Source organism: Nannospalax galili, unplaced genomic scaffold, assembly GCF_000622305.1.
Source record: "Nannospalax galili isolate Female #2095 unplaced genomic scaffold, S.galili_v1.0 scaffold332, whole genome shotgun sequence".
Taxonomy (NCBI): Eukaryota; Metazoa; Chordata; class Mammalia; order Rodentia; family Spalacidae; genus Nannospalax; species Nannospalax galili.
This window is the reverse complement of record NW_008333794.1, coordinates 2,455,631-2,583,067: the sequence shown is the minus strand read 5'-3', so window position 1 is coordinate 2,583,067 and position 127,437 is coordinate 2,455,631. Positions and strand designations below refer to the sequence as shown.

General features: G+C 45.3%; 1 protein-coding gene across 1 annotated transcript; it reads right to left on the bottom strand.

The window, feature by feature from the left end:
* Window positions 1-54,470: 54,470 nt before the first annotated feature.
* Txnrd3 (thioredoxin reductase 3) lies at window positions 54,471-94,880 on the bottom strand. The gene is made up of 16 exons (XM_008828576.3): window positions 94,707-94,880; window positions 88,144-88,204; window positions 86,788-86,897; window positions 83,799-83,903; window positions 83,544-83,616; window positions 81,569-81,688; window positions 75,751-75,893; window positions 74,431-74,546; window positions 73,123-73,348; window positions 71,963-72,055; window positions 63,639-63,715; window positions 63,019-63,175; window positions 60,885-60,992; window positions 60,166-60,261; window positions 57,290-57,424; window positions 54,471-56,523 (listed from the first exon to the last, which is right to left on the bottom strand). Exons 1-16 carry the CDS (start codon window positions 94,863-94,865, stop codon window positions 56,461-56,463), a joined length of 1,842 nt encoding a protein of 613 aa, XP_008826798.1. The 5' UTR covers window positions 94,866-94,880; the 3' UTR covers window positions 54,471-56,460.
* Window positions 94,881-127,437: the final 32,557 nt, after the last annotated feature.

Below are 127,437 nucleotides of genomic sequence, written 5' to 3'. Positions count from 1 at the left end.
TAAAAACGAATTCTTCTGTAAGAAACAGTATATTTTAAAATGAAATGGAGATCTTTTTTAAAGGTTAAAGCCTTATTCAATTTTATGTCTTATAGGGTTTATACTGAGTCAATATTGTATAATTGTATTAATTCAAAAAGTGTAAAACTCAATAAGCCAACTTGAAACAACAGGGGAAAGCCTCACCACTGGAATGAATGAAATGGAAAACAGAATATCAACACTGGAGAATAAAGCTGAAGAATTGGACCACTCAAGCAAAGACTATGAAAAAAAAAAACACACAGGAATGGAATATGCAAGAGATGTGGGGCACCATGAAAAGACCAAATCTTCATATCATAGGAATAAAAGAAGGAGAAGAATGAATGGAACTAACAAAATAGCAGGCGTTGTAATCCAATATCTGATAAAATAGACTTTAAATTAAAACTAATCAGAAGAGATAAAGATGACCACTTCAAAAAAAAGAAAAAAGTGATGGAGAGATATGGGAGGTATTGGAAGGGAGGGAGTGGGCATGGATTTGATCAAAACACCTTATATGCATGTATGAAATTCTCAATAAAGTTTTTGTGAAAGTTAAAAAAAAAGTTAAGGAAAAAAATTTTTAAAAAGAGGGCCACTACATTCTGATCAAAGGAACAATAGACAAAGAAGATATTCCAATCATGAACATTACAAGAAAAACAAGTCACATATAAAGGAAAGCCCATCAGAATTACAGCTGAATTATCAATGAAAACTATGAAAGCCAGAAGAGCCTGAACCAAGGTATTTCCAGTTCTAAATGACAATAGATGGCATCCCAGAATACTTTACCCAACAAAAATGTCTATTATAGTTGAGGGGGAAAGAAAATCTTCCATGACGTGAATAGCCTGAAAGAATACATGTCCAAGAAACCAGACCTTCAAAGAATACCTGAAGCAATACAAAGAGCAGAGAGAGAAACAACTATACCACAGGAGCAACAAAAGAAAATAAATAAAGGTATAATTGAGGAAACACAAAGTTAGACAAAGAACACAAACAACAATCAAAATGACAGAACGCAATACACATCTTTCAATAATAACCTTAAATATCAATGGACTGAACTCCCCAGTCCAAAGACGCAGGCTAAGTGAATGGATAAGAAACAAAGTCTATCTCTTTGCTGTCTGCAAGAAACCCATCTCACCTTCAAGCACAGGTACCACCTTAAGGTAAAAGGATGGAAAAGAATATTCCAAGCAAATGGCACTAAGAAACAAGCAGGGGTTGCAATTCTAATATCTGACAAAATAGACTTTGAAGTAAATCTAATCAGAAAAGATAAAGAGGGTCATTTCTTTCCAATCAAACCTAGCAGGAATAAGTTGCCAATATTTCTTCAGATAAGATTGGGCTCTGCAGATTATTTTCCCAGTTCTATGCTGGATTTTTGTCTGCCTGAGTTTGCATGGGACTTGTGTATCCTGGCACCATTGCCATAGAATCATATGAGCAGGTTCCCAGGAGCTTGTGGGACTCTGTTTCCATATGGTCGTGCACCCCCTCCCAGGCTCTTACAATTTTTCTTCCCCCTATTTTATGAAGGTCCCTAAGCCCTGGGTGGGTGGAGTCCTGTTCATGGACCAGCAATCTGCAAACTCTGGTTCTTTGAAAAGATAAACAAGATAGACCATTAGCCCAGTTAAACAAAAGAAAGAACAACTCCAAATAAAGAAAATCAGAGATGAAAGGGGAAACATCACAACAGACAACAGACACCCAAAAGATCCAGAACATTATAAGGGAATATTTTCAAAACCTATACACTAATTTGAAAACCTAAAGGAATTGGATGGATATCTAAAATCATGGGAACCACCAAAGTTAAACCAAGAAGAGATCAACAGTTTAAACGGACCTGTAACATATAAGGAAATCGAAACAGTAATACAAAGCCTCCCTCCTAAAAAAATCCCAGCCCTAGATGGATTTACATCAGAATTCTACCAGACATTTAAAGAAGACCTCCAACCAGTACTACTTAAATTATTCAAAATGATAGAAACAGAGGGAGAACTCCCAAATTCCTTCTATGAAGCCAGCATTGCTCTAATACCCAAACTGGGTAAAGGCGCAACCAAAAAAGAAAACTATAGACCCATATCCTTAATGAACATAGATGCAAAAATTCTCAACAAAATATTTGCAAACTGCATACAGATGTACATCAAAAAGATCATTCACCATGATCAAGTAGGCTTTATTTCAGAGATGCAGGGATGGTTCAATATACGCAAGTCAATAAACATCATTAATTATATAAATGGACTCAAAGACAAAACCACATTGTCATCTCAATAGATGCAGAAAAAGCTTTTGACAAAATTCAGCATACATTTGTGTTCAAAGTTCTAGACGGAATTGGACTGGAGCAAACATACCTCAACATAATTAAAGTTATATACAACAAATCCACAGCCAACATCATTCTAAATAGAGAAAACTGGAAGCAGTCCCATTAAAATCAGGAACCAGACAAGGATGTCCACTATCTCCACTCCGTTTCAACATAGTGCTAAAAGTACCAGACTGGTGCAACTAACCTTCTTAGATGTTTAATAACAGTACTTAGAGGTCTATACTAATCTGGTCAAAGGGACTTAAAGGGACAATTTTTGTTCCTTGCCTAACAAGGTCAACTAAGTCCCAGGGGACTATGGTGCAGCTCTAGAAATGTCCTGTAACTAGGGTGAGTCACCTGTCCTCTCATTCAGGGAGGTCATGGAGACCCCACTAGAGGGACTCAAGCCAGTGTCTAGTCTACAAAGAGGAGGAACAGCACAGAAAAAAGTTTCCTACACGCTTCCAAGCATAGCCACAGTCATGCAGGACCTTCTGACTTATACTCACATAGATGGACCTAGTAAAATGAAAGCCAAAGGAGCCAGGGGCTTTCCCGAAGCCTGAGTGACCCCTGAGGGCTAACAGCTATCAAAGTGCCTGAAAAACACATCTTCAGTCCAGCCATGGCAGTCAAAAAAAGAAAAAATTGCCCAATGGATAAATGCTCTTGGAAGTCTTCATCAAGAAACTCTAGTGGACTTTAATTTGGCCATTTAAAATTTCCCCCATTCTGACTGCTTCTTGTTCCCTGTGTAGAACCTGTAATGCTAACTACTACTGCCTTTGCTTATTCCTGTCTCCTCCCAGACACCAGTCAAGGACTCTCTTTCCTTTCTATGACAAATAGTTATATACTTTTGGGGTCCTTTAGATAGACCCGCTGAAAGGGTATCCCAGTTGCCACACTCTTTGCCCCATTCATCATGTAAGAAGCAAGAATGACCTGATGCCCTAATTCCCTATTGGCAATTAGGGTTACCGCTTCAGCGGGAGAAGTAATAAAAATAAAAGGTAAAATTTGGCTAGGCATTTTAGGGTAAAAACCCTCCCCAAATGACCAGTTTCTTTTCAGCTAAGAGCTTAAAATTTCCTTGGCTCTGGGAGTAAAGTTGTCCCTATCTAAGGCTGAAAATATCAATACTGTCTAATCCAAAAATGTCCCTAGTTCCACTATAGCTAGAGGCTGGGGAGGCCAATAAGAGGTCAGTAAGGGGTTCTGGTTTTTTTCCACACTGAGGGCATAACCAGAGCCTCAATGAACCTGGACACTTAAAACAAGGACTAGACTGACCAGCTCATCTTCCCATCCTCTCCTTGTATTAATTATTGTCTCCAAAAATTTTTACAGAATCTCTTGACTGAGCAGCCTATATGGCTGCCCAAGCCTCTGTCCGAGACCAGATTAAGGCTATGTTCCCACTCCATGACACCTGAAAACTTCTCAGAAACCAAAAGTTCCCTCAATCAAATGTCTCACTCCAACCCCACTGTTAATAGTCCCTATCTCAAGTCTGGTGAAATGCCACAGCTGCAGTGAGCCAGGAAAACTATTTCTCTTGCCAGGATGTCTCTCTGCCATCCTTGCACCGTGGTTATCAGCTAGCCATTCAGCTAGCCATCTGAACTGAAAACAGTTTTATTTGTTCTACAACCCCAAGAGGGAGGCCTAAGGGCAGCCCAGCCCAGACTTTACAGCTATGTGTGCACCTTGTTTCCAGTAAGATAAAATTCACCTAATCCCTCCCACTTTTGCACAGCTTGCTGGTCTGAGGAAAAGCTGTGTCACCTTCACTGACTAATCCTCTGTTCAGTCTGCTGAAGAATCTTCAAAGTAACGTCTGAATGATTCCTGGGCTGGTTGCTGATTGGGATTCCCTTATTGACACAATTAAAAAACTATGGCTTCAAGGAAGCTTTATGCCCTATACCCTGGACATAATTCAGTTTTTCACACTGTGCTTGTAGTTTCCCCTTTTTCCCCAGTACAATGCCCAACTGTCTTTGGTTCCCATTTCTCAGTTACTTTGTTGCACTTCTTATATCTACCACCCCTGAGGACTGGAGTTCAAAAGAAAAACTGCTTTTTTGACCATTATTATTATGCTAGGAATTGTACAGTGTCATCCCTTTTTTTGACCTCCACTGATGTTGCCGATGATCTGGCAAAGGTACAGGATAGTGTAGACTCACTTGAAACTCCCTGGCTACCATTGTATTATAAAACAGATGGGGATTAGACCTCATTACTGCAGAGAAAGGTGGGATCTGTGCCGTGCTAGGAAAAGAATATTACTTCTGTACAAATCTGTTGAAAGTAATAGTAAAAAACAAACAAACAAACAAACAAACAAACAAAAAACAGACAGCTACAGGAAAACCTAGAAGCCCAAGTCAGGGCTCAATCATATAGATGGAAAGGTTTTTTTAAATTCCTAGGTCTCATGGCTAAGGCACCTCACAGGACAAATCTTTATGATCATCCTGGCTCTTACGTTTTGGCCTTGCATATTAAAACTTTTTTCCAATCTGTTACAGCAAAGAATACAGGCCCTTACCTCCTCTACCCTGACTCAGTTATTGACTGAGGAGTACCAGCCTCTACAAGCCTCAGAGACACAGAAATACAAGAAAAAAATCCTTCAGCCCTGAAATTTTAAAACAATGATCGACACCCCTAAAGAATCCCCCTTTCCCCCTATCATAGACTGATCTCAGCTGAAAGCAGCTGAAAGAGAAATATGGCACCCTCCTCCCATCCCACCTCTTACCTCCTTCTCTTTTCCTTATGCCCCCAGGGTCTTCTAGAAGGATAGAATTGCAGAAGAGCCATAAGCCTAATTAGGGAAAACCAAAAATCCCTTAAAGTGTCCAACTGACCCTAAATTGACAGCCTTATCAACTGGTCACTCCCTCGACTCGGAGACTGTTTATGGAGCCAACCTGTCTCTTATTGCTCACCTGCCTGAGAAAACAATCTTGGCAGAGAGAGCCTCAAGAACAGACCCAGGCATGGAGTGAACTCTTGCAGCTGTGTGCAGCAGAATTCTATAAAAGTAGTAACCACCCCTCCCTTTGCTGCAGATTCTGTCTTCATGCAACAAGGCTTCTGTCCTCTGCTGTGTCATCTGAATAGAAGACACATTCCTTGCCTGTTGCAGATCTGGCTCTGGCTCTTATTTCTAAACTCTAAACTCCTTCCTTTTTGCCCTCCTAAATCTAACAGCGGCCATCATACACTGCCAGAAGAACAAACAGTATACCTCCCTGGCCAGTAATATAGTCAACAGACTGGCCAAGGAGGCAGCTCTCACAAACCCTGATCTTCAAAATATAAAACCAGGCGAATCCCACACACCCATCCATGGCATTTCACACCATCAGTCCCAAACCTCCAAACCCTCCTCTAACCCCAGAAATCCTAACCTAGCTACGCTACCTCTCACCTAGCAAATCAAACCCTCCTCACCTTTCTGAAACAGTACTTTCTAGTCCAACCTGAACATAAAACTTTCTTTCAACAACCCTCCTTAAACTGTGACATATACCAAAGAACTAACCCTCAGTATAACTCAGATCTCCACCCTTTCCCATTCAACAGATGAGGGGACTCTTCCCTGCGACTGACTGGCAAGTTGACTTCACTCACATGCCTCCTGTAAAGAGACACAAATGTCTCATTATGGTGGATACTTACTCACATTGGGTAGAAGCCTCCCCAACCGCCAACAAGAAAGCCTCCACAGTAGTTCATCTCTGAAATTTGGACTCCTCACTTGGACTCCCTACTTCCATTCAATCTGACAATGGTCTGGAATTCACCTCACCCATCAACATCTTGTTTCCTTCTTTAACATTCCTTAGAAATTTCACATCTCTTATCATCCCCAATCCTTGGGAAAGGTGGAAAGAAATAACTGCACCTTCAAAGAAACTTTAATCAAACTTTCTCTATACTTAAAGGTAGACTGGATAAGGTTTCTTAAGCGCTCTGAAAAATTTGCTCTCTTCCAGAAAAACCCACCCACCTTAGTCCTTTTGAAATTATGTATGGTAGACCTCTTCTTCCCCCAGGTTGCCAATCCCCAAACTCCCCTTTGCCTCTCCAACTAGCATCTCTACTCCTTTCTTTCCTCAGGCAACAGCTATGGGAAAGAATACACCTATTCTCCTGGTTTCTTTTCCTGATACAGAGGAACACACTTCCTTACAAATAGGTAATCAGGTAGTTCTATCAGAAACCCCATGTCCTTCCCTGACTCCTAAATGGACAGAACCCTATAAAGCCATTCTTTTAACCCCTACTGCAGGTTAACTAAAGAATTTCCCTCCCTGGACTCACCTTCCGATCTTAAAAAAATTGGTCTCCTCATATAGAGCAACCCCTACCAGCCCTATGTCTATTAAACTAACCAAACTTCCTTCCATCCCCAAACAATCAGATGGAAATGACACCAATACTCACTCTCTTCCACTCCTTCCTGAAGGACATTCAGAATGACCTCTGGTTGATGTTGGGACTGGTCACCAACTGGGATACCCTCACAGATACCATTAAAGAACTATGACTCCAGGGAACCTTCATACACTATACCCCAGACCTGATCCAGTTTTTCTCTTTGTGCCTTTCTGTAATCCCTGGGTCTTATCTGTCAATTATATTGTTGCCTTCTCCTAGTGGGCCTACTTTCCATGACCCTAACAACTGAGGTTGGAGAAAAAAAATTCTATTGGCCTCTCTTTTCTCTGACCATTGTTCCAATACTGGGAATAATTCACTGTCATCCTTTTCAGGACCCCCTCTTGCTTGTAACATGTCTTCCTATTCTCTCAACTCTGATCATATACCCCAACAGCCATGGTTCTAATCCCAAGTGAGAAGTCACTCTGCTTTGAAAACCCCTGAGAACACAATTCCTGGAACTGGGGAGGAAATTACTATGGCTTTTCTGAAATTCTTAACAGGATGATCTGTATCCAGGAGGGCCCCTGTTCAGTGTCTTTCACATGGTGTGAGGATTTCCTGAACAACATACAATGCCTAATAGTACAGGCCTCGGAGTCATGTCATGACTCCTCCTCCATAGAGATGAGCAGCATAGTGGCTGTGTATGGTAGACACCAAGAGCCTGTTTATGACCATAACTGTGGGGACCTGAGATAGTCCTTTCTGCAGGAATGATCTTGCACCAACTTTGCCTCCTCTGGTGCCTAGGTGGGGCTCCTACCTCTAATGACTATATTAAATTCATAACTAGAGACTCTTGAGCGCCTACTAAGATGGCTGTCTTAGGGGCAGGATCCTCATTTTGAAGGCCACCCTCCAGTTAGTGGTAAAGGTAGTGCACATCTCTGTCTCCATCCAAACCTTAGACTCATGGGAGTCTTAATCCCCCTCCCTAGTGGCAAGCCCCCCCCTTTTAAAATTTTTTATTGAATTTTTTTTATTTCATACATAAAAATCATCTTTATGGCCAGGCATGGTGGCGCACGCCTTTAATCCCAGCACTTGGGAGGCAGAGGCAGGCGGATCTTTGTGAGTTCAAGGCTAGCCTGGTCTACATCGTGAGTTCCAGGACAGCTGGGGCTACAAAGAGACCCTGTCTCAGAAAGACAAAAAAAAAATCATCTTTATACCCCCTTCCTGATAGTGTAAACATCAGGAAAGCTATAAGCTTCATTAGAGGAAGCCATAAAGACAGAAATTCCTTAGAGTGGCTAATTGGCCCTAAATTAGCAGTCTGGCCTTGCTCAAGCCTTATCAATTGGTCACTCCTGGGACTGAGGGAGACTGTGGAACCTATCTGTCTCCTTTAGGGATAACACGCATGCCAAGTCTGAGGAAACAGTCTTAGGAAGAAGACACTCAATCACTCCAAGGACACCAGACCTGGGCACTAAGTCAACTCCTTGCAAAGTGCAGCTGTGTTTAGCAACTTTCTTTTAAAAAACCCCAAGTTTATTTGTTACATCATAGATGCTGAATCTGGCAGAAGCCTCTACCTATCACTGTGTCTTCTTTCAATAAAAGACAGTATATTTCTTGCCTGTTGCAGGTCTGGCTCTGATTCTTATTTCTTAACTTTAATCTCCTTTTTTATTTTCCAATAATTTGACATTCGGTGGCCCATATGGGGAAGGGTTTCAGGGGACCATCCTGGTGGCCCCAGGCCTCACCAGACTTTCTCCAAAGCTGCTGGGAAGCTCTGACCTTGGTGACCGTTGAGCTGTTGAGGGTCTGGCACCCTGGCTGAGTTTGCCTAAGTCACCTGACAGGTAGGCCTGCCCATCTGACACACTCAATTGCATTGTCTTTTCCTAATCTTAGGATCCAGCCCACTGGGAACACAGACCCTGCTCAGCCTACTAAAATTAACCTAACAGCCCCCCATCGAGACCAGCAACCCTTGAGGTCTTAGGGCCTGAGCCTACATAGGAGGAGAAGGCCTCTTATCTTGAGGTCATAGGGGTGTTCTGTGTAAGCCCAGGTTGGACCTTGAGAAGGAGGCAGGGCAGCTTCTCACTTGGAGCCTCTCCTTGGCTCCCCCTTTAAAGTCGTCCTTTACACCTCCTGATACTCTTTGTTCTGTCTTTTCCAGATTTAGCCAGACCTCTGGGTAGGGAAGCCACCCTCCATTTGTTTTGCCTTCACATCCATCACATTCAGTGACAAGGTAATCTGGGACCTGACTGTGGGGTGCCACTGACATAGGTCTCTGGGGCTCCAGGAGTCCATTCCGTTTGGGCTTCAGGAGCCACTTCCTTCCAGGGTCTTAAGACTGAGGTAGCCTGAAAGCTCCAGGAGTTTTTCATGGGGCACTCAGCTTCTGACCTCCCCCCTGGTGTTTACAAGGATAGGGGATGCCCACTCCTAAAAACCAGGCCATTCCAGTGGATCTGAACCCAGAGGGCCACCTCTGAGGGGCTGGATCTAACCTCCATTCCTGCCTTGTCTCCTTACCCACAAGGAGTTCTTAAATTTTTGGCTCTGGAAGTCTACCTACAGGGGACCTGGTGAGGCTTCAGTAGCCTACTGGGCGAACCAATGAGACCCTGGAAGCCTGTTGTGTCCCAAGCAGCCTGGTTCCTCTGAGGGATAGGAAATGCTGTGGAGAGTTGACTGTGGAAAGTTAGCTGTGGAGGGAGGGGATTTTAGGGGACATCTTGGAACAGGAGCCGCAGCTTGGAAAGATGGCCCCAGTGTCTCACCCACGTGGACATGAAAGTGGGCATTTACTGACCTGGGGCGAGACCACAGGCCCAAGATGCATGGGCGAAAGCTAATGGAGACTGTGGGCAGGTGGGGAAGTGATCTGAAATGGCGAGCCAAGCTGCAGAGAGGTGGATGCCGGGTGTCAGGTGTTCATTTCTTTGTAAGTTACTCCCCCCCCCAAGATACAAACTATGAAAAAATCATATAAGGATGTGCTATATGGTTTGTCTACCCGCACCAGGAGCAAGGGACCCTAAGAGAACTTAGGCAATAAATTGGCATAGTTGGCAGGATGATGGTGCTAGGAATGACAAACCATGGGAGTATGGAAAAAAGCTAGGGAACTAATGGCAGTGCTGATGTGGATTTTACAATGGATTATAAAATATGTAACTAAAGATGCCATGCAGAAGCATGGGCAGAACTGTGTTGTAAATGTGGGGAAACAGCCCAATTGTGGATATATGAAGATTTGTTAAAGATTATAGAAAAACTAGAAAAACTTACGGACCATGGACACAAGTGGAGAACCCAGAGAGGGAGCGGGGCCACTTTGCATAATAAAATATGTGCCCAAGGCAGGGAAAGCTGAGAAGGCTAGGGAGGTATGGGCAGACCCAGTTGCAGAGCTTGAGAGAGAAAAAAAAATGGGACATTTTAACTTCTGTAAGGTCCAAGGTCTCAGAGGAAAAGACATATAATAATAAAAAAGGAGATGACCTAAAAATAAAAGTAGCTAAAGCTCCCCCCCCAGATTCAACCATTGATACAAAAAGAAAAATAAGAGCTAATAGTGCTATAACTAGGAAATACTCCACACTGGAACTGTTAAAACTTACAAGCAAGAAATCAAAGAGCCCCTAGCCACATAGCTTGTGATGTGTGAGACATGGGAGCAAATGATGACATTCTAAGTCCTTTAGAAGTTTTGCAGCTGAGTAATATAACCACCCATCCATCCTTGCAGTATAGGCTGTTCAACCTAGGCCAATGCAGGGGAGAGCAGTCTTTAATGGGATGGCTGATGGAAGGTATTAGAGATACATCGTCATCACCAAGTGAAACTCTGATAATTAACAAAGGTTGGAGGACTGTAAAGGAGGGGCTGGCATTACTGAGAGAACTAGGTATGAGAAAAGCAAGATATGATACCCAGTTCGCTTGGCCAGATAAGACTGTGTTCACCAGAGATATAAAGGAAAGCTTAATTCAACTGGGACCTTGAGAATGGTATAGAGGTTTAATGGTTTTGCTAAGCCCTTTAATGGGACAGGATCTTTGTGAAGTGAGAGAGGCTTTAGCAGATATAAATGATTAACCAGCATGAAAAAGGTGTCTGTAGAATAACAGGCCACTTTACAAGAGATATAAAAGAGACCAGACAGAAAAAATAGTCCTTTTGGGTTACTCAAAGATAAATGTGGCAAGACTTATGTCAAGCCCACATTCCCAGAGAAAAAATTGATAGAAAACCAAATTCGGTACTAAAGAGTTTCTGGAAGGCTTTAAAACCAGAACAAGAGTTTACAAAAGGCAATCAAAGAATAAAAACTGTCCCGGGGTAGTTAAGAATCCCCCAAAATTAAATAATGTGCATTTCTTTTCTCATAAAGGCTATACTAGGAGGCAGTTTTTCCCACTAAGACCTCCCCTAGCAACCAGGTGTGGCCAATGGAGATATGACAGATATTGCTAGAGTCAGGAGGCAGACCCAAGGCCTGCCTGACTCAGGGAACCAATAGGTGCAGCGGGGATGGGAGAAAACCCCTGCCTCCTTAGCCCAGTGCAGGGTCAGGCAACTGGAGCCAACACCTGTAAGTGTATCAAGAATAAAAGAATACAAAGAGACTCCATGTAAAGTCCCCCAAGTGCAAAATGACTTCAAATGGGATAATTAAAGATAGTAAAGAACTAACCAAATTAATGCCTCATACCCATGCTATGTTACCTAACAAGGATCTATGGAGAAAACAGTTAATACAAATGGATAAAACCTTTCCATGCTGTGTTAGACCTTGTCTATGATTGATTTAATATATGATTTTGACCTTCCTTTAAGTGTTTTACAGATGTGAAACCCATTTGAAAGATAACTGAAGAAGCAAAGGCAGGCTATAGCTGTAAGATTCTTGGGAGTTTTATGGTTGGATACGACAAAAACAGAGGCTCCCAAACTATACAAGTATTAAGAAAATCTACAGTACCAGGGGTGGGTTGCCCAGCTATGAGCTGTTGGTCAGGGAGATCCTAGAGGTCCTTAAATTCACCAAGGCTGTTGCCACTAATGTCGGTTGTACACTAGAAAGGTCAGTAAGGATATGTTGCATGATGTGAGCACAGGAGGAGAAGAGATGGAGCTGAGACTAAGCCAAAAAACTCCATGCCACTAGATGGATAACGTTCATAGTGCTAGAAGGAGCTATGCAGATGGTGAGGAAGAAAAAGATCTCCTGATTCTACTCAACAATGGAACCTGTGTGCTGCACACTATGGACAAGCCAAGCAATGCCTGCAAGTGAAATAATGGCTCGACCAACATACGTATAACTGACAAACTTCTAATTGGATAAGGTCTGCTCCTAGGGGTGGGACACACACATCTGGTGCCGTAGACCAGGTCAACCTCCTGTGTCAAGAAAGGCTACAGGTCCTAGTGGGGAAGCCATTACAAGTATACTATTTAATGAATATAGTATACCTACTGGGATATCCTCTAGGCATTTGTATTTACATTGGTGTTTGTTTAGATGTGTCTACTTCCTTCTATTTATCTTTATAGTAGAAGAAACACCATTGAGATAGATCAATGGCCATGGCTTAAAGATGGATAATGGGGAGGCCTCAGAAGTCACTATCTTGCCATGATACAAGAGATCACCCTATATCTGTCATACCCTCCAAGGCTCAGGGACCTAAGCAGAAGATTGGCTGAAAGATTGTGAGAGGGGAGGAAAGGGATGGAGTGTGTCCCAAGGGGCCTGGTTCCTTTGAGGGGCAGGGCCTGCAGCAGAGAACTGACTGTGGTGAGTTAGCCATGGAGGGAGGGGCTTTTGGAAGCCATCATGGAGCAGGAGTGACCATGGAAAGACTGCTCCCAGTGTCTTGCCTACGTGAATGTGATAGGGGGCATTTACTGACCTGGGGTGAGACCGCGGGCCCATAATGCGTGGGCAAAAGCTAACAGAGTCTGTGGGAAGGCACAGAAGCAGTCTGGAATGGTGGGCAGAGCCACACAGAGCTGGGTGCTAGGTGTCCGGTGTTCATTTCTTTGTAAGTTTCTCCCCACCTCCAAAGATATAAAGATATAAAGCATGGAAAATTCAGATAAAGATGTGCTATATGGTTTCTCTACCTACACCAGGAGCAAGGGACCCTAAAAGAACTTGAGTGACACCTGTCCACCATGGGCTCCAAATTGTTCCAAAAGATGCGCATTTAGCTTGTCTCAAAACAACCTTAAAGGCGCTCTAATTACTGAGACCTGAACCACCACGGGCTCCAAATTGTCTGTTCAAAAAGACGCATTTAGCTTGTCTCAAGACAACCTTAAAGGAGCTCCAATTAGTGAAACCCGAACCAGCTGAACTTACTCGACTGTCAGTCCAAATCATCTGGCCTCATTAAACTCACAGTAGCCATCACTGACCTGAATTCAGCACATTGGATATTAATATTATAATAGAACTAGAAACACTCCTGAGACTTAATGGAAAATGCCATGAGATACCCTATTTTCATGGTTTCCTCACTTTATGGGCCCGTCCCTCTGTAATTCATGTATTGCCTATCAAATCCTTTTATGTTGTCAAAGCCTAAAACCTAAACCCAGAATATTTAGCTACCCTCTAACCTCTGAATTAGACCCTGCTGATGAACCACCTATTCTACAATCCTCCACAGAGGTCTGATCAACCCCGAGCCCCGACTCCTAATCCCCCTCCTTTCCCTCCTTCAGTTGAGCCAACTTCACCCCCCCTCCCTTTTCTCCTGCTCCCCTCATACCTCCATACCCCAAAGCCCTTACCTCCGGTTCCACACCTACAGAGTCATTATCCCTGTCAACTTCTCCCCCAAACTCCCAACCCCCCACCACCTCCATCCCATCTTCCACGGAGGAGTCCCCTCTCTGATCTGAGTCCCTCCAGACTTCCCTACTGGTTCCCCTCCCTTTGGCCATGCTCACTAAGTCTCCATTAGCTCAAAGTTCAAGTACTTCCTCCTCTGTTCTCCACTTCCTCCTTAGGGAACAGTAAACCCAGCCTCTGGTCCCCAAATTTTCCATGCCCTCACCCCCACTTACCCAATCAAAAACCACTCACATGTTCCCCTTAAGGGAGGGGGCAGGGGGAGGTGAACATCCCACCTGAGTTCATGTCCCTTTTTCAATAGCTGAAATGGACCATATAGAGGAAAAACTAGGATCTTTTTCAGAAAATCCTTTACAATTCAAGAAACATTTTACCAGAATATGCCAAATATTCTCCCTCACATGGGAGGACAGTTAACTAAACCCTTGCATCTGCCCTAGTGGCCAATGAAAAGTCTACATTTGGAAGGCTACCAGAGAACATGCAGATAAATTACATCAACAAGATGAAAACTCTCCAGGAGAAGAAATGGCCATACCTTTAACTGAACCCAACTGAATTACCAAGCTGATGGAGAGGGCTCCAAAAACCTCCAATTACTGATTAACTGTTTGGCAGAGGGCATGCAACAAAATTCCCATTCTAGAGTTAACTTACTAAAAATAAAAGTTCTCAAAGTGCCATCAGAAAATCAGGCTCTCTTCCTAAATAGACTCCTAGAAGCTATTAATAAATGTACAAATGTAAAACCCAGACACTCTAGAGGGCTCTCTACTCCTTCATGTACATTTCATGGAACAATCAGTGCCAGATATTAAACATAAGCTCCAAAGATTGGGAAAGGGCATCATAACATCCCAGGAAGAACTCCTCGAAGCTGCCTTTAAACTTTATAACTTAAGAGACGAGGAGAAAAAAAAAAGAAAATTGGAAAGAGAGCAGAGAGTGCCATGCCCACTTCCAATTCCTAGCTTCTACCTATCACAACCAGCAACCACTTCCCTCCCCTATCCTGATAACCAGAAGCTGGCCTTCTTCCTGACTCTGTTTCAGATGTCACCAATCAGGGCATTGGGCAAAGAACTGTCCTAACTCTTGCCCTCCTAACAGCACATGCCCTACCTGTGGATAAAGGGGACATTGGAAATGGGAATACACACAGGGGCCCTCTACCTCCCTCTCCCAGCACCCCATCATGCCCCTGTCTGACAATGGTGCTAATGGAATGAGGAGGCCCAGGTTCTACACTCCAAGCTGAATATTTTGGCTTGTCTGAACAGGGTGACTGTGATGGTGTCCAGTAAGTAAATAACTTGTATTGGAAAGTGGAGCATCTTCCTCTTTGTTAACAAAACGGGAGGGAGATGCAATTCCATCTTCCTTTACAATTCCATCCCATATGCCAGGGGTCCCCACATGACCCAAGAGTACTCTGACCCTTCCCAACCAGTTCAGCAACCTTCTTCTAACTCACTCCTTCATAGTTTTACCCCAATGCCCACTCCCCTTACTAGGAAGAAATCTTTTTTCAAAATTAAAAATCTCCATTTGTATCCCTCCCTTGGAGACAACTTCTATGTTTCTCCTAACTCTGGACTCAGATAATTGTTCACCTTTTTCCAAAACTTTAAGTATCCACTACCACCAACCCCTAATTACCAGATGTCCACCCCCAGGTATGGGATATTATAAATCCTTCCATCAGCCGTCACCATCCCCAAGTTCTTGTCTCCCTAAAAACCCCCTCGTCCTATGTTGTACAAGAACAATACCCTTTAACACCAGCCACACAGAGGGGCCTTAAGCCCCTCATAGATCATCCTCTCCAAGAATGACTATTGATTCCCACCTACTCACCTGATAATACTCCAATCCTGGGGGGTCAAAAATACCTAATGGATCTTTCTGTTTAGTTCAAGACCTCTGAAAAATAAAGGAAGCCATAGTTCCCACCTTTCCAGTAGTCCCTAACCCATATACTCTTCTGTCTTCTATTCCACCCACACCTCCAATTTTTCAGTATTTAATTTAAAAGGCACTTTTTTAAACCATACCATTACACTCCTTATCTGTCCTCCTCTTTGCTTTCACTTAGGAGGGACCCAACACTTTAAATGCTCAACTAACAGGGATGGTCCTACCATAAGGTTTCCAAGACAGTTCCCATTACTTTGGCCAGGCCTTACAAAGGGACCTGACCTCCCTAGACCTCTCCCCTAGTTTACTTCTTCAATATGTAGACAATCTCCTTCTCTGTAGCCCCACACACCAGAATGATCTCCATTGGTCTATCTTGCCCTTCTCAACTCACTGGGATCATGGGGATATCGAGTATCCAAGGAAAAGGCTCAAGTCTGTACTCAAATGGTATCCTATCTAGGCCTGTCTATATTCCCTAGAGGGTACTCAAGCCCCACAAATAGAATTCAAGACCTATTAAATTACCTCTTGCCCCAGAAGAAAAGAGAACTTTTGGCACTGTTAGGACTCTTTAATTTCTTCCACATTTGGATTCCTAACTTCTCTCTCCCCCTTTAGCATGCCCCTTAGTGAGGCCAAAAAGGGAAGTCTAGATGAACCCCTTCTCTTCCCATCTTCCCACCAAGGTTCCATAAATCAACTAAAACTTACTCTTTCAAAAGCCAAAACTCTAAATCTACCAGGCCCACACAGACCCTTCTTTCTCTTCCTCTGCCCAAACCAGGGACAGGCCCTGGCAGTTCTTTCAGAAGGTGGGGGATACTATTGCCCGTGGCGTACTTATCAAAGCAATTGGTCTCTCCTTAAGGGCTGGCCCCCATTTACAGGCCTAAACAGCTGCAGTTTTCCTGAAGCTAATAAAATCTCATTTCACAGCCCACTACATGTTCTCTCTTCACACTCACTCAAAGATCTTCTAAGTCACAGAGCATTTAGCTCTTTGCCCCCCTCAAGAATACAGAGCCTCCATGCTTTCCTCCTGGACCCCACCTCAAATTTGAACCTTCCCTTCCCGTAAACCCAGCCACATTCCTACCAAGAGTTCCCACCTCCACAGACCAATATTGCCCAGTCCACTCCTGCTCCAAGATCTTAAACCTCACCCTAAATCCTTTCTCCCACATTTATGATCACCCTATACCTCAAGCCCCAGATTGGTTTATTATAGATGGGAGTTCACAAAATGTTTTTCCTTTTTCAGCAGAGTAGGCTATGCCAAAATCCACTATGCCATAATCCAGGGAAAGGCTCAAAGCCCTACCATATATTCCCTAATAGAAGCTAAGCCACTGCCTTCTCCTACAACCTTACAACAAGTGGAACTAGCAGCACTCACCAGAGCCCTAACTTTAGCAAAGGAAAAACCAATTAACATTTTTACAGACTACAAATATGCTTATAATATCATGCATCCTAACATTCTAATATGGAGACAGAGAGGATTCTTAACCCAAAAGGAACACCCATTACTCACACCACCCACATTAAAGAACTATTAGAGACAGCTTTATTTCCAACTACAGCAGAAATAATACACTGCCAGGGACACCAAAATATCAAACAATGCCTCTCTATAACCAATAATATGGCAGACAAAAGAGCCAAAGAAATAGCGCTAACACATCCCAACCTCAAAACCCCCAAGAAACCCTCCCATAATTCCCTCATGGCATTTCATACTTCTTAACCTAACCAAACCTCTCTAACCCAAGAAATTCTCACATATTTACACTCTATGTTTCACCCAGAAAACCAAGTCTTTTTAACCTTCTTAAAACAGTGCTTTCCTGTCCAACCTGAGGACACAGCTTTTCTCCAACAACTCTCCCAAACCTGATATATGTCTAAGGACAAATATTAAACTAAAAGACTTTCGCCTCTAGCCCTACTAAAAATACGAGCTCTTCCCAAACCCCACTAATCTCAGCCCTTTCTAAATCATGTATGGTACACCAATTGTTCCCCCAGGTATCCAACCCACTAGTTCTCTTTCGCCTCCTCATATGGCTTCTCAACTTGTTTCCTTTTTTAGAAAACAACTATGGGAAAGATCCCACTTTTTACTATATCTTCCTTCCCCCATGCCTAAGAAAATAATCCTTTAGAAATTGGAGATTTGGTCTATATAGCTGAGACTCACCGTCCCTCCTTGTAGACTGAAAATTACTCATTCCTCCAGAAACAGTAGGTGATTAGGGCACCCTGGGAAAAGGGGTGGAGCTGTGGCCATATGGGAACTCGGAGTGAAGCATGCCGCCTCTGGGGGACAGGCACAGTGAGAGAAAGCTGATGGAGACTACGGGTGGGCTTGAATGGTGGGTGGGTTATGAGAAGGCATTTCTTTGTAAGTCACCCCTCCCAAATGTCATATAAATTATGCAAAATTCAAACAGGATGTCTTATGTCAGTCTGTTAGCCCTGGGGCCTCAGAGGATGTTAGTGTGAGTCACCCAAGAAGGGGAAGGGGAAAAAATTTAGTAAAGCACTCCTTAACCCCTAAATGGACAGGGCCCCACAAATTTATCCTTTTAATGCCCACAGCAGCAAAACTGGAAAACTTCCCAGCCTGGGTTCATCTGTCTCACCTAAAAAAAAAATCAATAACTACCTATAAAGTAACTCCTATTGGCCCCACATCTATCAAACTAACCAAACTCTCCTCTATTCCTGAGTATCCACTTCTACTCCTTCCTGAAGGACCTTAAAGGTGACCTCTGGTTGATGTCTGGACCTGTCACTGACTGGGACTCCCTGGTTGATGAAATTGAAGAACTGTGGCTTCAAGGAGCCTTTATGCCCTATACCCCAGACATAATCCAGTTCTTCACTCTGTGCTTATGCTTTATCCTTTTTCCCCAAGGCAATGCCCAGTAGCTTGTGGTTTCTAATTCTCAGTTACACTTTCACCCTCCCCTCCTAGTAGGACTAATATCCATTGCACCCTGGGACTGGAGTTGGAAAGAAAAACTGCTCCTCCTGATCCTCTTTTTTTCTTTTTTTTTTTGGTCTTTTTGAGACAGTGTCTCCCTGTAGCTCCAGCTGTCCTGGAACTCACTATGTAGACCAGGCTGGCCTTGAACTCACAGAGATCCACCTGCCTCTGCCTCCCGAGTGCTGGGATTAAAGGCATGCGCCACCACACCCGGCTCCTGATCCTTGTTGCACTAACCACTTGTTGCACTAAGTTTTCCCCTTCCTGCTCTTGCCCTTACTCACTCAGGGTCTCATGGTCCTGGCACAGATCAACAAAACCAGCATAACACATTTTTTTAAACATTTTATTTTTATTTATTTTTTGTATTTTATTTATTATTTTTATTTTATGTGTATGACTATTGCCTGCATGTATGTGAGTACACCTATGTTGTGCAATGCCACAGAGGTCAGAAGAGGGCTGCAGAGTCCCCTGGAACTAGAGTTAAGGATTGGCGGACGCTCCGACAGGTACGGCACAGGGGGAGAGGCCAGGACCAGCCTGGGTCCCTCTCTTAGGGGCTGAGCGGGATGGTGAGTGTCAGCGACTCAAAAACCACACCGAGTCAGGAGTCTTGTCGAGGCAGGAACTCACTTTATTGCATCAGGCATCAACTTATATAGTTTAAGCAAAAGGGGTGTGAAAAAGGGGGTGGGTATAAGAATGTGTCACCTGGGACACCTGGGACTGTGGGCCACTGGGAATTTACCACGCCAGTTGTTACTGGGCAGAGGCAATCTTAGATAGGGCTCTGCTGAGTCACCTCCACGCGGAAATGACAGGCCAGAGACAGGTCACTGTCTAACCTGGCTTAGGAAATTATATTAGGCATCATTTTCCTCCATGCCGTGTGTATGAGGGTCCCGAAGGCCCAACATATTCCCCCTTTTATTTTTGTTGTGAGGGCGGAGAAACACAACCCTTGTCTTACGTTGTCTCCCTTTTGGAGATCTTACCCATCATTGGGTGTCATGAATCTTACTTGCCGTGGCACCTCTCCATGTCCTGTCTTAGGTTGTGTCACCTTTGACAAAGCCTTGCCTGTCATCAGATCATGCACCTGGCCATGTGTATATCCTGTCTTAGGAGTGCTTGTCATGGGACATCTTACCCATCATTGGCCACATGGAGGGCAGGGGTCGGGTAATCATATGAGGATGGCCAATCATAAGAGCCTGGCTCCTGATTAGCGAGCCTGTGATAATGAACCTCGACCTGATGTAACTTGATTGCCTCTATTCTCTAGTGAACAAATTTCTTAAATTTGTTAAATATCCAGGGCCTGACAGTAAGGATAAGGAGAAGTGTGAGGAGGGGGCCACGTAGCGGGAGGAGGTAGGGCAAGAGACCATGTAAGCTGGTCCAGAGGGGTTTTTTTTTGAAACTCTCACCTCCTCTTTTTTAGATCTTCTTGGAATTTTTTAATCTTATCCTGGACGATCCCGGATCTATTGGCATAAAAGCAGCATTTTTCCTGTAAAAATAAACAGATGTCTCCCCTTTTGGCCCTTAGTACATTTAATTTTTTTTTATTCTGTAACATCACCTCAGCCTATGGAAGAGCTCCAGTAACCGGCCAGATCTTGATTTAGGTAGGTCAGTTTCCTGCCTTGGGTTAGGCTGGTGTCTTTAGAGGAGAAGTGGGCAGGCGATCATATTGAACTCTTAACGTCATTAATTGTATTTGTTCTATTTTTTCTTTTATGAAATTTATAAGCCTATTAACTGCACAGGGTCCTATAGTGCAGAGAAGTATAAGGATTATGAGAGGCCCCACCAGAGTATAAATAAGGGTAGTGAGCCATGGTGAGGCAGTGAACCACTGTTGGTACCAGGACTCCTGTTCTTGCTGAAGCCTGTTTAAGTCCTCTCTTAATTTGTCAAGATTATCCATAACCACTCCTGAATTATCAGCATAGAAACAGCATTCTTCTCCAAGGGCTTTGCATACACCACCTTGCTGGAGGAACAGGAGATCGAGCCCCCTCCTATTTTATAAAGTTACTCGGGCTAGAGAGGAAAGCGACTCCTGCAGATACCTAACAGCTGTCTCAACTTTATCTGGGCTAGCATCCATATCTGCCCTGATCTGTTGGAGGCCTTTTTGTGCCATAATTAAGGATGTAGCTCCAAGGGCCATCCCCCCAGCTCCGAGGCCCACAAGTGTGGAAACCACAACCATGGAAATCAACTCTCTCTTTTGTATATGTCTCTCCCGGCCCTGCATTTCCTCAGCAGAGTGATAAACGACATAGGGAAGAGGAAGACCAGGGCACATGCATCCCCCCTTGATTTTCACAACACTGCAAGAGAAAGACAATGTGTCAAACCCAAATTTTGGCACAGCCAATAATATGAAGGTTCAGTAAGGACTATCCAGTTACCCCCTGTTGAAGTAATGTTTTGACAGCACCTTCAGGAGTGTCCACCAGTGTGCCCATGGGTAACACAGGTCATATTTTTGTCATGTTTAAGAGGCAGGGTGAGCCTGCCAGTTTTTGTGCTGATCCCGCCCCATCAGCATCGATCACTGTGAGTAGTGTTTGTGAAGTTTCCCATTGTCCCCAGGGCCTCCATCATCGGAGAGCTGGCGTCTAGGCACAGCCAGCACAGGTCAATAAGTTCAGGTCTAGAGGCACTGAGAAAAGTATAAGCAAGCTGCACTGCCTGACGAATGTCCTCATGCTTGGTCCCACTTAAGCCTGGGCCAGGGTTACCAGGCACAGATGCTTCTGATGCCAGGGTATTACTGGCAGGCATCAAGCTAGTAGAGACATGTGTACGGGTGGTGGGCCTTGGCGGTGGAAACCAGGCTGGACCCACCATCTCCTGGTAAGGCAGGGGTTCGACAACCCTCCTGATCATTAGTAGGAGGCCGGGGTCATATCCTGAGTCTTAACCCAAACATCTTTCCAGCTTCCCATCCTCCTTCCTTTCTTCCCTGTTCTGTAAAGCTGATCTGTATGGGGTTACCATGATAATTTGCACATTGCCCATATAATGAGTTTGTAGACAGTTGTTGTTGCTTGACCCTACTAACTTGGATGGGTCCTTTACCCTCAATCCAGTACCCCATCCCCGTGCTCTCACAGCCCCAGCAATAAAAGGCACCCCCCCACACAAGTACACAATTGTGATGCAGTTCTATTGGACCCAGGACAGACATAAAACATTGTCAACAGCAACGGATGTCTTTTAAGGATCTGCGAGCAGCCAGGAGAGTTAGGGGATCCCACGAGTGGCAGGGTGTATCCCTTCCCATTGTCTTCACATTCCGGCCTGGTTTTCCCTTGGCCTACTCGTCCACTCATGTCCCACGATCTAGCGGCAAGATCACAGAGATCAAATTGCAGGTCCCGCCACCACGTAGAAGGGGGGGTTATCTGAGTAGTTTTATTGATGGCATCTGATGTGGCCACATTGATCACCAACCAGGTGACCTTCTGAGGTTGATGTGGATTGTTTAACCCATAGGCTTGACTCCTCATTTGTAGACAGTTTAGGGTGAAGGCCAGCATCAGGAGGATTTTGCACTCCATTTTCTCAGCATCAGGAGGATTTTGTGTTTCATTTTCTGCAAGAGAGAGAAAGAGAAAGGCCTTCTCAAGGGCATTTATCCCCTGGTTGACATGTTTAACCTTTTGCTTTTGTTGGCATTTGTTAATCATGAAGTTGTGCCATCATAGCATTTTATTAGTCATCTTTGTCCCGTCCATCGTCCTATGAGAGAAAATATTTAATGTCTCTTGTAGGTACCCAGAGGGGCCTCTTTTCATTTTGGGGAAATACACACCCAAACCCTCTTCCTGCTGTAAGAAGTGGGTCTGGTCCCCTCCAGGCTCCAGTGAGCGGGTCTCTCCATTTAACCAGAAAGGAGCTGTAGCTGGTAGATGAGGACGAATGTTTTGGAAGGGAGACAAATACTTGTCTTCTTTGGAAAAAATTAGAATGTTTAAGGTAAATAAGGCCTTTTTTTAGTTGATTATGTGGGGGCAGGGACTCCCCCTTTTGTTTTCGTAATTGAGTCTTAAGTGTTTGGTTGAATCTCTCAACAATTGCTTGTCCCCGAGGGTTATAAGGAATGCCTGTGGAGTGTGAGATTTTCCATGTTTGAAGGAACTCAAAGAAAGGCTTGCTTACAAAGCATGGGCCATTATCTGTTTTAATTTGATCAGGGAATCCAAGGGTGGCAAAACTTTGGAGCATGTGACTGATTTCATGTTTGGCCTTCTCCCCAGTGTGTGCTGTCATCCAGCAGGCATGCACGAAGGAATCAACTGATAGGAAGATATATTTGAGTTTTCCAAATGGGGCATAGTGAGTGACATCAATTTGCCAGAGGTTGTTAAGCCAAAGGCCTCTGGGGTTGGTACCCGAATTTTGAAGAGGGGGCACCTGAAGGAAAGGTTGGCAAGTTCGACAGGTGCGTAGAATTTTCTTTAGGCCTTTGACTGCCATGTGGGGATATTTATGTCTAAGCCCTCTCCAACTGACATGGGTCAATTGATGAAATTGGGTCACCTCAGCGACTGTGTGACACTGATGTGAAGAGGCCAACTGATCAGCTATTTTATTTCCCTCTGACAGAAATCCTGGCAAATTTTGGTAGCCTCTAAGATTTTGGAGAAATATTGCATTTACCCTAAGTTTAAGTAGAGTACGGGCCTGAATCATCAGAGGAGATATGGGGTTGGAGTCTAATCTAATATGGGCCTCCACTAGGTTGGGCAGTAAATTAACCACATACAGCCTGTCTGAGAACAGGTTGAAGGGCTCTGATATGGAATCTAATGCCATGACAATAGCAAAGAGTTCTTTAAACTGTGGCAACCCTTTAACTTGGTGAGAGATTGATTTAATGGGCATGGGAGTTTGTCCCTGTTTTAGAGGAGGGTAGATGACCAGAGAGGCTCCCAGACATCCTCCATCAGTGAACACAGTTAGGAATTTAGGGTCAGGTTGAGAAAGAAAAAGTCTGGGGGGCTCCCACTCCAACCTTGAGAAGGAGCTTATCCACTTATAAGGACCATAGTGGCAGTCAATCTTGCCAAGAAGTCCCTCTAGAGCCAGCGTGATCATCTTATTGTTTTTTTGAAGCCAGGTAAAATCTGTCAATCTATAGGGAGTGATAATGGAATGGGGCTCAATACCGAATAGCTGGACTGCTATGTCCCTACCCTTGATAATGCAGTCGGCAATTTGGTTGGTCATGGAATAAACTCGAGGGGTTCTGCCCACGGATAGAAGAATCCATTGTATGGGCTTACCCTCTTGTGCGAGAAGAGCAGTGCAAAACGCACTTCCAATGAAAAGATAAAGAGACATTGGGGTGTCAGGATCAAACCTTTTTAAAGTGGCTTCATTTATGGACTGTTGGACTTTGGCTAGAATTTGTTGGCACTGAGGTGGTAAACCACTCTGGAGGCTGTCAAGGCTCCACAAGAGATCAAATAATGGAATCAACTCCTCAGTGGAGATGGGTATCCAGGGCCTCAGCCAATTAATTTTTCCTAGTAATTTTTGGAGTTGGGATAGACTACAGGTGTCCTGAATGGAAAGTTGAGGCTTTGTGGGGGAAACAACGTCCATAGATAAGGTGGTACCTAGTATCTTGAAAGGGGGGATACTCTGAATTTTATTGGGGGCCACCTTAAAGTTGTTTTCCTGAAGAATAGCAAGACAGTCAGAGGTTAGCTCATGGAGACTGGAGGGTTTGGGGCTTCCCAGAATTATATCATCCATATAAATATAGAATAAAACATCTGGCCACCCCATCAGTGAAGCGAAAATGTGGGCTAGGTAATATTGGCAAATGGGGGGACTATTGGCCATACCCTAAGGCAGGATGGTCCTTTCAAATCTTAAATCTGGCCCATGAAAATTGGTTGAGGGTATGGAGAATGCAAATTTTTCTGTATCATCAGGGTGGAGGGGAATTGAGAAAAAGCAGTCCTTAATATCAATAATAGTTAAGTGGTATGTCTTGGGGATTGCCAGAATCCAGGGGAGCCCCCTCTGGGGGGGGATCCCTAAAGGCATCATTCTCTCATTAGTTTTTCTAAGATCTTGTAATAGTCTCCAGGAGCTGCTGTCTTTTTTAATGATAAACATAGGAGAATTCCAGGGGCTTGTTGATGGCCTTACATGCCCCAGATCTAATTGCTGCTTGACCAGCTGATAAAGATGTTGAAGCTTATGTGAGGGGAAGCAGTGGCCCTTAGGATTGGGGGTGAACTTGAGAATGTCTTTGTCTGAAGGCTCAAAGTAGGGGGTCATCCCTATAGTTGGGGTGGCTTATTTGGCCCTCTCTGAACTGTTGTTCGTATTCTTCTGTGTCTAGGAGATCATTATAGAAGGCCTTATGGTCAGTAGTGATAAAAGCCTCAGCCTCGCCCAGAATGTCCTGACCTAAAGGTTGGCGTTAGGCCAGAGACCACAAGAGGGCTCACCTCTCCACGACTCCCATTGGGATCTACCCAGGGTAGCCAAGTAGCAGTCTCCCATGATGTAGACTGCCCACCCACGCCCAGTAAGGATGGGCTGGGCACCAACTGCCAGGAGTGTGGGACTTCCTCCTTTCTAATCACCATGCAGTCTGCCCCAGTGTCAATGAGAAATTTGAAGGTCTTGTTTCCTATGGTTAGGGTCATTTTTGGCTGCAAGCCAGGGATCAATGGGACTGTCCAATGAGTCTGAACTGGCTCATCCCCCTTATTTAATGGGGCTGGGGGTGGCCCCGAGGGGAGTTTAAAGGCTCACCCTTAAGGTTAAATTTGGATTTGCAATCACCCCAATGAAAGCTCTTTTTACATCTAGGGCAGGGTGTGCGCGGGCCTCCCCCTCTCCTGGAAGGACTCCCCCTTGGACTGGTTTGGACACTCTCACCGGAAGTGACCTTCCTTGCCACACCCAAAGCACGTCAGCTTACTGGACACTTTGGTCTGTTGTAGGGCATTGATAAGGGTTTGAATCTCCTCCTGGTGGCTAGCCTGAAGCGCAGCCACCATTGCCCTTGTCTGATAAGACGCAGACCCAACATCTCGGATAGCTATGATCCATTTGTCCATGGCCTGGTTTCGTAGCCCAGCGCAAGCTATCTTATGATAAGTGGTCATGCCGTCCCAAACCAGCAATTGGACAAACCAGTCGTGCAACTCCCCTGAAGGGAACTTTCTCTGCAGGCTCTTCTTCTGAACTCTATCTATAAAGGAGGGGAGGTCCTCCGAGGCCTTTTGAGTAATCCCAAATATGGGTGATTCAGTAGGTCCTTCATCTAGCTTTCTCCAGGCAGCTAGACCTATGGCCTGGACCTGGTCCTGATAGGGAGGAGCAATGGCCGCCTGCTGGGCCCCAGTGGTGAACTGATCAGCAGTGCCAGAGAGCATGCCAAAAGTAATAGGTATGGGGGGCAGGCTGGGTGTTTTGATTGCTTTCTCTGAGAATGCGACACTCCTCATTAAAATAGGCCAGCCATTTAAGGAAAATGGGACCCGGGAGCACTGCTTTGGCTAATTCTTTCCAGTCCCACGGCATGCACGCCTTGTGGGCCAGCCCCTCCAGAATAGCCTCTGCCCAGGGAGAGTTGGGACCGTCTTCTGCAACAGCCTTCTTTAGGTCCTTAAGGTCCTGAGCCTGCCAAGGATACCAAGCAGCAGGCCGATTGCCCCTAGGTTGACATTGACTGGAAAGAGGTTGGTGGCTCCCTCCCAGGTTGAATCTCCACCCCTGTATGGAGGGGGGGTGGAGGGACCCTGGAATGGGTTGGTCTGGGCTCTTGATTGGGGAGGGTCCTTGCAGGGCCAAGGGACACTCCCAAACAGGTCGAGGGAGGGGTATAGGGGCTCAGGACGGTCTGGTGGATCTGTATGGCCTGAGGGCCTAGGATCTGGCTTGGGGCTTGGTTGCGCCTCAGGGACCGGGTCAGCAGCCTTAGCCGGGGCCAGGGCCTCCACCACTTTTGATTTCAGAGGGCAAGGGGGGGACACAGCCTTTTAAGGATGACACTGTGGGGAGCACTCCCAGAGGGGGGATCTCCCCTTTTTCTACCTGGGCCCGTCTGATCAACTTTTCAACTCTATCGCAAGTATCCCAAGCCAGGGTGCGATATTTAGCAGGCATTCCCATGCCTGGGAAGCTTGGCTGTCTGAGAGGTCAAGGCCCCTGCTTTTGAGCAGGACCCTGAGGGAATCTAAAGAGGGGTCAGGCTTAGAACTGGACTTCCCCATAATTTATGGGGGTACACTCACCCACAGACCAATTGGCCCATCAGCGAACTTCGTGATAGGCAGCGCCTCACATGGGGCACCAATCTGTCAGATGCTCTGACAGGTACAGCACAGGGGGAGAGGCCAGGACCAGCCTGGGTCCCTCTCTTAGGGGCTGAGTGGGATGGTGACTGTCGGAGACTCAAAAACCACACCGAGTCAGGAGTCTTATCGAGGCAGGAACTCACTTTATTGTGTCAGGCACCAACTTATATAGTTTAAGCAAAAGGAGTGTGGAAAAGGGGGTGGGTATAGGAATGTAACATCTGGGGCAAAGACTGTGGGGAATTTACGGAATTTATCATGCCAGTTGTTACTGGGCAGAGGCAATCTTAGATAGGGCTCTGCTGAGTCACCTCCACGCGGAAATAACAGGCCAGAGACAGGTCGCTAAACTTTAGCCTGGCTTAGGAAATTATATTAGGCCTCATTTTCCTCCATGCCGTGTGTATGAGGGTCCCGAAGGCCCAACATAGGACGGTTTGTAGCCGCCATGTTGGTGCTGGGAATTTGAACCCGGGTCCTCTGCAAGAGCAGTTAGTGCTCTTAACCACGAAGCCATCTCTCCAGTCCCCAGCATAACACATTTTTATCTTGGGTTTCACATGAATTATATGACAGGGAGGGAGCTACTTACAAAGAGACAGCTTTTCATAACTCAGGAGTCATTCAAGCCCCACCCAGTCTCCATTAGCACGGTCTCACCCCACAGTTTTGTGAGTGCCCCATCTCACTTCCACACCCCACAGGACACCGGCCACACACTTCCTGGTCCTAGCTCCTCAGAGCACCCTTGGCTCACTCTCTCTTCCATTCCCACTCCTGCTAGCTCTACTGGTGGCTACGCTTCACATCTCTTCCCAGGGTGCCCCAGGCTTGCCCGTCCATGCTTTTCAGAGGAGTAATTTCCAGGCTACACCACTATCATACTATTAGCTATTATTCAGGATCACCCCTTTTCCTGGTCTCAGGCAAAAATGCTTCCTTTTTTTCTTCTTACTCTTCTTCTTCTTACTTCTTCTTCTAACTCTATCAACAGGGCATCTTAAATCTCAAAAGGAAATTCCTTCTATCTCAAAAGTTCCACTGGAACCTCATCAGGGTCTGGAATGATAGAGTGTGTAAACCTCAGAAAAGCCATAAGCTTCATTAGAGGAAGCAATAAAGGCAGAAATTCCTTAGAGTGGCTAATTGGCCCTAAATTAGCAGTCTGGCATTGCTCAAACCTGCCCTGCTCAAATCTTATCAATCGGCCACTCCAGGACTGAGAGAGACTGTGGACACCACCATTCTTTAGGGTCATAGATAACATGCCTGCCAAGTCTGAGGACATAGTCTTAAGAAGAAGACCCTCAATCACTCCAAGGACAACAGACCTGGGCACTAAGTCCCTTGGAAATAGCACATAAAGAACTCCAACCAGATTTGGCTGCCGCTACCAGCCCTTGTGAACACCACTGATTCGGCTTTGAGGTACGCTCCAACTCTCTCTCTCTCTCTCTCTCTCTGTGCCTTCTCTCTCTTACTGTCTTTTTCCTTATGGCTACTGTGATTCTTTCCCTGCCACTCTGGATCATAATTTGCCTTACTTTTCTCTCCTGCTCCTCTACATCTTTTGACTTCCTTTTCAGTTTGTTTTGGAGGTCACTCCCAGACCTGACTTAAGGCCACTGGGCAGCACTGGTCTCCATGACCGTTGAGTATCCAGCATGGTTACTGTGCCTATCCAAACCCAACTGAGGGTTCTCAAACCCGTTGTCCTAGAGTCTCTGGCTCTGAGAGCTAGCTCTCCCAAAGGAACACAGGCCCCTCCCAGCCTGCTTAAAGGGTTTTCCAGCTGCCTGTTGTGATGGGGGGGTGTCCCAGAGACCTTAGCAGCCTACTACCCACAGAGGGGGTGCAGGCCTCTTGTCTTGTGGTCAGATTGGTGTCCTGTGTAACCCTTTTGAGATTCTCCTCCACAGTTCAGTCTCTCTTCTACTCCCATTCACTGGGACTCTGGAGGAAGCTAACCCTACAAAGTCACGTGCTTGACCTGAAAGGGCTGGTCCTAAGACTGGGTAACTGGGAAGGCAGACTCTGGAAGCCTCTACTCTCCTCCTTTTTCTCCCTTTCCCTCCCTCCTCGAGCTCCTCTTCCCTCAGCTTCCAATGAATCTCTCTCATTCTTTCTCTTCTCTTTGCTCTAGTCTCTCTGGTCCTTTCCTTCTCTGGTTACAGGACACCATTCCAGGAAAGAAATGTGCTCACCTTCCTGTCCAGGACAGGAACCCACTCTTTCCTTCCCTGGTGATCTGATTGCAGGAAGCTGCATCCAGGGATTGGAAAAACTCATTCTCAGGCCTCTCCCAGGAAGTGACACCTTCCTTTGTGATTGGTTCTGTATGTTCTTTTGGCACAACCTATGCCTCTTCTCCTCCTCCCTCCCGCCCTTCTCTTCCTCATATCCTGTGATTTCCTGCCCAGAATCTTGGCTGCCATCCCTGCCTCCACTCCCCATGGAAAGGGTATCCTCATTGTCTCCTCCTACTTAATTGCTCAGTTCCTTCTCTATCTCCTCTGTGCTCTATACATAATCTGTCACTATGGGGACAACTCAGTTCAAGCCTGAAGGCCTCACACCTCTTGCTTGTCTTCTCAAATCCTTAAAACAACTAGGACTTTCAGATACAATCAGGCCAAAGCACTTAAAGATCCTTTGCACTACTGCCTGACCCCAGTACAAGTTAGATAATGACTGTTTGGCCAGACACCAGAACCTTAAGACTTCAATATTTTGAGAGATTTAGATAATTTCTGCTAACGTAGTGGCAAAAGGTCTGAGCCCCCTTATGTCCAAGCCTTTTTTGATCTCCATGCTAATCCTTCCCTCTGTGCCTCTTGTTCCTCTCGTCAAGTTCTCCTCACCAAGACTGTTTCACAGGACCCCAGCCCACCATTTCCTACCCCCACAGGGGCCTTCACTCCCCCTCCCTACTCCCCTACCTCAGCCTTTGATTCCAACATAGCTAATGAACTTCCTCCATCTAGGACTCAACCTCAATCCCTCCCTGCCCCTCAGCCTGAGGCACAGCCAACTCCTCCTCTCACTCTCCCTTTGCTATACCCTCCCTTTCCTCCACTCCCTGAGCCTGACCCAGCTCCCCTCCTTCTCTGTCTTGAATTCCCTCTTCACAGTCTTCCCCAACCCAACTCTGCTAATCTAAGTCCCTCACTCCCTCTCCCTCCCCTAACCTTACTGTACTCAAGGAAATCCAGAATCTTAAACAGCTCCTTAGTAAGCATCCCATACTCTCTCCTATTAGGACTACTAGCTCAAAGAACCCATTTATCTCTCCCATATCTACTTCTACCCCTGCCTCAGTTCCAGGCCCTGTCCTCAGTACCCCTGGGCCCCCTCATGTACAGGACATCTCTCCTAGTTCCCCCACTCTGGCCTCCTCCCCAGCCACCCCTTCTCTTTCTCCTTTACCTGCTCCCAACCCATCTCCTGTGTCATCATACTCGCTCCTGCACCCAGTCTCAACCCCCTACCCATGAAGCCTTTCCCCTCCCAGAAGTGGCAGGGGTGAAGGGAGTGGTCAAGGTCTATGTCTCTTTCTCCCTTGGTGACCTGTCTCAGCTCGATCATAGAATGGGCTCTTTCTCCACTGATCCCACACACTTCATACAGGAATTCAAATACATCACTCGCAGCTACGATCTAACCTGGCATGATCTCTTTATGATCCTCCAGTCCACCGGACCCCTGATGAGAGACATAGGGTCTGGACAGCAGCACAGGAGTATGCTAATGAGCTTAATTCCACTAGCCAGATTCACCCTATTGATGCCTGAGGCAGTTGCCCTTTTAGACCCTGGGTGGAATTACCAACTCCCAATGGGGAATCAGGCAGGACATTCCCCAGGTAGAGCAGCCAGGGACCACATGATCACTTGCCTCCTAACGGGTCTTCAGAGAGCTTCGCCCCTTAAGGTGGTTAACTTTGAAAAGCTTAGGTTGATTACTCAGGGCCCTACTGAAACCCCAGCTCATTTTATGGACCAACTTACTGATGCCTTGGTTCAGTACACCAGATATGACCCAGAGTCCAGAGAGGGATGGCTTATGCTCAACCACCACTTTATCTTACAATCAGTGAACGACCTTCTGGACCTGGTGGCTGAAGACTGACAAGGCCCTGGTTCCTTGGCCTCCACCTCCTTGATGACCATCTCCATGGAGGAGCCCAGGGTAACAGCCATGGTGGTGGGTAAGACTATTAATTTTGTTCTGGACATTGGCACTTCCTGGTCTCTTCTCCCTTCCTACTCTGGTAAAGTTTTTCCCCTCTCAGATCTCCATGGTGGGGGTTGATATGAAGCCCCATAACCCCAAATCAACAGGATCTTTATCCTGCATATTCTGGAAGGTACTTTTAACTCAATCTTTTTGGGTTATGCCTACATATCCAGCTCCCTTATTTGGCAGAGATCTCATGCAAAAGCTCTTCCTGTCTATTTCTCTCTCCTCCACACTCTCCCTCCTGTCCCCTGCACCTCTTCCCCCTAAAGCCAGGTCATGGCCACTTCCCCCTTCCGAGGTTGATCCCAAGGTCTGGGATACTTCAGCCCTGGGACTAGCCTATCATCACACTCCTATCCACATCTCCTTGAAGGACCCCTCCCTATTTCCCAGCAGGCCCCAATACCCAATCACACTCAAACACAGCCATGGACTTAGGCCCATAATCCAAAGACTTATGAGAGTGAAGCTCCTTAAACCTACTCACTTACCCTACAACACTTCCATTCTCCTGGTCCTCAAGTCTGATGGCTCCTACAATTTGGGCAAACCTCTGCCTCATTCACATGGCAGTTGTTCCCATTCACCTGGTCATCCCCAACCCCTATACTCTCCTTTCTCATATCCCCTCCTCCACTACCCACTTTACTGTCTTAGACCTTAAAGATGCTTTCTTCTCAGTACCATTACATCCTGACTCTCACAACCTCTTTGCATTCACCTGGGAGGACCCTGACACTGGGATGACTTCCCAGCTAACCTGGGATGACTTCCCAGTTAACCTGGACTGTCCTTCCCCAGGGGTTTCAAGATAGCCCTCACCTCTTTGGACAGGCTCTAGCCCAGGATCTAACCTCCCTAGACTTCAAGCCCTCCACCATCCTACAGTATTCAGATGACCTACTTTGCTCTCCACCCCTCTCAGTCTCCAAGACTCAAACAATCAAACTCCTCAGTTTTCTGGGGGATAGGGGATATAGGGTATCTCCAGCTAAGGCACAACATTCTCTCCCTCAAGTAAAATACCTGGGGTTCTTTCTCATACCTACATTCCACCGCTTAACTACAGATAGAACAAATTACCTAAGGTCTTTAAAGCTCCCTATAACCAAGGAGGAAATTCTGTCCTGCAGGACATTGCAGGGTACCTAGCACCTGGATTCCTAATTTTGTCCTTCTAGCAAAGCCGCTCTATGAAGCCTCCAAAGGGGACTCCCCTGAGAAAAAAGCTGGGGAGCTAATGGCGGTGCTGATGTGGATCTTACAATGGACTATAAAATACATAACTAAAAAGGAGCCAGCCACTCAAAAGAGTGGGACACAGCTGTGTTGTAAATGTGGGGGAATAGCCCAGTTTGGGGTATGTGAAGATTTGTTAAAGGTTACAGAAGGCTAGAAGAACTTTTACAGGCCTTGGACAAAAGCAGAGAACACAGAGAGGGGGTGTGGCCACTTTGCATAATAAAAGATGCTCCCAAAGCAGAAAAAGCTGAAAAGGATAAGAAAGTACTAGCCAGTTCCATTGTAGAACTTGAGAGAGAAAAACAAACAAAAAACAAAACAAACAAACAAAAAAACAAAAAACAAAAACAAAACTGGGACATTATAACTTGGGTAGAGTCCCAGGGCTCAGAGAAAAAGACAGATAATAGTAAAAAAGGAGATGACCTAAAAATAAAAGTAGCTAAAGCTGCCCCTCAGATTCAACCTTTGATACAAAAAGAAAAAAGCTAACAGTACTGTAGCTAGAAAATAATCCACACTGGAACTGTTAAAACTAGGGAAAACTTACAAACAAGCAATCAACAAAAATACAAAAAAAAAAAAAGTAGAGGGGTTAAACTCTCTCAGAAGGAGGCTACCTCCTTTTGGGAGAATGTCCTACAACTTGCCCCTTGGATGGTCTCCAGGGACCCATATGACTCAGAAGTCTGGACCAGAGCAGCCTATCTTGCCAGACGAAGGGAGATTGAATATGGGTCCCCCCACTTCCAGTTCCTCCCTATCATTGGAGCCATCAGACATTGCATGGAACCCCCCCTCAATCCACAACACTGGGAAAGACCCCCCCATCCTGACCCTCCCCCTGTGGATTCAGATGAGGAATGCCCAGAAGATTGGCCCATGGCCCACCTGGCATCACTAGAACAGGCCATAGAAAATAACAGGAAAGAGTCAGCTAATTTTAAAATGGAGCCCTCACACCTCTATCCCACTCTGCCCTCCTACCCACACGAGGAAGTTAGAGATAAAAACCCCAACCCCCACAGCACTGCCAAAACCTGCCCCCACAGCCTCCCAACAACTCTTCAATATAAGAGACACACAAAATCCAGAATATTAGGCCCTACCGGTCAACTTGGTCCCCACCTTCCGCAGGCCCCTACAATGGTACCCATACTCAGCAGGAGACCTTAAGGAACTCCGACAAGCAATATGCAAAGATGGTGTACATGCCCCCTGGACTAAAAATATCCTCCTTGGCTTCAATGCCACCTTGAATACGGCCCAAGATTGGTGAGGCATTTGTAGGGCATCTCTGCCTGGCCCCCTCTTCTTATAGTGGGAAGCCCTTTTCCAAGATGAGTGTATCCAACAACATCGCAAAAATGCTGACCAAGTTGATATCAATTGGAACTTTGATGCCCTCTTTGGTCAGGGTGACTGAGCTACTGGAGTCCAACAGGTGGGATTTCCACCTAGCTATTATGATCAGGTGCACCTTTGCACCCTGCAGCCCTGGGAATGTATTACCCCTCCTTCTAGCCCTGCATCTGAATTATCCCTCATGTTCCTCCAGCAGAAACCCGAAGAATCCCTTGCTGACTTTATACTCAGGTCCAATTACTAGCATAGATAGGAAAATTTCTGACCCCATGACAAGAGACATCCTACTCTGTAATACTGTTTGGGATGGAATGACTTCTGAATGTAGACAAGCCTGCCAGGGCCTAGAGGAGGAACATTATGATAAATGGATAGTGGCCACCCAAGACATAGGCACAGCCACTCATAAGGCCACATCCATAGCCCAAGCTTTCTCAGCTACCTTAAAACAGGAAGGGAAATGATTTAAATGCGGGGAAAGAGGTCACTGGAAGAATGAATGCCCTCAAGACAACACCCAAACTAAAACAAATGAGGCCCCCAAGACAGTTTGCCCCCACTGCAAAAAGGGGTATCACTGGAAACGTGATTGCCATTCCAAATATGACAAAGAAGGCAAATCACTCCTGCCTTTAACCTCCTCTCGGGGCAGCCCTCAACCCTGTCAGTAAGAGGGCAACCTCCTAAAGGTCATAACCTTATGGACATCCACCATATTAGAGAAAACCCACCCCCAAATAACGATTAAACTAGGAGGAAAACCCTTTAAATGCCTCTTTGATACAGGGGCCGATAAAACTATCATTAGGAGACAGGAAGCCCCCTTCAACTTGGTCCTTACTACCAGGCCCCAAATTAGTGGGGATAGAGGGTGCCTCCCAGGCCTTCATCACTAAAGAAACTCTTACATGGGAGGACCCCAATGGAAACAGAGGCCACATCTGCCCTCTGGTTGCTAACATAGCCACCAACCTACTAGGAAGAGACCGCCTCAGAGCTCTCGATGTAATCATCACTACTCGGGACAAGGGTCCTTTGATGGACCCTGATGATCCATCTGACTTGTGACCCTTTTGCCCATGTACCAGTTACCCCCAATCCTAACAGCCACTGTTAAGTATCAAACTGCCTGCCTGGGATGGAACTCTGATGATCCTGTCTGGGTTGAACAGTGACCACTATCTAGGGAGAAATTTTTAACCCTTGAAAAGCTTATTGAAGAACAATTACAGTTAGGACATATTCGGCCTTCCCCCAGCCCCTGAAACACTCCTCTCTTTACCATTAAAAAAGGGTCTGGGGGATGGTGTTGTATACAAGACTTGAGGGCCATTAACAAAACCATGCAAATCTGGGGATCCCCTCAGTGCCTAATCTCAGCATTCCCCCAGACACCCCCTTGCTATCCATTGATATCAAAGACTGTTTCTTCTCTGTCCCCTTACACCCAAGAGATTATAAGAGATTTGCCTTCTCCATCCCCACCATCAATAACTCTGGGCCCACAAAAAGATATGAATGGACTGTCCTCCCTCAAGGAATGGCTAACAGCCCCATCATCTGCCAGGAGGCAGTCGCCTTCACCCTAAAACCCCACATTGCAAGGGGACTCCATATCTACCACTACATGGATGATAATATCCTTGCCTGAAATGAACCCATGCTACCCTTACTGGACCTCAGGGATCAATTAATATCTTCCCTTGAGACTTCCAGTTTTAAAATCACTCCTTCAAAGATTCAGCTCATCCCTCCCGTAAAATTCTGGGCACTGAAATTTCCCTAACAACTGTATGGCCGCTAAAGCCCATCCTTTCCTTCCCTTCCCGGTTTGCCCTAACCTCCTTACAGAGTTACTTAGGAAACCTCAATTGGCTTAGACCAATGCTCCCACTCTCTACAGACACCCTTCAAGCCCTCTTTAACCTCCTAAAAGGGGACAAAAAAAAAATCCCTTGTCCAGATGCTCACTTACCTTAGAGGTCAAGAAAACATTAATAACCATCAACAACACTCTCCAAAACGTGACCCTACACCATGAGCCTTCCTCCCTGGTTCATCTCTTAATTTTCAATTCCTCCCAACCCTCTTTGGGGCCCTGCACCAACCTCAACGTGTTCTAGAATGGCTTCATACCCCTATTGGTAATGCCCCTCACCTGCTGACAGAGATGGACGCTTTAGCTAATATGATCTGTCAAGGGAGAAATCATTCCTTACAAACATTGGGGAAAGAACCTGATAAAATTATCACCCCCTTTTCCCTCTCTGATGTACAATGGCTAATCCATAATCACTCCCAGATAGCTATTAGCCTAATGGGATTTCCAGGACAAATTGACAACAACTTCCCTAGGGACAAATGGATTGCTGCCCTGCCCTCCCTCCCCTGGCTCCCTCCCTGCCTGTTCTCCAAAACCCCCCTGGAAGGGGCCATCATGATCTTTACTGACAGGGGCGCCAGGGGAGCTGCTGCCATCCTCTACAGGGACACAGTCCAGCCAGCCATCATCCTCTTCCAGGAACTTCATCATAATTCCCCCCAACATAAAGAATTATACACAGTCTTCCTCACCCTAAGGGAGGTACATGAGCACATCAACCTTTTTTCTGACAGCACTTATGTCACTAACCTTCCCTGGATCTCATGATCCTTCATTAAAACCAACCAAAACCCTCTGTTCCCCCTGCTTATCTTCATATCCACCCTCTTACAGGGATGTGAACAACCCCTCTACATCCAACACATCCGCTCCCACAGCCCCTTGCCAGGGCCTCTCATGGAAGCCAATGCCCTTGCCAACCACATTGCCTCCCATGGGGCCTTCCACTCCACATTTACAAAAGCTTAAAGGTTTCACGCTTTTACCCATACTAACCTTAAAGGCCTCCAAGACCGATTCCCAGACAACCCTATGGCTCACCTCAAACGAATTCTAAAAATATGTTCCTCTTATGCTTCATTAATACATACCCCTGCACTACAAATGATGGGTATAAACCCCTGCAGCTTAAAAGCAAACACCTTCTGGCAAATTGACATTACTCATGTCCCCCAATTTAGCCATCAAAAATTCATTTTTGTTACAGTAGATACTTACTCCAAATTCATCTGGGCCACTGCACAAACTCATTAAAAAAAAAAAAACAACTTATTGCTCACATGCTCGTGACATTTACAATTATGGGCCTCCCTCAACAGACAAAAACTGACAATGGCCTGGCCTTTGTCAGCTCAACCTTTAAATCCTTCTGCTCTCAATGGGACATATCTCACCATACAGGAATCCCTTATAATCCCCAAGAACAGGGAATTATTGAAAGAACTCACCAAACCTTAAAAAATCAACTCAAAAAACAAAATGGAGGCAACTGCCCCCCCAACATACAACTGTCTATGGCATTAACTACTCACTCATTCAACATTTCAAAAAATTCATCAGAACCCCCTATAGTTCTCCACTGGAAAAAACCCAGAACCTTCCCACAACTAATGGTGAGATGGAAGGATCCCCTGGATGGACTCTGGAAGAGTCCTGACCCACTACTAACAATGGAAAGGAGCTTTGCTTGTATCTTCCCCAGGATCAACCAAGGCCTATCTGGGTCCCTGCCAGAAATGTCCAACACCTCCCCACCGATCAAGAAAATGGCCAGGCTGTCTCTGATGGAGACAAAACAACACAGGAGAAGGAAACACCACCCGAGGACAACACGCAATGTCACCTGGCGAGACATCCACAATCTGGTCTCACAAGCCCAAGCAGCCTGCCCCCAAAATGCCCTGCTCTTGGTCATCCTCCTGGCCATTTTTAGTCATACTCCATGCTAACTCTGCTTCAGCCCAAACAGCATTCATGTGGTGGTTCTCCGTTACAGAAACTTCTGAAAAAACTATTAGAGTAATCAGCACCAGAGACTGCCCCCCAGTAGGATGCCAAACTGCCATCATTATCCCCATCCAGCCCCGATCTGCCTCCCCAATGCTTGACACTTATGCTTTCTTTACCTATAGAAACAAAGATAACTGCTTACAAGACAAGAAAACATATGGAAGCTGCTGGTGCTGGTTGTGCTGCATAGAAAAAAGTTCTGAAATGGATAGCATATACCGTGAAATTACAACAGTGACCCTTGGGATGACTGATGCCGCACTGGAATTCATGGCAAGCTATATGCTAATGGGTTTGCATCCTACATATATCTTGTCAGCTAGTGCCAGTGCCACAATTGGAACAAATTAAATCACATATCCTCTCACAGGAGGAGCGTATCAAAAAACAAACCCAAACATACCTGACTTGGGTCCAATACATCCAATATACTACTGATCTTGTCTGACTCTCCTCCCAACCTAACATCTCAATGCTTTTTTTACAGCTCTCTCACCAGATCCCTGCTAGCAGCTGTTCCAGCCAACATCTCAATCACCAGAGGAAACACCCAGGAAACAACCTACCACCACCCCCTCTCCAATATCCCCGTCTATGACCAGCTCCCTTCCTTGCCCTTTTGTTTTTACAGCTCATCTGCTATACACTCCCTCCGCCTGTGCTTCTAATATTTCTATATCCACAACCCTATGTGCACCACCTCCTGCCCTCTTTTGGTGTAATGGCACCATAAGAACTTGTATTAACCAAACTATTTCTGCCTTTTGTACTCCTGTTATTGTTACTCCCCAACTCTACCTTTTAGAAAAGGAAGAAGCAGCCAATATGATGACAACTTTGCCAATGCAAAAGAGAAGTATTTATCCCCCTACTCATCTACTCATCGACCTGGGATTTGCTCTGTCTGCAGGATCGGCCAGACTTGCAGGAGGGGCCCTGGGGCACTCCTATCACTAGGCTGCCAACTTCCGAAGCCGACTCGAACAAATCGTAACATCTACAATCAAGGCCCTACAAAAAGCCAAATCACATCTTGGCCAGGGTGGTACTCCAAAACCGAAGAGCCCTGGACCTGCTAATGGCTGAACATGGGGGGGACTTGTCTTTTTACTAAAGGAAGAATGTTGTTTTTATGTAAATGAGTCTGGGATTATCGAACAAAATGTTAAAAGTCTCCAAAAACTAAATAATGAGCTCAGGGCCCTTTCCACTTCAGGAAGGGAGGCCCCGTGGTTTTCCAACCTCCCTACTTGCTTGGTTTCTACCCTTGTTAGGTCCCCTGCTAGCTTTATGTACCCTGCTTCTTATGGCATGCTGTCTAGTCCAATTTTTCAAAAGCCACATACAAGGCATCATTAATATTGCTACCAATCAAGTCCTGGTTCACTACCAAACTATCCCTACTACCTTCTCCGAATATGATGACACCCACCCCTTATAAAAGACAAAGGGGATATGGCCAAAAATGATTGGAATGTAGAGCAGAGCCATGTAACCCCGGACACCTCCTAGTGAGGTCTGCCCCCTACCCGCCTGCCCGCCAAAAACCCAACCCTGCCTCTTTGCCTGAGAAACTTCCCTATAAAAACTTCTTCACCATATTAAAACAAACTGTCTGCTGACACGGTCTCCTGAGTGTTTCTTCCCATCATACTAGCCGCTGCCCAAGACCTTCCTCTCCCCCACCGGCTTCTCCCTTGCCTGACCCTCCACGACCAGGACTGATACGCAACGGCTCCCCGGCAACAGCAGGGCCCCAGCAGCGAGGAGACCGACAAAAGACTCACATTTAAGGCCCTAAACTTTAGAATACGAGAAGAAAACAAAAATGCTTCAGGAAAAAAATATTGTTTTGGACATGCCCCCCAAAGTACAAGAAACCAAAGCAGAAATTGACAAATGGGATGATACCAAATTAAATGGCTTTCTACAGCAAAAGGAAACCAATCAGCAGAGTGAAAAGAAAACCTACAAGAGTAGGGCAAAGATTTACCAGCTATCAATCTAATAGGAAATCTATTTCTAGGGTAAAGAAACTTAAACTATAGCAGTGCAAAAATCATCTGATTTTCTAAATGTAAAAATTACCCCAGAAGCCTTTTGTCAAATATTTAAGTGACCATGAAGCACATGAAGAACTCGACATGCTGATTGTCAAGGAGACAAACCAAAACCAGGAGGTGCCATCATTAGATAGGCTATAGTTATCAAAAAGATAAAGGTAACAAAGGCTAGAATGTGAAGAAACTTTTTTCATGTGTGTGTAATGTGTGTGCATGTGTGTACAGATACAAGTGCATGTGTATATGCATGTGGAGACTCACTTATTTATTGAGGCGGGGTCTCTCAATCGAATTCATAGCTCACTGATCAGCTAGTCTAGCAAGCCAGCTTTCCCAGGGACTCTCCCCACTCCGTCCTCCAAGTGCTTGGATTACAGGTGGCTGCCATGCCTGCCCACGGGATCTGAACTCCAGTCCTTGGGTTTACATGGCAAGTGCTTTATTCACTGTGCCATCTTCGCAGTCTAGAAACTTGTATACATAGTTTCTAAGAATTTAAACTAGTACAGTCATTATGGGAAACAGTATCAGGAGGTTCCTCAGAAACAGAACTACTACATGATCCAGCAATCCCTCTACTGAGCACGTGTCTGAGGAACACTCATTGGTTTGTTGCAGACCCATCTGCACTTGCAGTCATTGCAGGTCTATTCAGTATCAAGATGTGCAGTCAACTGGAGCATCATTTTTGGGAGGGTGCAGATGACACAGGGTCTCGCTCTGGCCAAGCTGTCCAGGAACTCACTGTGTAGCTCAGGCTAGCCTCAAAATCATGGCAAGCTTCAGTCTCAGCCCCTTGCAGGAACACACGCATTAGCCACCATGCACAGCTCAGATATATCTGATGACAAATGGATAAAGACATGGCATTACCAGGCTGGTGCAGAAGGATCTCAAATTCAAGGCCAGCCTGACTACCTTGTGTGTGGGGTTGGTTGGGGAGATGAGAACACGAGCCATATAAAGGTGGAAACCTACCTGCTATTTGCAGCAACATGGATGAAGCTAGAGGACATTACGCTAAGTGAAATAAGTCAGGTATAGAAAAACAAACATGTCACTTAGATGAAGCTTTAAGATTTCATGGAGAACAGAAGAGTGGTTGCCACAGTCTGGGTGTGAGGCAGAAGGGATGGAGAGGGTGGTTATCTGAGACAGGGTGACTAGATGGAGGAATAGCTTCTAATGTTGCATAGCACCATAGGGTAGCTATAGCTCCCAATAATTAGCTAAAACATTTCAATGTAGCTAGAAAAGATTATTTGACTGTTTCCAACACTAGGACACAGTCACTGTCCCAGGTGACAGATATGGCAACAACCCTGATCTGATCTTCATTCATTGTTCATGCACACTGAAACATCACACACACTCCTTGATAATATGTACATTTACTGATCATCAAGTAAAAATTTATAGCAATAAAATATAAAATCTCACCAGAGGTATATCTGAGTAGATAGAAGAGACAAAAATGAAAACAGGGCACCTGAAATTACTGAGTGTGAGGAACATGAAGATCAAGTACAGTGTACAGGGTCCAGGGCACTGTGAGCCACCATAGCAGCTCCTGTGTGCAGTCATCCAGCAGAGGCCACTCAGGCTGCCTGTATCTCAGCCACCATGAAGAAGGAGGTGTCCACAGGGCCCTGGGGTCAATGCCTGTGGCTCCACACAATTGCTGAGTCCTATGGCATTTGTTTAATGTTTTAAGGAGCTTCTGTGCTGTTTTCCATAATGACGGGGCCACTTTACATTCCCAGCAGCAGTATGTGAGGGGCCCTTTTCTACACCATTGGCCAGATGTTTCCTGTCTTCATGACAGAAGCCATCTCACAGGTGGGAGGGAGGCAATGCCTCCCTGTGTTTCTGATCTGCATATCCTGGTTACTGAGGCTGAGCAGCTTTTCACTTATCTGCTGGCCATCTATATGCCTTATTTTGAGACATGCTGTAAGTACAGTGGTGCACAACAGTAATTCAAGCATTCTGAGGCTGAGGTAGGAGAATCATAAGTTTGAGACCAGCCCATCTCAGACAGGAAGAAGAAATGGGGGAAAAGATAGAGATACCTATTAAGGGTGGCTTTTTCTAAATCCGGTTATTTGGAGCTATTCAGTTTCTAATAATTTATCCATTTTTTTCTAACTTAATCCAATGTGTTGATATGCCAGCTAAGAACTGTCAAGTCTTCTACTGAAATATGTAGTTGATATTTATCAATTTATAAAGTGAAAACATTCATTTGACTCAGTTTGGACCAAGTTGCTTCCGACCTGTGGTAGCCCCACGTGACAGCTCACCTTGCAACCAGGATGTAAAAATGAGAAAAAGACCGAGCTCCCAAAATCCTCTTTGAGGGCAGGCCTCTACTAGCCTAAAACTTCTCCTTAGATCCCAATTCTTAGTTTCACTTCCCCACAAGTGACTCAGCAGGATCATCCCTGTCAGGTTCTTGTCTCCCTACCTACAAGAAGGAAATGGAGGGCACTCACGGTTCACTGAACAAAGGATTCCATTACCGTGGAAAATGTGGTCTCTATTATTCACCTCATTTGCATGTATACACTAAGCCACTCAACACCCATCTAAACCTATGAGAATGCAACTTTGGCAGCCCAGCTCTCAGAAGACTCCAAGAGCTCTTTGTGGGAGGAAGACTGTAAAGATTCTGAGTCACACTGTTTTTTGGAGAGGGAAGGGCAGGAAGAACAGGCAGAAGGCTCCAGTCCTCAAGACTTTCCAGAGACAGATCCTATTGAGACCCAGACCTACTGCTGCAGCTTCAAGAAAGAGGACTCAGCCCATACTGACCCAGACCTGCAGAGATGCTGAGGTCTGAGATCTGACACCCGATCCTTGGGAGACTTGACAGAAATAGACCTGCCACCTGCCCTCTCCTGAGACTCGAACATTTGCCACCTCTTTGGGTTGGTTTTTTTCGGTTTGTACTTTCATAGTGTCCCGTAACAGTAAGTCAGAAGTCAGGCATAGTGGCATGGTGACACATGCCTTTAATCCCAGCACTCAGGAGGCAGAGGCAGACAGATCTCTGTGAGTTCAAGGCCAGCTGGGGCTACGGGGAGACCCTGTCTCAAAAAGACCAAAAAAAAAAAAAAAAAATCAGAAACATGCTCAAAATGTACAACTTATAAAAAATCCTGAGGCTTGGCACATAACAACCACCTCCATTTGTCCATCATCTGTCACCTACACATGATTCTTTTCTGTATTTCAGACTTACAGAAAGTATTTTCTTGTTGAATGCAACAGTCTCTTCTGTAGACCAAAAAAAAAAAAAAAAAAGTCAGAAACATGCTGCAAATGTACAACTTCTAAAAGATCCTGAGGACTTGCACAGTACAAACCTCTCCATTCACAGGAACCTGGGGGAGACAGTCTGACCTTGACTGTGTAGAGATCACAGTCAGCAGAGCTGCAGCATGGGACCCTAGCCATGGGGAGGATCAGGTTGGTGAGAAGAGGCAGGAAAGAGCTGGACCAACTCCATGCACCATCACCCATGGCCCCCAGTACTATTGATGCACAGAGAACACCTTCAAGAGCAGTTTGCTGGAGTTGCTGGAGACCACTACAAGGAGGAGTTGGGGAAACTCCAAAGAACTGAGCTGCAGCCTGGCATTTGCCAATAGGACCAGTGGGATGAGCTGGTGACAGCAGAGCACAGACTGGTGCACTGTTTGCAGAGTCCAGCCCTGTGCCCACTGCTAGGCCAGGAGGGCCTTGGGCAGCTAGGTGACCTGCTCTGCCCATGGGGTCCCCTGGGAGTTCATTGATACCAGGTTCATACCCTTTCTGGCTGCTGAGCAGTTAACCCTGAGAAAGGGTCATGTGGATAAAGTGCAGGCTCCGTGGGCCTCAGCCTGCTGGTGGGGCCCTGAGCCCAGATGGGGCCCTGAGGCCAGGTGGGGCCAGACAGGAGCAGCCACTGAGGCTCACAGGCAGCCAGTTGGGACATGTGTCACAGAGGCCTCACACCACTGCAGGTGGCCACCCTCCCTCTCACACTGCTTTCCCTACAGCACAGACTCAAGGCAGTCTCCTACATAAGCCATGGGCACTGTCTGTCAATGCCCATAAAGTAAACAGAACCAAGAGTGACAAAAAGCATGAACAGCATATGGTTAAAAAAAAAAAAAAAAAAGTGTCAAAGGAAATTTATCCTAAGGATGCAAACACAGAACAACATAAAAATTCTGCAGTTAACACACCAATTGATGAAAAACCAGTAATCATTTCAATTGATGCAGAAAAGTCATTTGATAAAATCCAACACTCTTTCATTTGCAATTTTTATAATGCAGGAAAGTAGATAATGAAGGGGACTTCCTCAGTATGGCAATGTTGAAAAGCCTGGAGTGACACCACTCTGCATAGGAAGGCACGGAATCCGTCTCACTCTTTCAGAGTCTTGAATGCCCACGTTGCTGGTCTCAACTTGAGGTGAAAGTTTGAGGCAGAGAACTAGAACAAGAAGCACAGAATAAGAAAAACAAGAACAAGAAACAGTCATGCAAACCAGAGGGAGAGATCACACCATCTCTGCAGGTGACAAGATCCTAAGTAAGAAAATCTCAGAAATTCTAGGAAAAAAGTACTAGAACTAAACCCACTAAACCTGCCAGGTATGAGATGACTCTTCATCAAAATGTTTGCACTTTCTACACCAGCAATAAACAGTCTAAGATAAATGATTCTAAAAGCGTAATTCCGCTTAAAAGAGTAAGATAAAAGAATCAAATGCCTAGGAATAAATTCATCCAGTAAAGTAAAACATCTTGTACATCCCCCCCAAAATTAAGAGACTGTTCAAAAAACTTAAAATCATACAAACTGATTAAAGGTTATGCTTATGAATTGAGAGAACTTTGAGAAGGGGGTTGCTCAAATAATCTCAGATTCAGTGTTATTTCTATTAACTACATGGATTTTTTTTTGAAAATTAAAATTTGATCATTAAATTCACATGACATTGTATGGTCACCCTGAAAGTGTAAACAATTTTTTGGGAAAAAGTACAGTGGTCTCATAGTGCTGGATTTCAAAACCTACTACAAAGGAGCAGTAATCAAAACAATTCTGTGTTGGTATAAGGACACACACCATTGCTGTAGGACAGACAGCCCAGAAATAAACCATGTTGAAAACAAATTGATTGTTAATAAGAACATAGCTAGGGAAAAGAAGCTGTTAACAGCAGAGCTGGGGCAGCCAGGTATCCAAAGAGTGTTTTCAACTCTGCCTTCACATTACATACAAGAATTAAATAGATCAAGCCAGGTGTGGTGACACATGCTTTCAATCCCAGCACTTGGGAGGCAGAGGTAGGTATATCTCTGTGAGTTCAAAGCCAGCCTGGTCTAGACAGAGAGGTCCAGGCCAGCCAGAGCTACATAATGAGACCCTGTCTCAAAAAAAAAAAAAGAAAAATCAAGCACTTAATACAAGTGTTAAACATAAAACACATGTGTAAACAGTCATGACTTTGAGTTTACCAGTAGATTCTTAGATCACATGAACACAAATTTGCCAACAAAATAAAGATAACTTTTGTACCCCAGCAGTCATGAGCAAGAAAGTAAAAGATGATATACATATGGATATTCTGGGTCAGTGGGAGATCTTCTGGGCCACCCCATACACTTTCTTGTCCCCTGGGCTCAGCTGGAGAAATCTAGCTCCAGATTCAGGTACGATGTGGGGGAGGTAGTGAAAAACGGAAAGATACACACACACACACACCTACTCATCCTCACCCCTGACTCTCCCAGGTCCCTGAGGTGAAGCCTGCCAAGGAGGTCCCATGGCTCCAGAACCTCTGTTCATGATTAAAAGCCCCGTCCACCTACCCCCGCAGCACACATTACCTCCTAAGTACAAAGGGAGCCAGCAAGCCGCATCTGCATCGGGAGCCACCTGCCTGCCACATCTCCTGGCACGTGGTGTGAAGCCCCAGCAGCTTCTCCTGTCTGGCCGCTGGGTCAGGCTCTCCAGTCTCTCTTCTGCTCTTGCTAGAAAGCATTTCTCCCTGGGTGTCTCCAACTCTCTGGTCCTACCTTGCTGCTGTCCGACCCGGTGGGAGGCGCTCTTTCCCTGGCTTGGGGAGGGGATTCGGGAACCTAAATGTCTTGTCTAGAAATGGGGCGGTGCAGGGCTGTGAGCGGGTGGATTATGCTTTTGCAGGGAACGTTCCCTCCCTCTGGTTCCCTGTTTGCCACCTGGGGCGCTCTATCTCTGAGTCCTCGGTGCCCAGAGTATCTGCTGGTCTCTGGATGCTGAGCTTTCTGGGGACAGCTGTGGTCCTGGCTTGACTTGGTGTTTCTGCCAGACCTGCTGGCCCTGTGGCCTGTGCAGACCCTGAGGAAAGCCGACCCTAGGCCAGTCTTTAAGTTTGCAGCCCCTGAGGCTCTCACGGGATCGGGAGATAGACCAGGCTCAGGCTGAGAAGATGGCCGAGGCCCCAGCTAGTCGCTGGGCTGTGCTGATCCTTCTCTCCAGGAGTCCGATGAAGCGTCCTGGAGCCATCTGTCCTGCGCTCCACTGCATGCTGAGCCAGCCTAGTGCCTGCCTGGAGCTGGGGAACCACCTGGAGAGGAAAGGAGCGCCTGAGGCTATGCGCCAGCCAGTCACTACTGCAAGCGTGGGAGACCCGGGACTGAGAAACAGCACCGACCCCCGCGCATGGGGTCCACTGTCCCAGACGGGGCTCCCTCCCAGGGGTTATGGATGGAGAAATGTGAAGAGGTGTAGGAACCGGGTGGGGATGCTGGTCACCATGTGTAGGTGGCAAGCTTGGAGGTTGGGGTGAGCAAATGAGCTGGGGCAGGTAGGATCTGGACACTGTACACCCTCTTGCCTTGTGCAGCCAATCAACAGACAACTCATCCAATCACCGTTATTGTTACTGTCGTTCTTTAAGCCCTGCTCTAAGCACAGCCTTCAGATGTTCAGGCGTCTGTGAATGAGCAAAGGGATTGGGGCGACTGGATTCCTTAACACCATCTCTTGGGCTCTGCCCTGAGCAAAAGAACTGTTAGTCATCCAGACGACCTTATGCCAGTAGCAGCCATCCAGAACAGATAAAGAACGCTGCTGGTTGCCCAGGCTTCTGAGGGTGCAGCCTCAGCAGGGCTGTTTCAGTGAGCACCAGACTTCTGGCTATCACAAGTCTAGGGTTCTGTTCCAACTCTGCCACTCCTTAGTTTTATGATCCAAGATAGTTTCTCTGTGTGTTTGACTTGTTTTCTCCAGCGCTAGTAACTTCCAGGTCACTTAATCCTTGGTGATTGGGTGCTCCCTGAAGGGGAAGCTGTATCTGATCCAATTTAAGATCCAGAACCACACAAGATCCACTGTTCTGGAACTCACTGGCACTCTTTGCAGACATTCTTTTGACAATATCATGGTAGCCCAGGATCCCTCTCACTTTTGAACCTCTGCTTGAATCCAGGGAAAGAGAGAGGGCATCTCTCTTGAGTATATTTGAGAAGATGCAGGCTTTGCCCTGTACTCTGTCACCACCTTCTGGGGGCAGAAGGAAAAGCGGCTTTAGTTTGAGGCCACTATAAGTTGCTAAAGGGCTTTGAGTCTGCCCTAGCTGGCCTTGCTGGGGCCCAAAGTCAGGCTTTGCCATTGTTGATCTCTGTGACCTTGGGAAAATGACTGACCCCTCTCTTTTCCTGTTTATCTGTAAACTGGAATCACATGATTTCCACCTCCCTATGTTTCTGTGAGAGCCAAGATGCAGTCACAGCTACTGACTGCCTGGAACACAGTCACAGTGAGTGCTGTGTGCATCGGAACAGTGAGATCACGTGGTGCAGCCACTTTAGACGGCCACGGTTAGAGCTGATGTGCTGGCAGGTCCCCTGATGGGTTGTGCTTTCCCATTTGTATCTGCTCCTTCATTTTCCTTGCTTGTAATTTTAAGAAAACACCACAAATCACAGCAAAGAATTATTACTAAAGCACCCGGAGCTTTTGGAAGCCTGTGCTGGGGATATCCTTGGTAAAGGAATCAATGAAGACACACCTCCCTGGGGACAGTGTTAGAAGGAAGTAACTGGAGCTTCCACTTACTCTGGACAGAGTGGCTGGCTAGGAACCTCAGCTGGAGTGACCAATGAGATGAGGTGATGTAAAACGCCCTGAAAACTCTTTTCACCTTCCCTGGAAGCCATCCATCCCTGCAGGAATTCCTTGGGTTATTTCTCCCTGTGGAGAGTAGCCCCTCCCTCTGGGGCTAGAGCGGACACTGTTCACTGGTGCCACCATGTGGTAATAAGAAGGAACAGCAGCCAGATTGGACTGACTCAGGTGCCCAGCCAGGCTCCATGAAATGGAAAGCTCAAGACTAAATTTGGGGATTTTGGAATCTTGAAATTTTGACCATCAGAGGGATGTGGAAGCCCAGAAATCCCAGAGTCTAAACTTTTTAAGGCCAGAGTGGGTTGGAGAGATGAGCTGGGTGAGAACAGAAAGCACAGTGGCCCTCCATTCTCTGGACCACTCTACACAGAGGCACACAGCACTGTTCAGAAGTCCACAGCCTGACACCTGTTGGGCTGTGCCGTTCTTGACAGGTATACAGAAAAGCCGTCTTCATCCTGTCTTTTTAGGTTTACATCCTTCTCCATGACATATGATTCTGACTTGGGGTTCTGCCTGAGTATCTAGGATTCTAATCACCCCTCTCTTACTATGTCAACAGCTGCAGGAGGGGCAGGGACACAGCGTGGATTTTCAAGTCTGGCCCCCTAAAGTCTAATCTAGGACCTGTGTATTTGTTAAAGATGAAGAAAACTGCACATCAAATCCAGCTGGACTATGTGGCTGGAAGATTGGGGGGGGGGGGTTCACTGTGACACCAGTCCACTTGAAACCACCTAGGGTTGGCCTGACTCCTGTCAAAACTAACACAGTCAAATGGTGTGTTAGCATTTGGCTGTTATGACAGGCCTCGGCCCTCACACCACACAAACTCACATCTCTCTATGGAAAGATGGGTGGCCTAAGTGAGTGAGTCTGCCCAGCAAGGCCACTGAGGATCTTGGTCTTCCCACCTTGTTCCCCATTCTCCTGAGGCATGTCATCAACCAGCTCCTTCCATACCTACTGGAGAGGAAGGGGAGGGCAGGGAAGACTGAACATGGGCACTCTTACCACCTCATGAATGCTGCTCCAAGCATTCTTGAAGAACTGGGCTGCCAGGGTAGACCAGCCCACAGTCAAGGCCTGAGTCTTAAAAGCAGAGTGGGTAGACTCCTCCCATGGACCCAGTGACAAGTGAGATGCAAGCACACTAACTCTTTACTCAGCTCATAACCATTAGCGGTCCTGGTTGTTACTAGCTGTCAGCTGGGACAAAAGGACTTGCTTGCAGGTTGGTGTTCAGGGCCCTCCTTCCTGACTGACAGCACGCAGTCCAAAGCCATCCCTCATCCTTCCACCCTTCAATGTTTGGAAATCTCAAAGACTTGCCTCTGCCTTTTCTTGTTGATTACAAGCAGTTCCAATACGCAACAGCCCAGCTTGTCACTGGCAGGGCTGGTTGGATTCTACTGAAGCTCAAAGCTTGGAACCCGGCAATGGGGTCCTGGAGATCATGTCCCTGGGCACAGAACAGGGCAAGAGGGAGGAGGATAAGGATGCAGGGGAAACAAGACCTGAGTTCCCACACCAGAACCCACATGATAGAAGGGGAGAACTGACCTTCACTTGTGCACTGTGATGTATGCACATACAATTAATACAAATACGCTCACAAAAAGAGAAAAAAGAGAGAGAGAGAGAGAGAGAGAGAGAGAGAGAGAGAGAGAGAGAGAGAGAGAGAGAGACTAGTATGACCAATTTTCCCATTTTAGCCATAAAAAATACAAGTTCCAGTTCACCTGTCAGATGAGATAGCTGGGGTGATCTGCTAACTGGGGTGTCCCCTGCGTACTCCTCAGAAGGGGAAATGGGCCTCAGAGAAGTGAGGTAATCTGCTGTTGACACACAGCCAGCAAACCACAGAGCTAAGACTGCAGCTCAACATAAAACTGCAAGGGGAAACTTAGGTAAAAAGGGATAGTTGTGAAATCAGTACTTGTTGAATGGAGAAAGAAGAAACTGCTAGCTCTATTCTGATGGTGAGCACAGTCTGCTTAAGCTACAAAAGGATGCTGTGGTTGTCACTCGAGAGTGGAGAACACGAAGACAAACCTAATTCATATAAATTCCACAGAGTGACAAACCTAGAAGAAACCCCAAAGCCACTGTGTTGCAGGTGAAGTGGTGGAGCCACCGTGGATGGGGAAGGAGAAACTTGCCATACGCCTTGGGGTGGCAGGGTTTGAGCCTCAGCCACAGGGAAGGGTGGTGTGTTAAATGAGGTTTGTGTCAGGGCAAAATACCTGAAACCACTAAGGAAGGATCAGCTTTAGCTCTCGGTCCATAGTCACTTGGCTCCATTGCTTTGGAATCATGCATGCTGAGAGGGACTATCATGGCAGGAGGCCTGAGGTAGAACAAAGGGCTCATCCCAAGGTACACAGTGCAGAGAGGAACAGGAAAGGGGAAAGGGGAGAAAAGGAGAGGAGGGGGAGGGGGAAGAAGGGAGGAGAGGAGGAATGATGTGGAAGGAGGACCCAAGGACAAGATGTACTTTTCAAAGGCACCCCCCCACACAATGACCTACTTTCTCCAACCAAGCTCCACCTCCCAGTTCCCACCACCTCCCAATAATGCCATCAAATTATGAACCCATTCCTGGACTAAGCACCAATCCAGGGGGCGGGGGGGGATCATGATCCAGTCCCATCTTGATGGCTTAATCTTCTGGCTGGGGTCAGGTCAGGCCTTTAACACAAGAGCCCTTTTTAAGGGGTGGGGACCCTAACAGGTGCCACCACTATCCACTGCAGCACAGGGATGCTATGCAAGGGCTGGGGTGCACCGGGAGGGCTGAGACATCCCTGCAAAGCACTCCAGGCCTTCACAGAAAGCCCTGCAGAGGCCCAGTGAAGGTACAGCCTATGTAACTGGGTGGGAATGTGGAAAGGGACTCTCGGACTGTAGAATGTATAGGCTGGAGAGCAAAAAAGACCATCCAGCAACCATCCCAGGAGACACTGAAAACCCCGCTGTTTAGAAGGCAGGGCTCAGGTTCAAAGCACTAAGAGACTACTGGAGTCTCACCAGAGTCTAAGCCCCATCACACCCTCAGAACAGTATGGATGACTCTAACCAGAGCTTCAGGGAAGCCTAGCCCAGCTCCACTACATTCAGATGGAGCCACCCATTCTGAAACAGACAGAAAAAGATGAACATTGTCTCCTGGGCACAGCTAGTCTGCCTTCATACATCACACCTGACACACAGATTTAGGAGATGTTCAAAACACATATAAATGAAAATGTAGCCTATCAGGAGTAAAATTCAACAAAAATCAGACAGGGTTGGCTGGGGTGTGGGAAATAGGGGCCTTTAAATCATAAACATGTCCAATGACCTAAAGGAAAAGATGGATGCTATGTGAGAATGGATGGGGAATTTGAACAGAAGTCAGTGAGAAAGTCCAATGGATCTGTACTAGAATTCTAAAAGGAGGAAACATGAATGTTTGAGGAAGAAACGGCTATCAACCCACAGATCCAAGAAGCCTAGTAAAGCCCAGGAAGGATGTGTGCAAAGAAAAAGTCCACAGAAATCTGTGAAGTTTTGCTTCCCAAAGCTTCAACCACTGGTTAACTGCAGTCTGAAAACATTACATAAAAAATTGGAGATACACAGTTCACAGGTTTAAATTATGTACCATTCTGACCAGTGATAGAATCTTGGGCCACCCTGTTTCCTCCCACTGAGATGTGGCTCCTCTCTTTGTCCAGCATATATATTCACACTGTAGATGCTACCCTCCCATTAAGTCTCTCAGTAGCTCTCCCAGTTATCAGGTGACCCTATTTTACTTACTGGTCCTTGAAGAAGTGATCCTGGTGATTCACACATGTAACAGAGCAGCTTCCTTGTGGTGAAAAGGTGACAGTTTTCAATAAGGAAAGAAAAAAATCATATGCCAGTGTTGCTAAGATCTACAAGAAGAACAAATCTTCTGCTGATAGAACTATGAAGAAGGAAAAGGTATCTATGCTAGGTTTACTATCCTGCCTTAAACTGTGAAGTTGTGACTGCAATGTGTGAAAAGTGCTAAGTTAAGATGGCAAAGGCACAGAGTGTATGTGTGTGTACAGGACAAGACACAGTACAGTGTTTGGTCCCATCGGTGGTTTCAGACATCTGCAGGGGACCTGGGGTGTGCCCTTCTGGGTCAGGAGGTCTCTGTGTGGTTACAAAAGAACCAAGCTGATAAACATTAAATCTTGAGAGCAGCCAAAAAGTGAGAGGTAAAGGGCATATTACACACAAGTAGACAAGGTGACATGATGCTCCTGTGGTAGTTATAGAAACAAGGTGACCACACACTGTGTACTTATGATGCCGACATGGAAAATCAAGTCAAGTTGGCCTCCTCCATCCAGCAAGTTGAAGGGGAACAAGGATGACTTCATACAGATGGAAACTGAGGGAACAGGTCCCTACCCAGAAATACTGTAAGAACTTCTGGGTAAAATCCATACCACAGAAACAGGTTTGCTTGCCCTTCCCACCCACTCCACAAATGAGCAATTGCTTAATTCCCTATAAGCTGTGGTGGGGAAAGAGGCTGCTGTGAAACTAGGAGGGATAAGCAGCAAGTCAGAGACTGGGGAGTGAAGACATGATGACCACAGCAGGAACTGGCAGGCACAGATGATGAACCCCTGCCTGCCCATCTCAGCTATGGGGTCCCTGGGCCCAGGTTTTCATGGTGATGATCAGGACCACATAGGATGACTGGGAGGGGCTTAATCTGGGCTGCTTTAAGAGGCACAGCTTGTGTGTGGTCACTCTGAGAGTCTATCCACCAAAGAAAAACTGACTCTGCCTTTTAACCATCCACCTTTCAATCTTACTTTAATAGTAGTTTTATTTTCTAATATTATTTTAAGATTTTTAATTTTTCATTTTATGTGTATTAGTGTTTTGCCTGCACGCATGTGCACCACATGCTTACAGTGCCCATGGAGGCCAGAAAAGGGGATTGGATCCCCTGGAACTAGAGTTACGGATGGTTGTGAGCCACCATGTAGGTGCTAAGAACCAAACCCTAGTCCTCTGCAAGAGCGTCCAGTGTTCTTACCCACTGAGCCATCTCTCCAGCCCCTCAATGGTAGTTTTAATGAGGAGATAAGCAAATTACAGACCTGCATAAGGGGAAACTTTCATAATCACCCTGAACACATACTGGTTCCTATTTGTAACAATGTACTGTCCTGCTTCCTTAAAGCACTGGAAAGAGAGTTTGGAGTCAATTGTGAGACCTGGCTCTACAAATCACTCTCCCTCAGGGGTTTCCTCATCTGTGTTTGTTCTTGAGATAAGATACATGTATTTTGTTTTATGACTGGGTATTACTGTCAAAATGAGAGCCCACTCTTCTCTCAAAACCTGACAGAAACAATCTGTGTAGCTGAATGCTCACCTGCACCTGGTGCTCCTACTCAGCTGTAAAGCCCTTGAGGGCACAAATGGTACCCAATCCTCTGTACAGGGCCAGCTGAGACCACCTGCTGTCCTAGTCAAGGCTGAATCCATGACTGACTGAGAGGCATTGCAGCATTTAACAAAGGCCACTTAACCACTAGTCCACAGGGCTAGTTGAGGCTGTTCATGTACTCACTGGCTGCATTTGCAGCTTCAGGTTTGAATTATGTGTACCACCTTACCATGTCACCACAGGCCTCTGCTGCTTGTGCCACTGGAAATCAGGTGCTGACAGCATAAGCGAGCACCTGGGTGGAACCAGCAGCACCCTGGGAGCAGGCAGCCACATGCACCAATCAGGAGCGACAGGAGGAACAGAGCCCAAAATGTTTGTAAGGACAAGGTAAGCCCCAGAAGGACCACAAAAACCAGGCTCCAGGCAGCTCAGCAAACCCCAGTCTCCAATGTACCTCAACAGGAGTCAGGTACTCTAGCCACAAGGGACTCTTCCACTGACTATGTCTCCCACCAGGCTCTCCTGCCTCTGACCTTGGTGTCCATCAAGTGGGCAGCACCCTGGCTGACTTGGCTAAACACAACTGAGGCCATGACCAGTTAGCCTCCAATGCTCTCAAGGAGCATCTGCTACAGAGCCACCATCACTCACCATCCTTCCCCACCAGTGAATGGGGACATGGTGGTCTGCTGTGCACTGGGCAATCTGACTTGTGAACCACTTCTACCTGTTGTCCAAATGAATCCTGCCTCCAAATATTGGCAGCATCACTTAGAGACGGGTTGTTAAGATTCATTTGCTGTGACTTGTTCCCCCTTTGCATGTGTGAACAATAAACCATGCATTTGAAAGAGACACTTGTCTCTCTGTGATACGTAAGTCCTGTTCAAGACAGTGATCTAGCAGCCTATAGAAACCCACAGCAGGTGCTTCCAATAACAGATAGCAGCCAAGGGAGGTAATGAGGGAGCCAGATCCTACACTGCCTGTCCTAGCTGTGAGAGTGAAAACAGGCCCTGGTGCAGTCTGTATTAGTTACTTTTCTGTTGCTATAATAAAACAGTACAACCAAGGCAACTTACAGAAGGAAAAGTTTATTTGGCTTATGGTTCCAGAGGAATGAATCCACCAACTGAGGGCCAAATGTTCAAATACTTGGAGCCTATGGGGGGAGTGGGGACAGCTCATTCAAACCACACAGTCCATCAGTGAGAATGGGATATAGGATTTAATGGTCAGGACAGTAAAACCAGTCAGCATGACACCCCATCCTCTTCCCACACCTGCTCCTCTGCTTGAATTCCCCTCTACCTTGATCTGGCTTCCTCTCAGTCACTTCAGCTGACAACACAGTCTCAATCCCCCCAGCTGTCCACATATTCTTCTCACCCAGCCATGCCTGCCATTTATGGTTCAGTAAATACTTGGTACATAGATTTAAAATAAAATCAGTTTTGAAGTTACATGTAACAAAATGTGTTGCTGGCTCAAAATACCCGAGATAATTAACTTGAGAAACAGTTGCCTGGTATGCTAGGCCTATAATCCCAGCATCTGGGAGGCTGAAGCAGGGGGATTATGAGTTCCAGGCTAGCCTTGCTATAATAGTAAGAGACTGTCTAAAAAACAACACAAAATGGACTTTTAAAATTTTAAAGAAGTACAATGTTTTAATGACTCAAGATTTTTGTAGACTAAGAAACCTTTGTCTACCATAAGATGGTGAGGCCATACTGCCTTCTATATTTGAAATTCTCTTCCTCCATGGCCATCCACTCAGTTTCACTGCTGCCCTTAAACTCAGTTCAATTCCCTGCCCTACCCATGTCCAGTGGGAGTACACAACATCTCCAATGCCACTGCCCAACTGCCACCTCTGCCTCAGAACCCCATGCTGTGCTTCTTAGTCACAATAATGTCATTCTCTCCAACACAAAAGCACTTCAGTAGTGGATCCTGTGTTGGTTTCTCTCAGCTCCTATCCCACGCCAGTGCTGCTGTAGCCCAGCCTCTAGACAGGGAAGCAAGGTGCCTGTCTGTAAGTGGAAAGTGTTTGCTGCCTGTTTTATTTTAAAACTTATGTCTAGAAAAGGGCTGTGGTAGCACAAATTTGCAATATCAGCACTGGGACCACTAAGGCAGAAGGATCAGAAGTTCAAAAACAACCTGGGCTATACAGCAAGACCTTGTCTCAAAACAATTAAACAAAACAAAAACCCTTATACTAGATATTGTGATCACAGAACCATTACGTCCTGTGGCAAACTGTACAAATGGCAAGAGGCACTCAAGAGAGTGGGTGGTCTCAGAGCCCTGAATCAAGCTGATGTGTTCCTTAAAAAAGAGGTTTTCCAGAAGGACCCAGAGAGGCTGCCCTCTTCAAAGGCCTGCTTCATGCTGATCTAAGTGTGAATGAAGTTCTCAGTGTTGCCCGTTCATTTACTAAACTTGACGTCGTCATTAGACAGACTGACAAAATCATTTTCTACAGTTGGAGAGCAAAAACTTTTTAAAATATTACCCTGAAGATCAACATGAAAAAGAGATTCATATAGTTTTCTCTTACATGCAGTGTTCTGCCAGCCTAGAGATGCTAGAAAAATGGCTTCAAAGTGTTCTTACCATCAGAGGACGTGGGAACGTGCACCTTAAGTCAGGTTTCTGACAGAAGTTAAGATGTTCCTTAGAGGCTGCCCAGTGCATGTGGCCTCCTGCTAGTGCAGCAGTCCTAGGCAGATGGCTGCGACTCACAAGTGCAAGTACACTCTAGGCCCACAAGCTCTTCACAGTCCACAACTGAAAAATATCTTCATGGAATCAACAAAGGGTGTAAAAACACTGGCACCATGAGAGTTAACTTAGGTTCATGGTGCCATCCAAGGCCTCTCCAAGGAAAGTTCAAGTCTGACGTGTAAGAGTCAGCCTTGGCTCACCTCCATGGGTTCCGAGACAAGGCGTCAAGGATGCAGCCCACCCGCTGCATGCCGTCAGCTGAGACTACTGATTTCTGCTGCTGCTGGTCTCTCTGCCACTTGCTCACTGGTCCCCTGGCACCTGACTAGGTGTTGTGAACACAGAGCGTGAGTATGACAGGACACCCAGCAGAAGCAGGGCTAACCTCAGCAGCCTTTCTGAGTGATGTCCAGGCCTGAGGACTTTGTGATTTGCAATGTTGTGAATATCTGTGTACAAGGAAGAAAACAAAAACAGTAATGCAGACATCACTACTGCTTTAAGAGAACAATTCCAACTACATTAAAATTTGTTAACATTTGCTAGAATAAGTTACTAATACGAAATATATTGAAGTAAGTTACTAAGAAAAATTCTGAATTTACATTTCATAAGAGTCTTTCAAACTGTGCTACTTGAAGCCCACTGACAACATGTTATTGAAGCTGGGCAGTTGACTCCTTGTAAAGGGCTGGCCATACAAGTATGAGGACCCATGTTCAGTCCCTGCAACCCATGTGAAAGCAGCTGGGTGTGGTGGCACATACTTGTGATCCCGGTGCTGGCAAGGCAGAGACAGGTGGATCCCAGAGCTTCCTGACCAGCCTGGGCTACTTGATAAGCTCCAGGCCTATGAGAAACTCTGTCTCCAAGAGGTGGACGACACCTAAGGGAATAGTCCTCAAGGCTGTCTTCCGGCCTCCACACAGACCTCCTGTTCCCTACCTCTTCCCATTTACATACACACACAGACAGGTGGATCCCAGAGCTTCCTGACCAGCCTGGGCTACTTGATAAGCTCCAGGCCTATGAGAAACTCTGTCTCCAAGAGGTGGACGACACCTAAGGGAATAGTCCTCAAGGCTGTCTTCCGGCCTCCACACACACCTCCTGTTCCTCCTTCCCACACACAGACCTCCTGTTCCCTACCTCTTCCCATTTACCACACACACACACACACACACACACACACACACACACCCTCCTGCTCCCTACCTCCCCGCATGTGGGGTGGATCCCGATGGTGTCATTCAGCTGCTGCTTCGTGAGCCCACATTTCATCGCGGCTGTAAATCCCTGGGTGATCTCTCCAGCATTCGGTCCCAGAATGTGAAATCCTATCACACGGTCCTTTAATACAGGAATAAAGAGTCCCTGTAGGTTGATGGTCAGACTAGGAACATACTCACTGCATGTTCACAGCTAAATTCACAGCATCTCCCACAGGAAAAGAACTGCATAGAGAACAAGAACATGTGAGGTAACTGCTCTAAGAACCTGTAAAATGAGTCAGTGAACACGTGCCCAGAGCCGAAGCACACTCAAACTCACTAGAATGGGCATCTGCCCACTGCATGAAGAAGCTCGTGGATGTGATGTAAATTCTGAACTATGCTGAGTCTGCACAAGGCACAGCAGATCTGCACTAAGGCCTGGCTCCAGAGTCATCCAAGGTCTAGGGTCACACTAAACACAGAGTGTTTGTGCCCAGGGAGAAGGGTGCCTGCTCCTGACACAAAGTAGAGCTCATGGAGGAGTACTGAGACATTCTCCAAGAAAGTGTGCAGTCGATGTGCAAGTAACTGTACCGCAAACTACTCACAGTCAAAACTCTGGCCTCTCTGCTGATTGTCAGAGTTGATAGGTGAAGAGAGGACGTAAGAGGGCAACAAAGCCAGGCACAGGAGACATCTCTGCCTGCCCAGACTCTGGACATTGGATAATGAACTACTGTTCAGAGCAGACAGCCTCACACACACCGGTCAGGTTCATAGGGCCAGCAGGGTGGACAAAGGCCACTGGGCTGGGGTAAAGCTCCCCACCCAGCAGAAGGGCTAGGCTGGAATTGGAAGCACTGTGTCTTCAGAAGAGATGGAAAAAAGTGAGGGCATCTGGGAGGATCCCAGAGGACAATGGAAAATGAAGATAGGGCGCAGGGCCAGGGAAGAAGCACTTGGAACTTTTTCCATTCTGCTTGTGCTGGACAGCTTTAGTGTCAACTTGACACACCTGGGTTGAGGGAGCCTCAGTTGGGGAATTACATCTATTGGACTGGCCTGTGGCCATGTCTGAGGGGCATCTTCTTGATGAGTGATGAGGGAGGACCCAGCCCACTGTGGGTGGTGCCACCCCTGGGCAAGTGGGCCTGTGTTGCATAAGAAAGCAGGCTGAGTAAGGGCCAGGGGAGCAAGCCAGTAAGCAGCTTTCCTCCATGGCCTGTGCTCCAGCTCCTGCTTCCAGGTTCCTGCCCTGAGTTCCTACCTTGAGCTCCCTGATGAACTGTGACCTGGGAGTTGTAAGCCGAATAAATCCTTTCCTCCCCAAGTTCGTATTGGTCAGGGTGTTTTGTCACAGCAATGAAGAACAAACTAGGACACTGCTGGACAGAAGTAGGGTTTCTGATGTCTAAGTAGGGTTTCTGATGTCTAAGCTTAAGAAGAGTGACACTCAAGAAATGGACACTTGGCCAAGGCTAAGCTATGGCTCAGAGCTGAAGGCTCATCTAGCATGTGCAAAGACTAAGGGGGGAGGAAGGGGGAGGAGGTAGGGATGGGGAGAAGAGAGGACATTAGGGTATAGTAAGAAAAGGGGCCAGAGGGCAAGTGTGAGAGCACAATACAGAGACTTGCTGGGAGGTGAGGGTGACAAGGAACAGAGCAGAAGAAGCTTAAAGTCAGGAGACCAATTCTGGCATACTGCCTCAGGCAGCCACTGTCAACACCTCTGCAAAGGTCATTGGACAGTGGCCCCCCTGCCAAACACCACCCCTCTCCCTTCAAGTTTTTGCAAGCCTTTCCCTAGACAGGACCTCAGGGCCTCTGTGACCACTGCTCCACTCCTGCCCTGCAGACAAACACAGCTGCTAGGACCCAAGTCCCTGGCCAGTGCTAATAGTGGGCTCCTCAGTTACCTGAGACAAGATGGCAGAGATGCAAGAGAATAAGATCATGACTTTGTTGTTTGGAAATGATATGCAAATGCAAGTTGTTAATGCTCGTTTTACCTGGTTTTATGTTTCTTCTTGTGATGCTGTGGGTAAAGCCCAGGCCTAGAGTACAGCAGTTAAACACTCCACTACCCCTGCCCCAAATTAGAAGCTCTTTTCTTGTTTTATTTGAGATAGGGCCTCACATTGTATCCTAGACTAGCCTAGAACCTACTATGCAGCCCAGGCTGTCCTTGAACGTGTGGCAATCCTCCTGTCTCTGCCACCCAAGAACTTAAGTATGAGCCACCGATCTTAGCTGCAGAGCATCAACTTGTACAAGGAAGAAGCAAGCTCCACAGTGCTTTCTGCCCTTGGTGCTCCGTAAGCCTGTTTCACTAAGCTTCTCTTTGCAGGAGGCTGGGGGCACTGACACCCTCTGCTCCTACCTCAGTAACAAGGGTCCTTGAGTAGGCATCTTCCATGCCAAGCTCCGTCAGCACCTGGCTCTTACAGGATCTCCCCTCTGTGTGGGCCTCTCCTTAATATCTGCACATGCTCATCTGTTTATGAAATACATGCATACATGTGTACCACATATAGTGCTGGGCTATGGCCATTCACAGTTCTGAACTCCCAAGGTCAAACTGTCAGCTCAACTCTGCTACATCCCAGAGACACTGGTCAGCAGGAAACCCGCTCCTACCTCAGCCTCTCTAAACACTGTGAGCTCACTTCTGCCCTGAAAACCATCCTTAAAGGGATTATAAAAATCTGAATGCTAAGAATCCAAGCTGTATTTTAAAATCACAGTGGTTCAAGCTGGGGGAGCAGCTCAGTGGTAAAGGGCATGCTTTGTATGATGAGGCCCTGAGTTCAACTGCCAGAGAAAATTAGAGCAGAGGAGAGCACAGCAGAGCATGACAGCCCCAGGCATCGCACGTACACTGTCGAACTTGTTGCAGATTATCTTTGCGTAACAAGTGTTGTTGTCTCTGCCGGCTACCGTCCACTCAAGAGGCCAGAACAAGGTATGATACACCTAGAAGAGGAGAGTAGAGGCTGGAATTAACGTGCTGATGCCCACTCCTTGATATGGTTCCTGTGTGGGATGGGAAGATGACCACTGAGCCAAGCCTCCCACCAATTCATATACACCAAAAACCTGGAAGAGCAGAGGAATCAGTCATCCAGCCTTCATAGAAATGAAGCACACCAATATCCTATCCCCAGCCTATGCCCAGGCCTACCAGCCACGGCCTACTGTACACCACACACCCTGACCCCAGGCCCCTAGGCCACAGCCTGGGTTCCTCCTTGCCTCTTCAGCCTGGCTCAGTCCTCTGGGAAGCAGAGCAAAGCCCAGTGTTCCTCCACCTGCTCAGGACGGCCACAGTCTTGGGGAGTTCCTGTGAGTCACTGCACACAGGGGCAAGGGACTTCAGATCCATAACTCAAAAGTCCTTACTTACACATCCCATTTCCCTCTCTCCCCAGTCGTATTTTTTTCCTTATTAGTTTGCTAGTTCATTTCTAATTCTCTCAAAATAAGAGTAAAATTTTCTAGAACATAATCATAACAGAAACTTGCAAAATTATAAAATAAAAAGTGGCTACAAAGATAAGTGTTTAAAAAAAGATCTTACAAAGGAAGCACAGCCTTACTTCTATATTCTCTTTATTATATACTTCAATGGCTTTCTCCTCAGATAATCCGCAGCAGCCATATTCCAGAGGAGTGAACACTGTAGTGGGAACATTCGTGTAATCGCACTGAAAGAGAAACACAGCACAGTCTCTTATTCTGTAACATGGCTTCCTGCAAACAAAAAGATGGTTACGAGAGTCAACTGTGGTGCGTGAGCACATGATAGACAGCTGGGGGAATCCGAGTACTGGCTGCATTTTCTTCTTTCTCCATTTTTTTTTGTGTGTGTGTATCTATATGTGAACACACGTGTGTGCGCACACTGTGGAGGCCCAAGGTTGATGTTGGGAATCATTCTGTATTGCTCCTCTTCCTTATTCATTGAGGCAGGGTCACTCAATCAAACCCGATACAGCTAGTCACACAAGCCAAGCTTGCTCTGGGGATCCAGTCTCCACTTTCCAAATCTGGAATTATAGGCAGGATGCCACAGCTACCTGACATTTACATGGGTTTGGGGGGAGCTGAACTTTGGTCCCTATACTTGGGTGGCAAGCACCTAACCACCGAGCTGTCTCCCCTCCCTCACTACTTGCTGCATTTGTGTTAAACATCTCAGATGGGCACTGAACTGCAGTGACAGAGGCAAATACCCTTGTACTTAAGAGGCACAAGTATTAGGAATCAGAAGAAAAATATACTGATGACTGCCAGTTCAAAAAGTTCAGGGAAAAAGAAAAAAGCGTATCTACTATAGTTATTCAAAGACAGCGAACAAAATGGCCCGATGCAACTGGAGGATCTGAAAAAGAAGGTTGATGCAGGGGGCCATGTTAATACTCTTTCCGTGGTTTGGCATGTTACTAAATGAAGCTGGAAAACATATGGTTCTCTGCTTCCCCACAGTCCACAGCTGCCTTACCACAGATTTCCTGTAAGCTAGCACTGAGTTAGTTTTCTGGCCTCTTTCCACAGCTCCCCATCCCAGCTGTTCTGCTTGTAGACACCCCAAATGCTGTATGGACTGTGTGGTACAACCCTTTATTAGCATTCCAGGCCCACTGGCACCCAGTGGTCTTTCATTTGTGAACCCCACCACTGACCTACAGTGCTCTTGACTTTCCAAGGGTGAGACTCCTGTAGGACAGACCTCATTTGAGTTACCTCTCTACTAGAAAAGTCCTTTGCTTCTTCAGCACTGAATTACCCATCCTATGAAGATTCAAATCAGGTCCCAAATATCTGATCAGGGAATGTGAAGATGGGAAACCACGTGATTCACGAGTGGCCTCATGGAGGATGAAAGTGAGTGAACTAGCCACAAAGGCAGCACAGTAGGCTAGGACCCGCCAGGGAGGGCGCCCTCTCCTCTGTGACCTGCACCTGTCCATTTAGGAAGCCTGTTCCCAGTCTTTCAGAGATTCAGGAATCCTCTGAAACAATTGGCTCACAGTACTCTGGCACATAATCACCTGTCTGACTCATGGCCTTCACCCATGTGGGGTGTCCTGGGGCTGGAACTATGATAATCTTCACTATCAGAACACAACCCCATATACATAACAGAAATTCAAAGAATCTTATCAAAACTTTAGTTGGTAGTAAGTCAATGGCAAATTACATCTAGGAACCCTTCACTTGGAAAATGAAACCAAAATGTTACTTATACTGATTTTTGAAAAAAAATTTTTTTGTCTTTTTTGAGACAGGGTCTCCATGTAGCCCCAGCTGTCCTGGAACTCACTATGTAGACCAGGCTAGCCTTGAACTCATAGAGATCCACCTGCCTCTGCCTCCCGAGTGCTGGGATTAAAGGCGTGTGCCACCATACCCAGAGATCAAATGATTTAAAAAATTTTATTTATTGCTTTTATTTAATTTTGATCAAGATACTATCTCAGGGCTAAGAATAAAGCTCAGTGATAGTGCACTTGCTTAGCACTCATGTGGCCCAGGCTTCTAGCACTGCACACACACAGACACACAGACATCACACATGAGACATGTACATTACACATATACACATGTACAGACACATGCAGACATACATTACACATATCACACATACACACACATACACATATGCAGATATACACACATACTCACACACATATGCATATACACAAACATCAGCAGCACAGAGAAACTTACCTTTTCTGAAGAGGCCCCAAAGAGCCTTCGGGCTAGCAGCTTGCCTGCTTGTATGGCAACGGGCGTGAGCTCAGGTTTGCCCTCCAGTACATCCCCGATAGCATAGACATGAGGCACATTGGTCTGCTCCACATCATTGACTGGTATTTTGCCATTCCTGATAGAGTTTGAAGAGCACATATGTACACTATGATAACTGCACTGCTACAGGCCTACTGCAGACCATACATGAAGGACCTCCCAGAGCTCAGGTTCTGAGGGTCCTAGAGATCTAGAATTTAAGGCTTATCCAGGGTTTCCATGGTTCCAGCCACACATCCTGACATGTGTTACTTTCATGCTCCCCATGGTCCCTCTCAGGGCTTTGGAATTTTCTCCTTATCTGATCAAAGACAGCAAAACTCACTCTAAATCACAGACAGTGGGCAAATATAGTTCTAAGAATATGTCTCTGAAATGTTACTGAATGCATGAGCCCTTCAAAGCTTACAGCTGGCACAGTACTTATTCTAAGAAATTTGAGGCATCAGCATTTTATGTGTTGGGCATTAACTGAGTTTTTAAGAGGCAACATGCAGCAATGTTCTGCTTTGTGCAGCAGTGCCCAATCTCACACTTACTTTTCATTGATTTTGACCCCAATTTTCTCCAGGCCCATTTTCCTTGTACAGGAGTCACGACCAACTGCTAACAAAACCTGCATTTAGAGAAGAAATAAAAAACACAATATATCCCTATCAGAAAGAGAAGCGAGCACCACTATAGCTCAAGACATGAAAAGAAGAACAATGAAATAGCATAAGCAACCTGCACCAGTAAACTTGACACTGTTGGTGAAAGAGTCCTCAAAGATTACACTCAAAGAATACAACTTACTTACTGTCTTAGTTTCTTTTCCGTGGCTGTGGTAAAATAACCTGGAAAAAGCAACTTAAGGGAGAAAGGGTTTGTTTATTCTGGCTCATAGTTCATAGTGAGGAAGTCAAGGCAGCAAATGCTTGAAGCAGCTGGTCACATGGCATCCATAGTCAGGAGCAGAGAGGGATGAAGGCATGATGCTCACCTCCCTTTCTCCACTTATGCAGTCCAGGATCCTGGCCAGGGAATGGAGCTACCCATAGTGGGCAGGTCTTCCCACCTCAGTTAGTGAAATCAAGACACACACACACACACACACACACACCTCAGTTAGTGCAATCAAGACACACACGCGCGTGTGCGCGCAAACTCAAAGGCCAATCTCCCAGGTGATTCCAGACTCTGTCAGGCTGATATTTAACACTAACCCAAACACCAATTTTACACAAAGTCTGCATGAGCCTATTCTGTGAGCTGAACTGTGTGCCTTTTAAACCTACATTTCAGCACTAGCCCAGAGAACCTCAGACTATAAGAGGATTGGGAGACAGAGAGGGATTTGGGAGTAATGAGGGTAAAATGAGGTCATATAGGTGTGTCCTTACTATGGTTTAGATAAGTGTCCCCCATTGGCCCTTGTTAAAAGCCTTGGTCCATAGCCTGCAGGGCCAGTGGGAGGTGTACTCTTTGGGCAGGAAGTGAGGTCATTGGGGGTGTGCCCCAAAGAGGACTGTGGGACCTCAGTCCTTTCTCGTCTTCTTTGGCCATGTGTTCCAGCCATGCTGTGCTGCTTTGCCACACGTCCAAACCAGGACATGTGACCATGAACCTAAACCTCTGAAACCCTGAGCCAAAATAATTTTTCTGCTTAAGTTCATTTGAGTTCACTGCCCCAGGTATTTTGTTACAATATGGAAAGCTAATACAGCTAGTCCACTATAAGTCCATATAAGGAAAGGAGATAGGGTAGTCAGGAGGGGACTCGGCAGGAAGGCAGATGTGTATAATCTAAGGAGAGAGGTCACAGGGAAACCAACCTGGTGACTATAGACTGTGAACATCCAGACTCCAGAACTGCAAAAAATCAACTCCTGCTGTTTAAACCAATTTAGGGCCATTTTTTCCAAGGCTGTGACAAAACACCTGAAAAAAACAACCTATAAGGAAGAAGGGTCTAGTTTTGGCTAACAGTTTCAGAGGTTTTAGCCCATGGTTGCATGGCTTCTTTGTTCTTGGGCTAGTGGCAACACAAAACATCAAGGTGGGAGCCCCTGATGGAGGAGGCCTGTTTGCCTCATGTAGCTGAGAAGCAAAAAGAGACAGGAGGGTCCAGAGACCCCATAATCCTTTCTATGTCACAGTCTTTTCTTTAAAAGGATACTTTTTTTAATGTGTCTACATGTATGAATGTGTACCACCTGCATCCTTGATACCTATGGAGGTCAGAAGAGGTGTCAGACCCCTGGAACTGGAGTTATAGGCAGTTATAAGATGACATATGGGTGCTAAGAACCAAACCCGACAAGTGCTCTTAACCACTCAGCCATCCTTCCAGGCCCTCAAGGTCACACACTTCATATAAATTTCTGTTATTTAGCTATTTGTTTGTTTGAGACGGGGTCTCACTATGTAGCTCTGGCTGACCTGGAACTCACTATGTGGACCAGGATGGCCTCAAACTCACAGAGATCCACCTGCTTTTGCCTCCCAAGTGCTGGAATTAAAGGAAAGTGCAACCATGCCCAGCCTTAAAATAAATGTTTAAAGCAGCTTTTTGATAGCCAACTAAAAGTCTGCCAGGGTTGAATTTTGTAGATCTGTTTGGGAGAAATGACTTTTTGTTGTTGCTGTTGTGACTGTGTTGGGAGGCCCCACCTCCCTATAGTGCCACATTCTGGGCCAAGCTGTTAACTCAAGAGCCTTTGGGGACATTTAAGATCTAATCCACAGCAATACCCTAACCACTTAATACATTCTACCTGATCCATCAGAGATGCCAGGTTCGCAGTTAACGAAGTTCTCCTAGTCACCTCCAGATCCAAATGGCGTCCCTGTTTCCCTCTGTGGAACATGTCAATAAAGAGTAACACTAACGACTCATAAGCTCTTTCAAAAAAATCAGAGAAAAAGGAGCACCTCCCTGCTCCTCGTGAGGCAAGTGTAACCTCTGAAGCAAAATCAGACAGGGGTATTTAAAAAGGAGGAGACCAGGAGCTGCCCCTCCTCATCAGCAGAGTGAAGTCCTTAGTGAACATCAGCAAGTTGAATATAGCAGGGCACAAAAGGATAGCAAAATTTAATACAAAACTCTGTCAATATAATTCATTTGTTAACAGAATGAAGGCGTAAACAATAATTTCAACAGATGCAGGAAAAGCATTTGACAAAATTCAACAGTTTCATAAGCAAAACAAAATCCTTAGCACACAAAAAATTTAAAAAACAATTTTCTACTGTATAAAAGGCACACATGAAAAACTTACAGGCCACTTACTAGAAATCATGATGGACAGATGCATCACCCGAGATCAGTAATCAGAGATGGTTGTCCACCTCACAGTCTCCAATTCACACTGTTCTGGGGTCATCCACCTCAGTCTTCAGTTCATACCATCCTAGGGTAGCCCACTCACATCTCCAGTTCACATTGTCCTGGGGTCACCCACCTCACAGTCTCCAGTTTTCACCAACCTGGGGTCGACCACCTCACAGTCTCCAGTACACACCATCCTTGGATCATTTACCTTGGTCTCCAAATCACACCATTCAGGGATCACCCACCTCACAGTCTCAAGTTCTTTTCAGATCACATCATCCTGGGGTCACCTACCTCACAGTCTCCAGTTCATACTGTCCTGGAGTCTTAACCAGTAAAACAGAACAAGAAAAATACAGAAAAGTATGCCAGCTGGAATCAAGGCTGTTCTTATCTACAGACATGAATCCTAAGTCAATACCCATCCCAGTTCTACTTCCACACACTACCCATAAACCCCTGAAAAGTGAAATTTTAAAAATACAATTAACACTAACCTAAAATCATAAAATACAGATAGAAACTTAGCAAAATGTGTGAACAACCTCTAGTGCCCAATGACAGAACCATGGAGAGAATTAGGATCTCATAAATAAATGGAAAGATGCTAAAACCCCAGAAATCAGCTCTGTGACAACTGCATTCCTCCAGGGCAGGGCTGAGCTAAGGGGAGAGCCTGGCTTCCACCCTCAGAACAAGTTATTTCTCCCAAACAGATCTACAAATGCAATCCTAGCAGACTTTCAGTTAGCTGTCAAAATGTATTTTAATGGTTTACATAGAAATATAAAGAGCCTAATTCTGCCCACTGTGCCTTGATTCCCCTGCAGCCTAAGCAGCTCCACTCTCTCCCGCACTCTGTCCCCCTTCTGGCCTTGGACCCAGGCCTGCTCCTGCTCTTCCACCTCAGATCTCTGGACCAGCTTCCTAACCCAGACTAGCTTAATCCTCCAGCGCTGCCTACTACCCTGATGGAGGTTATTACAGAGTTCCACAACTCGTCACACAGAGAATATATGTCTGAGAGATGCCCAGCCCTAAGTGACACAGTGGAACCTCTACACTTATGGCTCATGGAACAGAGCGGAACAGGGGTAGAGAGGATACTAATACAACCCTCAACTCTCACCAGTGAAGCTTCCTCATACAACAGATTGCGATCCACACAGAAGGCCACAACTGGCTAAGTTTTAGAAAATAAGAGGCTTCAGAGTGTGTGTCCCTGGGTAAGACTCTTACATTAAAACTCATTCACCCACAGCGCAGGGACCATTGAAGAAGAGAGGGTGGAAAGATTCTAAGAGCCAGGGTTGGTGCATGAACATAAGGAAACAGAGGCTTTCAGGCCATTGGGAATTTGCTCATATGAACTTGCAACAATGGTGGCAGCATAAAGGAGGCCCACGCTGACTCAATCAGACAAAAACCCAGCATAAAATGAGGGAAATGGGCAGCAGGCCCCAACCTTAGCTGAAGAACTATTAGCAATGAATTAGTGATGGTTGAGAGAGAATAGATCTTTTTTTGGTCTTTTTGAGACAGGGTCTCCCTGTAGCCCCAGCTGACCTGGAACTCACTATGTAGAAGGGAATGACTCTAGATAGGCTGACTACTAGACTCCAGTGGACAAACTTGCACCGAGGAATATCTGGGTACAAATGCTTGATGGGATAGGACTTAACATATATGACAGAATTCATGAAATCCAAGGGGGGTGGGAGGCTATGAAGGGTATAAATGGGGAGGGGGAGGGGGTATAAATTTAATTAATATCTATTATATGAAATGCTTCTATTATATGAAATGCACAATCAATGAAAGGGTTTAAATTTGATTAATATCTGTTATATGAAATGCAAAAAAACGCAATGAAAATATTTTCTAAAAAGAGCCTAAGCAAAGCTGAAGACTTTCCTGACTGGATTTAAGGCTTACCATCTTAATCACTGGTACTCAGAAAGGACAAGGGATCTGCAGTAAAGAGTAAAGAGCACAGAGAAGCACCCCCTGCCCATCCCCAGTCAAATGGCCCAGCAAGGGAGCTCAGTGAGAAAGACAAGTCTTCTCCACAACTGCAGTGGACACAAGAAGAATAACCTCACTCCCATATACCATGCATGGAAATGAAATCAAGGTGAACTACAGACAACATCATAAAAATAAAGCCTCAGAGCGAGAGCAAAAAAAAACCCTGAGACTTGAACTTCATAAAAATCTTAAAGCTACCATTCATCAGACGATGCTATTAAAAAACAGACAAGCCACAGGTGGAAAGGAAATATTCTCAACACGTATGTCTGAAAACATATTAAAGGAATATATTCAAGATTTATAAAGGACTCCTGCAATTTAAGAATAAGAATCTGGGACTGGAGAGATAGCTTAGCGGACAAGAGCACTGGCTGCTCTTGCAGAGGACCTGAGTTCAGTTTCCACCACCCACATGGCAGCCCACAATCACCTATAACTCCAGTTCCAGGGGATCTGATACACTCTTCTGGTCTTGGCAGGCTCCTGCACACACATGGTACAAACTCTCACACACACACACACACACACACACACACACACACACACACACACACACATACAGGTAAAAATAATAATTATCTTTCAAAAAGAATCGAGAACCCACACAATTCAATGACAATGGAATAAAAGCCTTGAACAAACACTTCCTAAGGGAAGATAATGAATAGACAGTAAGTACATGAAACTTGTCCCACATCATTAATCCAAAGATGCAAACTAAACTCATGGGAGATACCCCTTACACCCTCAAAAACACCCCATACATGCTCCCAGACACCCCATCAAACCCTCCAAGACACGACACATACCCTCCCAGATACTCCACACATCTTCCTAGACGCCCCACACATCCTTCCAGACACCCTAAACATCCTCATGGACACCCCACATATCTTCTAAAATGGCTGAAAAAGAAAGCCAGACAACCCCAAGGGTTGGGAGATGTAGGGCACCCAAGCCCCCATGCGTAGCTTGTGGAAGTATAAAATGATTCCAGCACTTGGAAGCAGCCTGGAAGTTTCTCAAAAAGATAAATGTAGAAACTATGCTATCAAGAAATCAATGCCAAGTATTTATACAAGAGAAATAACATATGTCCACTTTACATAAGAAATCTTTCCAGCAGCCTTAATCACAACAGCCTAAACCAAGAAGAGACTAGGTGTCCACACAGGAAAATGGGTAAGGGACCCACGCTATATCCCTCTGGTCCTTTAGCTCCCAATTACAGTCCAGGTGACACAGAAAATCCTGGTAACACCAACCAGAATACAGGACACCAGACACTGAGGAGCGCACCACATATGATCTGACCAGGTGGGGTCTGAGACAGACGAAACTTGTGTGTGGTGACAGAATCAGGCAATGGTGGCTGGCGACTAGACTCACAGACAAGGTTCCTCTACTTTAAAGGAGTGTGTGTAAACGTGTCTGTCAGAAATAGTTAACTGCACAGCTGAGGTCTGTACACTTTACTGTGTAAGTTAGACCTTGTCACAGAAGCAACGTGCAGAGTTAGATATGAGGTACTCTATACCAATGTATTTGAAACTTAGTTGAAATGGACTAATTCCTAAAGAGAAAAAAAATAAATCAAAAGTATCTAAAAAGAGGAGTGCCTCAAAGCCCTTTGATCATCAGAGAAGCTGAATCTGTTGCACACATTCCCTTGGAGAATGCAGCCTTGGAGTTTCCACCAGTGAATCCTACTAAACAAAAAAAAACATTCTAATAGTACATAACTGTGGTCAGAAAACAGGAAAGAGGAAAACACACTCCCAATGCCTTGCATGAACTAAAATAACCTTGACAGTTAAACCTGAAATGCTCAAGATGTAGAAGACAATTAAAAGTCACCAGGCAGGCTGGCGTACATCGTAATCCCAGCACTTGAGAGGCTGAGACAGGAGGATCTCTGTGAGTTTCAAGCAAGCCTGAGCTACACAGTAAATTCCAAGTCAGCCTGGTCTACAGAGTGAGACTCTTTCTCAAACAATCAAACATGCATAAACACTGTTATGCATAGTTATATCAGTAGTATGTATTTTCATTGACATTACCATTATTAATTCACACTGAGCAAGTTCAAGGCCAGCCAAATCCTCACAGTGAGACTCTTTCTCAAAAAAACAAACATGCATAAACACCCCACACACACACACACACACACACACACACACACACACAAATATGACTCATGAATACAGATGCTTAAATTCTAAATAATTGAACTGGGTTTATGCCAAGAATATAAAGTTGACTGATCATTAGAAAGTCATTCAATGTATTGATAGATTTAAAGAAAACAAAAAGATCACCAACTTTTACTGCTGTAAAAGAAACACTGTTACAACTGAGCATACATGCTTAATTTTAAAATAAAGGAAAAGAAGGAAAAAAATCACTTAGCTAACAAAAAAACAGAATTTCCTTGATGACCCACCAAAGCCATTCAGAAAGCAGTCCTCTTTGGTAATGAACCATGGGCACTTTCCTTTGCTATGGAGAAGATGAACCACATGCTGCGGCAGCGGCTTATCAACACTACACTTGGGCCAGAGGGGGGGGAAATCACAGTAGAAAGGAGGAAACAAAACTGCTATATCAGCTAATAATATGAATATGATGCAGGAAGTCCAAAATAACCTAAGGGTAAACTAAGTAAGATATGAACAAAATAAATGAATATTAAAAACCCACAAAGATCGGCAATTCTATTCACCAGCTGAAAGTAAAAGTTAAGATTTTCCAGAAAGAAACCATTTTAACGACATGTAAACATATAAGCACCCAGGAATAAATCCATGAGGTGGTTGTGATCTCAGTAGAGACCTGAGCGAACCTGATGGGAACCACGAAGACCTTAACTCATGCCTGACGAGTTCTGTCTGTGAAAACACCAGGTACTATGGACACTCTCCACCCCCGGTCTGCACGTTCAATGCAGCCCAGTCAAAACCTCAGCACCAATGAGACTGGCTACTTGGTTTTGTCAGGTATTTTCTGGTTTAGTTGACCCTTTCCACAGTCATATTTACTTTATAACTCAATATGTGTGTGTATAAAGAATACATAAAGTGTATGTTTTTTATTAAAACTATGATAAAAAGAATTCCTGGCATCTAAACTACTCCACAGGCTGTTAATACTGCTTCAAGATTTGATATTGTTTTTGAAAAAGAAAATCTGATTTATTGATGTTTTTAATTTATAACATTGCATTCCATGTTCACAGACAAACTTTCCAAGTGAATACATGTATGGAATATTTAATTCTCCAGGACTGAGGCCCAATGACACTGGGATGTCTGTGCTTCCAGAGTTTTCCCACACACTGTTACACACACATATACTTCACATTAGTGTTCTTCATGCGTCACTGAACACCCATGTGCTGGTGGCCCACTGTCCTCCAGTTGTTAACACTCTTACCAAAAATCCAAAGCACTAATCCTGGTGTAATCTTTCCAAAGTTTCACCTCTCCCACTTTGTGAATGCGCTCAGAAACATTCACTTACTGTGTTGTATATCCCTTCAACTGTTTCTGGTCCTTCAGTGGACCTGGCCATCACTTTCAGTATTCCAGGTGAACCTTTCTCCAACTGCTGGACCTAGGAAGGACAAAAAATGTACCAACTCTATCCAACATGGAAGAAAACAAACTGCTGCAAGGACACACGTGTGCAAGCATGCTCGTGGTATGATGGTTTCCTGTGTATCTGAAAGGACATGAGCTCTCTGGACTAGACAGAGGTGGACAACTTCCACATTCTACATTTTGCAGATAAAACTAGATCAAGCATTCACTGAGATTGAAGTTGGTCTAAGAGGGGAACTGAAGGGAGGCTTCCCTGGTATTGGCTTCTTACATTGTGTAGATGGAGGTCAGAAAGATTATCAGGGGTCTAAGTAGAAAAAATAGATCTTAAATTTTATCTTGTTAAATTTGAAGTGCTTATGGGGACTCAATCAGAGGTGAGTATGGAGTTCCAGAGAACTACCGGAAGAGGAGCAGTTAATCTGACAGCCATTACCACTTAGATAATACTTCAAATATGGGCTTATAGAGATCATCCAGTAAAAATGCTGACCAAGATAAAAACAAGTGGGCACCAATGTCTGCAGGCTGAAAAGATGGGGAGGGAAAAGCAACAGGCTGGGGAGCCACACAGTCTAGATGGACAGCACTCCACAAGGGGGCACCAGTTCTACCACGTGCTGCGGAAAGGCTCAGAGATACAGATGTTGCCTGCTGGACTTCCTGACAAGCAGCTTCCAGGAAGCAGAAAAGATGAAAAGAAGCACTGAAGGGAGACTAGTATGAGACGGAGTCAAGGCATTAGAAGTAGGGTGCAGAGACATTTTGTAAAAGCATAAAGAACAACGGGGAGCCAGTCAGAGAGACATGGGGGGTTGTCTGTGTTAGGGTGACATGCTGATGAGACTAAGGGAGAGAAGACCGCCAACTGAGATGGGGTGTCCTTAAAAGGTGAGTGAGGGGGGATTGGGCCCTCGAGAACAGGTTACTTTCTCTACCATCCAGAGGGAAAACAAATGAGGCCGCTTTTGTAGACCTTGGGGTGGGCAATTACCTTCAACTTGGTGAATGTGTACTGATTTGATGAAATGAAGTAAGGACGGGCAAAGCAAAAGGACTTCCAAGTATCAGTGGGCTTACCGTCACAGGGATGAATTTTCTTAGGAACTTAACACCGTGTTGCTCCATGTAGGAACCCACTTTCTCTGCCATTTCTTGATCAAAGTCTCGAAGAAGGATTGAGCGCACCATAACGGTGACATCTAAGCCCAAGCCAGCCAGAAACCCAGCACATTCCAGAGCAACGTACGAGGCGCCCACTACCAAGGTGCGGCCTGGGCAGTAGGGCAGAGAGAAGAGGTCATCGCTGAAAGAGAGAAGGAAAGAGAGTCCAGGCAGTACTTATAAAATGGGCCACCTGGGTTTCTATGTGTGACGACAGATCTTCTGTTGGCTGAATAGCATTTCAGTGCTTGAATGAGGAAACACTAAAGAACGAAATAGCCTCTGGAAGCTTCTCGGCAAGCTTGTTTACTACAGACAGGATGTATGAAAGGCACCCATAGTTCTTTCAGAATCAAATTAGACCACAAGCAAATAACTTAAATAAAATAGAGGGGCTGGAGAGACGGCTCAGTGGTTAAGAAGAGCACCAGTTGCTCCTGCAGAGGACCCAGGTTCAGTTCCCAGCACCCACATGGCAGCTAACAACCATCTGTAACTCCAGTTGTAGGGGATCTGATGCCGTCTTCTGGCATCTTCCGGCATTGCATGTATATTACGTACTTGCAAGCAAAACACTTATTATACAAATAAAATAAAAATAAACGTTTGAAAAAGCTAGAAAAGAAGAAAACCGGGTTTTTGGTTTTGTTTTTGCTTTTTTGTAGGGACATGTGTGTTGTGTGCAGCATATGTATGGTATTGTGATGTGTGTGTTATGTGCATTGTGTGTGGATGTTTGTATTTACCAAACAACAGTGCGATGAAAAATGCATTTCTTAATACAAGAGTCTGAAGTCCCCATGGAGCATCACACAGCATCTTAATTGATTGCCCCGGGACACCCAGCGGAATCTCAGTTTAGAAAGCGCCATTATTCCTGGCTTCCAGACTCATCTCTACCCTTCAGACACTCAGTTTCACAGTTAGTCATGTTTATTTCTTTGCTTTGGTCTCCGGGAAATTTAGAATCAAATTCTGATCCACTTCCCACTTCTGGCAGCTACTTAGAAATGCAGCAGGGTTTAGAGTAAGCTCCACCCCTGACCTTATCCAATGCCTGGTCTTATCTCTCCCTGCCCCATCATTTTAATTGCTTGGCTTCTTGTGCTGTGTAGAGTTCTGTCATAAATTAAAATCCTTCATGAACTAAAACAGGGAGCAAGTAAATTGAAAACATAAACATCACACAACATATTAATGTTGAGATGGTCTATCTAATCTTACCTGGTAATACAGTATTCTTTATCTCCTGGAATTCCTAAGTACCGTGGCCTTTCCCCTGTTGCTATGACAAACTTCGCAGCAGTATAAAATGTTTCCTGTCCCTTCTTACTGGTAGCCTTGAAAAGAAGGAATGTAATTTCACTTAGTCCACAAACATCCAGATCTTGTCACCACCTCATGGCCTCTTATTCAACAGAAATGACAGGTACACAAAAGCCAGCATTGTTATGTGATATGTACCACAGATAGTGGGGAAGCCCATAGCCCCTCGTGGCACACCACAGGCAGCACAAGCAGAACAGTGCAGCAGCCACACAGCCCCTCTGTGGGGTGGGGTGACAGGGTAGAAATCTAGTATAGGATGGCTCACAGGAGGTGTGGAGAAGAGCATAGTACCAAGGTCGGAGAAGAAAGGGGTCCTGGAAGAAGACAGCACACAAGAAGACACAGCAGCCTACAAGGAGCCGGGTGTGAGCAACAGCCACCTGGAGCCAGAAGTAACCACAAAGAGCAGACCAGTATGGGAAGGAGAGGAAAGGCAACCTGGAGCCAAATGTGGAGGCCCTCACATGCCATGCCACATATTAAGCTAAGGAGAACCAGTGAGGGTTACCTGTTATTTGTAAGTACATGAATAATTCAAAATAAATTTTCAGGCAAAAATTTCAAATGTCAATGATGGTGTTTAAACAAGTAGACTGGCATAGTTGGTAGGGTACAGCCTGAGACAGGGGCCTATCACCCAGGGGTGGAGGCTGGAGCCTGAGACAGAAGCCCATCACACAGAGATGGAGGGCGAAGCCTGAGACAGGGGCTTATTACCCCAGGAGCAAAAGGTAAGGGCTAATTGCCAAGGATACTGGCTGACTCTCTTTCCTAACTCTACTGTAAATCCGAGGTAACATGGATGTCATTTCCTTGCACAGTAATGTGGCAGCATATAAACATTATACCAGTAAGTATGCAAATCAGCCTCAGTGAACAGGATAGGCTGGAGCTTTAGTTCCATTTTCACTCTAAAAAATTCTACAGCTAAAATTTTTTCAGTCTTTTGAACTTCAAACTGTTTAAATATTTTCTCTTTTAAGATGACAATGAAAGGCAAAAGACAATTTTAAATTAAGAGATCTTTAAAACATACACTCTGCACTTTATCCAGACGTGTAATCAGCACCAACAGTAATCAGCACACACATGGCCATGAGTGCCATGTGTGTGACATGCCAGCTGCAGTCCCTAATGTGTAAAGTGGAATTCTAATTTAGTTCAAGGCCAAATTCAAACGACAGTAAGGAAAGGAAAGGCACACCAAGAGGGTACCTTTATTTTATGCGGCTCCACAAATTCCCCATAGGAGTTGACATAGGCCACGCCTTCCTCCCGCAGGGTCAGCCTGTAGCCCCAGTTCAGGGAGCTGATATGGTTCTGGATCGCTTCCGTCATGGCTTCCCAGTTGTGCTTCACTAAAAAAAAAAAAAAAACAGGATGGAGGTTATGGTGAAGTTTCTGGGTTATATCATTGTTGAGGCTGTTTTTGAGACAAAGTGTCTGTCTGCAACACAAGCTGGGCTCAAATGCACCATCCTCCTGCCTGGTGGATATGTGTGCACTAGCACTCTGTCTTACTTCCAAAGGCAGAGCACATAGAACCACTCACTATGTAGTGCAGTAAAGATCAACAAGTAAACAGACACAGCTAAAACCTTCCTGTGCCAGCTATCTTTCTGCCTCTTCTGTGTCATACTGCAAAGCATGTCCAGGAAGCAGAGTTCTGAAAAGAAGAAAAAGGCTGCAGCGGAGCACACTTCACATGGCAATGCCTGAAACACAAGTTCAGTCAGGGTACATGTCCCAGGATAGTCTGCTACCACTTGGCCTGCTTCCCTTGCCCCCTCACCTGTGTCACTGGGCCTGCTCTCTGTGTCCCCTCTCCTGTGTCACTGGGCCTCTTTCTCCTGTGCCATCTCCTCTGGCACTGGGCCTGTATTAAGTTATGTTTCCTTCTTTTTCTGCTTCTGCTCTTCTTTTTCTTATAAACAAAGAGGTTGGGAGATGGGGTTGCTTGGCTCCCTCCTTGGCAGCTGTTAAGACTCTCCCTTGCAGCCTTGGCTGCTTTGAGCAAAAGGACTATCAGTCAAACAGCCAGTGGAGGTACCGGTATGCTGCTACCAGTCATTCTGAACAATCTATAGACTCCTTGAAGAAACTATGCAACGGTCACAGTTGCTTGCTTTGGCTCTTGAAGGAATAGCCCCAGTCAGGACTGTTTCAGATAGTTTGCATTGGACTTTCGCTATCACAAGCCCCAGTGAACTCCAGATGACCCTGTGACTACTTTCACCGAGGTGGGGGGGCGCGTTTAATAGCTTCCCTTGGTGGTCTAGCAGGTAGACTGCTGTGATGTGACCAAAGCAAAAATGATGCAAATACAAACCTTCCTTTGCATGAAAGGTTTGTGATGACTGATGCCAATACTGGACATATAAACAGACTGCTCCCCTCACTTGGGGAGTCAAAGCTGAGACACCCTCCCCTGCTGCCTCTCGTGGGGTTGCAACATTAGGCCAAATGAAAAGCTCCTCTTGGGTGTCTTTCCTTGCTTGATTTTTTAGTAGAGCAGGCTGAGCTGAAAACACTAAGCAGCAGAGACAGGAGAGTGGCAGCGGCAGGGACAGTGGAGCAGCCAGCAGCTGCTCAGCTGCAGCAGAGATGGAGAGTAGCCCCAAAGGCCAAGCCAGAGAAGGGAGGGAGTCATGTTCCTACTGAGGCCTTGACAAGGGGCAGAGGCAGGGCCTCAGGAATCCCCAGCAGATGAGCAGAGGTCCAGCAGTGTGGCCGAAGTCAGGGCCATGATAACTCTTTAGAGCTCTTGACAAGGGGTAGAGGTAGCAACGACAGTCAAAGAGTCAGAGCTGTGACCTGCAGGTGGAAGCGTCAGTAGCCTCCTGAGGAACTGTGGCAGCCATGACAGCAGCCACAGCAAGCTGCAACTCCCATACTGCCAAGGGCCTAGGAATCCCACCTCCTAAGCCTAGCAAGAGCTCTAGCATTACATAGACAAGGGTCCCTGCTCCAGAGACCTGCTCAAGAACTCTAACACTAGAAGGACCTGCTGCTCCTTCCTTTCTGCCGCCACAGCAAGCTGATGGGATACGATTGCAGCTTAACACCAACACCAAAGGAACTTCTCCTTATCTACTCATGAATTCTATCCAGGTGGAGCCAGAGGAGCCCAAGTAACCTGGTGGTAACAAGGTCAGACACAGTCCACTCCCCTCACCAGGCTGGCAAGTTCACTTCCATTTGGTTCACTGGACCATGTTTTCATGTTGAAGATGGAATCTGGAGTCTCATGCATGCTAGGCAGATGCTCTAACATGAAGCAACACTGCTGGCCCTTACATTTCTTTACAATATATGAGGCTTGAGCTTAAGGTTGTCTGCCTTTCTTCTTGCAATATTTACCTGTTTCTTCTGACAAGGGTTGGACTGGATTGCTAGGCCTCTGCTCTACCCCTACATCTTCTAAATGTGACTAATCTCACAATGCCCATCTTGTCTATAGGTACTAGATCTGGAAACTCACCAGTCTGTCATGTTTATTAGACATAGGGGCCAGTTGGGGGATTCTGGTCATAATACTGGTCATAACTGAATAAGAGTCCAGAAGACAACTGGCAAGGAGTAGGGGGACAGACACACCTAGAGACTCATCCCATCTACCACTCTAGGGAATGTCCCCAACTCACTCCAGGATGTGAGATGCTACCATGCAGGAAAGAGAGCTAAAAAAGATGTTCAGAGCCAGTCCATCACAGCCGCCCCATGGCACCAGGTGAGGGGACCCCTAGGATTGTGCAGCCTGCAAAAGTCGCTTTTGTTATTACATAACCTCATGGTCCAGTATCTCTCCACAGTGCCACATTTCCACAAACCCCACCCTTGGAAGACCTTCCATTCCAACCCTCTAGGAAACTTTAACCACAGGCCATGTGACCCTTGCCACAACAGACTGTCTACATGGCAGGGTCCCAATGGCTGCACATCAGGATCTCCTGATAGCTCCACTGTGTGGCTATTATTGCTTCATGTTGTGCAGATGGGAAAGTCACATCCAACCAGGGATGGTCTAGTTACTTTCACACTTTTATTTTTCAGTATAAACTTTAAAATGATCACTTCAGCTTCAAAAGGGGGAAAACATGTCATAGATTTCCTTGAACTTGCCTAACCATTACATCTTCATAATATTGTGACAACTCCTCGAATGCCTGCTTCTGGTGTGCACTCAAGTTCTCTCCTTACACACCGCTAGCTCTGCTCTCAGGACTACGTCATTTTTGTCGGGTTTTTGTTATATTTTTAGCTTGTTATGGCTGACGAGTAAGAAATGTGACTGTCACACTAATTAATTCTAATATTTCTAAGCTGAATCTTTTACATTCTAGATCTGTTGTATCATAAAGTTAGACATTTTTATTAACTCTTTTCAAGCACATGCTCCTTTCTTTCCTGTCTGTGATTTGTGTGCACTGGTCAGAGGCACTGCAGAGGTGATGCAGTGGGCAACTCTGATGTAGGATTTAACAAAAAGACTCAAGTTCTTCACAAAACCCTGACTTTTGACTTTTCACCATCAGGTAGAGAAGTCTCATTTCTTTGCCTTACAGTCAAGTATCCTTTAAAAGCATGGTGGTATGGAGAGTTTCATTAAATGCCTTCATGTCACAGTGGGTGCTGACTCTGGAGGTAGCCTGTGTTGAACTGGTATGGGGTCCCTTTCACACCCCGGTGTGCATTCCTTTAGGACAGGACTTCAGGGACTTGCTAATGCCTATTTCTCCAGGGCACCTATATGGGCTGTAGCTTTCTGTTTTTAGGTTGTCTTCTTGTATTATATTTGTGTTTACTTCAGTCTAAAAAAAAATGAACCATTCACTTTTTCTGTTGTTCTTTGCCAACTTATCTTGAGTCTTCCAATATCCCAGCATCCTCTGTTCTCTATTCTTGGCAGTCTATGTATATCCTCAGTTCCTACAACTTTATCACCACACGATGACTCTGTATCCCAAGCTTTTGCCTCATCTACTCTGACCCAATGCTCTCCAGCACGTCAACTGTTACCACCATGGGTCTAGCCTCAACTGAACACCACACACAGCCCCTAACCAAGCCTGCTGGTGCTTTCTATCCCAGCAAGCTACAGCCCACACCCACCCAGTGCTCTGCCTGGTGTCTGCCTCTCTCTGTTCCCCTGCCTTACTGGATCTGCAGAGTCTGCTGCTATCAGAATCACCTGTGGCACTCTAGCCAGGTACTACTCACATCCACATCAGGATCTCTGGGGAAAGACAACTCATTCATTATTTCCTAAAACCTCCTCAAGCTCATCTGGCACAGAGCCTCCATGGAGACCCACCACCATCTCCGTGTCTAGTTGGCCACCCTGTCTAGTCAAGTCTGTATCTTCAACTTCCCTAAATCTACCTCCCACAGTCTACCCAACATCTTTGCTGAGGCCTGCAGCACTTGCCCCATCTCTTTCTTCTCCTCTCCTCTTGGAGTTCTTTGGAGCCATGGGAGCCAACTGGACTTCAGGCTATCGTCCGCACTTCTTTCTGGCTTAAGTTCTTCAATCACTCCATTGCCTTTAACGTAAAATTAACTCCTGAAAACCTCAGTTAAAGATCTTGAGGAAATACTTAGCTCTTGAAACTCATTCCTTCCACCCAGTGTCTACCCTGTTCCCTAACCCCTATATACCACTTTTTCTCCTATCTGCATAGTTTTGGTCTGCTTCTGATCCTAATGTCTTCCTTATCTGTAGCTTTCAAGAAACAACCTGAGCTGGGTGAGGTGGTGCATGCCTGTCATCCAGCTACTCAAAAATGGAGGTAAGAGGACCGCTTGAGCCTAGAAGTTCAAGTACTACCTGAGGCAATGTGCTGGTCAGTTTTGGTGAACCTGACACAAATTAGAGTCACCTGGGAAGAGAGTGCCTCAATTGAGTAATTTCCACCATCTGATTGGCCTGCGGCCGTATCTGTGAGGCATTTTCTTAACTGATAATTGATGCAGGAGGGCCCATTCCAACGTGGAAGATGTCACCCCTGGGCAGCTGGGCCTGGGCTATATAATAAGAAAGATAGCTGAGGGGCTGGAGAGATGGCTCAGCGGTTAAGAACATTGGTTGTTCTTGCAGAAGACCCAGGTTCAAATCCCAGCACCCATATGACAGCTAACAACTGTCTCTACCTCCAGTCCCAGGGTATCCGACAGCCTCTTCCAACCTCCGAGGTCATCACACAACACGGGAGCACTTACCTACATGCAGGCAATATACGCATACACATAAAATAAAAATAATAAATAAAATTAAAAAAAGAAAAGAAAGATAGCTGAGAAAGCCGGGGGAGCAAGCCAGTCAGTAGCATTCCACCATGTTCTCTGCTTCGGTTCCTGCCTCCAGGTCCCTGCCTTGGCTTTCCTGGATGGACTGTCACTAGGGAATTGTAAGATGAAATAAACCCTTTCCTCCCCAAGTTGCTTTTTGGTCATGTTGTTATAGCAAGAGAACACTAAGACAGGCAACATAGTGAGGTCCTGTCTCAAAAAAAGAAAAATGACTTAACAAGTCACAGGTCAAGGAGTTACACTGTCCCCAAAGCTTTTCTTGACTGTCCTCTGACTCCCCAGATATTTTAGGTGGCCCTCAAGTGAACAGTCAAAGCAGAGCTTTTAGTCACTGTGCTTTGCATGGCCTTGTTTCCCAAACATAGACTGCTCTGCTTCCAGGCAGGGCCTGTCATCCTCACATTGCATGGTGCAGCCCAGCCAGAAAATGAGAATTGAACTAAGCAGAGACACTTACCCACAGATACAATGATGTCACCACCACAACAGATAAACTTTAATCCTATTTTCTTCACACTGGAGGAAAAAAAAATCTGAAAACAGACACCACTTCCTTTCACCTTCTGCTAAGGATCTGGACTTGCTCAAGCTGAAGGAATTTCATCCCTGGGCCTGCGTCCCAAGAGAGAGGCCCACTCTGTGGCCTCTGCACCTGGCAGGAAAGAGTGCCTAAGGAACGCTTATCGAGTTACTGTCAAAGTCAGCCACAGAAGCATGGACTCACCCTGCTGGTTATACGCCCAGCCGAATTTCCTGGAGTCCTGTAAGGCCTGACCCAGGAGGGCAGCCTGATGCATCAACTTCTTAGGAACGCAGCCCACATTTACACAGGTACCACCAAGCCCTGAAAAGAAAGCAGCATGTCAGTGCTCCCTGTGTGCGGCAGGTGTGCACATCCATGTGGCTCCCCACATCTGTTGTGTGGACGGTTGTAGTTTCCAAGATCTATACAGAGTTATTAAATTGTGTAAAACAGATAAGCTCAAATGGTGGTGGAGATGACATTCCACCTCAAAATGAAGTATAAACAGCTAAGTCAAGTCTATGGAGGAGACCCAACAATGAACAAAGACATGGGGTCTATGCTAAAAGTTTCCATGCAGTTGAATCTCAAGTTTTCAATTGCATCTAATGCTCAAAGGAATTCAAGTTGCCTTAGCTATAAGCACCCCACCCATTCCTATACCCAACACCCTCCCCCTAACTTCCACCCTACACTCAGTGCAACTTCAGTTTCTACTCTGTCTCTCTCTAACTCTGACTCGTCTAAGCCAACAGTCAGGTCTCACAAGTTGCCTGGAGGCACCTGCTCTGAATGTGACTCATACAAAACAGGACATGCCTAAGTGCACCCCTTCACACAACCCAAATCAGGGATTCCCTCTTGCCAAGGTCTCTTTGGTACAGCAAATGAGTGGGATAATGTCTAGACAGGAGGGGAAGGGTAAAAGTCAAGGGCACACACAATCAGGACAAGTTCAACAAAAGCAAGGTAGGCTGCTTTACCATATGAAATTCTAGGCTAAAACCTTTTGAATTAGCTTGAATTTCAAACAACAATTTTCATATTTCATTCATCACTGGCAGGAATTAGAAAGCAGAGTCAGGTTGAGTAACTGAAGAGTGCATAAAGAAATTATGACTAGGTGTGGGCAGAAGAGTATGAAGGGACAGAGTGCCGCTAACCGCGACTCCAACCAGCAGAGTCGAGGCAAGGACAAAACGGACACCATGGCAGGGTTCAAGCTTCTACCAACTTTATTGCGCAGCACAATCCCTTATATCTTCCCCAAGGACCAATCACAACCATGCACACACGCAGCATATAGCGGTGGAGACAATTCATTGGTCCACACAGTCAGACCACGCTCGAGGATGTCATAGATCAGGCAGGTGGCGCATGATCGGGCGCATTGCGCTTGCGCGTTCTGGAGTAACAAGCGAGGGTAGCGAGGCTTGGCGGTCAGCCAGGGCGCCATCTTTGGCCGACTTGGCTGTGCCCGCTTCCCACAACAGAGCAGCATGCAAAGCTAGTGACATGTGGACCAATGGTGCCCCATGAGAAGGGGCAGGAGCCAGGGTGAGTGCCAGGACCCAGAGTGAGTGACATCAACAGTGTGTGGCCTTCTAGGCAAAGAGGCCTAGGGTATCAGGACCCCAGCTCCCCTTCAGTACTCCAACTAAACCCAACCAGAAACCAGAGGACGAGATGGCCAGCTACTTCTGGGCCAGAGTAGGGAAGAGACAGAAAAATGTACCTGAGGCATAAATAGAAAACAGTCTGCACAAAATCAGTGCGTTCTGTTTTATTGAGGTGGAGAAGAAAAAAATAAACCCTGCTCTGGCCTGCAGTGCACAGCAGAGGGCCAGAACCTCCTATGACTAAAGGGTAATGATGACAGACACTGATAACATCAGTTATTATGTAGCCATCAAACTCAACTGTGAGACTGAGGTGGAAACAAAGTAACTGGGACACAACATACTTCTGCATCCACAGCAATTCAAAAACACTGGTACATACATACAGAATCTACAGCACAAGCACTGAGTGCTGGGCCATGGCGTTGTCTTTCCCAAGTCTGCACTTGTGGACTGTAACACTCATTCTCCTGAGAATGAGGCAGGCTTCAGTGACATTCTAGAAAAGGAGCAATTCCTGTACAGAGCAGAGGACAGAGGAGGTAGCAACAGCTTACCCCAGGTTGTGTCCTGAGGTGATGGGACCACGAAGTCCAGCACCATGACCTTCTTTCCCAGGTTGGCTGCTTCCTGGAAAAACAACCAGATGGACAGGTGTACTGTCACTTTCTTGTGTGCATTTTTCTCTCCATTAGATAACGGTCTAAACCTGTGAGACAACAAACTATTCTCCCTGAATTGTAAAACCGTAAGTTGTAAAGCTCCAACTGACTTCATGAAAAGTCGTCTGCATGTTCTGCTTATGCTCATACCTTCGCACATGAGAGGCCGCCAGAGCCACCGCCAATGATGATGAGGTCGTAATCGTGAGCCACGTCTTCCTGAAGGAGCTTCTGTAGTAGACCATTCTGATGTGCCTAGGGGTTACCAAGGGAGAATGAACACTGTAGGACCCTATGCGCAACCAGCATGGATTTCCTTTACTGAAAAAACCTAGGACTGCAGAGATGGCTCAGCAGTTAAGAGCATGTACTGTTCTTGCAGAGGGCCCAAGTCAGGTTCCCAGCACTCACAACCATCTACATCTCCAGTGCCAGGAGATCTGACATTCTCTCTGGCCTTGGAGTGCAATGCATGCACGTGGTGCACATAAACTGACACAAGCACACACACAGGCACATAAAAATAAAAAGTAAATATATTTTTAAATCTTAGGATAATGGGAGGGGCAGGGCAGAGGAGGGGTTATGAGGGATTGATGACACCAAAGGCGTTTAGAAAAGCCATATGGAAACTTACCATTAGAGAAACTACTTAAAATGTATACATATCCATTACAAAAAGAGATTAAAAGGAGTTACCTTATAATAGGGAGACATTGTCCCTACTAGACACCATAGGCTTATAAAGTAAAAAGCCCAGTGCCAGGAATGGACACCCTCTTATGAAGCTGTGGACCAGAGGTCCCAGAGACCCTCAAACAATACTGGCCATTGCCCCTGTTCTTGGTTACCCATCAGTCATGGTAAGACTCTCCTGCTGAAGACATTACATACATGAACTATAGAACAAACAAGGAGAAATCAAGCTTTGCTGAATTCAAAGCCTCATCTCTACTGTCTAGCTTTCATAGTGCTGAAGGGTGCTCTGCAAGCTACCTGAAGAGAAAATTTAGCAGGAACCTTACCTAGCTGTGAATCCTTGGAGTTACAAACAATGGCCTGACAAGATATGCTCACTGGTGCAATAGTGGTGTGAATATTATAGGAGTAACTAACTACTTTCTAATTATCCAATTAAGGATAGGATGGAGCCCATACCTGACATTGGATATGGGCTTCATAGGATGGAGCCCATACCTGACATTGCTATCAGGCCTAGGAGTCTGAGGTTAGACAGCCTATAGGCCATGTGAGAGAGCCTAATATAATTATTCTGCTACACAGATATAGTATTAAGCTGATTTCTAATGACTTATTGTTATATCCATAGATTAATACATCTCTCAACTCAGCTTCCTTATACAGCTGATGGTGATTAACACAGAGAACTAGCCATTGAGCAGAGAATAAGAGGCTACAGACTGCTTATCCCTGAATAGGACACCTATATCAAACTTCTGCCTTCCAGGGCTCAGGGATCATTGCAGAAGAGGGGAAGAAAGATTCCAAGAGCCAGAGGAGGTAGATGACCACAAGGAAACAAGAGTTTTCCAAGACCCCTGGGCAGTTATTCATATGAGCTCACAGCAATGGTGACAGCACAGACAAATCCCACATAAGCTCAAGCCAGACAAAATTCCAGCATAGACATGGGGTAGTGGGTTAAGAAACTCCAACCTACCCAAGGAACTACTGGCAACCAATGGCTGCTGGGAGGGAAAGATTTAGTCTCATTCAAGGATGAGACTCTTAGTGGTGAGCCAGGTTCCAGTGAATGAGCCCACAGTGGAAGAAGACATTTAGGGAGACAAATCTGACTCTATAGGCTTTAATGCATGTGGGGGGGTTATTTGGTGAGAGGTTAGTAAGGGGGTACAGATACAGGAGGGGATCTAAATATGATCAAAATACAATGTATACAATTTGCAAAAATTCAATTAAAAAAGGGAAAAAAATATTACCCTTGCCCCCAAAAATATTAGGGCTAGGGATTTAGCTAGCAAGCACAAGGCCCTCAGTTTGGTCCCCAACACCAAAAAGAAAGAAAAGACCCTCATAAATAAAATATCAATCATTTATATTGCAACTGTAAATTTATCTGGATCTAAGTAGAGTGTGACTAGCTGGAATGTATGTCAACAGACACAGCATATTTCTGGACACTGAACCAAAAGACTCACACATGCTAGGCAGGTGTTCTACCCCCGAGTCACATTCCATAAGCATCCAGTTTTAATCTGTCACCATCTAACTTAATGACTACTGTGCATGTCTTACACTATAAGAATCAAAAAGTTAAATAAAAGCTGTGGGCTCTGCACACAAATGTTCACAGCCTTGACAGGAGTTCTAACATTGATGTTCATAAACATCAATGTTTATGTTGACCTCATCTTACTGAGGAACAGTCTTCATTTCTCTCCCTATCAGGAGGAAGAGGCCTGTCCTCTCCCTGGTGACCTACCTGTCAGCCCCACTCCTTCCTTCTTAGCTTCTGTTGCATTCACTTTTCTTGGGGAGATGTGATCAAATAAATGTTTGTTCGCCTTAGCTGGGTACTACAAAGACATGATCCACCTAAGTCTAGGTTGGTGAACTCATGAGTTTAACTGGGTTGTTCATAGCACAGGGAACTTACAAGTAGCTAACAATGAAAAAGAGCCTGACTTTCCAGTTTAAATATCCCTAGGGAGGGGTAGAGCCACCTGTGCCATCTCATGAGTTATGAGCAGCTTCTGAGCCATTTTGAGCCCCTTGTGGGTCTCAAGCCCTTCACCATTATGTACACACACACACACACACACACACACACACACACACACACATACACACGAGTGGTAGTAGGCCCAATCCTATGAGGGTTTGATTCAGCCAATCACGGCTGCTCTGATTTAAAGACAACAAAGGCCATGCATGCCTGGACCTAAGCATTTTGGAATGGCTTCTGATTTAGTTAGTGCAAAAGCTCATTTTCCTTAACATCTTGAGGATTACCTGATAACCAGCCTCTATGCTTTTCCATTTTACAACCCCCAAAAGGCACTTAAATCAACTGTCATTTTCTCCCCATTGATAGATACTAGTTAAAACAAAATTTGAGCAGACAGCATTGAGGAACACATAGGAGAATTATGATTACCTGGAAGGTTCGGTCACATCCACCCATGTGTACTTTGTTCACGAAAATATTGGGCACAGTTTTCTGGTTGCTGATTTCTGTAAGCACTTCCTGAACATTGGCTCCATCATCTAAAGAATAAAGAATTCTATGAAGATGCTATAAAGGGTCCCCAACCTTGGCGAGCTGACGTGTTATAACACTCACCGCACTGGTGTTCACACCCATGACAGGTCATGTGCTCTGTAACTTCTCAAGATAATAGCTCAAGATAAGAAAGCAGCCATGATTTCAGAGAACATTTTAACAAAGACCTCACATGGGTTGCTTTCCAAACAGAGTCTTCTAGGTCAGGTTTTTTTTTTTTTAATTTTTAAAAAATATTTTATTTATTATTTTTATTTTATGTGTATGAGTGTATTGCCTGTATGTATGTGAGTGTACCCATGTTGTACAATGCCACAGAGGTAAGGAAAGGGCTTCTGATTCCCCTGGAACTGGAGTTAAGGATGGTTTGTAGCCGCCACGTGGGTGCTGGGAATCGAACCCGGGTCCTCTGCAAGAGTAGTCAGTGCTCTTAACCTCTGAGCCATCTCTTCAGCCCCCTAGATCAGTTTTTTACATGTAATTCATTGACCATGCCAAGAAAAAGGGATGAACACCCTCTTAAAAGAGCAAATATCAAGGTGAAATCGCTACAACAGTAATGACTCAAAAAATACTTCCTAATTTGAAAATTTATCATGAGCACAGTCTAAGTTTAATCCTCCGCATCTTGGAAAAACACCGGGGTACAGCTACTTAGGACTTAACATTAAATTGGTACAACGTTCTTTGGGAAAACCAAAGATTCCGGATTATTTTGCCTCTTAAGGCAACTTGATCAATAAAGAGCCAGTGTCTATGAAAGCAAAGTCATGTTTTTTCTGATCACTACCACCTGCCAAATTCCTGCAAAGAATGGCAAGTGTGAAGTGTTCAGTGACTGTCACCAGCATGGATGATAAGGTTCAAAACTAGAAAGCTGAAAACTTCCCCAACTCTCTCCCATGGGTATCTCCCCCAGGAAACAGGAGTGGTATCTTTTAAGGCAGCTTAATCTATTTCATAGAAAGCTGGAAGATAGACAGAAATGCCTCAAACATTTTGAAGTTAGCAGTTTACAGGTTCCCCCATACCCTTCCCTCAAATATGGAAAATCTACACCAAATTATTTGGCACTCAAAGGTTCATTTTCTGCACAGTTGAACACACACAAAAATGGTTCATCTAACAGAAGGATATAAGAATAAATTGAATGGAGAATCGAATAGGGCAAATGGAGAGGACCATCGTCTACTACAAACAATACCATGTGCTAGTAAGTAGCCCACTCACCAACTTGATCAAGTTCCAGGATGTTATAGTCAATGCCCAAGGAAGAAAAGAGTTCTTTAACCTGTAAGAGAAATCTACATTAGCCTCATGCTTACAAAAGGTTTAACAGCTATGAACTGTGACCATCGTAACACAGTGACAAGAGACATCCAGCACAGATGTCCTTCAAGAATTTGAGTTCTGGCCCTTGGTGTTTTCATTCTTTCCTCTGTACCATTTTCCCAGAGTAACCTAGCCCATGAGTTCCCTTTCTTTAACTCTGTCTCCTTAAGACTCCTGATCAACATCTGTCCAAATCTCTCTTCTGGCTCAGGATAGGTCCCTGGCACTAACCCACAGATACCATGCTCTAAATGTAAGTCATCTCCATCATTTCTCTTCCTGTTTGTATTTCCATTCAACAGTCATTAGTTCATTCAACCATTTCAAATCAACCATCAAGCACCTAGGATCAGTCACTTGGGTTTCTAAGTCTGTGAAATGCAAGGATGAACCAGACACATTCTCTGCCCTCTAGGATAGGCAACAGAAACACAGTGACAATTTAACTATCCTTTGTTTACCGGCTGCTCACCAGACTACCCCAAAGCCTGCACATAGTATCAGACCCACAGCACAGCCTGCATTGTAACAACTGTGCAAAGCTCTGGCTGGGCATCACTTGAACACTTCCCTCCCAGGCATCTTCCAGGCCACACTAACTCCCCATCTACCCAAGGGCAGCAACAGCCAAGTCTTAGTTCACTGTGTGGACCTGTTTGGCCTTTAGTTCCCAACAGCATCTATATCTCCAGTTCTCTCTGTCATCATCTTTATACCTCCAGTTCCCAAAATTGAAGCCAGTGGTCTTTTCAAAGCCACTTTGTGACCCGTTACTTGAAACTCTTCGATGCCCTCAGCCTTCAAAATAAAACCTGGAGGTGCCAAGGCCTTAGCAGACTTATACCATGGTGAAACATATGTAACCATGATAATTAGTAATTATTTAAGAGCATTTGGCAAATGAGCATTTACTTTATAAAGTCTACTAAAATCTCAGAAAGAGCAGAGCCTGTGGCCCATGAGCCTGGTCCTACCTCTTACTCCCCTGGTGGGAATTCCAAATAAGCGTGGCTCCAAAATAGTATCTCATCCAAATGGCAGGTAGCCAGCATCTCTCAGCCCCACCCCAGCTCTGACTCACAGAGGCTGCCTCCTGGCATGGAGAGCCAACAAAACAGGGGCTCCCTTCCTCCACTCAGCCCTATTTGAGGTCAAAGGCTGTATGCAGTAGCAGGTAGAAAATACTAGGGCCCCAATCACCCTCTTCCTGTGTACCCTGTAAGGTCAAGTTCCAGGAAAAGAAAGGTAAGCCAGAATGGCAAGACCAAAGGCTGCAGGCCCATTAGGAACCCTGATCATGAGGCAAGGCTGTCACTCACTGAGAATTAGGTCACTATCCCCACCTCTAGCTCAGAAACAGGCAACAGGGCTTTTGTAAGGGGAGAGGCAGGCCATAATAGCAGAGAGCTCCTGACTGACTTCATTTGAAATGGTCTGAGGGGAAACTCAAGCTCAAAGGCACTCTTGGAACCATGAAGACTACTTGGTAAGAAATGAGGAAGAGGTCAACAGTTCCCTTAAAGCACCAGGCTAATCCACCAGTCAGGTAGATTACAGGGAGAACAAGGGCAGTCACTGTGGGAAAGGATGATGATGCCCCAGAAAAATAAAATTAGAAATACCTACATCCCAGCAATGCCATTTCCAGTTATATACCCAAACAATGGAAGGCAGTGACTCAAGCAGGCATATCTGTTCACTCACGTTTGCTGTATTACTCCAAGAGCCAAAAGGCACAGTTTGGTGAAAGCAAGACAAGTATCAACTGGCCCTTGGACAGAAAGGTAAGATGTATACACACACACACACACACACACACACACACACACACACACACAATGGTTTATTATTCACCCTTAAGGAAGAGGAACATTCCAACTCACGCTACAACATGGACAACTTGGGGGCCTTGTCGTAAGTGAAACAAGACAGATGAAAGAGACTGACTCAGAATGATTTTACTCACATACACCCAGAGTGGTCAGACTCACAGGAAGTCAGTGTTTAATGGGCGTAGAATTTCAGTTATAAAAGTTCTGGAGAAAGATGGTGGTGAATCTGCCTTGTGAATGCAGATGGTGGTGATTCAACATTGTGAATCTGCCTAATGTCACTCACATATACTCTGAAAGATGGTTAAAACTGTAAATTTTATATTATGGACAGTTTACTACAGTAATTTTTAACAAGCAAATTAATAACAACATAAAATAGTAAATCACAAATGCATGAAATCAAGATGGAGGCAGTGCCTTAAAATTAATGTAACAAATGTGTTTTTAAAAAAATCAAGGACACAGGTACCTAGTGCATTCCGGTGCAGATGTTTAAAGACCCTTTGGGGGGGTCCCCCGCTCACCTCTGGGGTCGGGGGCGGGTGGGCCCAAGGGGAGGTCCGGGATCCATCCCTGCTCCCTCGGACTCCGCCCCTCCACAGTCTTTCCTCGGGTGGGGGGGGGGCGGGAGCCCCCCTGGGCGCCTGTGGGGTCCGTCTGAGCACTCTCCCACTTGCACCCGGTGCATCTGATCCCCGTGTCCGACCTTTCTGACCCCCCTCTGCGTGGGGCTGGAGAGATGGCTCAGCAGTTAAGAACACGGTTGTTCTTGCAGAGGACCCCGGTTCTAATCCCAGCACCCACATGGCAGCTAACAACTGTCCATAACTCCAATCCCAGGGGATCTGACAGCCTCTTCTGACCTCTGCCTGACTTCTGTGGGCACTGAACGACACAGGTGCACTTACCTACATGCAGGCAATACACACATACACATAAAATAAAAGTAAGAAATAAAATTTAAAAAAAATCAAGGACAGCTGTTAAGGTTTGGTTCAGGTTATCTTACATCTGTCCTTCAACCATGATTTGCTAGTCTAGCTGTCTCTACACTTAGTTCTCTAAGTTTTGTGTGATGGCCAGACTTCAAATCATGGACAGATCCTGCTACAGCTCTGGTAAATTTTCTTTGCCACATTACTAAGTCCACACTTACCAGCAAAGCATTTTAAAGCACTTCAACTTGTGAAATTTCACTTCCAGCCCTTTCCTGGGAAGTCTCCTGGTTCCCTTTCTTATATCCATGCTGAGTCACACTACCTTCCTTTGTTCTCTCAGGTCTTTGCCTACATCAATTCTTTACCTGGTGTTTTTTCTTACCTCAGACATCCACCTTACCCAACAAGGACCAGCCTACCTGTTCTCACCTTAGCCTGTCCTCATCCCCCACAGAAACTACTGTTTTATTCTTCATTCCCATGGCCTTCATTTGTCATAAGCTCTTCTTTCTGAATGTGAGCGCTAGCTGATGACAGCTCAGCTACTCTGGAGTTCTCAGGAGGCCAAAACCATTTTCTATTGTCTAACATGCTAAGCACCTAGTAACTAATGGTAAATGACATTACCAGCCAATCAGGGAACAAATCTCTACTTGATCCTGAAGGGATCATATGTGGAATATGGCACTGGATTGTGGGTGATACATTTACAAGGCCTATGAGCAGACAAAATCAAGTCAGTGAATGGCCTGGTTAAAAACAGATGTGAGAAGGCAGGCTTCTAGACCAGGCAAGAAAAACACTCAGGGAAATTGCTAGAAGACCTACCATCAAAGTGGAAGTGGGAAGGCTGAGGCAGCAAGGTGGAAGTTCAGGCCAGCCTGGGCTACCTAAGGGATCCTGTCTCAAAAAGTGTCTTCCTTACTCCTAAAAATCACTGCACATGTGCGCGCGCGCGTGCGCACACACACACACACACACACACACACACACACACACACAAACCAGAAAGACACCTGCATGTATGAAGACCAGATGGATGGAAAGGATAAGCTCTCCAGTGAATGAAATAGGGTAAAGGTAAAACCTGAACTAGACCTCATCCACACCAACACCAATTCCACATGGACTAAAGGGACCATATGGATGAAAACCAGACCACAAAACATGCAGGAGTCACATCAGAGGTCTTTATGAGCACAGAGAATAAAACAGAGCTCCTTGTAAGACTCAAAGCCACAATCTGTGAAAAAAGGAGGGTGGGTCCCACTACACACCTCACAAACCCAGTTATCAAAGACCTAAGACAGCCTATAAATCAGAAAGATAAGAAACAAAAGACCTGAATGGTTCACAAGAGGAAACTCAAATGAGCCATAAACAAAAGGGTTTCCTGAGGGAAATGTAAAAGTCAAGCCACAGTGAAAGACCATAATCTACCAGAACAGGAAAACTGAAAAACAGAGACTGTAAGCAAGGATACAGAGCCAGAGGAACTGTGACACACTCACTAGCAGGAGGCCAAATCAGTATAAGGACCTGGTAACACCCTGGGATTACATCCCGTTACTGTGATTGCTCTCACACATCTCCACAATCCAGCAATTCAGATTAAAGACACCCATCCCTCCAGAGTACAGATAGGTAGGTCTAGCAGGTGTGTACTTCGAAATGTAACACAAAACAGGCATCCTGCCATGTTGTTTTTAGGATTAAAATGCTAAACCAGTTGTCAGGGCTCATGCCTATAATCCCAGTAGTTAGGGAGGCTGGGGCAAGTGGATTGCCACAACTTCAATGCCAGCCTGGGTTACATAGTGAGTTTCAGGCCAACCTGGGAGCATCAGATCCTGTCAAAAACAAAACAACAGTGAACTAACAATTAATGTGTGGTGTGGTTTAGCCTAGGGGACAGTACAGTAGTGAGAATTAATGTACCAGAGCTACGGGTACTAACACAGGCATCTCTAAGCGTAACTGCTGAAGAAATAAATGTAAAACAATGTGTGTGACTCTACCTACACAAAGGCCCAATCGGGCCAAAAGGAACAAAATACTGTTAATAATAGGTATGCATCTAGCGGCTCTGTAGAGAAGAGCAAGTGATATTCAACAGTGGTTAACCCTGCCAGGAGGGAGGAAACATCCAAACTACAAGCTGCTGGTGTCATTTTATTAGTTTTTAAAATGAATACATATTCATGTGTGTGTGTGTGTGTGTCTGTGTCTGTGTGTGTGTGTGTGTGTCTGTGTGTGTGTGTCTGTGTATGCGTGATGTGCAGGCCAGAGAACAGCCTCAGGTGTCATTCCCAGGAAGGTGGCCTACCACCTTTGAGATAAACGCTTTCTCTCTGGCCTGAAGTTCATCAGTTAGGTTAGGCTAGACCCACTTGTTTCTGACTCTTAGGTGCTAGGATAAAGTGCTCCCCACTATGCCTGTCATTTTTAACACGAGTCCTGGGGATCGAACTCAGGTCCTACAGCTAGCAATGTTTTGTTCTGCCTTGTTTGTTTCTTGTGACAAGGTCTCTGGTAGTCCAGGCTGGCCATGAATACATGATCCTCCTGCCTCAGGATCTCTTTTTTAACAGTGCTAGATGGAACCCAGGGCCTGGCTAACCATTGAACTACACTCCTGACCCTTATTATTTCAACTTTCTGACAATATTAATAGCAAAATATTGAAGATCTCCATCTTGCTGGTAGGCTATCTTCCAAAGATTTGTTTTAAAGCTTATAATAGAGAAATAATGCTGAATGCCCACAGCCCCAAAAGTTGTGGAGTATGCAACAGAGCTTAACTACCCACGACTTCCAACAGCGCTTACAACCTCCCTTACCTTCATCTTACAAGTTAATACCTGGGTCCTGCCTAGTTCTAAAACCTGGTCACAAAACCAAACACCAGGGTTAACAAGTGGGATCTGAACCCAGCTCCATTGGACCTTGACATTGCTTGCATTTTCCAAGCAAGACAAAATTTTAAAGATTTTTCTTGTCTTGATAAACTTAAGCCCACACCAAGAGCACATAACCGAGCTGGGAGGACAGAATAGGCTATAGTAGGACGGGGTGAGCTGGAAGCAGGGTGGACCAGGTCCCAGGTCTGGCTCCCAGCAGGCCATGATGACCTTCGCCTGCCCAGTGCTTCTGAGTGGCTCCAGGTCGGCCCTGGACCCGCCCGGCCCCTCCCTGGCCTGGCCCCGACCCCAGGATCCAGCCCGCTGAACTCCACTCAGACACCCCCACAACATCAGCTTTTCCCCACCCACTAAGACCTGCCCCTGAGCAGGCCCAGAGCCCCAAGTCTCTCCATCCCCCAACCCGCTCTGCCTCTGGGTCCAGTCCATTGAGCTCTGTCACTGAGTCCCACTCCCACCCTGGGTTCCGCTCCCAGAGCTCCACCCCGCCCCGCGGCTCCAACCCACCCGCAGCTCCACCCCGTCCCGCAAGCTCCACCCCGCCCCGCAGCTCCAACCCGCCCCGCAGCTCCACCCGGTCCCGCAACCTCCACCCTGCCCCGCAGCTCCGCCCCGCAGCTCCACCCCGCCCCGCAGCTCAGCTCCGACCCAGCCCGAGCGTCTTGTCTCTTCCGACCGGGAGCCCTTCCCCTTAGCTTGCCCCTTCAGTCCCGCCCCGTATGGCCCCTGACACCTGCCTGTTCCGACTCCGCCCCGGCCCCGCCTACCCGCGTGCTGTGGGGACAGTAGCTCTTGCTGAAGATCATCACCCGGTTGCCCTCGATGAGGTCGCGGAGGCGACGCCGGACCTCCTCGCGGGCCTCGGAGAACTGGCGGCTGGTCCCGGGGGACGACAGGCGGGCGCGGCGCTCGGGCGGCGACGACATGGGCCCGCCGCGGACAGTGCCCAGACGGCGGCTGGGGACGACACCCGCCTTCCCCAGCCCAGGCGACGTCTGCGCCCGCGGCGCCGGTGGCGGCGGCGGCGGCGGGGACGGCGGCTGTTCCAGGGCTTCGCTCTGGCTCCAGGCCGGACTGGCCAGGCCGAGCCTGTGAGGAACCGGGACTCGGACGACCGCGGAGAGAATGGCGGCTGCCGAGGGGAAGGCGCGGGCTCCGCCACTGAGGACCTGTGAACGGAGAGTCACTCGGGGCCACTACTCGGCCCCGCCCCCACTCGACCTCGGCCCCGCTCACGTGGTGCCCCCGCCCACTGAACAACCCCGCCCCCCCACTGCAAAACCTGGCCCTGCAGTGTAGCCAGGCCTCCTAAAATAACTCCGCCCCACCGAGTACCACCACCCCCCCAGTGCAGTCCACCCTGAAACCGCATGAGGCCCCGCCCACAGAGCACAGCTTAACGCCCCGCCTACTAAGCAACCAGTCTCCTAGGTTCAGACCCCATCTTGCAGTGTAGCCACACCCCCTAAGCAACCCCACCTCTACACCACAGGCAAACCCCCAGGCTGGTCCGCCTTCTGACCCCCATCACTACCACCCCGAATAGCCCCCCAATCCACTCCCCACCTGCTCACCCTCACTCCCCGAGTTGAAGTCTGGCCTGCCCAAAGGAGTCATACCTTGGCACAACCATGCAAACAGGAACTAGGCCGCCTACCCAGGGGCATAGTAGTCACTTGCCATTTACAAAGGTGCAGAATCAAACTTGGTATGCTCCTTTACTGTAATTATTATTTTATTACAGCTACTGCCGCCTAGCCTCTGTGAGGAGGCCCAGAGACTTCTGGGCAGCAGTACTTTCCCCTCCTAATTCTTGCCACTAGCCTCCTCAAGCTACATAGATACTCGTCGGAAAGGGAAGGTATTTCCATTTTAGTTTTGGAAATGTCAGTAAATCCATCTCTAGGAAAGACTAAGTGTGCATCACTCAAGCTGAATAAAACACCTTTCCTATTGCAATGCAGTTTCAGCATGAGGTTCCTAGGCCACAGGCTCTCAGTTTCCTGCCACATAGCATCCTGGAACCACTCAAAACAAAGAGACCCAACATCTGTGTCTAGACAAATACTGTAGGCAACATTTATAAGGGAAGCCAGAGAGCTACCTTGCTCTGGGTGAAATGAAGACACAGAAAACCCAGAAGGAGCTCTCATCAGAACAGAAACGTTGTCAGGCTCACCTCCAGCCTCCAGAACCAGGAAATCTCTGTTTCTAGGCCAGCCAGCCTGTGGTACTGTTGTAGCAGCCTGCACACACTACCATGCCCATTCTTCTTCTTGTCAGGTAGATCTTGGCATAAATGGTACCTTCCTGAGGACCCCTTGCTATATATCCCAAACCAAATACCTCAAGCTCCACCATTTCCCACATTTCTAGATAAGATGGGGATAGGAAGGATGGATGGGGCACTTATATATTCTATATTGTAAATGTACATTCATTTCCTACACTGTAAAAGGAATACACAGATACAGACACACACACACACACACACACACACACACACACACACACTGTAAAAGCTTTATTGGTCCTGAGTTTAACCCCCAGCTCAGGTAGCGCCTAGAGGAACACAGAACTGATACCAGAAGACACTGACCATGCTGAGCACCCTTGGGAGTGTTCGAATCCAGCCGTCCAGAGAGCAGTATGAGGGAAGCACAGAAGAGTCAAGGAGAGAAGCACCCACGAGTGTCAGGGACCAGGCTGCCCAGCTGACCCCAGCTGACCAGAGCTCTGGAATGATGGACTGTCTTTGTCCCTCCTCCCTATGTAACGTGCAGGCTGGAGATGAGGTGGAAGGCTATTTTCCTAAGGGTGAACCTATGGTCTCAGATCTCCAGCTCTGAATAAGTGAAACTTAGATTCAATTCCTATCTCTGTTCATTGGCATTTTTAGTTTAACACTGTTAAAACATTGTTAAAAATCACTATTAGTGTAATAAGTTTTAAATTTCTTTGTGTGCATGTTCATGTGTAGATGAGTGCACATGTGTGTTCAGGTACATGTGTGTACATGTGTACACATATGTGTGTAGGGCCAAAGGTCAATCAATCTCAAGTAGCGGTCCTCCAAAGTTATCCTTTTGGATTTTTTTTATTATTGAATTTTTATGTAGTTCAGACAGAAAACACCTTTATACCACTTTCGTAGATTCTGTCATGTGTGAAGGTCTATCATGTCAAGTTAGTGTCCCCAGATGTCCCTCAGTGCAAGTTCATCCACTGGGATCTAGTCAGCTGATCTAGAGTCCCTCCCTTTAAGAAGATCAGTTCTTCCTCTCCCAGCAGTAATCAGCTGCTAATAATTCTTCAACTAAGATTGGGGCCTGCTGTTCATTTCCACAGTTCTGTGCTGGTTTGTCTGCTTAAGTTTGCATGGGTCTTGTGTACCCATTGCTGTAGGTTTGTGTGTGAAGAATCCCAGGTGCTTTAAGGGCTATTTCCATATGGTCATGCACCTTGTTCCTGGTTCTTACAATCTTTCCACCCCATCTTCCACAATGGTCCCCGAGCCCTGAATGGGTGGATTTTAATATAGGAGTCCTGTCCGAGGACCCACACTCTGCTGACTGAGTTTTGACCATTTGTGACCTTTTGTGTTCCTGGCCATCTGTTGCATGAGGGAGTGTCATTGATGAGAGTTGAAAGATGAGTTGGTGTTCTCTTCATCCCTTGTTCTATGTTCCATGAGCCTTAAGTGTAGTGGTTGTATCCTAGATGTGCCACTTAGGCTTGGGCAATTCACAGGCAATCACTGTGTGTGACCAGTTGTGAAACTCTGTAATTATCTCTGTCTCTTGAAAAAGAAGCTTCTTTGATGGGTGGTAACTGGGATACTTGTCTGTAACTTTAAGGATCCATATTTTGCACAGTCAGAAATTATGTTTGTCTAGGGATGTGACAGCCTTGGAGTTTTCTCTAAGATCTATGACCTCTCCAGCTATGTGTATTTGGCTAGGTTTATAGTACCACACATGAGTTTCCTCCCATTGAGTGGGCTTTAAGTCCAATTAGGTAGCTGTTGATTACCCCGAAGATAAAAGTGCCACTACTGCATCAATGTTGTTTACTGTGTGGTTTTTAGGCCTTGAAGCTGGAGTTGAACCATAGATTGATGTTCTTCCTTACCAGCTTGCATAATGCTCTCCAAAGCTATGAGCGCTGTCCTTCAGGGGAGGTGGCATCCAGGTCAGTTCCAGCTCCATTGCTCCAAATCCTATGTCCAAAGTATGTCCTGTCTTCAGCAATAGGGTCTTACAGTCAAGTTCTGGGAGGCAATCAAGGACTGTGGCAATAGCCTGTGTAATTTTGGAAGTCTCTCAGACTACCCTGACCAACAACTCGAAGATTTCTCCTGGCTGGCACTGTTCTTGTTATGTCATCTTCAGCCATGCTCACAGACTCACGTAAGGATATTGTATGTGTAATTTCTCAGTAGGTTTTTGGACTAGTACAAGTCCTTCTGGTTTTTTATACGACCTAGGCACTATTTATGTCTCCTCTTTCTCTCCCTATCTTATCCTCCCTCTCTGCCCTTCCCATTTAAAGCGTGCCTATTTTCCCCATTTCTCCCTTGATAATTCCTATTTGCTATGGTCTCACCTCTCTTGAGCTCCTTCTTCCCCTTTGTTCCCATAGTTCTTTGTATAGCCCTTCTTCTCCCCCTTCCCTTTATCCCCTTTTTACACATTTTCCCCTTAGTAACACCTGTCTCCTACTACTCTCTTCTTTCTAGGGTTCCTTCTTCCCCTTTACCTCCCTGGTTCCCTCTCATCTTTTAATTTGGTCATTTGTTTTCTTGATTCTTTGTTTTTGAGTTCTCTATATATTCTGGATGTTAAACCGCTGTCAATGTGTCACAGGTGAAGACTTTTTTTCCCCACTCTGGGTTTTTCCTTCACTTTCTTGATCCTTTTGCTGTACAAAAGATTTTTAATTTAATGAGGACCCACTTGTTGATTGTTGACTTTAATTCCTGAGCAACTGGTGTCCAATTAGAGAGTCCTTTCCTACACCTATATCTTGTAGGTTACTGCCAATGTTTCTTTTAATAGTTTCAGAGTTTCGAGTTTCACATTGAGGTCTCTGATCCATTTGGAGTTGACTTTTGTGCAAGGTGAAAGATAAAGTCAGGTTTCACTCTTCTATGGGTGGAGACCCAGTTTTGCCAGCACCATTTGTTGAAGATGCTGCCTTTTCTCCATTGTATGTTCTTGGCACCTTTGTCAAATATCAGGTGGCTGAAATTGCATGTACTCAGGTTTGGGTCTTCAGTGGTGTTCCATTGATCTATATGTCTATTTTTGTGCCAGTCCCATGCTGTTTTTATTACTACAGCTCTGTAGTATAGTTTGAGATTTGGTGTAGTAACCCTCCCCCCAGCATTGCTCTTTGTGCTCAGGGTTGCTTTGGCTATCTGGGGTCTTTTGTGCTTCCATGTGAAACTTTTCTTTGGTCTTTTTGAGACAGGGTCTCCTATAGCCCCAGCTGGCCTGGAACTCGCTATGAAGACCAGGCTGGCCCTGAACTCACAGAGATCCATCTGCCTCTGCCTTCTGAGTGCTGGGACTAATGGCATGTGCCACCACACCTGGCAGCTTCCGTATGAATTTAAGGATTTTTTTCTAATTCTGTGAAGTCTGTCATGGGGATTTAGATTGGGATTGCATTGAATTTATATATTGCTTTTGGTAGGATGCTCATTTTCACAATATTAATTCTTCCCATCCATAAGCATGGGAGGTCCTTCCATCTTTTGGTGTCTTTCTCAGTTTCTTTCTTCAAAGATTTAAATTTTTCATTGTAGAGATCTTTGATGTTTTGGGTCAGGTTTATTCTGAGATTTATTTATTTACTTACTTATTACTTATTTATTTATTTAGGCTATTGTGGATGGGAGGGTTTCCCTGTACTTTCTCTGATTGCTTGTTGTTGATATATAGAAAGGCTACTGATTTTTGTAGCTTAATTTTATAACCTGCCACTTTACTGAAAGTGTCAATCACCTTTAGGAGTTTTCTGGTGGAATTCTTGGGATCTTTTCGATATAGTATCATATCATCTGCAAAAAAAGATAATTTGACCTCTTCTTTTCCAATTAGTACCCCTGTCTTTCTCTTGTTTTACTGCTCTAGCAAGAGTTTCAAACACTATGTTGAAAAGGAGTGGAGATAGTAGACATCCTTGTCTGGTTCCTGATTTTAATGGGAATGCTTCCAGATTTTTTTGTTTTTCCATTTAGAATGAATGATGTTGGTTGTGAGTTTGTTATATATGGCTTTAATTATGTTGAGGTATGTTCTCTCCAGTCCAGTTCACTTTAGGACTTTTATCATGAATGCATGCTGAATTTTGTCAAAGGTTTTTTTCTGCATCCATTGAGATAACCATGTGATTTTTGTCTTTGAGTTCATTTATAATGTTTGATGACGTTTATTGACTTGGGTACATTGAACCATCCCTGCAACTCTGGACTAAAGCATACTTGATCATGGTGGATGATCTTTTTGATGTGTCTGTATATGGTTTGCAAGTGTTTTGTTGAGAATTTTTGCATCTATGTTCATTAAGGACAGGGATCTGTAGTTTTCTTTTTTGGTTGTGTCTTTACCTGGTCTTGGTATTAGAGTGATGCTGCTTCATAGAAGGAATTTGGGAGTTCTCCCTCTGCTTCTATCTTTTTTCAATGATTTAAGTAGTATTCATTGCAGATCTTCTTTAAATGTCTGGCAGAATTCTGCTGTAAAGCCCATCTGAGCCTGGGGTTTTTTTACTCAAGGAGGTTTTGTATTCCTGTTTCAATGTCCTTATATGCTATGGGTCTGTTTAAACTTTTGATCTCTTCTTGGCTTAGTTTATGGTGGCTCCCATGATTTTAAATATCCATCTGTTTATTTTATGTTTCAAATTTAATACAGTATAGGTTGTTAAAGTATGCCCTTATAATGTTCTGGGTCTTTTGGGTGTCTGCTGTAATGTTTCCCCTTTCATCTCTGAATTTGTTGATTTGGATTTGCTCTTTCTTTCTTTTGGTTAACTAGGCTTGCAGTCTGTCTATCTTGTTTAGCTTTTCAAAGAACAAGCTCTTAGATTCATTGATTCTTTGTATAGTTTTCCTTGTTTCTATTTCATTAATTTCTGCTCTAGTCTTGAGTTGCAATGTTAAGTCATTTATTTGTGCTCTTTCTGATTTTTTTACTGTAGGCACTTAGAACTATAAACTTCCCTCTCAGGACTGCTTTTAAAGTGTCCCAGTTTTACATTGTATTGTCCTTTTTGTTTAATTCCAGGAATACTTTCATTTCTTTCTTAATTTCTTCTTTGATCCATTCATCATTCAGGAGTGTGTTGTTCAATCTCCATGAGTTCATGTAGTTCCTAGGGCTTCTTTTGGTGTTGATTTTAAGCTTTATTGCATTGTGGTCTGATAGAATGCATGAAATTACTTCACTTTTTTTGTATTTGTTGAGGTTTGTTTTGTGCCCCAGTATGTGTTCAATTTTTTAGAAAGTTCATGTGGTGCTGAATAGAAAGTGCTTGGGTGGATTATTCAATAGATATCTGTCAGATGTCTCTCTGTTTATTCTTTGTCTAGTTGACCTGTCTAATGGAGACAGTCGGGTATTGAAGTCCCCTGCTATTACTGAGTTGGGGGTAATCTGGGTCTTAAAGTCCTGTAGTACTGTTCTTATGAACTTGGGTGCACCAGAGTTTTGTGCATATATGTTCATGATCGTAATATATTCTTGAGCAGTCTAATTCTTCAACTTTATTGTCCAGCCTTGATATTTTGTTTTCCATTTCATTCATACTATGGGGAAGTCTTTCTCCTGTTGTTTCGAATTGGCTAAATGAATTTTTCACTTTCTTCTTCATTTCAGCCTGAGTTTTCTTCAATGTTTCTATCTCTTTTGTGAACTCATTGAGAAGTTTATCCCTATCTTCTTTCGGTTCTTTGATTTGCTTTTGTGTTCTTTAAATTTGTTGAATTCCTTGATCATGTTTATGATTGTTCCTTTAAATTCTGTCTTGGGTTATCTCTAAGGGGTTCTCCCTGTAGAACTCTTCTATAGGACTGGTGGAGTTCGGTGGGAACATCCAGTTTTGGTTTTCCATAGCATTATCTTTCCATTGTGATTTTGGCATGTGGATTTCTTTTGTTGTTTGTGATTCTGGTATGAAACTTAAGCTTTCCTTTGTTGAGTTGAAGTCTGCTTCTTTTTGTAGTACTGGTGTGCCTTAGTTTTTTTTTATTGGGTATATAAAGCTGGTTGGACTAGGTTTCAGTTTCTCTCAGATTTTATATTGGAGGGAATTAATGACTTCAGTTCAGCTACTCAGGAGCTCTCACAGAGGCCCAACTCAGGCTCCACTCCGGTACACTTAGGCTTCCTTCTAATGTCTGGACCCCTCTTAACGGGCATTCACAGCACAACTTGGAAAGTTTGCTAAGGGGATGCCTGATTTAGGCACTCTCAGATAGTCTGCTATGGTCTCAGCCCCTACTGTAGTGCTGAGAGGTCTAGGCCTGCGAGGTATGAGGGACCTCACATGGTCCCTATTAGGGAATTGGTCATGGCAGGGATTTGGGGAAGCTCACCACCACATGGAGGCTGGATCCAGGCACTCTCAGGTGTCTGCTAAGCTCTCCCCTTTTGCTTTTATTGAGGTGAGGCAGGGGCTCCTCACTGGCTTTGAGCTCAGCAAGTAGGCTATGCTGGCCAGCCAGTGAGCCCCAGGGATCTACCTGCCTCCACCTCCACAGTGCTGGGATTACAAGTGTGTGTCACCATACCGAGCTTTTTTATGTGTGTTCTGGAGCTCGAACTCAAGTCCTTATGCTTGCACAGCAACCATCTTACCAACTGAGCCACCTTCCCAGCCCCAAGTTCTAAAGCTCTTACTATAAGCACTCCTGAAATTCATTTTCTTGTAAGTAAGCAAAGCCACTGGGAAATTAGGCAATCCAGCTCCCTATATTAGCAATTGCTGCTGGGGCTGCCTTGAGCAAAAGACTGTCAGTCAAACAGTTAGCTAGACTATCCTTAGCATTAGTGTTTGGGAACGTTCACTCCATAGAGGTGAGAAAACTATACAACAGCACAGTTGAATGCCCTGTCTCCCAAAGACATAGGCTTAGACGGGACTGTTTCAAACAGTTCCTACCAGACTTGCTATCACAAGTCTTGGTGAATGCTAAATGACCCTGCAACCGTTTCCACCTAGACAAGGTAGGGGGCACTTCCCCTGGCAGCCCAGCACAGGGCTCATTGAACTTTTTTCACTTGCAACCCCTTTTCACTGAAAAATTTTTACATGATCTCAAGTATATAGGCACATATAAAAGGTGTAAAAATGAAACATTTGCTGATAATATATCACAGACTTATTTTCAAACAATTATTCAGTATTCATATAATTTCCCCATTTATTAAAGAGGAAAGCAAATCTGCATACTTATGAGATATATGCGCTTGTTTATTTTTACATGAAGAATTAAATCTTGGCGAATATTTGATACTGCAGGATGTAATCTTCAACTTTTTTCAGAGTTGATAGTTTAATTTTATAATTGTCACTGCTGAGAGGGCTGGTTTGCATAAATACGTAGCACAAAAATGGTAGAAATGTGTATAGAGCTATTTCAAAAATTTTTGGAAATTCTATCCTAATCCCAAGCCAAAATTCATTTAACATTTTTTAATGAAACCCAGCAACTCAAACAGAAAATTTTGAAATCAAACATTCTAACACAATACAATCTAATATGTACTAATTTGATAGTTACATGCTATGGAATGCTGGTAGGAAACTATTAAGTCTTTGTTTTCTGTAATTAAACCATTATGTTTTAATAACAACAGAAAACTTTGTGTGTAGACTTCAAAACCCTGCAGTTCATAAGACATGATAGCCAGGAATCTGAGCCCAGGTGTTCCTCATTGGGTCTGCTGTTATAGACTGACTGCACAGGGCAAGGTGCACATGTAGGTTTGGAGCCAGGGCTGCAGCAGTAAATCACAACACGACACTGGTGCCCCTGCCAGAGTCACCTCAGATTCATCATGTATTTGATTTTGAATTAACTTTTGGTTGTTGTGTCTTCAGAGATCTTTTACTGTTGTCAATTTTCCCCTTTTTATTTATTATTTTTATTTCATGTGTATGAGTGTATTGCCTGCACGTGTGTAAGTGCACCCCATGTCATGCAATGCCGGTAGAGGTCAGAAGAAAGCGTTGAATCCCCTGGAACTGGAGTTACAGACAGTTGTTAGCTGACATATGGATGCTGGGAATAGAACCTGGGTCTTCTGCAAGGGCAGTCAGTGCTCTTAACACTATTGTCAATTTTTTTACAACTCCCACATTCATTATGCAACCCATATGGGATCATAGGGTCAAGACTCACAGTATAAGAACCTGGGATCTAGAAGGACTGCTGTGCCTAGTGCTAAGAAGCAAGGCTGTGATTGCTGCACACACAGATGCCTGGGATTGCTTACTTGGGAGCTGGCTGGCAGCAGCCATCCTATACTGTGTCCCCTGGTGCTGCAGCATTAGGCCCAATAAAAGGCTTCTCTAGGAGGCCAGGTGTGGTGGCACACACCTTTAATTCCAGCACTTGGGAGGCAGAAGCAGGTGGATCTCTGTGAGATTGAGGCCAGTCTGGTCTACATAGTGAGTACCAAGCCAGCTGGGGCTCCAAAGGGACCCTCTCTCAATAAACAACAACAATATGATAGGCAGGAATCTGAGCCCAGGTGTTCCTTGGTGGGTCTACCATTATGGCTGCTTCTCTGTTGTAGTCTTTCCTTGACTGCTTTTGGTGGTGTGAGCTGAGTAAAAACAGAGAAGGAAGCAGCAGAGATGGTACAGCCACAGAGGCAGCTACAGCTAGACAATCCTCAGGCCAAGCTGGGAAAGGGGCTGGATAGGAAGAAGGCTAGTTGTATTAGTAGCTTTCCTGTTAATGGGTCAAAACATCTGACAGAAGCAATTTAGGGGGAGAAGGGTTTATATTAGCTCAAGTTTTCAAGTAGGAAAGGCATGGTGGTTTTCATGGCTGGGTAGAGCTGAGACAGCTGCTCACATCACAGCCAATCAGGATACAAACAGAGATGCCAGCTGGAGCTCAGGCCAGGCTATATCCCACAAGCTCGTCCCCACAGCTACGTGACACAGCCAGCAGGTTCAAAAGGTCCCTAAAGTGTGCCACCAACTAGGGACCAAATGTCCTGATGTTCGCATTCAAATGGTAGAGATGGAAAGACGAGATGGCAGAGAGCCGAGATGGAAGGACAGGAATTTGTAAGAAGCCAGAGGAAATAAACTGCAGCCCTGGTCACCAAAAGAGTTCCTGAGAGCTATAGGGTCTTACAGTCCAGCAGAGATCTGTAACACTGGCCAAAGGTAAGGACTAGGGGATCTAGCCTGAGCCAGACCCAAACCAGAGCAGCAAAAAAAGCCTCACCTCCTAGGCTCACACAAGCTTAGTGCTACTGGAGGCCTGCACAGGACTGTAACACTAGGGGGTGCCACCTGCTGCAGCTCCCACCTGCCTAACTGCCACCATTTTCTGCTGTCAAACACCAAGCAGGGGGAAGAAATGCTGCCAAAGTCCAGCACCTGAAGAGCTTGTCCTTGCCCACTCATGATTTTCTGTCTGGATAGAGCAAAAGGACTCCAGAAAGCTGATGGGAACACTATACCAATTTATTCTTGGTTTTTGTTTTTGTTTTCGTTTAGAGACAGGGTCTTATGCAGTCCAGTTTGGACTTGAATTTACTAGGTAGCTGATAACCTTGACCTCTAGATCTTCTTGCCTCTACCTTCCAAGTGCTGGAATTACAGTGCTCTATTGTGTCAGCTTAATGGTTTGCTCTTTTCTGTCTGCCACAACTCCACATTCCTCAGTGTGAGCTCCAAGAGGGAGGGACTCATCATCCTTTGCCTACAGTCCTAGCCCCAGAGTCTAGCACAGTGCCTGACTCACAGCATGAAAGCAATAGGAATTTACTGAGTGAGTGATTCACACAGGTCACAAATCACCAGCAAGTATAGTACCCTACTTTATTTCCTTCTGTCTCCACATGACAGGTTAGGATCTGGAATCCTTTTCTTCTTATCTTGCTTATCTAAGAGGTAGCAAATAAGGATGGTGAGACCATAGACCAGATGTTTAGGGCTGCTCCATGCCCCCACCCCTGCCCTGGGCCTGTGGCCCCTTTCATGCCTTTACTCCACAGGTACTTGCTGAATAGGAGGTCTGTGGGAAAGGTTAAGGCATAAGCAGATGAATGCCAACACCTGTCTTCAGGCGTTAGACGAGCCCTTAGGTGACAAGCCCAAACTGAGGTGCACAGATGGGAAACTGTTCCAAAGGGGAATGCGTGTGAACTGAGGCTGATGTACTGAGGACTGATGCCTGATGAGAAGAGTTAGAAGATACCACATGGAGGCCAAGCTGAACAGGGCAGCCAGAGACAGTTGAGTGCTTTGGGGAAATGCTGGATGATCCATAAGTGGGCAGCGGTGAGAGAAAAATTAATGCTGACAGAGTGAGCAAGGGCCAGGAGCTGAGGCCCAGGACCTGCTGTGCAGAGATTCTGCAGGAAGCAAAAGAGAACCACTGAACTCAAGAAAGTCAGGTAGCAGAAAGACAGTGGCCCTGTCAGGGTGTGGAGAACTCAAGGAAGAAAGGAAACAGAATGAGAGCGGTGTCCCCCGACTCCTCTTGTTATTTGTGTCTTATCCCTCAGTCTCCATTATGGCTTGAATATAAAGTGCCCCCCCAAAGACTCAGGCATTGAAAGTTTGGTCTCCAGCTGGTGGTGCCACTGGGGAGTGATGGAGCAGCAGTAAGACGGTAATCTCATCAGTGGCTCAATCCATTCCTGAGCTCACAGATGAATGAGGTATTGGGAAGTGGAACCTGGCTGGAGGGAGTAGATTACTAGGGATATGTCTTTGAAGAGTGTATCTAATCCTTGGTTCGTTCTCTCTCTCTCTCTCTCTCTCTCTCTCTCTCTCTCTTCCTCTCCCTCTCTTTCTCCTGGCGTACTCCCTGCATGAGGCCTCTGAAACCATGAGCCAAAATATACATTTCCTCCTTTAAGTTGATTTCCTGAAGTATTTGGTTACAGGAACAAAAAGCAGCACCATCTGTTGAACTGTCTTTTCCACAGCTGTCTTCTCACCATCCGTTCACTTAACTGATGAAACCCACGTGGTTTGTTTACTAATCTGTGAAGTTCTTCTTTCACTTCTGTTTGTCCCTTTGTTCCCCAGAATCAGTTTGCACTTTTTCCTATTTCTCAAGTTGTATTTGATTACTTTGTGTCTTGTTCCCTTTCACAAAATAAATACCTACTTGGCAAAAATAATACATACTCATTTGTTTTTCTCAAAAAAGTGATGCAGCACCTGAAATTATCAAGGATATTGATAGATTAAAAAGTAGCCATATGAGGAATAGCATTGATCAGGAGAAAGCAGAGTTTATTAGCAAAGGAGCACATGGGACAGATTCCCTTCCCGGCAGGGAAAATGTCTGCCCAGGTCATGAGCTGGGGTCTTTTTAAGGGGGGAGGCTTCTGCTTCCTGCAGAAGGCTGAAAGATTTTTTAGAGTTGGGCGGGGTGGGGGGAGTGGGAGAGCAGGACTGTTAAAACCTGTTCTCTTTAGAAATCAAAGGGGAAGCCTGCTGTGTTGGCCAAACAGTGGAGAAAAGTCTGCTTCTCTTGACTTCAAAGACCAGGGCGCTTATCAGCTCGGTTCCCTTTTTTCAGGAGCTTGAGAAGTCCTTGAGACCCTATTGGTGAGGGGGCAGGGCTATCTGAACCTTAACAGATACATCAAACTGTAAGACAAGGATCATCCCCAAAACTGGCAAAAATAACCCATTGTCCTTGCGTGAAATGTTAAAACAATAGAAGACACAGAAATGTAATCATGATGGTGAGTACTGTTTGCCTGACAGGATCTAGAATCACCTAGGAGACAAACCTCTAGTCATGTCTATGAGGGAGTTTCTAGATTGGGTTAACTGAGGTAGGAAGATCTACCTTACCTGTGAGCACCACAATTCCATTGGTTGGGGTTCTTGAACCAAAAGGAAAAAGTAAGCCGAGCCCCAGCAACAATATATACAATGTGACGAGCTGCCTTACACTCCTGCCACCATGCCTTCCCACCATGATGGACTGGATACCCTCAAACTGAGCCAGAATAAACCTTTCTTACCTTAAGATACTTTTGTCAGGTATTTTGTCACAGCAATGAGAAAAGTAACCAATACAATGATTTTGCCAAATATGGTCATACTGAGTTTTTTTTAAAAGGATGCCAATAAAATTTGAAGAAAAAAACCTGACGTGAAATGAAGCAGACAGAAAAGAGATGGTGTCAAGGGTCCCAATATTCCCTCAAGGGCTGGTGTCCAACGACCTTGTTTCCTCCTACCAGTCCCCTTCTCCTGAAGGTTCCACCCCACCCCCATAGTCCAGGCTAAGGAGCAGCTTTCAACCCTAGGCCTTTGAGGCACAGTTTCTCTCCCGGCCATAACACCATGCATTTCCTTTCAATAGTTGTCCTTTTCTTCTATATATGCCTCTTAAGATGGATACGGACTAATTAATCCTCTCTTATCCCTTGTAAGTTCTTAATTAGTTGAAAAGAAATATATAAGAAATCAGACTACAGAGCCAAGACTCTGCACAGAAGCAGATTGGGGGTTACCCAGGTGGATATGAGGAGTAGTAGCAAGGAGGTAGGGGTGCACGGGACAGGAGTGAGGGATGAGGGTTGCACGGTTCATTTAGTGAGTAATACAGGTGCCTGGGAACTGATTTTTCTGATTGATGCAAACCCTATGAATATATGAAAAGCCATTTAACGATATACTTTAAGTACATGAGCTGTATGATATATGAATTACATCTTCACTCTCTTAGAAAAGAAGATATTGAGGAAACAACAAGAATGGGATGTGAAAAACAAGCAATTAATAAAAGTAGAAAAGGACTGATAGATTTGAAATTTTGCCTCCAAAATTTATTTGTATGTATATATAAAAATATTGTAATATTTGGAAAAATAGTTGATATATGCATTTATTGTATATGTATGCCCATGTCTTTATCTGTCCATACACCCAATATGAAACAGAAACATAAAAAAGCAGAAAACATAAAAGGAAAAAAAGAAAAAGGAAAAAATATCAGTCCATGAGGCTGAAATATGTAAAGGAGCCTCAGAGCAGAGGACAGGAAAGGCATAGAAATAAAATAAAACCAGAAGACAGTTCTCAGGGGTAAAGTATATGGCCTCCCATTTAAATAGACCCAAGAGGCCAGAGACATGGCTCAGCAGTTAAGAGCACTGACTGCTCTCTAAGAGACCCCTGGTTTAGTTTCTAGCACCCACATGGTGGCTAACAACTATAACTCCAGTTCCAAGGATTTGATGCCCTCTTCTGGTCTTCATGGGCAATGCACACACATGGCACCTTTATATACATGCTGACAAAACACTTATACACATAAAATACAAATAAAGCCAGGATGCCAGCATGATGGCATAGACCTTTAATCCTAGCACTCAGAAGGCAGAGACAGGCAGACTTCTGTGAGTCTGAGGCCAGGCTGGCCTACATAGTGAGTTCCAGGCCAGCTGGGGTTAAGGGAGACCCTGTCACAAAAGGCCCCCAAATAAACAACAAAAAAAAAAAAAACAAAGGGTTCCTGATACCTACCACAAGGTAAAAGGATGGCTTGTGATTTCAGCACAAAATTTCAAAACATCAGCAATTGTGGAACCATCCCTAAGACCTTCCAAGGTGTGTAAGCACTTGGCATGCCATCAGGTGCCTCAGCAGTAACTTTGGGAGCTAAAAGAAATTGGAGTGCTGACTTAAACTCCCAAGGCATAGTCATTCTAAACATAAACACCCAGAAGTCAATGTTTAAGGGTAAAATAGAGTTAGTCTCAGATATGTAAGGACTCAGCTTGATCGTACACCTGGCTCCAGAAGACAGAGGGTGGGGAGACAGCCAGAGACACAGCTTGCCAGCTGGATGAACAAGTTCAGGAAGGAAAGAATGGCAGGCATGCTGGTTAGCTATTGCTGCATGACCCAACAGTAACATTTAGTCCCTTCAAATGCCAACTACACAGCATTGTTTTTGAGTGTTGGGTGCTTGTTCGTCTGAGCTGGGCTTGACAGAGCCTGCTCATGTATCATCAGCATGCCAGCATCTGACAGCCAGGTGGGATGGCTGCACTTAAGTTGGCTCTTCCATGTCTGGAAGCTCAGCCAAGACAACTGGGCTGCCTCTCTTGGCTCAAGGTGGCCTCTTAGCAGACCAGGCCAGAGACCCAGGAGAAAGAAAGCATGCAGAGTCTCTTGAGGCCTAGACTTCGAACTAGATGGTCTTATTTCAACATTCTGTTGACCTCGGTAAGTCCCAAGGCCAACTCAGGTCCATCCAAGGGGTAGGAAATACACTGTCTTCCTGGGAGTTGCTGTGTGATCACGTTGCTGGGGACATGGGTACAGGGAGGGCTACAGATTGGGACGACCTTTGCAGTTACTCTGTCAAGGGCAAAGATGGATTTTTTTTAAGGCAAAAAAGTCTCCCTCATCCTACATGAGATCTCTGTTCTCTCTCCTGTGATCTTGGTGTGCATGGACCATTTTAACATGTCTATGTCCTTATATGCCATATGCAGACAAGTCTTTGGGTGGTCCCAGCAAGGCTGTCCTGAGCTAATGGAAGCCTCTAGAGGGTGCGCTCCAGGGGGAGACGCCCTCCTGCTGTGACACATCACAGAGAGTTCAGAATGAGGAGGAGGCCCCTGCCCTCTCTTCCTTGCTGGAGTGAATCTTTTCAGAACCCAGCCATGGAGGTGCAGAGGGTAATGGAGGTGGCTGCTCAGGCGGAAACTTAGAATTATGCCAGCTGCTCCCCTGTCTACAAATGGAGACCTTAAGTCACCTTGGAACAGATTTACCTTATTATCCCTTGAGTCCCCTTAAGTTGTATAAATGAAGGCAGCTGCTGTTTTGAGAAAGGGTGCAGGGAAATGTTGGTTTTCTTTAGTGTGGAAACGCCTGCCTGTCCAGTGTCCTTAACACACAAGCCAGGAAGAAGCCTTTGGCAAAGCTGCAAAGACTCCAAGAGTCTGTGGGTGAGGAGGGGCTTTGGACCCTAGGCTTATCTTTCATGGAAACCAGGCACTCTGGTGAGGAGGTAAGGACCTTATGGTTCATCTGAGGACCATGTGCTGGATAGCCTTAGTGTCAACTTGACACCCCTGGGTGAGGGAGCCTTAATTGGGGAATTTCTTTCATTGGACTGGCCTGTGGCCATGTCTATGGGGCATCTTCTTGATTGTTGTGTGATGTGGGAGGGCCCAACCCACTGTGGGTGGTGCCACCCCTGAGCAGGTGGGCCTGTGTTGCATAAGAAAGCAGGCTGAGCAGGGGCCAGGGGAGTAAGTCATGGCCTGTGCTCCAGCTCCTGCCTCCAGGTTCCTGCCCTGAGTTCCTACCTTGGGCTCCCTGATGAACTGTGACCCAGGAGATGTTAGATAAATAAACCTTTTCCTCACCAAGTTGGTAGTGGTCAGAGTGTTTTGTCACAGCAATGAAGAAACAAACTAGGACAGACCAGAACAGGAAAGGGTAGCCACAGATTCCGAGGGTAGAGAAGGGACAGAATCTGGGTGGCAGGCTTGCTCGCGGAATGGCAGTGTCTTGTGTTCTGGGGTGAGTTGTCAAAGGCTGTGTAGTTCAGTGGCAGAGTGCTTGCCTAGCATCTGCAAGGCCCTTAGATCAATCCCCAGCACCACAGCAAATATTACTATTGTTGATAACAACAGCACCAGACAGGGAAGGCTGCAAGCCTGACAGGCAGGATTTGTGTCAACTGGAGTTCAAACTACCGGCTGGAAGCATTCTCAAAAAAGCTCATTTCCACTTTCAGTGAGTAGTCGGGCAGGGATGAGCTTTGAGGAAGATTTGGAAAGCTGGCAACCCCTTACCTCCCGGCTGGTCTCAGCAGAGGATTCCCAGTGCGCAGTTCTCTTAGGTGGCCACTAGGTGGCGCCAGAAGTTCTTGGGAAGCTAACAAAGCAGAATGGAAAGGAGGCTGTGATCAAAGGATTTGGAGAGGCTGCCTGCTGGCACATGCACGTGACAGAGAAGTGGCCCCACGTCTTTAGACCAGTGTCAGTCCACCACCCACAGGGACAGGGTTTCACCAGTTCAGGTAAGCCAGAGCAGGAATTGTGTTCCAGTTCAGTTGACGCCCCGTTGGGTCTTGACTTCCTCTTAAACGCAATGGGGCCCTAGGGTGACATGGGTTTATCTACGATGGGTAAGAAAGAATATACTGTGAACTGCAAAGGTTGGGTAGGAATGGGGATGAGAAGAGGTGGCTCTTAAAGACTGTTTTGGGACAGGAGAAGTAGATGGACGGACATTCCCTATCATAAGACAGGCTGCTCAGCACTTAGCATTTACTAACTCACTGAAACTTCACCTCAGCCGTCCGATTCTTGTTGAGCCACTCTGTTTAGTCTTACTGTACACACAAGTAAACTGAGGCTCAGAGAATTTGTGACTTGGTGGTGAGTAAGTTGCAGGAATGTGAGCAGGGTGACACTCTGGAGTTGGGAACCAAGTGGGAGGGCAGGAAAGGGTGCAGAAGGATGCCTGTCTTGGTGATCAGCCGGTGGAGTTCTTCCATTCTCTGCAGATGGGAATCTGAGCAAGTGAGGCACTCTCCAGTGCTGGTGTCCCTGTCCTTGAGTGCCCAAGGCCCTGTTGCTTCAGGCTCAGAAGCCAGAGATTGGGGCTCCAGGTGCTCAGGGTGGAGGCACACTGCTCTGGCTGTAACATCAGCACTGGGCAACTGTTGTAATACTTAGCTTCCAACAGTAGTGAGAGGCAGCATCAGGCAGCCCCTGCTAGGGGCCTTGGGTGGTCAGATCCTCTACTATAGTGTTACTGCAACTCTCGGGCCAAGGTCCCAGGAGCCTTGGCTCTTAGGTCTTGTCACGTCTCTGAAACTTCCAGCGAATAGCGCCTGCAGCTTTCTGCTGCCTTCCCTCCAGGGCCTCTGCTCCTAGCTTCCAGGTGTTCTTGGGACTACTTCCGTCACCTGTTCATGCCTCTCTGCTGGTTGTCACTTTACCAGATGAGACTGTTTTACTAATGATAAACAGCACAAGTAAGCCAGAAGAGATCACTTCAGAGAAGCCTTTAGGGACAAGAGCTAATATTTTAACACCAGGCAACTAGAGCACAGGAAACTATATTCAAGTTGACTCAGAACTGAGCTCAACAGGGTGCCTATATAGCCAGAAGGGGGTGTGACAAGGGTGTTTACACCAACCACAGCAGTCCTTCATTCAAATGAAAAAACTTATGTGTACGCCAATCTCAAGCCTTCTGCTGAGCCAGTAGAGAAGTAAGTACACCCTACCCCAGGCTGCTAGAGTTCACTAGGGCTTGTGGTGACAGAAAGGTCCCCTGGGAACTGTGGGAAGCAGTGGTGGCTGGGACAGTGCCTTCTTAGCTGTGCTGCAGCCAGCAGCTGAGAACTCAAAGCAGCAGAACTCAAAGATGCCAGACTGATAGTCCTCTGCTCAAGACAGCCAGGCCCCAGGAAGAGGTCAGACAGCTGTCAGTATAGTCATGGCTCTGGTCCCTAACATCTTAGCTTACAGGAAAAACAAACATTAAAGTGGTGTTTAAATTAAAATTCTACCATTAATGTTAATAGTGTTTTAATAGCATTTAGCAATGTTCTCGCCAAATGCTCATGGTAGGGTTGGGTCATTTTATTGTTTCACCAGCAGGGGGCAGGGGACCCTTTGTAGCTGACAGCCACTGGCTAGTACTAAGTGAAATACAATAGGGGAAAAGCTGGCCCTGGCAACTTGGGGGTGTAGTTTATACAGCCTCTCTCACCTCAGCCCCCTCTTCTATCTGCATACCCCCTGACTCTCGTTGATAATGTTTGCCCCTGCTCAAGAGAGGAGCTCACTGCAGAGAGTTCAGAGAGAAAGAGCAGACACCACACAGCTAAGCCATAGAACCAGCCTAGGTGTCCATCAACAGAGGGATGGATAGGGAAAATGTGATGTGTATTGTATACAATGGAGTTTTTCCTCAGTCAGGAAAATAGAGGTAACTGGAGATCCTCGTGTCAAGTGAACTAAGTCTCCGACAGGTATCACACATTTTCCTTCATTTGAGGTCCTACATTGTATAGATACATAAAATCATACATACATAAAATTACTTATATGCAGATGACATGAGCATAGAGCAAAGCTTTCAGGAGCAAAGAGGGCTAACAGGAAGGGAGGGGAGGAAGGGAAGGGTAGTAGGGAGTGGGAGCTCAAAGTATGTTATACACTTGCATGAAAATGGCCTCATGCAATCTTGTACATAAAATAGGTAGATAAATAGAAAAGAAAATGACAAATGAATGTATTTCTTAAATATTTTATTTATTATTTTTATTTTATGTGTATGAGTGCATTGCCTTCATGTATGTAAGTGGGCCTGTGTTGTGTAATGCCCTTGGGACAGTTGAGTGCATTAGATCCTCTGGAACTGGAGTTAGGGACAGTTGTTAGCCACCATGTGGGTGCTGGGAATCAAACTGGGTCCTCTGCAAGAGCAAGCCAGTGCTCTTAACCACTGAGTCATCTCTCCAGCCCCATGAATGTATTTTTTGTCTTTTTCAATATTACATTTATTATTTTTTTATTTTATGTGTATGTATTGCCTGCATTTATGTGAGTGCACCTATGTTGTGAAATGCCACAGAGGTCAGAAGATGGCTTTGGATTCCCCTGGAACTGGAGTTAAGGACAGTTCGTAGCCACCATGTGGGTGCTGGGAATCGAATCCGGGTCCTCTGCAAGAGCAGTCAGTGCTCTCAACTGCTGAGCCATCTCTCCAGCCCCCATGAATGTACTTTTTAAAACAATATCATTCATTAACACTGAGTGGCAGAAAAGACAAGTCCTTTTGCTCTGAGGGTTAAATGTTCTGTGTTCAAGTTTTAGATCTGAAATAGATTCTAGAACTGTGACTTGAGGCTAAGGCTAGAGCTGGAAAATTATATCCATGTACACTATTATATATATAATGAATTGATGTGAGCACATGGCTATGTAGATGCACAGATTTCACACAATGGGAAAAGAAAGCACATGAGACCCGAGGGTATCCTTCTTACTGAAGCCTTAGCAGCTTTCTGGCTGTGACATATCGAAGTGCAGCCATCTCATTTCATGAGGATGGCTGTCTCAGAGACACGACTTGGAGGGAATGGAGCTGGCTGCAAAACCTGGCCAAGATTACCTGTGTCGCCTTCTCAGAGTACCTCCTCCTTCCTTTCTCCTTCCAGGTACTGAGTAATGGCCCCCGTCAACCTGGCCTACCACTCTGGCCTCTCAGATCTGGTTTCTACTCACAGGAATCATTTTGCCTACAAGAATTTATTCCATTCCTCCACAGCAGAGATGCTGTCTGTCAGTAAAGCTGCAGAGTGATAGTAACTGGACCCGAAACAGCTTTCTGCATGATCCAATATCTGTAGACAGCCAGAAATGGGGAGCAACTTAGGAGATACTAATTGTCATTAATAAAGTCCCAGTGGCTCTGTGTGTGCATTTTTCTTGCAGCGTTATTTCTGCTTTTTGTCCTGAGATCCTGACATACAGAGCAGGTAAGAATTTCTAATTGGAATGTGCTTCTGCTTGCCTTTGTCTTTTTTCTCCCCTTCTTCTTTTTAAAGAGCTACAGGAATTAGTATCTGAATAAAATCAACCAACAGGAAGCAAGCACATTACTGCTTTATAACTCTGACAGATGATAGTAATGGGTCTCAAACCTATAGCACAGAAAACCTATAAAAAAGGCCTCAGAACACCATGCCTTTGTCAAGTTAGAATGAAGGATGTTCATGGACTGGGGGAAATTCAGCAGCCAGGGAGTATGGGAATTTTTCAGGTCTGGCAGGCAAGATGTTTAGAGCCCAAGAGACTGGCATTCCAACTTCCAAAAATGTCAAGGCTGGGCACCGAGGAAGAGCTGGAGGTTCTTTCATTTGCAAATTCTGTGGGTTTTAGACAGGCCTGACATTACTCCAATCACAGGGACAACAAAGATTCAAGGCTTTCTTCTTTTTTTTCTTTTATTCCCCCCCCCTTTTTTGTTCCTTTCTTCCAACAGGGTCTCACTATGTGCCCAGGCTATCCCCTCCAACCCATGATCCCTCTGCTTCAGCCTCCCTAAGTGCTGGGATTACAGGCCATGTGTGTGCCATCCTCCCTGACAGTCAAGGCTTTTACTATCAAAATGAGGAAGACTTGGAAGTCTAAGAACTGGGATTCTGAGACCCTCCTTGTAGGAATGGGGATGTTTTTATCCATCCTGCCAAGTATCTCTGGGCTGACACATAGACTCCCATGGTTCAGCAAGATCAGCAGTTCACACTGCCCAGCATCAACAGGAGCTGCCCAGGGCTGGCTCACTCCAGCCCGCCATACTCAGCACAGGTCAGACCATTTCTTCACTAGCCTTGGTTCCCCTTTGCAACCAGTTCTGAATCAGTTAAACAATCTTGCCTTCTTGACTCAACCTTTAGCACAGTCAGGGAATTCTGACCCATCCTGACTCTCTCCCTCCTCTGCCCTCTACCAGGGAGGACACAGCCACTTTGCTTTGACTCCTTAAGGCTCTCCAAGCCAACCTGTCAAGGAGTACCTAGACTAGGGAAGAGGAGGGTGGGAAGCAAGAAGTATGGTGGGATCACTGCCCCAGACACCGCTAAGCCAGCACCTTAGGCTCCCCCTCATCACACCAGTGCTGCCAACTGCACAGCTGTTTGTGAATCTATGAGCTGGTTTGAGAATCTAAACTTTAGTCTTTCTAGGAACATCACGGAAGAGCCACCAGAGTTAATAAGCAATGAAGGGCGTGCCTCCCGGGAATCAGATCTCATAGAGAAAACAGAAAGTTTGGATGAGAACAGGTGGCTACAGAGACTGCAGGACACCCTCTTCATACAAATACAAAACAATAAAATCTTCATTCCTTAACTAGGAGAAAAGCTCCACATGTGGACCAAAAAGTGGAGAGGATACAGCCTGAGATCAAGGTAGCAATCTGAGATTAGGTGAGCAATTATCCAACATAACACAGAAACTATGAAGAAATAAAAGGCATGAGGTGGTAGCTGAGCTCAGGGGCAGCATGCTTACCTAGCAATGTATGAGGCTGTGGGTTCCATCCCAGCACCTCAGAAACAAATTAGTTATGAAAAGAAACTGGCTCACACCTGTAATCCCAGGACTCAGGAGGCTGAGGAAGGAGGGCCAGTTAAGCTCTGGAGTTTGCAAACAGCCTGAACAGCATAGTGAGGTCCGAAGTCTCAAACAAGGGAGGAGAGGAGGGAAAGGGAGAAGGGGAGGGGAAGAGAGAGAGAGAGAGAGAGAGAGAGAGAGAGAGAGAGAGAGAGATTAAGGAACATGGAAGAGAAACCACAAGGATCACTTAATTATGAGTTCTAGAAAGAGAACAGAATGAAGAAATTATTCTCTAAGATCATAAAAAACAGTTCTCTGCAACCTGAAGAAAGGTTCTGCTGCTGAGACTGACAGGCACCTCAAGTGAGAGCTACTAGTGGCACTGCAGAGCAGCACCTCAGAGTTCTGAGTGAAAGTCAATAGGAACCTGTAATTATATACTCAGCCCATTATAAAGCCCATTATCATTCAAAATAAAGATTTTTCTCAGCCGCGAAAGAAGCCTAACATTTTAGGACTCACAGATACGCACTAAAATAGATACTAAGAAGGCTTCTCTAGCAAGTAGAAAAATGTAGACACACAGAGAAAAGGAATATAAGAAACAGTGTGACCAAATAACAGCAGAAGAATGTCATGAGAGTAAGCACTGCCAGGCTGAGGGTTCAGCTCAGTGGCAGAGTGCTTGCCTAGCATGCATGAAGCCCAGAGTTCAAACCCCAGTTCAAAAATAAATGAGGTTTAATTTTTAAAGATTTATTTTTAGTTTTAATTATGTGGATGTGGAAGCGTATGGGTATGTGCACATGAGTACAGTACCCACAGAGGCCAGAAGAAGGAGACTGAACCCCTGGAGTTCCAGGAGGGTTGTGAGCTGCCTGATATGGTTGCTTGGAACCAAACTCAGGTGCCCTAAAAGAGCAGCAAGTGCTCTTAACTACTGAGCCATCTCTCCACTTGAGTGCTAATTATTTAAAGTATGAAGTTTTAAGCCACAGTATGGACACTGACTTGGAACGCTGACTGCCTACAAATGCTGTATGTGTGTCGTCAGCCCAGCAAGTCTGTTCCTGAGTGTGGCTTCAAAAAGAATGCACAAATACCTGAACCCAAGATCTAGAAGGTTCATAGCAACATCATTTACAATATTCCCTTCCTGGCAATCACACAGGTTCATCAACAGCAGATCAGATAACCCATAAATAGTCATAGCGTGAAATACCATTCAGAGCAAGGAAAGTGGGATGGCTTCAGGCTTGTGTGGGGAAGAACCTCAGGCTCAGAGGTGCAGCAGAAGATACCAGATGTGTAGAGAGTTGGAAAGCTTACAGACTGATGGCTGGTGATGGAAGTGAGAATCACAGTTCACCTTTGCAAGCATAAATGGCCAGAAGGAGACATAGCACAGCCTTTGGAGATTTGTTAATGCTTTGTGTCTTCATTCAGGCAATTAAAACTAGCCAGTACGCCTCCCACCAAATAAAAAATAAATAAGATAAAGATGAAATGTACATCTCTATGTATACCTTCAGACCATGGAGTGGGTGGGCAAGGAACCAGACTGAAGAATAGAATATAGAATGTGAAGAATCAACAAGCCAAAGGCTGAAGAATTTGGTCACAGGACTGCATGTGTGTTATAATTTAGAGAAAATAAAGTAATTTTGGAGCAAAACTGGAGAAGTGATAAACATGCAATAGAAGATGTAAAAAAGCGTCGTTTGACAATTGTGGGGGTAACATAGCCACGGGCATGTTTTAAATGTAACTTCATTCATCTTAAAAGGAAAAAACAATGAAAATTTTATAAACTGTTAGAAAAAGGGGAAAGAGACAATTAAACAACACAATAAATGCTGAGGATATAGCTCAATAATAGAGCACTTGTCTAGCATGCATTCAGTGCTAGGTTTGATCACCAGCACCAGCACCACACAAAACAAATAAATAAAAAGCATAGTACATATAAAATAAAAATGCTATGAACAATTCCAATAATGTCATCTATTACAATAGATATTAATAGGTTAAATTTGTTAAAAAGAAAAAGATGCTATTTGGATAAAAACACAATCCCTAGGTACATGTGCTTTGTGTGGGGCTCATCTACTAAAAGCAGTTGGGAAAAAATACTTTAAAGGAATAAAAATCATAAAAAGAGCAAAGAAAACATGTAAATTGAACAGATGATCAAGAGTTACCCAGGGGACAAGGATGCTGGCCCAAAGCACTGATTTCTAAGACCCGTTCCATATTTCTTCAGTCTGGGTTTCTTCCCCACCCTCCTTCATGGTCTGAAGGTGTCCATAGAGACCTACAATTCATCTTTATCTTTTTTTTTAATTTGGTGGGAAGTGTACTGGTGAGTTTTAACTGTCAACTTGACACAACCTAGATTCACCTGGGAAGAGAAACTTAATGAGGAATTATCTAGATCAGGTTGGTCTGTGGGCGTGTCTGTGAAGGACTGTCTTGATTGTATATTGGTGTTAGAAGACTCAGCTGACTGTGGGTGGCACTATTCCCTAGGGAGGGTTCCTGAACCGTTTAAGACAGGAGAAAGCCAGCGGAGAGCAAGCAAGCAAGCAAGCAGGTATTAGTTCTCTCTGCTCTCGACTGTGCATGTGATAAGGTCAGCATCTTGAGTTCCTGCCTTGGCTTCCCTTAATGATGGACTGCACCTTGGAATTACAAGCCAAATAAACCCCTTTCTCTCCTGTGTGTCTTTTGTCAGTGCATTTGCTGAAGCAATAGAAATGAAGCTAGGACAGGATCCTAGGTTTGACCCAGGATCTCATGTAGCCCAGGCTGGCCTTGAATTCCTGATCCTCCTGCCTCTGCCTCCTGAGTGATGGGATTGCCAGTTATGCTAGCTACCATGTGGCTTGCTATTCAGTTCATGGAAGCGCCTCTGCTTCCCATGTTCATTAGAGAGTCCCAGTCTTCCTGTCTTTTCTGCAGTTTTACGTCTTTGGTTCTTTCTTTTTGTCAAGATGCTGCTATGAAAATGTGTGTTCTCCTTTCTATGCTGATTTTGTGAGTTTTTTTTTCTTTCTGTATTTCTTCTTCCAATTAAGGTTAAAAATATAGAAAACAAAACGTTGTAATGATCTTACCTTTACCTATACACCATAATGACACACATTCAAAGAAGCTAGAACTATAATAAATTTATGCCACTGGAACATAAAAAATATATAGAAAACAAATCAAGTTTATAACTTCATTAATTGAATGTATTTCTTGTTCTTAGTTTCAATCTAAGTGAAATACATCATTTTATAGTATTGTCTTTTAATGTAAATTCTGATTGCTGTAAATTCTGATTAAAGAATTTGCTTGTGATTTCAGTTTGCAACATACTGAAAGACATTTTAGAAATGCAAGTATGTGCTAAACTTTAGAAAAACCTACCAATTTAAATTGCTGCTTTACTAGAATTGAAGGAGAAACACATAATTCCCTCAGAGAACAAAAATACCTTTGAAAACGTTCACATGTATACTTTAATATTTTTTAAGCTTCAAACAATACATTTATTTAAAAAGCCATAATCCAAAGCATGAGACACCAGATGCTGGTGATGGAGGAGTGCCAGGAGCCACTATTCAGTGTCAGTAGGAAGGTGAGAGGGAAGGCAGTTTGGTAGCTTAGAAGACCAAGCTCTCTCTTGCCATTTAGCCAGTGATTGTGTTCCTTGATATTTACTGAAAGGAGATGAAAACTTGTGTCCACATGAACATCTGCACACAGATGCATACAGCAACCTTCCTCATAATTGCCAAGATAGGAGCCAAGCAAGAAGTCTCCAGTGAGCGAATGCTTAAACTGTGGCAATCCAACAATGGAATATTACACAGTACTAAAAATAAATGAGCTATGAACTGATAAAAAGACATGGAGGAAACAAATGCATATAGATTCATGGAACAAGCTTACAGGATGATTAGTGTGATACTTTTTGAGAGATGAAACTTGTGACACAGTAGGAGAACCTGTGCTGGCCAGGGGTTTCTTAGGGGAAGGAAGGGCAAACAGGTGGAACACAGGAGTCTTAGGGCAGTGACATCACTCAGTATGGTACTGTGATGGTGTATACATGTCTTTATACATTTTCCCAAAGTGTAGGTGAATATAGGATATTCACCACCAAGAATGAGGCCTCATTAACTATAAGGACTTGGGGTGAACCATGTGTGAGTTCATCAGTTGTATCAAACACACCTTTCTGTTTGGGATAGAGATGGTAAAGGAGTCTGAGCATGTATGGGGAGAGTATGTAGTAGTCACTTTTCTGTTGCTGTGACAGAAACAATGACCGAAGCAATTTATAGAAGGAAGAGTTTATTTGACCTTACGGTTCCAGGGGAATCATAGTCCATCATGGCAGGAGGGCATGGTGGCTGGAGGTGGCTAGAGCAGGAGCAGCAGAAGCTAAGTTCTCACATCATCATGCAGGCACAGGAAGCAAGAGAGCAACTGGAGATCTGGCAAGGCTTAAGAACTCTCTAAGCCCACCCCCAGTGACATGCTTCCTTTAGGATAGCGACACCTTCTAAGACTTCCCAAAACATTGCATCATCTGGGGACAAAATGTCCAAATACTTGGAGCCTATGGGGGACATTTTCATTCAAACCACCACAGAGTGTATTGCAAATCTCTGTACCTTTTTCTCAATTTTTCTGTGAATCTAAAACTGCTCTACAAATTTGGTCTTTTTTAAGTTGGTGGGCGGAGGATTCCCCAAATAAAGCTTCTAGAAGATTAGGTTATGTCTTAGTGCAAAAAGGGGCACCAGGACACTAGTGATGGTCATACTAGATAAAAAAGCAGAAGACTGTTGCCATCATCACTCTGCCCAACCTTTCTATGGTGAGTCTAGCCAACAGCACACTGTGAAAGGAAAGTGCTATTAGTACTGGGAAGGAAGGGACAGAACGGTGAGTATATGCAAGCCAGATGAGCATCTACGTAGAGAACTCTCAAAAGAATCAACTGAAAACCAACAAGAGAGCTCAGCAGTGCCAGCAGATGTGAGATCGGCTTAAAATATGTAGAAACTGTAGCTTGGGAAGCTCGGTGGGAAAGCGCTTACCTAGCATGTACAAGGCCAGGGGTTCCATCTCTATCACCAAAAGAAGAGAGGGGAGAGGGAGGAGGAAGGGGAAGGGGAAGAGGGGAGCCATTGTCTGTGGTAGTTTTGATGAGACATGTTCCCCATAAGCCTCAAATATTTGAATTTGTGGCCTCCATTAGTAGTACTGTTTGTAGGGGGTTATGGAACCCTTAGAATGTAGAGCCTTGCTGGAGGAAGTATGTCTGTCACTGGAGGTGGGCTTCAAGACATTATAGCCTTGCCCTACTTCCTACTATTTTTCTGTTCCCCGTGTGTGGACAGCATATGCTCTGCCAGCTTCTTGCTCCTGCTGCCATTCCTTCCCAGACATTATGGACTCTCCCTCTAGAACTGTAAGCCAAAATAAACTCTTTCTTCTCTAAGTTGCTTTTGGTCATGGTATTTTATCAGAGCAACAGAAAAGTAACTAATATATCATCAATGGTTTAATTACATACTAGCAAAAACCAACTTGAACTGTATAGTTTTTGTTGTCAACTTGATGCCTCTGGGAAGAGGGAACCTCAATTGGGGAATTTTCTCTACAGGATTGGTCTCTGGGCATGTCTTTGAGGCATTTTCTTGATTACTGAGTGATATGAGAGGTGGTGGTGGTCCAATGTGGGTGGTGCCATATTAGACTTTTTATAAGAAAGCAGGCTGAACACAGGCCAGGGGACCAAGCCAGTAAGTAGTGTTCCTTCTTGGCTTGTGCTTCAGTTCCTGCTTTCAGGTTCCTGCTTGAGCTCCTGCCCTGATCTTCCTTGATGAAGGACTATACTGTCAGCTGAAATAAACCCATTCCTTCCCAAGATGATTTTGGTCAGTGTTTTATCACAGCAATAGAAAGCCAACTAGGTCACAATTCAAAAGAAAATAAACTTATTCTTAAAAACAACAAACTCCTAATAAGAAACCTAATAAAAATGGCTAAGATGGGGTTAGAGGAATGGTACAGCGTTTAAGAGCACTGACTGCTCTTGCAGAGGACCTGGGTTTGTATCCCAGCACCCACATGGATGCTAACAAGCGTTCATAACTCCAGTTCCAGGGGATCCAACACCCTCTTCTGACCTCCTCAGGCATTGCACAACACAGGTGCACTCATATGCATGCAGGCAATACACCCATACACATAAAATAAAAATAATAAATGCATTTTTTGGTCTTTTTGAGACAGGGTCTCGCTGTAGCCCCAGCTGCCCTGGAACTCACTATGTAGACCAGGCTGACCTTGAACTCACAAAGATCTGCCTGCCTCTGCCTCCCAAGTGCTGGGATTAAAGGCGTACGCCACCATGCCTGGCTAATAAAATATTTTTAAATGCCTAAGACTTGCCACATGTGATGGTGTAGGTCTGTGATCCCAGCATGTAGGAGGCAGAGACAGGAGGAGTGTGCTCTCCAGAACAGCCTGGGCTACATAGAAAGACTCTCAAAGAAAACAAAAATAAGTTGCACATAGTAGCTCACATTTATAGTTCTACTACTTGGAAGGTGGAGGCAAGAGGATCAGAAGTTCAAGGTCAACCTCAGTTACATAATGAGTTAGATGCCAGCCTGGGCTAAATGAGTCTCTGTCTCAAAGAAAAACAAAACAGAGAGGGAGAGCATAAGAAAGAGAGAGAGAGGAGAGAGAGAGAGAGAGAGAGAGAGAGAGAGAGAGAGAGAGAGAGAGAGAATGGTCAATATAAAGAAAGCAACCAAAATGTACCAAATAGGCTTCTGTAAAAGTGCGACACATCACTTCTGCCATGAATTTACCTGAGAATTCAACAGAATTCCACTTGGAATCTCAGTTAAGATTGTCAATGGTATATGGCAAAATGGTTTATTTCTCCTGGAAGAGAACTCTGTAGAAATAGCCAAGAAATTTTGTAAAACAAAATAAAATAGGGAATAACTTCCCTTGTTAGATTTCCAAATATTTTCCAAAATTATGGCAGGAAAACCAGTGATGATTTTTATAGAAATATCCAAAGAACAGAGAAACAAACCTTAAACAGAACATGTACATATGAGCAAATAGTTTATCATGAAGCTGACTTAAATTCAATGGCAAAATGATGAAATATTCATTTTTAGAGGGGCATGGGATTGACTGTCTCTATATGTAAAAGTCTTATATACAGTATAATCTTATATATAGTGTAATTAAGTCACAAATGGTTTTAAAAGGCAAATATAAAAATTCTAGTTTACAAACTCTGAAAGACTTTTTTTTTACTAATACCTAAAACTCTAGATGACACAAAAGAATATGATTTAGAGATTGACTACACAAATAATTTAAATGGTGTTTGTCAAAACTTTATATTTAAAGTAATATTTAAGTGGTAGTTTGGAACTGAATAGTTATAATATTTGGAAAAGAGAGATAACTAGAACATATATAAAGAGTTCCTACAAGTCAATAGTAAAATGATTAAATAAAATGGGCAAAACCTATGGAAAGGTAATTCATAAAACAAATATAAATGGCCAAAAATCAAATGTAAAAGATAATTAGATATGATACCTAGGGAATTGTAATTAAAATTAGAACACATTTTTCTACTATTGCACTATAGAAAACTAGTAATACAAGAGTTGATTGATATGCAGAAAATGAGCATTCACAGGCCTTACTGGAGGGTGGGGGCATCCATTCAGCTTTCTTATAGGGCAACTTATGATTATCTAAGGAAACTAAAATCATTTGTATGGTTTGTGTGAGCAATTCTACTCGTAGGGTCCATTCTTTAGAAGCACACACCCACCTGTGCAGACACAGGCCCAGGTTTCTTGGTAGCAGGGTTTGTATTTATGGCAGTCATCCATCAGCAAGCTGGGGAGGAGGGCATGGTAGGAAGGGAGTGCAGAGCAAGATCTGCCTCCCCTGACCTCAGCAAGCTGCTCCTACCCAGGATCCTAGTTTACTGTGTTCTAGCACTCTAACCCCTGTGGGCAGCAGGGTGGCCTGTCCTAGAGCTGCCTCAGCTCCACTGGTTAGTGCTATGAGAGCAGGTTGTTTCTCTCCTGCCTCAGTTATGATTTTTGCTTTGAAAATGCTGTAGTTTGGATCTGGAATGTCTCCCAAGGTACTGTGTGTGAGGCTTAGTTCCCAGTGTGGTGCTATTAGAGGTGATGGAAATACTAAGAGATAGAGGAAGCCTAGGGAGGTCTTAGGTCACCAGGGACCATCACTAGAAGGGATGGTGGGGGGTTGGAGTTTAGCTTAGTTGGTAGAGTGCTTACCCAGCATACATGAGGCTGTGGATTCAATCTCCACATAAATCAAAGGTGGTAACACATACCTGTAATTCCATCACCTGGGAGGTGGTGGAAGAAGGATCAGAAGTTCTAGGTCATCCTTGGCTACACAGGGAGTTTGAAGCTGGGCTAGAAACCTTGTCAAAAAAAGGGGATGTAGAGAGATGGCTCAGTGATTAAGAGCACTGGCTGCTTTTCCAGAGGACCCAGGTTCGATTCCCAATATCCACATGGTATCTAACAACTGTCTGTAACTCCTGTTCCAGGGGATCTGGCACTCTCTTCTGGCCTGTGTGGGGCATTTCATGTACATGGTGCACTTACATACACATAGGCAAAACATTCATACTCATAAAATAAAAATAAGGAAATATTTGTTTAAGAGGAGGAAAGAAAGAAGAGAGATAGTAGGATCAGCCACCCTCTTATAACGTTGCTCCTTCAAATGTTTCCTGCCATGCCACCCAGCCCTCAGTGAATGCTGCTATTTCCTTTGCTCTTCTGGACTCTGAAATGCATAGCATGTGATTTCAACTTCAGGGCTGTATTAGGGTTCTCTAGAGGAGCAGAATTGATAGAATGAATATATATTCACATATATTAAAAGAATTTATTGAATCAGCTTACTTTAACAACAGCTGAATCACATCTGAGCAGTAGAGACCCCATTAGTTGCTCTGTCCTTGAGGCTGGGTGCCTTTGCAGCCCCAACCTAGTGCCAAAAATTTGGAGGGTTCCTGAAGAGCCATGTTGGTCCTCAGTCAATGATGGAAGCCTGGAGTCACTGGTTATGGTGTCAGCCAAGGAATCGGCAGCAGCAACAAAATGAATCAACTTGGTGGACAGAGGGAAAACCAAACAAGTACAGGATGAGTCATCTTCCTACTGCCATGACCTTTTTATCTGGGCTGCTACCAGAAGGTGCTGCCCACATTTGGGGTGGGTCTTCCTACATCAGTTAAGGCAATTAAGACCATTCCTCAATTGAGATTCCCTACTCAGATAGATTCTATTTTGTGTCAAGTTGTCAACATTTTGTGTCTAGTTGACAATAAAACCAACTACCACAAGAGGTTCATAGCCACATTTGCGGGGGGGGGAGTGCAGACAGACAGATGCAAATGAGCACAACATTATGTCAATTCTGTGGTGGCCTATGGAGGGCTAGGGAGTGCTGAGGACCAGTTTTCTCTTTCATAATGTAAACATAAAGTTTCAACCTAGGTTTCTACTTAGGTTGGCCTAGAAGGTTGAGAAGCAGTGAGAGAGATAGGGAGTGTGGAACCCCTCTAGCTGCCTCTGGGGCAGACCTGTTCTGATGTGTGACCCAGGCAGTGGCCTTGAATGCAGAGAAGGGGACCTGCTCTCCTTGCCTCTCACTCTGATGACCCCAGATTCCCTTGAAGGAAAACAACCTGCAGATGCTCAGAACTCATAGGGGGCCCGACCCTCCCTTTTCAGGCCAATGAACTGCAGAAAAGGAAGGAAACCATCTGACCCAAGAGGTGACTAGAATTACCACTCAGCTCTCAAAGGGACTGTGCCAATGTGTAGCTCTCTTACCAGGTAGTGTTATTTCTTTACAAGTTTGCATGTACATTTAATGAATTCATAAAACTCCAACTATACTGATCTCATGACGGGTGCATATAGTGTTCTTTTTTAAAAATTATTTATTTAGTAACCACACAATCAGAAGAAGCATTTCATTACAACAGCATTGATATATTCAATAACAATTTCCAGAGCTAAGATGCATCTCTTTCAAAATTTGCTGTAATTTTTAGCTTTACAGC

Coding starts and splice junctions, on each gene's coding strand:
- Txnrd3 (XM_008828576.3), bottom strand. CDS start 94,865: ATGTCGTCGCCGCCCGAGCGCCGCGCCCGCCTGTCGTCCCCCGGGACC. Junction 83,904..86,787: donor GATGTGACCGAACCTTCCAG/GTAATCATAATT, acceptor GGTAACCCCTAG/GCACATCAGAATGGTCTACT. Junction 83,617..83,798: donor GCGGCCTCTCATGTGCGAAG/GTATGAGCATAA, acceptor TTGTTTTTCCAG/GAAGCAGCCAACCTGGGAAA.